This window comes from Morchella sextelata (genome assembly GCF_020137385.1).
Source record: "Morchella sextelata strain SCLS chromosome Unknown scls_7, whole genome shotgun sequence".
NCBI classification, from domain to species: Eukaryota; Fungi; Ascomycota; class Pezizomycetes; order Pezizales; family Morchellaceae; genus Morchella; species Morchella sextelata.
In genome coordinates, this window is record NW_025408622.1 from 146,328 (window position 1) to 268,608 (window position 122,281).

The 122,281-nt window shown below is 46.9% G+C and overlaps 28 protein-coding genes across 28 annotated transcripts; 16 read left to right on the forward strand and 12 right to left on the reverse strand.

Moving 5' to 3' along the window:
• Nucleotides 1–3,352: 3,352 nt before the first annotated feature.
• H6S33_011725 (uncharacterized protein) lies at nucleotides 3,353–6,706 on the reverse strand (the record flags this gene model as incomplete). The annotated part of the gene is made up of 4 exons (XM_044843407.1): nucleotides 3,353–4,146; nucleotides 4,204–4,819; nucleotides 4,856–5,941; nucleotides 6,509–6,706. 4 exons carry the CDS (start codon nucleotides 6,704–6,706, stop codon nucleotides 3,353–3,355), a joined length of 2,694 nt encoding a protein of 897 aa, XP_044695393.1.
• Nucleotides 6,707–9,439: 2,733 nt separating this feature from the next.
• Nucleotides 9,440–12,793, reverse strand: H6S33_011726 (uncharacterized protein; the record flags this gene model as incomplete). Its single annotated transcript, XM_044843418.1, has 4 exons — nucleotides 9,440–10,233; nucleotides 10,291–10,906; nucleotides 10,943–12,028; nucleotides 12,596–12,793. 4 exons carry the CDS (start codon nucleotides 12,791–12,793, stop codon nucleotides 9,440–9,442), a joined length of 2,694 nt encoding a protein of 897 aa, XP_044695394.1.
• A 9,618-nt stretch (nucleotides 12,794–22,411) lies between these two features.
• On the reverse strand, nucleotides 22,412–25,894 carry H6S33_011727 (uncharacterized protein; the record flags this gene model as incomplete). Its single annotated transcript, XM_044843429.1, has 1 exon — nucleotides 22,412–25,894. One exon carries the CDS (start codon nucleotides 25,892–25,894, stop codon nucleotides 22,412–22,414), a length of 3,483 nt encoding a protein of 1,160 aa, XP_044695395.1.
• A 74-nt stretch (nucleotides 25,895–25,968) lies between these two features.
• H6S33_011728 (uncharacterized protein) lies at nucleotides 25,969–27,198 on the reverse strand (the record flags this gene model as incomplete). Its single annotated transcript, XM_044843440.1, has 1 exon — nucleotides 25,969–27,198. The coding sequence occupies one exon, from the start codon at nucleotides 27,196–27,198 to the stop codon at nucleotides 25,969–25,971; it is 1,230 nt and encodes a 409-aa protein (XP_044695396.1).
• Nucleotides 27,199–27,728: 530 nt separating this feature from the next.
• H6S33_011729 (uncharacterized protein) lies at nucleotides 27,729–29,216 on the forward strand (the record flags this gene model as incomplete). Its single annotated transcript, XM_044843451.1, has 1 exon — nucleotides 27,729–29,216. The coding sequence occupies one exon, from the start codon at nucleotides 27,729–27,731 to the stop codon at nucleotides 29,214–29,216; it is 1,488 nt and encodes a 495-aa protein (XP_044695397.1).
• A 255-nt stretch (nucleotides 29,217–29,471) lies between these two features.
• H6S33_011730 (uncharacterized protein) lies at nucleotides 29,472–29,945 on the reverse strand (the record flags this gene model as incomplete). Its single annotated transcript, XM_044843463.1, has 1 exon — nucleotides 29,472–29,945. One exon carries the CDS (start codon nucleotides 29,943–29,945, stop codon nucleotides 29,472–29,474), a length of 474 nt encoding a protein of 157 aa, XP_044695398.1.
• Nucleotides 29,946–37,607: 7,662 nt separating this feature from the next.
• Nucleotides 37,608–37,853, reverse strand: H6S33_011731 (uncharacterized protein; the record flags this gene model as incomplete). The annotated part of the gene is made up of 1 exon (XM_044843474.1): nucleotides 37,608–37,853. One exon carries the CDS (start codon nucleotides 37,851–37,853, stop codon nucleotides 37,608–37,610), a length of 246 nt encoding a protein of 81 aa, XP_044695399.1.
• A 3,039-nt stretch (nucleotides 37,854–40,892) lies between these two features.
• Nucleotides 40,893–41,777, reverse strand: H6S33_011732 (uncharacterized protein; the record flags this gene model as incomplete). Its single annotated transcript, XM_044843485.1, has 1 exon — nucleotides 40,893–41,777. A coding segment is annotated over one exon (885 nt), but the record flags the coding sequence as incomplete, so codon positions are not given.
• A 10,493-nt stretch (nucleotides 41,778–52,270) lies between these two features.
• On the reverse strand, nucleotides 52,271–54,613 carry H6S33_011733 (uncharacterized protein; the record flags this gene model as incomplete). The annotated part of the gene is made up of 9 exons (XM_044843496.1): nucleotides 52,271–52,312; nucleotides 52,400–52,479; nucleotides 52,560–52,950; nucleotides 53,327–53,477; nucleotides 53,545–53,707; nucleotides 53,762–54,158; nucleotides 54,219–54,301; nucleotides 54,367–54,469; nucleotides 54,527–54,613. 9 exons carry the CDS (start codon nucleotides 54,611–54,613, stop codon nucleotides 52,271–52,273), a joined length of 1,497 nt encoding a protein of 498 aa, XP_044695401.1.
• Nucleotides 54,614–54,882: 269 nt separating this feature from the next.
• H6S33_011734 (uncharacterized protein) lies at nucleotides 54,883–56,661 on the forward strand (the record flags this gene model as incomplete). The annotated part of the gene is made up of 4 exons (XM_044843507.1): nucleotides 54,883–55,165; nucleotides 55,273–56,196; nucleotides 56,264–56,364; nucleotides 56,419–56,661. 4 exons carry the CDS (start codon nucleotides 54,883–54,885, stop codon nucleotides 56,659–56,661), a joined length of 1,551 nt encoding a protein of 516 aa, XP_044695402.1.
• Nucleotides 56,662–57,919: 1,258 nt separating this feature from the next.
• On the reverse strand, nucleotides 57,920–60,850 carry H6S33_011735 (uncharacterized protein; the record flags this gene model as incomplete). Its single annotated transcript, XM_044843518.1, has 7 exons — nucleotides 57,920–59,163; nucleotides 59,627–59,793; nucleotides 59,866–60,108; nucleotides 60,156–60,171; nucleotides 60,430–60,498; nucleotides 60,565–60,673; nucleotides 60,752–60,850. 7 exons carry the CDS (start codon nucleotides 60,848–60,850, stop codon nucleotides 57,920–57,922), a joined length of 1,947 nt encoding a protein of 648 aa, XP_044695403.1.
• Nucleotides 60,851–61,843: 993 nt separating this feature from the next.
• On the forward strand, nucleotides 61,844–63,289 carry H6S33_011736 (uncharacterized protein; the record flags this gene model as incomplete). Its single annotated transcript, XM_044843529.1, has 5 exons — nucleotides 61,844–61,876; nucleotides 61,933–62,118; nucleotides 62,179–62,416; nucleotides 62,478–62,701; nucleotides 62,759–63,289. The coding sequence occupies 5 exons, from the start codon at nucleotides 61,844–61,846 to the stop codon at nucleotides 63,287–63,289; spliced, it is 1,212 nt and encodes a 403-aa protein (XP_044695404.1).
• A 3,594-nt stretch (nucleotides 63,290–66,883) lies between these two features.
• H6S33_011737 (uncharacterized protein) lies at nucleotides 66,884–68,036 on the reverse strand (the record flags this gene model as incomplete). The annotated part of the gene is made up of 7 exons (XM_044843540.1): nucleotides 66,884–67,199; nucleotides 67,264–67,292; nucleotides 67,373–67,403; nucleotides 67,598–67,603; nucleotides 67,681–67,749; nucleotides 67,809–67,881; nucleotides 67,925–68,036. 7 exons carry the CDS (start codon nucleotides 68,034–68,036, stop codon nucleotides 66,884–66,886), a joined length of 636 nt encoding a protein of 211 aa, XP_044695405.1.
• Nucleotides 68,037–69,173: 1,137 nt separating this feature from the next.
• On the forward strand, nucleotides 69,174–69,572 carry H6S33_011738 (uncharacterized protein; the record flags this gene model as incomplete). Its single annotated transcript, XM_044843551.1, has 1 exon — nucleotides 69,174–69,572. One exon carries the CDS (start codon nucleotides 69,174–69,176, stop codon nucleotides 69,570–69,572), a length of 399 nt encoding a protein of 132 aa, XP_044695406.1.
• A 2,553-nt stretch (nucleotides 69,573–72,125) lies between these two features.
• H6S33_011739 (uncharacterized protein) lies at nucleotides 72,126–75,458 on the forward strand (the record flags this gene model as incomplete). The annotated part of the gene is made up of 3 exons (XM_044843562.1): nucleotides 72,126–72,542; nucleotides 72,600–73,721; nucleotides 73,773–75,458. The coding sequence occupies 3 exons, from the start codon at nucleotides 72,126–72,128 to the stop codon at nucleotides 75,456–75,458; spliced, it is 3,225 nt and encodes a 1,074-aa protein (XP_044695407.1).
• Nucleotides 75,459–76,251: 793 nt separating this feature from the next.
• On the forward strand, nucleotides 76,252–76,458 carry H6S33_011740 (uncharacterized protein; the record flags this gene model as incomplete). Its single annotated transcript, XM_044843574.1, has 1 exon — nucleotides 76,252–76,458. One exon carries the CDS (start codon nucleotides 76,252–76,254, stop codon nucleotides 76,456–76,458), a length of 207 nt encoding a protein of 68 aa, XP_044695408.1.
• Nucleotides 76,459–77,880: 1,422 nt separating this feature from the next.
• On the forward strand, nucleotides 77,881–79,757 carry H6S33_011741 (uncharacterized protein; the record flags this gene model as incomplete). The annotated part of the gene is made up of 2 exons (XM_044843585.1): nucleotides 77,881–78,949; nucleotides 79,000–79,757. The coding sequence occupies 2 exons, from the start codon at nucleotides 77,881–77,883 to the stop codon at nucleotides 79,755–79,757; spliced, it is 1,827 nt and encodes a 608-aa protein (XP_044695409.1).
• Nucleotides 79,758–83,243: 3,486 nt separating this feature from the next.
• Nucleotides 83,244–85,315, forward strand: H6S33_011742 (uncharacterized protein; the record flags this gene model as incomplete). Its single annotated transcript, XM_044843596.1, has 8 exons — nucleotides 83,244–83,355; nucleotides 83,457–83,545; nucleotides 83,607–83,653; nucleotides 83,737–84,478; nucleotides 84,542–84,808; nucleotides 84,868–84,948; nucleotides 85,016–85,045; nucleotides 85,112–85,315. The coding sequence occupies 8 exons, from the start codon at nucleotides 83,244–83,246 to the stop codon at nucleotides 85,313–85,315; spliced, it is 1,572 nt and encodes a 523-aa protein (XP_044695410.1).
• Nucleotides 85,316–85,974: 659 nt separating this feature from the next.
• On the forward strand, nucleotides 85,975–87,067 carry H6S33_011743 (uncharacterized protein; the record flags this gene model as incomplete). Its single annotated transcript, XM_044843607.1, has 2 exons — nucleotides 85,975–86,867; nucleotides 86,944–87,067. The coding sequence occupies 2 exons, from the start codon at nucleotides 85,975–85,977 to the stop codon at nucleotides 87,065–87,067; spliced, it is 1,017 nt and encodes a 338-aa protein (XP_044695411.1).
• An 860-nt stretch (nucleotides 87,068–87,927) lies between these two features.
• H6S33_011744 (uncharacterized protein) lies at nucleotides 87,928–88,796 on the forward strand (the record flags this gene model as incomplete). Its single annotated transcript, XM_044843618.1, has 6 exons — nucleotides 87,928–87,960; nucleotides 88,021–88,184; nucleotides 88,273–88,320; nucleotides 88,390–88,488; nucleotides 88,572–88,706; nucleotides 88,778–88,796. The coding sequence occupies 6 exons, from the start codon at nucleotides 87,928–87,930 to the stop codon at nucleotides 88,794–88,796; spliced, it is 498 nt and encodes a 165-aa protein (XP_044695412.1).
• Nucleotides 88,797–94,100: 5,304 nt separating this feature from the next.
• H6S33_011745 (uncharacterized protein) lies at nucleotides 94,101–94,881 on the forward strand (the record flags this gene model as incomplete). Its single annotated transcript, XM_044843629.1, has 7 exons — nucleotides 94,101–94,117; nucleotides 94,165–94,239; nucleotides 94,310–94,325; nucleotides 94,395–94,444; nucleotides 94,504–94,604; nucleotides 94,700–94,750; nucleotides 94,850–94,881. 7 exons carry the CDS (start codon nucleotides 94,101–94,103, stop codon nucleotides 94,879–94,881), a joined length of 342 nt encoding a protein of 113 aa, XP_044695413.1.
• An 895-nt stretch (nucleotides 94,882–95,776) lies between these two features.
• H6S33_011746 (uncharacterized protein) lies at nucleotides 95,777–96,772 on the forward strand (the record flags this gene model as incomplete). The annotated part of the gene is made up of 1 exon (XM_044843633.1): nucleotides 95,777–96,772. The coding sequence occupies one exon, from the start codon at nucleotides 95,777–95,779 to the stop codon at nucleotides 96,770–96,772; it is 996 nt and encodes a 331-aa protein (XP_044695414.1).
• A 1,268-nt stretch (nucleotides 96,773–98,040) lies between these two features.
• Nucleotides 98,041–98,823, reverse strand: H6S33_011747 (uncharacterized protein; the record flags this gene model as incomplete). Its single annotated transcript, XM_044843634.1, has 2 exons — nucleotides 98,041–98,399; nucleotides 98,481–98,823. The coding sequence occupies 2 exons, from the start codon at nucleotides 98,821–98,823 to the stop codon at nucleotides 98,041–98,043; spliced, it is 702 nt and encodes a 233-aa protein (XP_044695415.1).
• Nucleotides 98,824–100,416: 1,593 nt separating this feature from the next.
• Nucleotides 100,417–102,242, forward strand: H6S33_011748 (uncharacterized protein; the record flags this gene model as incomplete). Its single annotated transcript, XM_044843635.1, has 8 exons — nucleotides 100,417–100,528; nucleotides 100,585–100,668; nucleotides 100,740–100,951; nucleotides 101,008–101,144; nucleotides 101,205–101,281; nucleotides 101,344–101,579; nucleotides 101,651–101,948; nucleotides 102,019–102,242. 8 exons carry the CDS (start codon nucleotides 100,417–100,419, stop codon nucleotides 102,240–102,242), a joined length of 1,380 nt encoding a protein of 459 aa, XP_044695416.1.
• Nucleotides 102,243–103,711: 1,469 nt separating this feature from the next.
• On the forward strand, nucleotides 103,712–104,123 carry H6S33_011749 (uncharacterized protein; the record flags this gene model as incomplete). Its single annotated transcript, XM_044843636.1, has 4 exons — nucleotides 103,712–103,753; nucleotides 103,823–103,832; nucleotides 103,876–103,916; nucleotides 103,980–104,123. 4 exons carry the CDS (start codon nucleotides 103,712–103,714, stop codon nucleotides 104,121–104,123), a joined length of 237 nt encoding a protein of 78 aa, XP_044695417.1.
• A 3,150-nt stretch (nucleotides 104,124–107,273) lies between these two features.
• On the forward strand, nucleotides 107,274–108,169 carry H6S33_011750 (uncharacterized protein; the record flags this gene model as incomplete). The annotated part of the gene is made up of 8 exons (XM_044843638.1): nucleotides 107,274–107,297; nucleotides 107,373–107,394; nucleotides 107,463–107,518; nucleotides 107,592–107,607; nucleotides 107,664–107,765; nucleotides 107,836–107,854; nucleotides 108,022–108,058; nucleotides 108,134–108,169. 8 exons carry the CDS (start codon nucleotides 107,274–107,276, stop codon nucleotides 108,167–108,169), a joined length of 312 nt encoding a protein of 103 aa, XP_044695418.1.
• Nucleotides 108,170–108,883: 714 nt separating this feature from the next.
• H6S33_011751 (uncharacterized protein) lies at nucleotides 108,884–109,994 on the reverse strand (the record flags this gene model as incomplete). Its single annotated transcript, XM_044843639.1, has 3 exons — nucleotides 108,884–109,527; nucleotides 109,644–109,828; nucleotides 109,954–109,994. The coding sequence occupies 3 exons, from the start codon at nucleotides 109,992–109,994 to the stop codon at nucleotides 108,884–108,886; spliced, it is 870 nt and encodes a 289-aa protein (XP_044695419.1).
• Nucleotides 109,995–118,615: 8,621 nt separating this feature from the next.
• H6S33_011752 (uncharacterized protein) lies at nucleotides 118,616–118,768 on the forward strand (the record flags this gene model as incomplete). Its single annotated transcript, XM_044843640.1, has 1 exon — nucleotides 118,616–118,768. The coding sequence occupies one exon, from the start codon at nucleotides 118,616–118,618 to the stop codon at nucleotides 118,766–118,768; it is 153 nt and encodes a 50-aa protein (XP_044695420.1).
• Between the last annotated feature and the right edge of the window lie 3,513 nt (nucleotides 118,769–122,281).

Here is a 122,281-nt window from a genome sequence, read left to right on the forward strand (position 1 = left end):
CACAGTGGGATATTATGTTTGGGCATAAACAGGAACATCAGTGAAAAATAGGTTTCCTCAAGACGAATTCCGGCACCCAGATGCCCAAATTCGTCTTTTGCCCCCAAAACCTTATCTTTTGGCTCTGGAATCTCATCGTATATCCCTCTATTTTTGGCCGCTCATCATTCAACCACAAAACATTGTACATTTAGAGTTTCAATTACAAAACCGGTCATGCGATCTCATTAGCTCTTCTTTTGAATCAATCTATCCTACACTCATTTTATGCCAAATGTCCCCATATTCACTATCCGTCAAAAGACGAAGATGGCTCAATTGGGAAATCATCATTATTTGACTCAGAAATAATTCTCTTTTTAATAACTTATCATACTACTACAAATCTTATGTCTAAAATCCAAGTACAATATTCACTTCGTCTAAAATATCAACTCTAATGACCTCCCGATCCGTCTAATACCTTCCACCTAATATGCACAATACAATCTAGTGTGTCGAATATTTACTGTTTAACATGTCTAAGGACTCTCATCTAATTCCCGTTTGTCTTCTCCGTTTATCTTCCCTGTTCATCATAATCCTCCCTGCCTAAAACCTATTATCAGAAGTCTACCTGTCTAAAGTGTCCTCCTCTCTACCCTTCATGTCATCAGTATCATTATCAAATCTCAGTCCAACGTCCCGTCTTACTTCAGTAAATTGATCCGTATGTTAATAGATCGATCGTACTCTTGATAAACCATCTATTGTTCGTAGATAACATCGTCTCAGATATCAAATAAGTGGCGCCCAAAATGCTTTTTATGTTTACCACCTATCTATGGTCAGGAGAGCTTGAGCAGCGTGATACCCTTATTAGCCCGTGGTCGATGTTGGGGTTTCCATTGAAGTCTAGCTTCAATGATTGTATCGCAGCCAGAGGTCTGGCCCTTCTTCATCTTGAGTCCCTGAGCTTAAAGCTCTCGTGGGATTCTCCAGTACCTATAACGCGGGTCTATGGACGATGGAATATAGTGCCAAGGAATACAACCGAGATGAGAACGTAGTAGAAGATGTTCGTGACTATGAACTATGGGATGGTTCAATCCTGATCAGAGATCCAAGATGAGCCCTATGACGTAGAGTAGAACAAAAGTAATATTCGTAGAATAAATACAGAAGAAGAAGAAGAAACTTATATTGCTTTGAAGTACAAGACTTATCGCACGCCGACCCAACCACCTAAAACACGAACCGAACCGAACAAAAGAAAGAAAGAAAAGAAAACAACAAACGCAAACGCAAACGAACAAGAACAAGAACAAAACAAGCACAAGCGAGCACGAACAATAACGAGGAAATTCCAGAACAACACTCAACCAGAAAACCCATCAACAAGGAGAAATAACATATCTCAGCGGACTCGAGCGCTGGATCCATCAAAACAAAAAATAAACAACAAATTTAAAGAGTAAAAGGAAACTGCCCTTCCTAATCCCATCCCTAATCATTTTCTTCCATCCCCTCTTCCAGGTCCGCCTCCGCCTCCGCCGACTCGTACCATTTCGAGAGTTGAGATTGTTTCGCAAATTGTAGGATGAGGTCCGTTCTCAGGTTTGTAAACATCCAGTTTTCCCAGGTCATCGCTCCGGGGATCTTCTCTATCAGAGGGGTGCGGATTCGAGCCCACGCTGGGCATTCCATAAGTATGTGTTTCGCTGAGTTTTCCATACCACACTGGCATAGTTCGGGGTCTGTGTGTACTGCGTGTTTGTCGATTCGGGTGGTTTGGCACCGGATTCGAAATACTTTTTTTGCTTCTGTAAGGGTGAGTTTCGCAATCTTGGGATGGGGGCGGAATTCCCCCCGGTGGTGGTAGTTCGGTATTGGTTGTGTATTCCATTCTTCCAACAGGTGGTCGCGTGGTAGTTTATTTTGATTCCACTTGTCTCTCGCATTTCCGGGGGTTTGATATGGGAGTAGGAGGGAGGCGATTCGGTGTAGGCCTGTCCCTTTGATATTTGCTTCTCTGTATGGGAGGAGCTCGATCAGGGATTCGTTGTTGGGGTGGGTTGCGTCGGTGCAGAGTATTCTAGTTCCGTACTTTCTTGAGCGGTATGTCAGGAGATGTTCTAAGGGGGGGTAGTCCTGCTTCTCGGAGGTGTTTAGTTCTTTTAGTCCATCGTGGTAGGCCGGTGATGACCCGGGCGGCTTCATTGTATAGTGGTTCGAGGGATCTTGTGATGTGGTCTGCGCCGGTCCACCAAGCCTCGGATCCGTAGAGCAGGCTTGGGAGGAAGCCTTGCGTTATTAGGTGGTGGATTGTCTTAACCGTTATGCCTGGCAGGCGGGCAGTGTTCCGGATTTGGTGGAGGGCTTTAAGGCCTTTTGCGATCGCTGCTTCGATATGGGGCCGGAAGGAGACGGTCGGATCTATCCAGACTCCTATATATTTCAGCCTCTCCTTGGGGTATGTAGTGGTGTTGTTGATTTTGACTGGGAGTCGTGGTTGTTGTGTGGACGAAGTGGTGGGGCGGAAGAAGGTGAGGTCGGATTTATCCGGGTCGTATTTGATTTGGACTGGCTCGGCTTTTGTCACTCTTTCTCTCATACGTTCCTCCATTCTTTTGATTATGAAGCCTGGTGTTTTGGATATTTGCACCAGCGCATCGTCATCGATATATGTTGTGTCCATCTCTTTCGGGTTGCTTGTTGGGTCCAGGATTACTCCGGCATAGATCATAAATAGTACCGGGGACATGGGGCTACCTTGCGGCACTCCAGATTCGTAGGGCTGTGGTTCCTCTAGCTCATGGTTAAATTGGAATTGTAGTTTTCTGCCGGTGTTGAATTCCTTGCCCCATTCTGTTAGATAGGTGGGGAATTTTTGCTGGTGCATGATTTCTGCGAGGAGTAGGTGGTCTACACAGTTAAATGCTCCCTGGATGTCGTTGGTTAGGATCGCTGGTCTGTCCCGCCGTGCAACTCCGGTGCTGTTTTTCAGTAGTAGGTTTTGTTGTATTGGTGTTAGGGTTCTTAGGAGGGCGTCGATCGCTGAGATGGTTGGTCTCCCTCCAAATTGATTCGCGGTGAGTGTGCCTAGGATTTCCCCAGAGGTGCAGAGTCTTTGAGCCACTATTTTCTCCAGGATTTTGCTGAAGCATTGTAGAAGGGAGATGGGCCGGTAGGCTTTTGCTTTATGGTAATTCGCTTTGCCGGGTTTCGGGATCGGGAGGCATTTTGCTATTTTCCATTCCGCTGGATGTACTCCGTGCCGAAGCATGGCGGAGAACATGTCTTGGATCAGAGTTGTATTTGCTTTGACTATTGCTTTGATAAAGATATAGGGAATGCCATCCATCCGGGCCGGTCACCGAGTGTACCGGGAGTAGTCAATTGCTTTCTTGAGTTCTTCAGGGGTGACTATATCGAAGGTGTTGCGAAGGTCAAAAGAGGGGGGTCTAATGTTTAGGGGGGGGTGGTCGGGGGATGTCCATTTTGTGGGGAAGAGTTGGGCTCTTAGAGCTTGGCATTTCCCCGCAAACGATTCTTCACCTTGTATAGTTGGTATGATTGTGTCTCTTCTCCTTCCTACATTTAGGATTCTCCAGACCTCACTACCTTTCGCTTCGTTCATCGTCTTTTCCCGCTGGTCTGCTTTTGCTTTCCGGATCATGACAGTCCATTCTCTGCAAGCCTTCCGGTGCCCCTCCACGTGGTTGGGTTTCCTTGTATTTCTCGCCTTCCTCTCTGCCGAGTTTACCCTTGCCTTCATTTGTTTCATTTCGTCTGACCACCAGGAGTTAGCTCTTACACCCTCCTTCGAGAGTGGCGTTACTATGTTGATTGTTGACTTGACCAGTTCTAGGAAGAATTCGACAGTTTGTTCCATGTGTTCCTTAGTTTCCCATGCTTCTGCAGGGAGGGAAAGGTTTGATATGTGGTTTTCCAATAGCTTCCAGTCTGTTTGTCGCCAAATTCGTCTTGGTACAAAGGGTGGTTTTTCCAGGTGTAGATGGATAGAGGTTCTCCCGTGGTCTGAGCCCGCTCCGTAGGGTTCAGTGCTCCATCGTAGGTTGTGGTCAAGTATTGGGCCTTTTACAAATGTAAGGTCGATGATTGTAGGCCTTTTCCCTCTGTCTCCAGGGAAGTGCGTGTAGACTCCTGGTTCATTCAGGAGGGTCAGTTTCTGTCAGATTATCCATTGTTTCAGCTGTGCACCGTTGGCGCGGTCTGCTCGAATGTTGTTTCTGTATTCATGTGAGGTTACTCCGTACCACATTTGGTGGTGGCAGTTGAAGTCTCCCATTACTAGGCAATTGTCGAGGGTTTGGATTGTTTTTGCTATTTGGGCGAAGGGGCATGCTGGGTCGGAGGCCTTATAGATTCCTTTGCAGTTTAGACATCTGATTGGGGTGTGGGTGCATTTATATCCTCCCTGGCATTCATTGCATGGGTGGAAGCTGGTGAGGTGATCTCCGGCGCAATGGCCGCATTTCCCATTGTTCTTGCATTTCTCCTGGCAGTGGCCATATTCGAGGCACTTCGCGCACTGGGTATCTGGGAAGGTTGGGAGGAAGGCCTCGATATGGCAGCTTCGGTTAAAGAGGGATAGGAATTTGACCCCTAGTGTTTCCATTGTGATTTGTCCTGGGAGTGCGACGACCATTGATGAGTGGGTTTTTCCCATTCGAGTCTCTGCTCTGGAGATCCAGCGGGGAACCTGTGCAAGTTGGAAGTTCTCTCCATAGTTGCTTCTGATTTCGGATGCTACTAATTGTCCTGCCTCGATGCCCTCCCCGATCGTTGTGGGGATTCCGTGGAGGAGGAACTTTGACTATTTGGAGTTTGCGCGGATTTTGGCGACCGGTACTTGTAGGGGGAGGAGGGCCTCCTCAATTTCTTTGGCATATTCCATTGCCTTTGTTGCTGGGGTGACGAATTTTGTTTCCAGGATGAAGTTGTCTTTGGCTGTTCTCCTTGCTGAGATGAAGTGGCAAGATTCGTCCTGAATTCTTGCGTTGACCAGGGTCCTGATCTCGGAGGGGTTAACGTCGGATGGGGCAGTGGTTTCAACAATGATCTCTCTGTTGATTTTGGTATACTCTGGTTTGAAGAGGGGGTCCGCTTTTGGCTTTGCAGGCTTCTTTCTTCTTTCGACAACCTGGAATTTTTCTTGGGCAGGACCGGCTGCCGAGGCCACGGCGGCCCAGGTGCCTGCTTTCCATCCACGAGGTTGGGGGGGTATGGGTGGGGGGACCTGAGGAGCTGCCTGTGGCGCTGCTTGGAGGGTTGTTTGGGGAGCCGCTGGAGGGGCCGTTCTCTGTCTTTGTTGCGGTTGCGGTTGTGGATGTTGTGGTTGTTGTTGCTGTTGTTGTTGTTGCTGCGGTTGGGGCTTGTTAAGGAGGGAATGGATCGCCGAGTGCATATTGGTGATCATCATTGTCTGTGCCTCAATTTGATGTTTCAATGTTTCCACCGTTCTCCGGAGTGTAATCGATTGCTCTTCGAGGATTTCAATTCTGTCGGAGGGAGGGCAGATCTGGCTGGTTGCATGTCTAATGGCCCAGGTGATGTAGTTCAGATCGGTCTGGGTGTGGGTAGTATGGGGGACAGTGCTCGGATAGAGATAGTCAATTCTTGGTTGGTAGGGGTCGTTGTAGTCGGATTCTGTTGCAAAGGTTGAGGAAAATTCCTGTTCCTGTGCTTCGGGTGGGGTTGGGTTGGGATTTTGGGTATTCCTGTTCTGTGGGGGGGCTGTCCCTTGTGGGGTCGACTGGGTGAAAAAGGACTGGAGTGAAGCTTGCTGCGATATGACTGAATGTCCGGTTCTTTCAGCGACGTGGGTTGATGTTTCGGATAAGTTTCTTTTCCTTCCTTTCGGGAGGTCAAGACTGGAGAATTCTTCGCTGGAAGCCAGTTTTCGTAGGGTTTCTTTCGCTTGGAACAACAAACGTGACTGTACGGTCAGGGGCGAGGAGGTTCAGCCTGGTATGGTATACCAGGGTAAACCAAAGTAATGAGAGGTAAAAGGTAGAGCAAGTAGAGTATACGATAATAAAATGTTTTTCGAAGCGAGCTTTATTGTCAGGAAGCTTTGCGAGCCTTAGCGAGCCGGTAGAATACAGAGAGAGAGAGAGAATCTTATATTGCATAGAAGCCGAAGCTTATCGCACACCTAACTACCCGACTACAACCTCCACCGACTAACCCGAAAGCAAAAACGAAGTACAAAACTAACTACCGCAGCTACGAGAACTACGTACATAAGTAAAATAAAACGACGCACGAAGAGGGCGCAAATAACAAGTGGTACAGGTAAGCAGAATCTAAGCGACAACAAAGAAACCTTCCCGTAGTAAATAAGTAAGAACCCCAAACTTCTCCGTCAACTGCATTAGCGAGCACAATCCTAAACGTAGTGTTCAATCGAAACGATATCATTACCAACGTTCCCGGTGTCATATCTGTGGACGAACCTTAACAGTACTGGGCAACCACGCGCACGAAGGCAGGAGAGGCCAACCGCAACAGCGTCAGGTGTGAAAGCGAGGGGGGGGTGAGTCGAATGTGGGTCCTCGGGCATCTGGTTGTCAGGCAGCGAGGGATTGAGGAGTGGTGACCGGTAGGTCAGGTAAGAATGGGTGGGGTCGTCGGTCCCTGGAGCAACGGCTAAAGACTGTGCCCGAGTCGTGTTTGAAGTGGTGTCCTCTGGAGGGGACATGCAAAAAGGGGTGAGCTGGAGGCTCAGTATGTATGGGGGTCGCAATCGAAAGTGCCGACCGTGTTGTGTTGAGGGTGGTCTCGGAGACCGGTTGGGTTGGGGTGAGGGGAGCGGGCCGCCTCGGTTAAAAAGTGGGTGGCCTGTTTAAGGCCGATAAAGAGGGGTAAGGTCACGGGACCTCGGGTAAAAAATTTGACGATAGTTTCGCGACCGAGAGGTCGCTAACTTCGCGGGCTGTCGAGCGCTTTGGCAGTAGGTTCTCGCTGACTAGAGATTACTGACAGTGTGTGTACCCAACGTGTGGGATCACTCGTGCGATGAGTGAAAGTAAGGAGGGGCGAAGACGGCTTTCGAAAGTAGCCGTTATTTTGGCGAGGGGTGAACGGTGGACGCGACCCGTGAGGGCACCGAACGAGCAAAGAATGAGGGGTGTCGAGCGAGGGAAGTTCAGGGACCGAAGCAATTCGAGAATCAGTATAACTCCATCTCGGGGGGAAAGAAATCCTATCGCGAGCCAGAGGCGAGCGAGTAGAATGCAGAAGAAGAAGAAGAAGAAACTTATATTGCTTTGAAGTACAAGACTTATCGCACGCCGACCCAACCACCTAAAACACGAACCGAACCGAACAAAAGAAAGAAAGAAAAGAAAACAACAAACGCAAACGCAAACGAACAAGAACAAGAACAAAACAAGCACAAGCGAGCACGAACAATAACGAGGAAATTCCAGAACAACACTCAACCAGAAAACCCATCAACAAGGAGAAATAACATATCTCAGCGGACTCGAGCGCTGGATCCATCAAAACAAAAAATAAACAACAAATTTAAAGAGTAAAAGGAAACTGCCCTTCCTAATCCCATCCCTAATCATTTTCTTCCATCCCCTCTTCCAGGTCCGCCTCCGCCTCCGCCGACTCGTACCATTTCGAGAGTTGAGATTGTTTCGCAAATTGTAGGATGAGGTCCGTTCTCAGGTTTGTAAACATCCAGTTTTCCCAGGTCATCGCTCCGGGGATCTTCTCTATCAGAGGGGTGCGGATTCGAGCCCACGCTGGGCATTCCATAAGTATGTGTTTCGCTGAGTTTTCCATACCACACTGGCATAGTTCGGGGTCTGTGTGTACTGCGTGTTTGTCGATTCGGGTGGTTTGGCACCGGATTCGAAATACTTTTTTTGCTTCTGTAAGGGTGAGTTTCGCAATCTTGGGATGGGGGCGGAATTCCCCCCGGTGGTGGTAGTTCGGTATTGGTTGTGTATTCCATTCTTCCAACAGGTGGTCGCGTGGTAGTTTATTTTGATTCCACTTGTCTCTCGCATTTCCGGGGGTTTGATATGGGAGTAGGAGGGAGGCGATTCGGTGTAGGCCTGTCCCTTTGATATTTGCTTCTCTGTATGGGAGGAGCTCGATCAGGGATTCGTTGTTGGGGTGGGTTGCGTCGGTGCAGAGTATTCTAGTTCCGTACTTTCTTGAGCGGTATGTCAGGAGATGTTCTAAGGGGGGGTAGTCCTGCTTCTCGGAGGTGTTTAGTTCTTTTAGTCCATCGTGGTAGGCCGGTGATGACCCGGGCGGCTTCATTGTATAGTGGTTCGAGGGATCTTGTGATGTGGTCTGCGCCGGTCCACCAAGCCTCGGATCCGTAGAGCAGGCTTGGGAGGAAGCTTTGCGTTATTAGGTGGTGGATTGTCTTAACCGTTATGCCTGGCAGGCGGGCAGTGTTCCGGATTTGGTGGAGGGCTTTAAGGCCTTTTGCGATCGCTGCTTCGATATGGGGCCGGAAGGAGACGGTCGGATCTATCCAGACTCCTATATATTTCAGCCTCTCCTTGGGGTATGTAGTGGTGTTGTTGATTTTGACTGGGAGTCGTGGTTGTTGTGTGGACGAAGTGGTGGGGCGGAAGAAGGTCAGGTCGGATTTATCCGGGTCGTATTTGATTTGGACTGGCTCGGCTTTTGTCACTCTTTCTCTCATACGTTCCTCCATTCTTTTGATTATGAAGCCTGGTGTTTTGGATATTTGCACCAGCGCATCGTCATCGATATATGTTGTGTCCATCTCTTTCGGGTTGCTTGTTGGGTCCAGGATTACTCCGGCATAGATCATAAATAGTACCGGGGACATGGGGCTACCTTGCGGCACTCCAGATTCGTAGGGCTGTGGTTCCTCTAGCTCATGGTTAAATTGGAATTGTAGTTTTCTGCCGGTGTTGAATTCCTTGCCCCATTCTGTTAGATAGGTGGGGAATTTTTGCTGGTGCATGATTTCTGCGAGGAGTAGGTGGTCTACACAGTTAAATGCTCCCTGGATGTCGTTGGTTAGGATCGCTGGTCTGTCCCGCCGTGCAACTCCGGTGCTGTTTTTCAGTAGTAGGTTTTGTTGTATTGGTGTTAGGGTTCTTAGGAGGGCGTCGATCGCTGAGATGGTTGGTCTCCCTCCAAATTGATTCGCGGTGAGTGTGCCTAGGATTTCCCCAGAGGTGCAGAGTCTTTGAGCCACTATTTTCTCCAGGATTTTGCTGAAGCATTGTAGAAGGGAGATGGGCCGGTAGGCTTTTGCTTTATGGTAATTCGCTTTGCCGGGTTTCGGGATCGGGAGGCATTTTGCTATTTTCCATTCCGCTGGATGTACTCCGTGCCGAAGCATGGCGGAGAACATGTCTTGGATCAGAGTTGTATTTGCTTTGACTATTGCTTTGATAAAGATATAGGGAATGCCATCCATCCGGGCCGGTCACCGAGTGTACCGGGAGTAGTCAATTGCTTTCTTGAGTTCTTCAGGGGTGACTATATCGAAGGTGTTGCGAAGGTCAAAAGAGGGGGGTCTAATGTTTAGGGGGGGGTGGTCGGGGGATGTCCATTTTGTGGGGAAGAGTTGGGCTCTTAGAGCTTGGCATTTCCCCGCAAACGATTCTTCACCTTGTATAGTTGGTATGATTGTGTCTCTTCTCCTTCCTACATTTAGGATTCTCCAGACCTCACTACCTTTCGCTTCGTTCATCGTCTTTTCCCGCTGGTCTGCTTTTGCTTTCCGGATCATGACAGTCCATTCTCTGCAAGCCTTCCGGTGCCCCTCCACGTGGTTGGGTTTCCTTGTATTTCTCGCCTTCCTCTCTGCCGAGTTTACCCTTGCCTTCATTTGTTTCATTTCGTCTGACCACCAGGAGTTAGCTCTTACACCCTCCTTCGAGAGTGGCGTTACTATGTTGATTGTTGACTTGACAAGTTCTAGGGAGAATTCGACAGTTTGTTCCATGTGTTCCTTAGTTTCCCATGCTTCTGCAGGGAGGGAAAGGTTTGATATGTGGTTTTCCAATAGCTTCCAGTCTGTTTGTCGCCAAATTCGTCTTGGTACAAAGGGTGGTTTTTCCAGGTGTAGATGGATAGAGGTTCTCCCGTGGTCTGAGCCCGCTCCGTAGGGTTCAGTGCTCCATCGTAGGTTGTGGTCAAGTATTGGGCCTTTTACAAATGTAAGGTCGATGATTGTAGGCCTTTTCCCTCTGTCTCCAGGGAAGTGCGTGTAGACTCCTGGTTCATTCAGGAGGGTCAGTTTCTGTCAGATTATCCATTGTTTCAGCTGTGCACCGTTGGCGCGGTCTGCTCGAATGTTGTTTCTGTATTCATGTGAGGTTACTCCGTACCACATTTGGTGGTGGCAGTTGAAGTCTCCCATTACTAGGCAATTGTCGAGGGTTTGGATTGTTTTTGCTATTTGGGCGAAGGGGCATGCTGGGTCGGAGGCCTTATAGATTCCTTTGCAGTTTAGACATCTGATTGGGGTGTGGGTGCATTTATATCCTCCCTGGCATTCATTGCATGGGTGGAAGCTGGTGAGGTGATCTCCGGCGCAATGGCCGCATTTCCCATTGTTCTTGCATTTCTCCTGGCAGTGGCCATATTCGAGGCACTTCGCGCACTGGGTATCTGGGAAGGTTGGGAGGAAGGCCTCGATATGGCAGCTTCGGTTAAAGAGGGATAGGAATTTGACCCCTAGTGTTTCCATTGTGATTTGTCCTGGGAGTGCGACGACCATTGATGAGTGGGTTTTTCCCATTCGAGTCTCTGCTCTGGAGATCCAGCGGGGAACCTGTGCAAGTTGGAAGTTCTCTCCATAGTTGCTTCTGATTTCGGATGCTACTAATTGTCCTGCCTCGATGCCCTCCCCGATCGTTGTGGGGATTCCGTGGAGGAGGAACTTTGACTATTTGGAGTTTGCGCGGATTTTGGCGACCGGTACTTGTAGGGGGAGGAGGGCCTCCTCAATTTCTTTGGCATATTCCATTGCCTTTGTTGCTGGGGTGACGAATTTTGTTTCCAGGATGAAGTTGTCTTTGGCTGTTCTCCTTGCTGAGATGAAGTGGCAAGATTCGTCCTGAATTCTTGCGTTGACCAGGGTCCTGATCTCGGAGGGGTTAACGTCGGATGGGGCAGTGGTTTCAACAATGATCTCTCTGTTGATTTTGGTATACTCTGGTTTGAAGAGGGGGTCCGCTTTTGGCTTTGCAGGCTTCTTTCTTCTTTCGACAACCTGGAATTTTTCTTGGGCAGGACCGGCTGCCGAGGCCACGGCGGCCCAGGTGCCTGCTTTCCATCCACGAGGTTGGGGGGGTATGGGTGGGGGGACCTGAGGAGCTGCCTGTGGCGCTGCTTGGAGGGTTGTTTGGGGAGCCGCTGGAGGGGCCGTTCTCTGTCTTTGTTGCGGTTGCGGTTGTGGATGTTGTGGTTGTTGTTGCTGTTGTTGTTGTTGCTGCGGTTGGGGCTTGTTAAGGAGGGAATGGATCGCCGAGTGCATATTGGTGATCATCATTGTCTGTGCCTCAATTTGATGTTTCAATGTTTCCACCGTTCTCCGGAGTGTAATCGATTGCTCTTCGAGGATTTCAATTCTGTCGGAGGGAGGGCAGATCTGGCTGGTTGCATGTCTAATGGCCCAGGTGATGTAGTTCAGATCGGTCTGGGTGTGGGTAGTATGGGGGACAGTGCTCGGATAGAGATAGTCAATTCTTGGTTGGTAGGGGTCGTTGTAGTCGGATTCTGTTGCAAAGGTTGAGGAAAATTCCTGTTCCTGTGCTTCGGGTGGGGTTGGGTTGGGATTTTGGGTATTCCTGTTCTGTGGGGGGGCTGTCCCTTGTGGGGTCGACTGGGTGAAAAAGGACTGGAGTGAAGCTTGCTGCGATATGACTGAATGTCCGGTTCTTTCAGCGACGTGGGTTGATGTTTCGGATAAGTTTCTTTTCCTTCCTTTCGGGAGGTCAAGACTGGAGAATTCTTCGCTGGAAGCCAGTTTTCGTAGGGTTTCTTTCGCTTGGAACAACAAACGTGACTGTACGGTCAGGGGCGAGGAGGTTCAGCCTGGTATGGTATACCAGGGTAAACCAAAGTAATGAGAGGTAAAAGGTAGAGCAAGTAGAGTATACGATAATAAAATGTTTTTCGAAGCGAGCTTTATTGTCAGGAAGCTTTGCGAGCCTTAGCGAGCCGGTAGAATACAGAGAGAGAGAGAGAATCTTATATTGCATAGAAGCCGAAGCTTATCGCACACCTAACTACCCGACTACAACCTCCACCGACTAACCCGAAAGCAAAAACGAAGTACAAAACTAACTACCGCAGCTACGAGAACTACGTACATAAGTAAAATAAAACGACGCACGAAGAGGGCGCAAATAACAAGTGGTACAGGTAAGCAGAATCTAAGCGACAACAAAGAAACCTTCCCGTAGTAAATAAGTAAGAACCCCAAACTTCTCCGTCAACTGCATTAGCGAGCACAATCCTAAACGTAGTGTTCAATCGAAACGATATCATTACCAACGTTCCCGGTGTCATATCTGTGGACGAACCTTAACAGTACTGGGCAACCACGCGCACGAAGGCAGGAGAGGCCAACCGCAACAGCGTCAGGTGTGAAAGCGAGGGGGGGGTGAGTCGAATGTGGGTCCTCGGGCATCTGGTTGTCAGGCAGCGAGGGATTGAGGAGTGGTGACCGGTAGGTCAGGTAAGAATGGGTGGGGTCGTCGGTCCCTGGAGCAACGGCTAAAGACTGTGCCCGAGTCGTGTTTGAAGTGGTGTCCTCTGGAGGGGACATGCAAAAAGGGGTGAGCTGGAGGCTCAGTATGTATGGGGGTCGCAATCGAAAGTGCCGACCGTGTTGTGTTGAGGGTGGTCTCGGAGACCGGTTGGGTTGGGGTGAGGGGAGCGGGCCGCCTCGGTTAAAAAGTGGGTGGCCTGTTTAAGGCCGATAAAGAGGGGTAAGGTCACGGGACCTCGGGTAAAAAATTTGACGATAGTTTCGCGACCGAGAGGTCGCTAACTTCGCGGGCTGTCGAGCGCTTTGGCAGTAGGTTCTCGCTGACTAGAGATTACTGACAGTGTGTGTACCCAACGTGTGGGATCACTCGTGCGATGAGTGAAAGTAAGGAGGGGCGAAGACGGCTTTCGAAAGTAGCCGTTATTTTGGCGAGGGGTGAACGGTGGACGCGACCCGTGAGGGCACCGAACGAGCAAAGAATGAGGGGTGTCGAGCGAGGGAAGTTCAGGGACCGAAGCAATTCGAGAATCAGTATAACTCCATCTCGGGGGGAAAGAAATCCTATCGCGAGCCAGAGGCGAGCGAGTAGAATGCAGAAGAAGAAGAAGAAGAAACTTATATTGCTTTGAAGTACAAGACTTATCGCACGCCGACCCAACCACCTAAAACACGAACCGAACCGAACAAAAGAAAGAAAGAAAAACAACAAACGCAAACACAAATCAAACAAGAACAAAAACAAAACAAACACAAGCAAGCACAAATAATAACGAGGAAATTCCAGAACAACACTCGACCAGAAAATCCAACGATAAGGAAAGAATAACATATCTCAGCGGACTCGAGTGCTAGATCCATCAAAGCAGAAAGTTAAAAAGTAAAAAAATAAAAAATAAAAAAAGAATTTTAAAGAGTAAAAGGAAACTGCCCTTCCTAATCCCGTTCCTAATCATTTCCTTCCATCCCCTCTTCCAGGTCCGCCTCCGCCTCCGCCGACTCGTACCATTTCGAGAGTTGAGATTGTTTCGCAAATTGTAGGATGAGGTCCGTTCTCAGGTTTGTAAACATCCAGTTTTCCCAGGTCATCGCTCCGGGGATCTTCTCTATCAGAGGGGTGCGGATTCGAGCCCACGCTGGGCATTCCATAAGTGTATGTTTCGCTGAATTTTCCATACCACACTGGCATGGTTCGGGGTCTGTGTGTACTGCGTGTTTGTCGACTCGGGTGGTTTGGCACCGGATCCGAAATACTTTCTTTGCTTCCGTAAGGGTGAGTTTAGCTATCTTGGGAGGGAGGCGGAATTCCCCCCGATGATGGTAGTTCGGTATTGATTGTGTGTTCCATTCTTCCAACAGGTGGTCGCGTAGTAGTTTGTTTTGGTTCCACTTATCTCTCGCATTTTCGGGGGTCTGGTATGGGAGTAGTAGTGAGGCGATTCGGTGTAAGCCTGTTCCTTTGATATTTGCTTCTCTGTGTGGGAGGAGCTCGATCAGGGATTCGTTGTTGGGGTGGGTTGCGTCTGTGCAGAGTATTCTAGTTCCGTACTTTCTTGAGCGATATGTCAGGAGATGTTCTAAGGGGGGTAGGCCTGCTTCTCGGAGGAGTTTAGTTCTTTTGGTCCATCGTGGTAGGCCGGTAATGACCCGGGCCGCTTCATTATATAGTGGTTCGAGGGATCTTATAATGTGGTCTGCGCCAGTCCACCAAGCCTCGGATCCGTAGAGTAGACTTGGGAGGAAGCCTTGTGTTATGATGTGATGGATTGTTTTAACCGTTATTCCTGGCAGGCGGGCGGTGTATCGAATCTGGTGGAGGGCTTTAAGGCCTTTTGCGATCGCTGCTTCGATGTGGGGCCGGAAGGAGAGGGTCGGATCTATCCAGACTCCTACATATTTCAGCTTCTCCTTGGGGTGTATATTGGCATTGTTAATTTTGACCGGAAGTCGTGGTTGTTGTGTGGATGATGTGGTGGGCCGGAAGAAGATCAGGTCGGATTTATCCGGGTCGTATTTGATTTGGAGTGGCTCAGCTTTAATTAGTCTCTCTCTCATTCGTTCCTCCATTCTCTTAATTGTGAAGCCTGGTGTTTTGGATATTTGCACTAGCGCATCGTCATCGATGTAAGTGGTGTCCATCTCTTTCGGGCTGCTTGATGGGTCCAGGATTACTCCAGCATAGATCATAAATAGCACCGGGGACATGGGGCTACCTTGCGGCACTCCAGAATCATAGGGCTGTGGCTCCTCTAGCTCATGGTTGAATTGGAACTGTAGTTTTCTGCCGGTATTGAATTCCTTGCACCATTCTGTTAAGTAGGTAGGGAATTTCTGTTGGTGCATGATTTCCGCGAGGAGTAGGTGGTCAACGCAGTTAAATGCTCCTTGGATATCATTGGTTAGGATCGCTGGTCTGTCTCGCCGAGCAACTCCGGTACTGTTTTTCAGTAGTAGGTTCTGTTGTATTGGTGTTAAGGTTCTTAGGAGGGCGTCGATTGCCGAGATGGTTGGTCTTCCTCCAAACTGATTCGCTGAGAGTGTGCCTAGAATTTCTCCAGCGGTGCAGAGTCTTTGGGCCACTATCTTCTCCAGGATTTTGCTGAAACATTGTAGAAGGGAAATAGGCCGGTAGGCTTTCGCTTCATGATAGTTTGCTTTACCGGGTTTCGGAATCGGGATACACTTAGCTATTTTCCATTCCGCTGGGTGTACACCGTGCCGGAGCATGGCGGAGAACATGTCTTGGATTAGAGTTGTATTTGCTCTGACTATTGCTTTAATAAAGGTATAAGGGATGCCGTCCGGGCCGGTCGCCGAGTTCGCTGGGCAGGAGTCAATTGCTTTATTAAGTTCTTCGGGGGTGACTATGTCGAAGGTGTTGCTAAGGTCAAAAGAAGGGGGTCTAATGTTTGGGGGGGGATGGTCGGGAGACGTCCGTTTCGAGGGGAAAAGTTGGGCTCTTAGAACTTGACACTTCCCCGCAAACGTTTCTTCACCTTGCATGGTTGGTATGATTGTGTCTCTTCTCCTTCCTGCGTTTAGGATTCTCCAGACTTCACTACCTTTCGCCTCGTTCATCGTCTTTTCCCGCTCGTCCGCTTTTGCTTTCCGGATCATGACTGTCCATTCTCTGCAAGCCTTCCGGTGTTCCTCCACGTGATTGGGTTTCCTTATGTTTCTCGCCTTCCTTTCTGCTGCGTTTACCCTTGCCTTCATTTGTTTCATTCCATCTGACCACCAGGAGTTGGCTCTTACCCCCTCCTTCGAGAGCGGTGTTACTATGCTGACTGTTGACCTGACCAGTTCTAGGAAGAAGTCGACAGTTTGTTCCGTAAGTTCCTTGGTTTCCCATGCCTCTGCAGGGATGGAAATGTTTGACATGTGGTTCTCCAATAGCTTCCAGTCTGTTTGTCGCCACATTCGTCTTGGTACAAAAGGTGGTTTTTCCAAGTGTAAGTGAACAGAGGTTCTCCCGTGGTCTGAGCCCGCTCCGTAGGGTTCAGTGCTCCATCGTAGGTTGTGGTCAAGTGTTGGGCCTTTTACAAATGTAAGGTCGATGGTTGTGGGCCTTTTCCCTCTGTCTCTGGAGAAGTGCGTAAAGACGCCTGGTTCGTTCAGGAGGGTCAGTTTCTGTCGGGTGATCCATCGTTTTAGCCGTGCACCATTGACGCGGTCTGCTCGAATGTTGTTTCTGTATTCATGTGAATTTACTCCGTACCACATTTGATGGTGGCAGTTGAAGTCTCCCATTACTAGACAATTATCAAGAGATTGGATTGTACTTGCTATTTGAGCGAAGGGGCCACTTCGGCCTGGGGAGTATATATTCAGGATTTGGGTTTTCTTGTTCTGGATTTCTACCGTAATCGATACTATGAAATTATCGTGTGTGTAGTGGTGTTTTGGTTTGAGGTTGGCATGTTTGCGGACGTATGTTGCACATTTTGTATTGGTGTTGCTGGCCGTAAAAATATAAAAGAGATTTGATTCTGGTGGGTATCCCTCTGCTGAGGTCCATGGTTCTTGTAATAATAGGAAGTAAATACTAGAGTCTGTTTCCGCTTCTTCTACCGCCGCCTTGGTAATAAGTTCGCTCCGTGCACAATTGAGTTGGTGTGCGAGCGCGGTGGTTCGAGGCCTAGGCATTATTTGTCATGTGTTGGTCGTCTTCAGGAACGGGTGTGGCTCCGACTGGGGCGGTGGCTGGAACTTGAATTATCGGAAGCAACTCTTGTACGGGTGCGGCCGGTGGGTCTTGGGCGGGTGGAGCGTTTTCCTTTCCTTTGTTGAGGAATCGGCGTTTGACTCTTTCGGGGCATGCTGGATTGGAGGCCTTATGGATTCCTTTACAGTTCAGACATCTGATTGGAGTGTGGGTGCATCTATATCCTCCCTGGCATTGATTGCATGGGTGGAAGCTGGTGAGGTGATCTCCGGCACAATGACCGCATCTCCCATTGTTTTTGCATTTCTCCTGGCGGTGACCGTATTCGAGGCACTTCGCGCACTGGGTGTCTGGGAAGGTTGGGAGGAAGGCCTCGATGTGGCAGCTTCGGTTAAAGAGGGATAGGAACTTAACTCCTAGTGTTTCCATTGTAACTTGTCCTGGGAGCGCGATGACCATTGATGAGTGGGTTTTCTCCATTCGAGTCTCTGCTCTGGAGATCCAGCGGGGAACCTGGGCAAGTTGGAAGTTCTCTCCATAGTTGCTTCTAATTTCAGATGCTACCAGTTGTCCTGCCTCGACGCCTTCTCCGACCGTTGTGGGGATTCCGTGAATAAGGAACTTTGACCATTTGGAGTTTGCCCGGATAATGGCGAATGGTACTTGTAGGGTGAGGAGAGCCTCCTCAATTTCTTTGGCGTATTCCATTGCCTTTGTTGCTGGGGTGACAAACTTTGTTTCCAGGATAAAGTTATCCTTGGGTGTTCTCCTTGCTGAAATGAAGTGGCAGGATTCGTCCTGAATTCTTGCATTGACTAGGGTCCTGATCTCGGAGGGATTGACATCGGATGGAGCAGTGGTTTCAACAATGATTTCTCTGTTGATTTTGGTGTATTCTGGCTTGAAGAGAGGGTCCGCTTTTGGCTTTGCGGACTTCTTTCTTCTCTCAACAACCTGAAAATTTCCTTGAGCAGGACCGGGTGCCGAGGCCACGGCGGCCCAGGTGCCTGCTTTCCATCCACGGGGTGGGGCTTGTTGGGGGGGTGCGGGAGGGGGGGCCTGAGGGGCTGCCTGAGGCGCTGCTTGGGGAATTGTTTGGGGGACCGCTGGAGGGGGCATTCTCTGTCCCTGCGGTCATTGTGGTTTTCGCTGTTGTTGCTGTTGTTGCTGCTGTTGTTGCGGTTGCTGCGGTTGCTGCGGTTGTGGTTGTTTGTTGAGGAGCGCGTGGATCGCCGAATGCATGTTGGTGATCATATTTGTCTGTGCCTCGATTTTCATGGATCGACCAGTGGAGGTACGGGGTTAGGAAGAGTCGGATTAGTCAGAAAGGTTCTATTGGGTTCTACCGGGTTCTGTTGATCGTTGATGTATGAGTCATGTTGGATTTGTCATCGCTGGGATTTCCTTGAGTATATTAAGGGGGGTGTTTGTTTGTATTTTGTGTTCTTCTTCTTCTTTCTTTACGCAACGTCTTCTGTATCTACGCTGTCTATTGCTATATAATATTCTCGTTCTCTTCTTTCCTCAAGAAGACCACCGCCTCGCTTTGTTCTCGTCCCCTTCAAACCTTACCGACGCTAGAGCCCCGTAGTACCCATATCATGGAGCTCCCACACCGTCCCCTGCTACGCTCTTCGTGCCCTGCGGAATACTCGCTACTCACTCCCTTGAGATTACGTTGCGTCGTCATCCGCACCGTACGATATGTCCACCCCCGACCCACCTGCATGGAATGCACCCAAAGATGTAGAGGAATTCAGGCAGATGTATGAGGCCAGCCCTGCTGAACTATTCGACAACATCGCCACCCTCGTCCAGCGTGTCCGCCTCCAAAGGGACACCCTTCATACACAACTCACCGCCGCCAACGAAACCATTGACAACCTCGAGGAGCAGATAAACCGGCTCAACCTCGACCTCAATGTCGCCCGCGCTGCTCCTGCCCCTACCGTCGCTGTCCCCGTTGCCCCCGCTCCTCCACCTGCTCCTGTTCCCGCCTTCAGGTCCGAAAAGTTTCCAGACCCTGAAAAATTCGATGGCACCCGTACCAAGCTCCCCGGATTCACTACCCAACTTCGAATGAAACTTGAAGTTAACCACGATCGGTTCCGGAACGAGGCAGCAAAGGTTATCTACGCCGTCAGCCGCTTGGAAGGAAGGGCCCTTGACCAAGTCGTCCCACTCGTTAACGCTAACCCTGCCGCCCCCTTCTCCTCTGCCACTGCCTTCGTCGCCCATTTGGAAGCCTCCTTTGGGGACCCAGACCCCCGGGGTACCGCCCGTCGCCAACTCGTTGCCCTGAAGCAAGGCAAAGGGGACTTCGCTACCTATTATTCGCAGTTCCTCCGCATCGTGGCATACCTGGACTACAACGAGGGAGCTAAGATCGATGCCCTGGCCGAAGGACTGTCGGAAGACCTGAAGGATGCTATGACATACCGGACAGACAGGCCTAACACCGTCGAAGCCTATGCCACCATGTTGATGACAATCGACAACCAGGTTCGGGGCCGCAAAGCTGAACAACGGGCCATTCGGAATACAATGGGACAATTCACCGCCTCCGCTGCTGCCGCACACCCATCTCATACCACCGGAGGCCTCGCCCCAATGGACCTCTCCGCTCTCCAAAGCCGCCCCACTCAACGTCCTGCCATCGAACAACGATATACTTTTGTCAATGGACAACGCAAAACCTCCGCCGCTGAAAAACAATGGCGAAGGGACAACAATCTCTGTATGTACTGTGCCAACCCCGGTCATGTCTTTGCCAACTGCCCCTCTGCCAATCGCCTGCGCGGTAACCAACCGGTTATGAGAGGCGCCCTCCTCGCACCCAGCCATACGGCCGTCGACCCCGCTGCTCCACCGGTCGCTAGTCCCGCCTCCTCTGAGTCGGGTTTTCAGTAGTCCCGGGCTTGATCAATGGCCCCTGCCCGGGACCTTCCAATGTCTCTCCTTTGTCTGCGTTTTCTATCTCTGGCTTCTCGGTATCGTCTGTGGAGGATAAATTGGATGGGGATCATTTTGTTGCTTCTTGTAAAATTATAAACAATAAAACATCCATTCAAACCTACGCACTGATCGATACCGGTTGCTCCGGATTCGCATTCATTGATGAAACATTTGCGCGCCATAACAACTTCCCACTTCTCCCCCTTAAATCACCCCGCACTCTTGAAGTCATCGACGGTCGGCCCATATCTTCCGGACAAATTACCCACCTCTGCTATCTGCCGCTATCCATTGACTCCCACCATGAAACTACCCCTTTCTTCGTCACCAAACTTGGCTCGTATCCACTCGTCCTCGGAATCCCCTGGCTTCAATTGCACGATGCAACATTACGGTTTAAGGACAACAGCATACTGTTCGACTCCGAATACTGCAAACGCAAGTGCAACTCTTCCCCGATACCCGTTCCCATTAGAGGGGTTGCACCACCGCCCCGTTTTCACCTCGTCAGTTCAGCTGCTCTTTGTCGCTTTGCTCGAAGAGACAAACTCCAAATCTTTAGTACAATTATTGAAGAAATAGATCAAGCAACGGGCGTGGCCCCTAAGCAAGACTGGAGGAACCAGGTCCCAACCCGGTATAAGAGATTTCATAAAATGATGGACGAAGAATTCGCTAACGGGATGCCGCCTCGCCGCCCCTATGATCATAAGATACCGCTCAAGGAAGGGAAAGAGCCCTCTTTTGGGCCACTTTATGGTATGTCCCGCGAGGAACTCATCGTGCTGAAACAATACATACAGGACAACCTTCAAAAGGGGTTCATTCAGGCCAGCTCTTCGCCTGCCGGTGCCCCTGTCCTATTTGTTAAAAAGGCCGATGGAACACTCCGCCTTTGTGTCGACTATCGTGGCCTCAACGAACTTACTGTCAAAAACCGCTACCCGCTACCACTCATCCGGGAAACTCTCGATCGCCTTTCCAAAGCCAAGTGGTACACCAAGCTTGATCTTCGCCAAGGGTACAATCAGATTCGAATGGCTGAGGGTGAAGAATGGAAAACAGCCTTCCGAACGCGTTACGGACATTTCGAATACACCGTAATGCCCTTCGGCCTTACCAATGCACCAGCCACCTTCCAACATTTTATTAATGATTGCGTCCGTGATTACCTTGACATGTTCTGTACAGCCTACCTTGACGATATCCTTATTTACAGCGACACCTTCGAGGAACATCAAGTACACGTCGAAAAAGTACTGGAAGCCCTACAAAGAAATGGAATACTGCTGAAACCGGAGAAATGCGAATTTCACACACAAAGCACCACCTATCTCGGCCTGATTATCGAACCCAATGGTATTAAAATGGACTCAAGGAAAGTGGAGACGGTGAAGAATTGGACCGTCCCCAAAACAGTTAAGGATGTACAAGCATTCCTAGGTTTCGCTAACTTTTACCGCCGATTCATACGCGGATTCTCGGAACTGGCTTCTCCTCTTACCAGACTGACATGTAAGGACACATCATTTGGATGGACACGCGAAGCCCAAACCGCCTTCAATGCCCTGAAAGAAGCCTTTACCACGGCGCCCATTCTTACTCATTTCGACCCGGAAACGGAAATTACTGTGGAAACCGATGCATCTGACTATGTCTCCGCCGGTGTACTCTCCCAATACGATGACAATGGTATCCTCCGACCTGTTGCGTACTTCTCGAAAAAACACTCCCCCGCCGAATGCAACTACGAGATTTACGACAAGGAATTACTGGCAATCATTCGGTCTTTTGAAGAGTGGCGACCGGAACTTGAAGGGGCTGCACACCCAATCGCCGTCATATCCGATCATAAGAACCTCGAATACTTTATGAGTACTAAACAACTCAACCGGAGACAAGCACGGTGGGCAGAATACCTGTCACGATTTAATTTTGTTATCAAATACCGACCAGGGAAACAAGGAGGGAAACCGGACGCATTGACAAGAAGATCAGGAGATCTCCCTGGAGAGGGGGATGAAAGACAATTGCATCAGAGTCAAGTTGTGTTGAAGAAGGAGAATCTTGATGCGAAGCTAAGTTTGTTGGCGGGTTCTTTCTCAAATGAGCCCGCTGAAAAGAACTATCACGGAGACTATAGGCGATAGACTGTGGTGCCAAGGAATACAACATAGGTAGTGACGTAGACGTGGACGTAGACGTAAAGGTATACTTTGACTATGGACTATGGGTGGCTCTACCTGGTATGATAAACCGGTTGGAGCCCTATGACGTAGTGCGAACAAAGAATAGTATTCGTAGAATAAAATACAGAGGTTGCGTAAGGAAGAAAGAGAAGAAGGAAAACAGACAAAAGCACGAGACAACGCCCCCTTATATATCCATCCATAATCCAACGATGACTAATACTTTCGCGTAACAGAAACCCAAAGAACATAACAGAAATCCCCATTACAAATCCTAATTCCACTGCACGATACCTCCTTCCCTCATCCCAGTTCATCACCTAGCCGAAATACATAGCTGCCATTACAGACCACGCCCCCCTCTAAGACCTACCTCCTGGTAGGCTTAGGCTTCTCTGGATAACGCTCATGGAATCGTCTAATAATTTCAGGTGAATGTTCAAGGTCCGATAGCGGTTGCCAGGAGGCTTCGTCATATCCCATATATCGTACCAAATATTCAAATCTTCCTCTTCGTTTCCTCGAATCCAAAATATCTTCGACTTCCCATTCTTCCTCCCCTTCGATTTCAACTGGAGGTGGTGGTAATCGTTGTTGTCCTGGTAAAGGATCATTCGCTTCAGGTGACAATAACGAAACATGAAATACTGGATGAATTTTCATCGACCGGGGAAGTTCCAACTCGTAAGCATAGGGATTAACAATTCGTTTAACGCTATAAGGTCCAATACGTTTCCAGTCGAATTTCTTAGAGGGTCGCTTTGTTAGAATATGACGGGTCGATAGAAAAACCTTATCTCCTAAATAATATCGAGGAGCTGGAGTTCGATTCCTATTGGCTGATTCTTCTTGTATCCTTTGCGCCCGGAACATTTCTTCTCTTAGGAAGTCCACCACATCCTTCATTTCCCTTGCAATACGGTTCGCTTGATCCTCCGCCGTCGTCCGACCATGTTCCAAAGGCCCAAATGTTATCCTAGGATTCCTTCCCGAATTAGCATAAAAGGGGGAAACTTTTGTTGTTTCGGAAACGTGGTTGTTGGTTGCAAATTCAGCCATCGGTAGCCATCGGACCCAGTCATCTTGTTGATAGGAAACATAGCTTCGGAGGTATTGTTCCATTATGGCATTAATTCTTTCTGTCTGTCCATCTGTTTGGGGGTGGAATGCAGTAGAGAACTTTGGCGAGATTTCCAATCGATCACAAAGGGACCTCCAGAATTCCGCGACGAACTGTGTTCCTCGATCGGATACCATAGTGTCGGGTAATCCATGTAGCTTCCAGACGTTATCAATATATAGCCTTGCTACTTCCTGTGAGTCCGCCTCCTTTATTGTTGGTATCAGATGCCGCATTTTGGTTAGTCTATCCACCACGACCAAAATCGCATTATACCCATCACTCTCAGGAAGATCAGTCACAAAGTCCATCGAGACATCTGTCCAGGGTCCATCGGGAATTGGCATGGGGCGAAGTATTCCATAAGGTGCATTGTGTGATGCCTTGCTACGGGTACACACATTGCAATTCCTAATATACTGATCGACAAACTTCCGCATCTGTGGCCAGTAATATTCTCGACTTAGGAGCTCCAGAGTCTTCGCTCTACCCGGATGTCCTGCAGATGGTTTGTCATGATATTCTTTTAAAAGCCTTAGTCGAAGGTCATCGTCGTCTGGTACATATAGCATGCCTCGATAAAGCAGCCGACCGTTGTTATCTTTCATACATTCGGCAAGTGAGATTTTGTTTGAGTGGCGTATGCCATTCCGAAGCATATTGAGGACCTTGTTTGGGAAACTATCCACTTGGTAAGCTTTTGAAAATAACTCCTCTACAGTGGACGCTCCTTCAGCGGATTCATTTGACAAAGAACCCGCGAACAAACTTAGCTTGGTATCCAAATTTTTTCGCTTCAGAATCACTTGACTCTGATGCGTTAACCGTTCATCCCCCTCTTTAGGTAGGTCACCTGACCTCCTAGTCAATGCATCTGGTTTTGTTCCTTGTTTTCCTGGCCGAAATTGTATAACGAAATCGAAGCGTGAAAGAAATTCGGACCAACGGGCTTGTCGACGATTTAACAATTTTGTTGTCATAAAATACTCAAGATTCCGATGGTCGCTAAGAACTTCAATTGGAAATTGAGCTCCCTCCAGATGATGTCGCCATTCTTCAAAACATCGTATAATTGCTAAAAGTTCTTTGTCATAGATTTCATAGTTGCATTCTGCGGGAGAGTGTTTCTTGGAAAAGAAAGCAACTGGATGTAGGATTCCTTCGTTGTCACGTTGAGATAGGATTCCTGCTGAAACATAGTCGGATGCATCAGTTTCTATCACAATTTTTCGATCTGGATTAAAATGAGCTAGTATCGGTGCCGTTGTAAACATCTTTTTCAAAGTCTGAAATGCTTCCTCCCTTTCATCCGTCCATTCAAATTTAACGTTTTTCTTTGTCAAGGCTGTAAGCGGGGCAACAATTTTCGAATATCCCAAAATAAACCGTCGGTAGAAATTTGCAAATCCTAGGAATACTTGAACATCACGAAGGTTTGTCGGTGTAGTCCATTCCAAAACATCGATAACTTTCTCTGGATCCATTCTATTCCCATTCGGAGTAAGGATTAAACCAAGATATTTTGTTTCCTGAACCATAAATTCACATTTTTCAGGTTTAAGGTGAACATGATTTTCATCAAGTACCTTTAGAACCTTCTGAATATGTTCTTTATGCTCTGATAGGGTCTCGGAATAGATAAGGATATCGTCCAAGTATGCTGTTACGAATTGATCGAGGTAGGGACGTAAAATATCATTAATCCAATGCTGAAATATGGCAGGGGCATTAGCTAATCCAAACGGCATTACTGTATATTCGAAATGTCCATATCGAGTTCGGAATGCTGTTTTCCATTCATCTCCCTCCGCTATCCTGATTTGATTATATCCCCATCGTAAATCCAACTTAGTATAGTATTGTGCTCTTGACAACTTAGCCAGAGTTTCTTTCAACAATGGTAATGGATATCGATTTTTGATTGTAATCGCATTTAGGCCTCGATAGTCAACACAAAGTCGAAGGGTTCCATCGCTTTTCTTCACAAACAGTATGGGTGCTCCCGCTGGTGATTCACTGGCTCGAATAAATCCTTTGGGTAAATTTTCATCAAGATATTCTCGTAGTGCTTTTAACTCAATTTGAGATAATCCATATATAGGTCCATATGGTGGTCGTTTGCCTTCCTCTAATACTATCTCGATGTCATGGGATGATCGATGTGGTGGGAGAATCGAAGCATCATATTCTTTGAACATATGAAGACGATGGTGAAATTCTTTTGGTACTAATTGTTCGATATCGATAGTGGATTTCTCGATTGCTGAAACGATGACTGTATGGTGTTCCGGTAAGGGGATCGAGATACCATGAACAATAACTGCAGTTCCACTGAGTGAACAGTGTTGACAACAGCTTTGAGAGTCAAAAACAAGTAGATTTTCTTTTGGTCGAATCGTAACATCATGTCGTCGCATCCAAGGTATCCCCATCACAATCGGATAGTGTCCTAACTTCGTTACAAAACATGGCGCCGTCTCCCGATGACCATGAATGTCTAGCGAGACATCGACAATATGGGTAATTTTTCCTGACTTAATAGGTCTTCCGTCTATAACATCTATATGGCGAGGCATTTTAAGGGGGGTCATTATAAGATTGTTGTGGCGTACAAAGGATTCATCAATGAAAGCATATCCTGATGCTCCGGTATCAATAAGGGCGTAGGTAGGTATAAACGAATTTTTATCTTGTGAAATCGAACAAGTTACTACAAGTTGATTTCCATCCATTTCCTCCTCTGATACCGAAAAACCAGAAATACACATCCTAGAAAAATCCTTAAACGGTCCCTGGGCTAAGCCACTTAGTGCAGGGACAAATCTTTTGCCGACTCATTATCGCTTCCATCATTTTCTTCCACTGTCAACGCCGCTCCTCTCATCACAGGCCTCCTTAGTTGATTTCCAGTTGCCCTCGCTTGGGGGCAATTTCTAACCATATGCCCGACACCTCCGCAATAGAAACATCGGCCCTCAGCTAATCGGGCGTTTCTTTCGGCAGGGGTAGGGCGACGACGTCCTCCAGACAGGTCCATGGGTACATCACCTCCAGGACGGAACGAGGGGTGATTCTCAGTGGTAGGTGGGTTGGCAGCAGGGGCAGCAGGACGGGGAGCAGGAACAGGATTTGTTGGTGGAGGACGCGGAGCCGGGGTCGCAGTAGTAGTCCAAGGTTTTTTACTACCTCGCTTAGCTTCCGCCGCCCGTCGTCGGTTATCCAACCGTTGCAAGAGTGTTGCACAACCATCTACCGTTGCAGGAGTCTCATGGTGTATCATCGATTCGTCCAGTTCCCCATTAATTCCTTCCATCAAAGCCTCAATCCGAGAGACTTCATCCATACCCGACTCAGCAGCATACCGTTGAAACTCAGCAAAATAATCGGCAAAGGTTCGAGTGCGTTGTCTGATGTTCCGAAGATTTCTTCTAGCTGTACGCATTCGATCGGGGTCTCCAAAAGCTGTATCCAGAATCTCATAAAACCGTGTCATAGAAGGTAAGGCAATACCTTCTTCTCCCATGTACTGTAAAAACTGATTGGCAGCAGCACCTTCCAATCTGCTGAACGCATACGATAACTTAGACTGTAGTGTAGGATAGCGATCGATATTTCCCAGTAACTTGATTTTCATTTGTTGCTTGAATAAGTGTAGTCTTTCTCGATCACGATCCCCCCTAAACACATCGGGGTCTGGGAGTTTCTCCGACCGATAGGTGGTACCTGTAACTGGTGGCGCTGGAGGTATAGGTGGAGCATTGTTTCCAATAGGTTCTTCGTCAGGGGCCACAACCTCAACAGCAGTTCGTTGAGCTCGGGCAGCAGTAAGATCTCGTTCAAATATCCTTCTTGCCCTCTCAGCCTCCGCTTCTATCTCCTGTAAATCCGTTGCATATTGAATAAGACCATTTTGACACTGTTGAAGAAGCGCATAAGCTTCAGCTCCGACAACATGATCGACCTGTGGATGCGCTTCAAAAAATCTTTGGAGGTTATCGTTGAGTTGTTGATAATCGACATGGACATGTTCCGACATTGTAGGCTATGGTGTTGTATTGGTTGGCGATAGAGGACGCAACCTACGTATCACGGAGACTATAGGCGATAGACTGTGGTGCCAAGGAATACAACCTAGGTAGTGACGTAGACGTGGACGTAGACGTAAAGGTATACTTTGACTATGGACTATGGGTGGCTCTACCTGGTATGATAAACCGGTTGGAGCCCTATGACGTAGTGCGAACAAAGAATAGTATTCGTAGAATAAAATACAGAGGTTGCGTAAGGAAGAAAGAGAAGAAGGAAAACAGACAAAAGCACGAGACAACGCCCCCTTATATATCCATCCATAATCCAACGATGACTAATACTTTCGCGTAACAGAAACCCAAAGAACATAACAGAAATCCCCATTACAAATCCTAATTCCACTGCACGATACCTCCTTCCCTCATCCCAGTTCATCACCTAGCCGAAATACATAGCTGCCATTACAAGAACGCCTCACTGCAGGAATTATTTGATGAAGGATATAGCGCTGACCCGTTTCCCCAAAAAATACTGGATATGCGGAATAAAGGCGATCGACAATCAAAAGACATATCACTCGCCGAATGCACCGAGGTTGAAGGCCGATTGCTTTACCGAGGCAGCATATATGTCCCTGATTACGACCCCCTTAAGCTTCGAATCCTCCAACTTTACCATGACGCTGCCTCTGCTGGATACTCGGGACGTGAAAAAACATTCGAACTCGTCAGTCGGGACTACTACTGGCCCCTCATGCGAAATTACATTGCCCGCTACGTTCGGAACTGTCACACCTGTCAACGAAGTAAACCCAACACCCATGGAAAACTCGGCGTACTTCGACCTTTACCGATTCCCGAACAACCATGGCGGGAGGTATCGATGGACTTCGTTACGGGCCTACCGGAAAGTGAAGGGTACGATGCAATTATGGTAGTGGTTGACCGGCTAACAAAGATGCGACATCTCCTGCCCTGCAATACTACTGTCAACTCCGAAGACGTCGCCCGACTATACCTGCGAAATATATGGAAGCTCCACGGGCTACCCACACACGTCACCTCCGACCGCGGTACGCAATTTACAGCTAAGTTTTGGAAGGCTCTTTGTAAACACCTCAACATCGAAGCAAGGATGTCCACCGCCTTCCACCCAGAGACCGACGGCCAAACCGAAAGGCTGAATGCTGTAATGGAGCAATATCTACGTGGGTATGTCTCTTATCAACAGGACGATTGGGTAAAATGGCTTCCTATGGCAGAATTCTCCGCCAACAATCAGGTCTCCGCATCCACCAAAGCTACACCATTCTTCGCGAACTATGGGTTCCACCCCCGGTTTACAGTGACGATCAAATCGTTGGACAAGACCCCACCGAGTCTTAACGCTAAGGACTTCGCCTCGAAGATGAAAGAACTCCACGAGCACCTACGTTCCAATATCCGTACAGCGCAGGATCAACAAGAGCAGGCCGTCAATACTAAACGAACGCCGGCCCCACAGTACGATGTCGGTGATATGGTGTTTGTTTCAGCAAAAAACATCCGAACCACGCGTAACTCCCGGAAACTGGACTGGAAGAAACTGGGACCGTTCCCCGTTAAGGAAATTATATCGCCATATGCGTATCGAGTCGACCTGCCTAGGAGTATGAAGATGCACCCCGTCTTCCATGTGTCATTGCTGGACCCCGCTGCGAATGATCCTGTCCCAGGGCAAATTCAACCACCACCCCCACCCATTATCGTCGAACAAGAGGAGGAGTATGCAGTTGAGGAAATCTTGGACTCGCGAGAATTACGAAACACTGGCCTACAATACTTTGTTAAGTGGACGGGCTATACCGACCCTACCTGGGAACCCGCCGCATACCACGATAATACCGCCGCCGTTGATATCTTCCATGTACGCTACCCCGACAAACCTGGACCATTGGAAGGAAAGATTAAGGTTAAGGCTCGCAGGAGCTCGCGCTTGAAGGGAGGGGCTACTTTCATGGATCGACCAGTGGAGGTACGGGGTTAGGAAGAGTCGGATTAGTCAGAAAAGTTCTATTGGGTTCTACCGGGTTCTGTTGATCGTTGATGTATGAGTCATGTTGGATTTGTCATCGCTGGGATTTTCTTGAGTATATTAAGGGGGGTGTTTGTTTGTATTTTGTGTTCTTCTACTTCTTTCTTTACGCAACGTCTTCTGTATCTACGCTGTCTATTGCTATATAATATTCTCGTTCTCTTCTTTCCTCAAGAAGACCACCGCCTCGCTTTGTTCTCATCCCCTTCAAACCTTACCGACGCTAGAGCCCCGTAGTACCCATATCGTGGAGCTCCCACACCGTCCCCTGCTACGCTCTTCGTGCCCTGCGGAATACTCGCTACTCACTCCCTTGAGATCGATTTGGTGCTTCAGTGTATCCACTGTTCTCCGGAGTGTAGTCGTTTGCTCTTCGAGGATTTCAATCCTGTCGGAGGGTAGGCAGATTCGGCTGGTGGCATGTCTAATGGCCCAGGTAATGTAGTTCAGGTCCGTCTGGGTGTGAGTTTCCTGGGGGACAACGCTTGGGTAGAGGTAGTCAATTCTCGGTTGGTATGGGTCATTGTAGTCGGATTCTGTTGCAAAGGTCGAGGAGAATTCTTGTTCCTGAGCTCCGGATGGGGTTGGGTCGGGAACCGGAATATTCCTGTTCTGCGGAGGGGCTGTCCCTTGCTGGGAAGACTGGGTAAAAAAGGACTGGAGCGAGGCTTGTTGCGACATGATTGAATGTCCAGTTCTTCTGGCTGCGTAGAGTGATGTTTCGGAAAGGTTTCTTTTCCTTCCCTTTGGGAGGTCAAGGCTGGAGAATTCTTCGCTAGAAGCCAGTTTTCGTGGTGTTTCTTTCGCTAGGAACAACAAACGCGACCGGACGATCGGGGACGAAATGGCTCAACCTGGTATGGTATACCAGGGTAAACCGAGGGGAATAAAATAAAATGTTTTTGAAGCGAGGTTAATTGTCAAGGAGTTCTTTGCGAGCCTTAGCGAGCAAGTAGAATTCAGAGGTTGCGTAAAGAAAGAAGAAGAGAAGATAAACAGATAAAAGCACAAGACAACGGCCCCTTATATATCCAACCATAGTCCAATGATGACTAATATCTCCACGTAACAGAAACTAAAAGAACACAACAGAAATCCCTATTACAAATCCTAATTCCACTGCACAATACCTCCTTTCCTCGTTCCAGTTTATCAACTAGCCGAAATACATAGCTGCCGTTACATTTAGACCTCTGTAAATTGGTTGTCAGAAGTATGGTTTCTCTGATAGATTTCCCTAAGTGCCCTCCTAGCTGTACATACTCTATCGGGATCTCCAAAAGTAGTATTACTAATCTCGTAGAACTGGTTCATAGATGGCAAATTAATGCCTTAATCATTGGTATGTGCATGCAACTGATTTGCTGCTACACTTTCTAGATGGAAGAATGAATAGAAGAGTTGGGATTGAAGAGTGGAGAACCAATCAGCATTTCCGAAAAGTTTAATCCTCATCTGTTGCTTTACTAGTTGGAGTCTATAATGATTGCTATCTGTATGAAATATTTCCGGGTCTGGACGTCTTTCCGAACGATAGGTTTTGGGGGCAATTGGTTCAAATAGAGCAACTGGTACAGCGGGGACAGCGGTTTCTCCTGAGAGAATGGCAGGTGCTACTCCTTGAGTGCGTTCTTGATAGGCTATCGCTAGTTGCCCATGCAGTCTAGTGATGATGGTTTGAAATGCCTCCCTCGCCTAGTTGGCTTCATCTTGGAATGCTGTCGGGTCTTGAATACATTGTTTTAGGGCCGTATGACTTGGTTGTAATAGAGTGTAGGCTTCGATCGAACCCATCGAGGTTCCTACGACCTACTGAAAATGTTCAAAGAAATTCTGTATATCGTTGTCAAGAGTTTCATAGTCCATAGTGTATTATAGTCTTGATGAAGTTGTATTGATTGGCATTGGAGATGAAACCTTAGTGTTAAATGGGACAGTAGATGTAGGTAAAAGCGTAAATTGTAGTTGATAATGAGTATAACCAAGTTAGAGGACGTGGACCTGGACTGTGGACAAAGTGATATACTATAGACTCTCTTGATATAGCATATCAGGGGACGATAACTATAGACTATAGACTGTGGACTCAAGTTGTTAACCCAGATACTGGGATACAGGTCTCTGGACTTCTGTAACTTAATATGAGAATAGTATTGCAAATTAATCAGAACCGAAAGAATGAAGAATGAATGAGATTTTATATTGCTTGAAAGCCAAAGGCCTATCACACACCTAACTAACAACCATCAAATACTAACTAACTAATGAATATTGTATAGGTAAACAAAAACTAAGTGACGATAAAGTAATTTTCCTAAACGTAAAAGAAACCCATACTTTTCAGTCAAACAACATATAAGCCAGCACAATCAACAAGCATGTTCACTCTAACCAAGATGATTACTGAAGTCCCTATAATTGTATTTGTGGATGCATCTTAACAGGATCAAGGAAAAGCCAGGAACGAATGCACAAGAAAGGCCAACTGCAGAAGTATCTGTTGTGAAAGTTTAGGGTGAGGATGGTTGATGGGGGCCCTGTATATCTGCTCGTCAGGCAACGGGGTAATGAGCTGAGTTGGCTAAAGGGTATTTCGAAATGGTAGGGTAGAGCTATCGGTCCCAGGTAGTAGCGATTAAAGACTGTACTACAAGTCATAATAAAAAGAGAGATCGCAGTCGAGAATGCCGACAGTGGTTAATGGTGTGAATTGGAGTCTGAGAGAATAGACGTCTTGAGGAGGGTTTGAAAATGTTATCTTTGTGAGGGCTATGTTTATAGTACAAATTAGATACTATTACGCCGCTGAGTTCCAGTGACAACTATGGAAGTTTGTTGCTCCTTATATACATATAGTTCTTAGTAGCATATGACCCCCTGATTACATAATTCTAGTGCTAAGCCTCCTTGTTCCAACTATGAGTCATTCATTATACATGAGTAATTGCCATACAATGCCGATGTCACAATGCTATATTTTTACAAATAGGTGGCTTTAGAGAATAGCTGAGCTGAGTAAAGAGAGGGTTTTGAGGAAAGTTGACTCTATTAAAAATGGGTTCCCTATCTTGAGCCATGAAATTGGGTAAGGCCAAACAATGGGACCTCGCATAAGGATTGGAGCAACAGCTTCATTAACTTAAGGTCGTCAACTGAGTAGGCTATTATAGGCTTTGGCAATGGATCTGTGCCGACATACAGACTATTGACAATATGCCGATACAATGTGCAGAGAGATGGCCTTCAAGGCCCCATCAATGGGGTGGTCATATTCAAGGAGCTGACAATATTGAGGAGGGGGTGAGGAGAAAGACGCATCCTTATGAAAGGCTTCAACTCGGTAAAAATCGGGAGTTCACCAAACTGATGAAATAGAATTTCCACTCCACGAGCCAGAGCTGAGCGGGAAAATGAAGAATATTGCGTAAAGAAGAAGGAGAGAAACAGAATAAGAGTGAAAGACAGAACCCCTTTATATGATTGATAATCCCAGTCCGAACATGTCTCATTCCTCTGTGTAATGGAAACTAATAGAAACCAAAGTAAACCCATATTAGAAATCCCTACCCATTAATAAGTACTTCTTCTATACTCCTCAATACAATATCCGACTATAATGCCAATACGTCCTTACACTAATATCTTTCTCAACACCTGTTCTGGTTGACCTTTTTCAAGACCCGTTCAAAATTCTTACTATTGATGTCTGATCTTAATGACTATTCCTAATATCTGATGTCAATATTATATACAATTAAAATAAAATAAAATTTCCTTTTGCAGGAGATCAGCACTTAAATCTTTCAGTGGAATATTTTTGATTACGGTTGTCAATACTTCCTGTACTAGCATTTTGATTCCATAATGAATTCCAGCCTTCATTTCATTGATCCTGCTAGTTTTTCAAAGACTTTCAGGTAGAGCTTCTGAAACTAATGAGAAAAATAAAACTAGTCTTTTTATAATATCAGGTTGTAACCATTCTGTGTCAGCAATTTTATTATCCCTTTACGGGAGTTTCTTTTTAAGTTCGGCCAACACAAGCGCAATTACATTGAGAATTGGTGTATATGAAGATATAAAATTCCACCTCAATTTTGTGATAATTAAACTATTCAGTACCCATATTGGCTGTTTGAACTAAGAAGGGGATTGGCCTGAAAATGGAAAACTGTCTTGATTTCTATTTTGAAGTACAACGGTAAGTAAGAATTGATGGAATACACATGTATGCCTGACCCGAGACATATGTCAGTTACCAGAACTGATATCATTGATCTCTCGATGGAGAAAGTGCAGTCAACGATTAGGGAGTGCAGTCAATGACGATTGAGAGTGGTCAACATCGAGGGAGGTGACCAATGATGAGGGGAGCACGGTCAAAATCGATAGAGCCCGCTCAATGATGAGGGAGCTCATAACGATGAACGAGAATAATAATGAATATTATAGATTAGAACTACCAACTAATATTTGCTTTTAATAGTGTGTTGCTCCGCTCTGGTTCCTCAAACACTCCTTTACTCTTTTGAGAATATTCTATGACAGTTTCCAAAAATCTCCTGGTGTAAAGAAGTCTCATTCTTCCTGCAATGCCTTTCTTAAATCCAAATCTCTAGTAATATTTCATTTACTAATTTTAGCCTTCATGATTCTCCACAGATTTTCATTAGGGTTTAGGTCAGGTGATTGTATAGGCAACTCCATCTTTTATATTTTTAGCCGATTTCTAGCTGTGCTAGCAGCTTTAGATCTATGTGGGGGGTCATTATCTTCCATCACAATAGTCTCAGGTATTGCTCTATATCTCTTTTTATAAAATAGGTGAAGGACTGGTTCCATTATCAAATCAACATAGTCCTTACCTTTGAGTACTCCAGTAGGTAGAATATCTATTGGACTCTTATGACATAATTGGATCGAACTTTATATCATGACCGATGTTCTCCCACTGTTAAATATCGGCAGTAGCCATTCAAGTTTGTATTCTTTTCGGACCATTCGATATACTCAACAGGCGCCCCCATGATAACCAACCTCAAACTGTGATTCGTTCATGCAAATAACTTTACCACACTCCTCCATTGTCAATGTCTCCTCTCTATATACCACAACATTCGTTTCAATTTGTATAGCTTAGATAGGAAGAGTTTTCACTTTGCTCAATATTTATTTAGACTAGATTGCTTGAGATATTTGCGTGCTGTTTTCATGCTCACTTTGGTGATGAGATGTTTAGTAAGAATACCCAGATGCATCTGCCAGTATCGCTTCGCCAAGGAAATAAGGTATCTCTTCTGCCTTTTGCTGAACTTCTTTAGCCTACCGCTATGAGGTGCCGAAGCTGTATAAGGAATAAGAGATCCAGGTTTCCATCTTTCCTTATCTCTCTGAACAATATGCCAGCAGGTGGTTTTCTTAACTCCTGTTCTTGCAACTATCTCAGCATAGGTAAACCCTAACTCAAACAGCTTGATGACTTTGGACCGCTGGGCATCTGTTGTTTCAATACGGCGTGGTTTACTGGCATCTGGAGGAGGTATTGGCACAATTATGATTGATTGATTATCTGAATAGCATAGAGTACGACGCACATTCAGTATTAATACCACCTCCTCGAGATCGCCAATCCGAGATCCTGAACCTGAGAAAACCTCCTCAACTCGAGATAATATCCTAAAACCAACCTAAAAACGAATCTGCAATTGCGCAAACCAACCTACTACCGAATCTGCAAACCAACATACAAACCAATACACCCGAGATCCTCAAACCAACCTACTTGTGATTCTCAACGTACCTTTTTGAAGTCCTCAACTGAGACATCCATGGCTCAGCTCGTGTGCGCGCACGTTCCATCACTTATTACCTACCGCTGTACAATACGATCGATAAAGCTTTTAATTGTAGACCATCGCCTACTCAAGTTGGAAAGTACAGTCAGTCATGTAGAAAATATACCAATCAAATGGTAATCGAATCTTCCATTTAACATTGAGACCGTATGTATGCATCGAAATCAGAAGAAAATCTGAATGGTCGTTCCCTTTTCCGCAGCTGATATCTGCCTTCTTGAGGCATTTGCTTTAGGTGTCCTTTCCCGGGCGAGCTACAAATACGCTAGATTCGTTTATAGGAGCTGTATTTCAAGAGCTTTATCGGCATCGGGATTACTACGGCTGCGTTGATGCCTTAACATGATTGCCGACTCGTTTCTTACAACTACTTTTACTCTACAGAAGTGAGGTTCTTAATGGGGCGCGGTGATCAGTCAACTGAGACATCAACCATGTCTCACTTCAACAAGTGAATCACGAACACCTTTGCAGGGTGGCTGTACTTTGTCTAGCTGTAAATCGATCTCCATTTCCCAATAATATTAGTAATGACTTTACTTATACAAAATTAGATGCATTTCCAGATGCATTTCCATACCTCCTAGAGCTAATCTATATAAATATTTCTTTCATTTGGTATTTAATATATCAAGAAAGTTATCTTCTGTTAAAAATCGCGTTTCCCTTTCCAAGTCTACTCCAGCTCTATGTCTGCGGTCATCAATATGGCGAAAAAGGCGAAGAAAAAAAGAAAAAAAAGTTTATTGTTTCACCGTCAGCAAAATTAAAACCATAAAAGAAATCTACGAACGTTCTAAGATTCAGGAGGAGTAGGCAGACAAAGCGTATGCCCCGAGGATTATCAAGCTGACATCATACTCCCTCTATGACTATTATAAATGAATCAATATCTACCTGCAGGGCTAAAGCCGCACGTGCATATTCCTTAGTAAGGAATGTCTGGTAATCAATTGCCCGGGAGTATGTACACTTCAATCTCTATGTAGGTGTAGAATGTCCCTGTACAGCTGTAAGATACATGTACATGTAGGACGATTGTAGATATGCGCTATCTATGCCCTTCCTGTATAAGTCCAGCTCTTTGTGAATAAATCTAGCGACTTTAACAATACCAGCCTATTATAGGCTACCATATCAGTTAGTTCTAAGCGGCACGGGTCAGCCTCACCCTTCGTTCTGCCGTAAAATCCCCAACGCGGAATCCAACTCAATGTCACGATCAAGGCTTTGCGGAAGGTCCGGGGTGAAGTATTGAGCGTACAGCTGAAAATTCCGGAAAGGGTTTTTGATCTGATAAGATTATAATTTAAGTTGGTCAGTTGTACATGTTCAGCTTTCAAAACATTTATGTGGGGGTTCACTAATTCAAGAGGTTCACAGCTAAGGGTCGTGCTAGTGAGAATTAAAGTTAAATAAAGGCCAATATTGAAACCAAACCCCTAGGCTGAACACTTGGCGATCAGCAACGTACCGTAGCTATCGAGATATGTGTATAGCTGCAGGTCACTCAAGGGTATCCAATAGTTGGGAGGTACGAGCAGTCGCCTACTTAATGTGATCAGTGCTAGTGTGACGTTGATTATGACTCCTGGTATCTAATATCCCAATCACATACGGGGTGCGTGATTTAGGGTTGAGAGAACTTGATATGGTCTACCTGTGATACGAATTGCGTCAATCTTTACATATCAATATATCACTCCCGAAGTTTGATATTGATTACAGGTTGGTCTTCAATTGTACAAGGTGCGAAGTTGTATTACGGCGTACTAGAAATGCAGTGCACGGTTCAATCGTATCGAAACAAGTAGTCGTTCTCTCATAGAAGGACCAGGAAGTCGGAGACAGTGAAGTTTCTTGCGCAGGTATGCACGGCACACGTGCACATCACCCGCGTGATCAGTGGGAATATCAGCTCAGAAGCACTAATCTCTACAGATTTCATGTGGCTTTAGTACTCGTTCTCCAGGCCCGGAACACTGGTTTCATATATATATAACTACATGTACATAATCTCTAAACTCACAATTCATCGCTTCGTACAACCCATGTTTTGATTTTCTTTATATCGACCACGTGTTGTTAATCTTCATCCACCCGAACCCTCGAGATCTCATAATTACACCTAATCGATATAGTATCCTGATCATAGATAGTCGTGAGACTCACTCATGATCAGTATTTGAATCACTCGTCTCTTGCCAATCTTTATATCCATGGCTAAGCTGAATAAACTGTGACCTAGTGATTCGGTTTATGTAATTTTTCGGGACGGGTCAGCTATTCACAAGTGTGTACTACAACTTCTAAAGACCTTACACAGCTTTCTCTGTGACTTGATGTCATGTCTGTCTGCCTGCTATCTTGAGGCCTGTGCTCAATTATGCGAGGCTAATCTCCACTCATTATTGAGCCCAACCACCCTAGTTCCCAGCCAAAATAGCTAGCTCATGATCGGTAATTTAGCAACATCTATGATAGCTTGTTATCGGCCTGGTATTGCCTCTTTCTCAATCGTATTCTTGATCTTTAAGTGGAATTGTGCCTTTATAGTTGTGTTCATACCTGTGTTCATAGTGATTGCGTGGTACATGACCTGGGACTTCATGATCCTGGCTAGATGCACCTTCACAAACAAGGTGATCCTGTCAATACCTGTCATCTCATCTATAGAAGGCGGGGAGTATCGGGCACTACTTGTAGTGAGAATATGAAACAAGATGCCTTTCATGGCTGCCTTGCTCAAAAGAAGAACGGTTGGTCTAGAATTGCCGAGAAACATTTCTTGTAAACTTACAGTGGCCTATTAAAGTATTGCATTTCTGTTCTTAGCTAGCTATCCTTGTGAAGATGATGTCTATAGAGAAGCTATGGTATCGAAGGTAGGCTTATAAGTTTTGGTTTTCAAGGATCAACCAATCATTTTGGAAAACTGAAGATCTACTACACCTCTAAGCGCTGTTAGAACCAAGGCTAACAGAGTATTTCTATGACATCGGTTCTGGCACATTACCCTCGTCCCCTCTGGGCTCTTACACAAATATTGCGCCATATGAAAAGACATTACTATTTGTTTCTATAGTTCAGGGGAATAGACGGCGACTATAAACCTTGTAAACATGATCATGGAGAAGTCTTTATTGGCTTATGTCTGGCGGTCGTAGTTCCAATGAAAGGTGAGGCTCTTCGGCAATGTTTGCTCCTCATAGAAGGTCGGACCTATTGTAGGGCTAATGAAAGGACTTGCTGAAGTGGCGTCTACTCGGTAATATAAGGCACCTCCCACTCTCTCGAACAGGAAATTTAACATATATATTACGCCAGTGCACGAGATTTCACATGGTGTTATAAACACCTGACTGGCACCTCTATATCTCGCAAGACTTCCTATTTGAGTCACTTTAATCTTTGTAGTCCACTCCAGCTTTGTCCGATCGCGACTTGTGGCTCATTTTCATTCTAGGGCATAAATCTCTTATGGGGTTAGGCATGCCTAAAACAAACTTTAAATCCTAAGCAAGAACTATCGATCGCCACTTAATTATTTAACAATAAAAACGAGGTCTTGACTCTCGAGATATGAGCGTCGTGTCACCGGCCAATCCAAGTCGCACAGTGGCGTACTTGGGTGCCACCCCGCAAACGTTACACAGTTGACCCAAGATGAGTCCCACGTCCGCCGTTAACAGGGCCAGGCCTGCAGGTAGATCTCATAGGTACTACTACATGTAGTTGAGGAATAATCTTAGCCTAGTGCGTACGTCTGTTCGGGATGATCGCGATGGGCGCTTTGACGAATGAATGGCAGCGCAGCGGACTCGATGGTCTGTCTGCCTTGTTCCGAAAATCAGACGAAATGGACCTGGGTAAGCCAAGCAGTGTGTGTTGATATCTCGATACGAAACGTCTTATTGCTTATACTTTGGCCTATGGAGCCGGAGTTAAAACTTGTCTATAAACAATATGTGGCGTCAGGGGTATGGTCAATGATCGATAATTTCATATATTCGGAAATCCGAGCCCGCACTTGCGCACAACCACCTATTTACTTACATGTACGTATGCCTCTACGAATCATGTTTACGAGGTGAGCATATGTATATATTCTTTCAGCACCTGTTTGCTTGTCAGTTAGATTAGGGCGTACCCGGGCGGTGGGTTAGGTTTAGAGGCTATGTTGCACCACCCCTGTACTCTACCTCCCAGTGGCGTATGGGAAGTGCCAAGCCTGTCCTAATTGGGTAAACGTACGTGTCGGAACATGGTGTTCCAGCATCCAGCTGTCCATGGATATCTAGGTGATTTATTCTACACACCTGGAACTCAACACTTGGATTTCACAAGCCCCTTGAAATCTATTACATCTACATCCCCAATATCCTGCTTTGCCATGGCCGGAATTTTCTCGACGAGTCTCCGTCTTGCCACTGAAACCTACCACGCTTGTGGATTTCAATTAACGCGTGTATACTACGTACGACAAATGCTGCACTGCCCCCCTTAGAATATTGACCGGAGGAATTCGAGTCCCGTCTTGTAATACTCAGCATGTATGTACTACTGGCACATAGGTACTACAGATCACGTGCCACTGCATTAAAGAACTCCGATATACATACCACGAGGAAACTAGAGTAAGCAGGGCCACTTGTGAACTCCAATAGACGTACTCGTATCGTACTCGGACACAGACAGATACATATAGCTGCTTGCTTATAGGTATCTCCCCCAGAAAGATTAGCGAGATCAGGATGTCCCGGGGCCATGGATGGCGAACCTTGTACAGTGCAGCAACTGCAGTTCCCCCAAACCTGCCACGATGTATGTCCTGTCTGCATGGAAACTTGGCACCGTAATGGGCCTCGAATCTCTCTGATGCCAGCTCAGTTGATCGGTTCGCCTCACTATGCAGATGGCACGCTAGCTGCCGGGTAGCATAGGAGACGCTGACGTTGTGGACTAGTTTACTCCGATCGTACGTACCGGGTTTGCAGGTAGGATGCCTACCTATTGATCGCCTAGACTTCGAGTGGAACATATTGAATATGTCTAATTTTGATCCATATATATAGGGCGCGCACGGTCACACAAATTGTGGGGAACCTCCACTCCGGCTCCCCACAAAGTAGTCAGCCGAATTACGGAAGCGCTCTCCAGCATGTCAGCCTTGGATTATCAACGGAGAATATTTAGAAATACTTATCGAGGTGTTATATTGATATTGAATTCACACGCGCACATACATTCATTACGTGTTTATTATAAGACAAAATAAAATATATTTTAACGAGCGTAAATGAAAACAATATTCCAGCTAGACCCTAGAACCACAGAACTCATGCCCTCCTCGCCCCCCTCCCCTCCGCCCACGTCTCTCCCAAATAACATAAATATAACCAAAAGCCCTATGTCACGCCTGAACTGTCTGTGTTGTTTTTTGGATTTTTCCGGAAGACTGTGTTAAAAAAAGAAAGAATTCCCTTAAGAACAAGAGGCGGCTCAAAGCACACTGAAGGGCAGAGAGCCAAGAAGATATGGGGTAAATCCACACTAAGTCCATAGCAATTTGGTCCATCCCTGGAACATGTTCGCAAAACCTTGAGAGATCCATGACCGGCGTTCATCCTCTGTATATAGATCAATGGGTACATATAGGAGTCCAAAAGCTTTGATCCGGTTCCGTCCCGCGGTTTGGCCTCATACATGCATATTTCTCTCCTAGAAACCAGAAAACCAATGAACATCGAAGGGTGATTAAAAATTAGTACTGCTACATTGCAGTGGACGGGGCTGGCTGCGCAGCCCTGTGGTGTGAGAAATGGAAATTCTCGTGCATTGTCCTGTCCCCGTTTGCCCATTTCCTGCTCTCGTGATATTGCCTCTCCTGTTTCTGCTTTTCCTCTGGTCCCTGCTCTCTCTGTCTTTTTTGACGCTCGAGGCTCTCTTCGTAACCCTCTTCGCCTGGGCGCAAGATTTCGGTCGTTGCAATGGTTGTGGTTACAGTCATAGTTACAGTCTTTGTTACCATTTTGCCATATGCTTGCACCCTGTTGCCGGGAATCGTGTTCCCGTCCGAGTCCACTTCTGAAGGGGTCATCTCGGGCTTTTCGTAGGAGGTCTGCACCTTTTGGTCTGAAACTACATAAGAGACGCAATCCCAATTGACTGTTGGTTGCTGTATTTGAAACTCTATCTCGGCAGATGGGCCCCCCCTTTCTCCCGGCTCCTGACATTGATTGGAGGTTTCAGGGCCTTGACTTTGACAGGGAACTGAACCCGTATACTTTGATTCAAGTTTATCAGATCTCTGGTTAATCGCCGTAGTGATATTTTTATTCAGCGCGGCTGCTGGACGATACGAATAGGTACGTCGTACACGTGGCGTGCAAGGTGGAGTAGGCTCTTGAATCGTTGGTTCCTGGCTTGAGGGATTCTCTTGCTTGATTCTAGGATTGCGCTTGGATCTTCTGAGTTTCTGAACCCTCGCGCCTACGTGTGTCCTCTTGGGCCTGGTGACAAAGACTGCACCGTTATCGTGTCCTTTCATACCCGTAAGTGGAAATTTAATGGTAGAAAATGTAGCGCGTGTCGGTGCAATAACGTTATAGGGCACTTTCGTAATACTGACGAGCTTGAACTGGACGCAGAGGAGGAACTGCGCGTTAGTGTTGTTCAGCTTGGTCGATTGTATATAGGTGATATAAATAGGGTCGAATTCGAAATTTATAAGGAAATATATATATATATATATGGTTGAAGGTTGAAACGTGTATAACGTTAACAGTATATAGAATACGAGCGAGAGTTTCCAGGTTTTTCGATCCTGCTGTCGGAGTAAGGAATGGCGTGGAGTTATTATGATGTGGTGAAGATGCTGGATTTGGAGGCATTGAAGGGAGTACGGCAGCTTTATATAAGTGGCTCATCCACTGGAATACAATTGTGGTGGGGTTCATAACATGTGTAACAGGATTTCTGGATCCGGACCCGGTCATGTCACGGGTCACACACTAGCGCTTTTTCAGCTTTTACATAGTGCCGCGCCTTGATCACAACAAGGCTAACCTTCATAAGGCGCCGGGTGCCTAGGTGCATGAATGGAGAGAAGTGACCGCACTAGTGTCGAGACTTTGAGAACTCGGTCAATGACATTTCGCACAAGCGATACATATATTTCTTCGATTTCAACACATATATACCAGGAGTACTGTAATTTATTCAATTATTCTCTACTTTAGGGTTTACGATTCCAAAACTCAAATAACTACTAGATTTCGGTATCTATGTACAATTTTATCTAGACATGATCACAAGATACATCTAGTCCTTCTGAGAAGTACTCATGTGATTATGTCTTGTGCTATGGATTGTATATCAAAATATTCATTATCAGAGATCGAATTCTGTACATGTGCGAAATTGCAGCCTTTTTCAGCCTTGTGTTATGTGCTTGAAAGTTGAAACCTCATCTGACTAGCGCTATATAACTTTGCACATTGCATGATCTCGGGCGCATAGCATTCTACTCGGGGGCAGGCAAGAAGAACCTGAAAATGACTTTTTATGGTAACGACCTCTGATTCGCGGCTGGCGAAAAGCTACACCAAATTGAGCCCCTGCTTGCAGCTTGCATTTTAAGGTTCTTATTGCCTGCCCCGAGTAGGGGAAATGTGCTATCGGAATGTTGATAAAAGCTAACAGAATTTGAACCTCTTGGTTATGACAGCGTCTCGGTATAAGTTGCAGTTAGGTAGCTACAGGTTATTTTTGACTCATAGGCTTTGATATGAGCCTCCTATACATCCTTGATGATATAAGCTTATCTGATATCTATCCTGGCACATCTATACGTATATTGTAAAGATTTTCAAATGTCAAATTGTCATCCTCCAGCATCCAGATCCATTCACAGCACTCAAGCACTTTGGTCAGAGGAACCGGTGCTGATGGTGGGAGTCACTTCCCCTTTATAGTACGTATGCGTCTAGCTAGTCATTAATGACGATGAAGATATATATAAGCAATTGCGCTGGGTAAATCATAAAGCTATTTTCAAACGATGAATACGTACATTTTGTTTGGAGCTTAGAATCAATCATGATGAACGGCTACACGACGTGCATCGGACCGTCTAGCGTGCCCGGCAATTAATTATATGTATTGGCTTAATAATTAAATGCATTTCTTTCAGCAGAGCAGGGTCATAGTCATGCATCGCGCTCGAGCACTCTACAGGCGCATCTGTAAAGCTTGTTTCTAGAAAAAAGAGTTTCTGGAAAGATATCTACTAGTATCAGCTTCAATTTGAAAACAATTACTATAGCGCCCAAAGGTGCCTAACGGTGATCATATATTACCTTACTCAGCCTGTAATGGTGATCTCCATTTAAGCAATACTAGTACTGGTGTACTTGCCGAGGCCTTAAAACGCCTCGAGTCCCGAAGACCTGGAACATATTCCCCTGGGTCCTCAAGCGTAAGATATACTCTATGTTCAGCGTACCTTGAGGTCCAATTAGTGTCAAGGTTATAATTTCTATAAATCTGTATAGTGTCATAGAGGTTAATAATTGGGTTTACGAAATGAGTGACCAATAACTCAAGGGACGCGAAGCGAATCACGGCTTACGGATTATGGTGCCCCCAGTCTTAAAGGTAACACGAGAAAAACGCCAAGTCTCGAATAACTTTTCAACCACGATTGATATTAAAAATATGGAAAGAGAAAAGCTGGATACCATGATGAAGAAGAGTTTGTCTTTCCATATTTTTAATATCAATCGTAGTTGAAAAGTTATTCGAGACTTGGCGTTTTTCTCATGTTACCTTTAAGACTGGGGGAACCATACATCATCTCAAATGAGATGACTAGTGAGGCTCAAATCACTGTACCTGGCACTGACCGTAGAATTAGCCGTACTAGTGCACTCAGATAAGCATTTAGACTACATACTCTGCATGTACAGCTTGCGGTATGATTATTGTAGAAGTATGGGAGGAGTCCTATTGGCTTGCCCAGCCATAGAAACCCTGTTTTTAGCCTCTACAATAATTTACCTCTCGCTGTATGTAACACCCCTCAGACCAATTCAACTCAATCATAATTCAAACTTTTTGATGTGATGTGGCGGGCCGTAACTGCCAATGATAGAGTATGTTCTGCACTGTTATTCGACCTTATTTGGCCGGTTCCGATCGAGGTCTAGTCGGTACCGTACTTTCCAGACGACAACAACACTGCAAGCTGAAAGTCAGCCAGCAATATCGATTCAACCTCACAACCCCTTTGTTTTGGGAGCTGATCTTAGTTTTATTGAAGTTCTATAAAGTTATCAAAAAGCTGAATTTTTTCACTAGACCCATATAGTCCTCAGTCAGGACTTTGTGAAGTATGTGCACTTGTAGCTAGGGTATATAATAAGTCGATATCGATGTGTTGTACCTGCGCTAGCGAGACAATTATGTTACAGACTGGGATTTGTTTATATCATACATGCATTACATACAGGCCTTTATGAACAACGTAGAGTATGCACCCAGTACACAACAGCATTGTTGTTTCAGCTGTGGCGTATTATAAAGATTTAGGCGCTTCAATTCAAAACTTTCTTTTTTTAAGCCTAGCTTGTTGGCAGGCGCCACGGCATCTAGGTATTTACAATCGATTTCTATTGACAGCAATAAGGCGGATTCAAGACGTAGAAGATTTCACGTAAAACTCATAATGAATAGAGTCATAAATAAAGTTGTTTGCATTAATCATTCCCCGCTTGACATCACCCTTGCGTGCACGTGTATCATCTTTTCACGCGACAAGGCTGCTCTTGACGTTGCGTTAAAGGCAGCCTTGAAGCAGTTATCACTCTAGCTCCTACACCCCCGTACCTCTTTCATGAAATGTTTTGCTTATGCTCTGAAGTGTCAAGCTCCACCGACTAAGTTAATAACTTTCCAAATATATACGTATCTCCCCTGAGGCGAGCTGGCTGTCATGTGTAGGTTCGTTTTTACCCTGACGATTGATAGCAGCAGTGCTACCAACAGAGGTTTCCCAAACAAATTTTCTAAAGGAATAACGAGAGCCGTACATACCGCCATATCAATAATACTGGACAGAGAAGTGACATCTCCCTCCCGCATTCGAAATGAATCGTCATGCGAGGCATTCCACAATTTGTTCTCCTACCTATTACTTCTCAACTACGCAGCTGAGATTTATGGGATCTGCACGCTGTCTACGACCCATGAGACCCACTCGCTAATTGATGAGATATGTGGAGCTAGACACTTGACGTCTGGCTCGCTGCGGTCCGGTCCGATCCGTTCCTGGAAGTGGGCAGATCTGCAATAGGTGTATTGCCCTAGAGGTACCTGAGGCGGACGTCATGTACATATCTCAAGCTAGAAACTCATGGCCAGTGCCGTAGCTGAAACGCCAACAGATTGAACGCATCAAAGTTCCCATGGACATTGCCGGAATTGGTGTTAAACTGAGGCTCTGAAGGCTAAATATTCGACAATTTGAGCTCTTATTCTATCCACAGATATCGAATCACTCCATAGGGAACTTGCTTGTCCTGGTGAGAGTTCTGCCAGCGCTGTGCAAGCTTGTCAGCCTTCGACGGCCTTGCCATATAATCTATCCACGTATCAAACCCTTTATTTTTTGCAACCCATTCTTGAGGAGCGATGTATGAGATCTTTGGCCTCCATAGACTCCATAGAAAATTTCATCCATGAGACCTTTACTCCACTAGACCACATGACGATCAGCTGTGAATGGGACCACTTCCTTTCAGGTCGTTATCAGCGAGCCAGAATATCCGAGTCAAACAGTATCGGAGTATGATATAGCTGACCAATCGGCTGACCTCCTATCATTTTTCGACACGCTTTCAATTCACATACATCAGGACAAAAACTTACAATTCTTTACTTACCGTATGTGTAAAAAGCCCGTCTATACTTTCATCACCAGTCTTCAAATCCCTTATTGATAGAGTAAGATCCATCATCGAAGATATACCATAAGGCATTGTCTGAAATAGGTCACACATGAATAGACCACCTTATACCATGATGAATGTGCAGATACATTCCCAATTGAAAAACATTATCTCAAGCTATACTCGAGCTGCCGGCTTGAAGCCGCCCAGACAAAAAAGGCAATTGATCCAAAGACTGCAAAAGGCAAGCTCTTATTTGCTGCGAGATCACTCGCCACAGTTTGTTGGACGGCTTCAGCTGGCCGCTCGAGCAGAGCACATGTAGCTAGATCCAAAACGCAAGACCCATAATAAGATATGTACTCTGGTGGCTGGTCTAAGGATTAATTGATCTGCACTTAGACGTACCTTTTGTTATGCTCCTGAGGAAACATCATTGTTGCAACGAGATTTATCCCGGCGATCCATAGGAATGCTCGTTCAACATCTGATGCAGATCATAGCTGAAGCAAAGGTCCTTTCCTCGAATTGATATTCCTATGTTTTCTTTGGTAGACGTTGATAGATCTAGAAGGCTTGGTAAGATGAGCGCTATTGCAATTCCTTTTATTATGATTCCGTATGCCACGCGGAGAATTTTTCCTAGCCTAGCGAAGATATTTCTATGCCATGTGACAACGAAAAATGCTGCAGGACAGACAAGCGACGAATGTTGTTGTAACCCTTGCTCCGAATGACTTGAACAACGTGCATCTGTCGGGAACCGAGTTTCTGACTAAATTCCTATTCATGTATCCCTTCGTCTGGCAATGCTGCCCACCCTATAACACAGGAATTAGATTTGTATGGGAGATCTATTATTTGATAAGAGAGATAACGGGATCTGTTAGTAAAGCCACATATAAAATTTGCTTTTTGGGGGGTGGGCAGCATTTTTTGCCAGACGAAGGGATACTCGTGGGGGCGTTGCGGTCAAGAATTCTCAGGACTTAATTGATGTATGAAAATGTGGTATGCAGCACACAAAGGTATGGCACTAGTGTAAAACGTCACCATCCCTGGCCTAGGAATGAATTTGAGAGCGCCTGGTCCACGACATGGAGAAATCAGAAGCTCCCGTTGTCATATCATTAGGAGGTAACGCTCCAGGCCTCCTACCCGGTATCTTGCAGGCCGATGCGACCCACTCTTAGTCTTTCAGTTATTGGACCCCATGGGTACTCACCAAAGAATACGCTATAGACGCTGCGCACCAATACTGTACATGGTGCTGATAAAATCGCTTCCTAGCATATACCATGTTAGTCCCAACTCCCAACGGCAGTTAGTGAAGAGGAATATCAAGTATATTGGCTCCAAGCCAACACCGCAAGATATTTGTCAACGCGCTGGTGACTCCTCATTAGAATGCCTACTGTCACAATGCAAACCTGCAAGGATATGAATCGATGGCTTCTTCACCTGATTATGGACAACACCTCAAGCTCCTAGTCTGTCCCGGTAAGCCCAAAGCCCCCCGCTGCGAAGTAAGGCGTCAAACAGCTCAAGCTATCTCATTTATTCACTGAGATATTTATGGGGCCAATGTACTTACTGCTATTGACCTTTCACCACGCTTTATCCAGTTGATGATGCATGTCGAAGGGTCCCTCTGGTAAATTTCGGAGGTTAACTATACAACGCAAAGGCTAACCTCTCGATAAAGGTTACTGCCAGTTTATCACGGCTTGCCTGCCTTGTGCAATGCAAGCTTCGAATCCTTAGCCTTGTACCAGCCTCATCACAACAAGCCATTAAGTCCAGACTATAGTGCACTAATACCCCGAACATCCATGATATCCAGTTTAGGCACCTTAGGTCTAGGTTTCTTGATTGATGAAAGCCCTCCCCTATAAGGCTTCAGTGTTAACCTTCTCTTGGTATATCGGCTTATCTCGGTATCCTACAGGACGTTCTCCGAGCCTAGTCTCTCGACCACAATCGAATATCTCTCCATTCAATAGAGCGTTGCAGTACCAAGTCGGTGTGAGTAAAGGTTCAAGCTCCTCCACTCCGCACGTGGCAATCTTTGAATGCCTAAGTCCATAATCGACTTTGCAATATCGGGTGTAGATGTCCACCTAGTGTCCTTCGAATGACACATCGGCCTCATTACAAGCCCCGAATATCTTGAGCCGTGACCGAGCAATCGACTCCTAGAAAGTAGCGCACTATTCTCCTGATGTACGTCCGACCCGTTTATTAGTGGTTTTAACGATTGGACGTGTAAGGGTTTGTAAACACTCAGACGAAAGTCAACGTCTAGATACATGCGTTTTGCTACGGAATTTCGAATCCGCGTAGATAAGAGTTATCCGGCACCTAAGCCTCGACCTTGAAGTTCTGATTCGATCCTATGATTGAGGTATGTACCCTCCAATCGGCATCGTCAATCGTTCAAGGCTTGTCCATCCATGCCATAACCTACAGTATCCAAAGCATCGAATATCCGGAATGGAACGCTTGATAATTGACTCACTATCTCTGGATGATCTCAGTCGACAAGCCCTGATACCGGCTTTCAGGCAGCTTGTAGAGCAAATGATCGAGCCATCTTATCTCACGCGCCGCTGTTCCACTTTACTCAATGTATTCAGGAATACTGCCCATCGAGTAATGTAGCGGATTCTTAACATTGAGATACTGAATTTTCGGCGTAGAAAATGCAACATATTAACCCTTACTATGCCCAAGCTAGACCGCGTCACCGGAAACCACACATCTCGGCGACCCGGAGACAGGCGGGGCATAACTCTGGCGCAAGGAGTTGATGCTAGCTAGCTGTCAGGATAATTCCCCAGCAATATGATCGGCTGGACCAGATTCTCCACTCTACTATAACCTTCCGGATTACCACTGGATGAGAAAGGCATTTCTGATTGCAATTCTGGAATTGCGCTGATACCGCCGCTTCCACTGAGCCATCACGCACTTCTTGCCCCCGCCGTCAGGTTTAACACCGCAGTCTTCCCCAATTTCAGCGTAAAGTTGATGCGAAATTGCAAGGCAATACAACTGCTGCCCGAGTACTAGAGCCTACACGGCATTTCCCTGAGCATTGAATCGTCGCAATTACTACGCAGTACCAATACCGTTTCATCGAAATATAACGCACTCCTCGCAGGGTTTTTCGGGATTCGTCGTAGTCTTGATGCAAAGCATTGATGTTTCCTCTGGGACCGTGACCCAGACAAATTGACCCGCTCAAGAAAATACGCACCCTCTCCTGTATTCCGGGACGTTTATAAACCACGTTTCCAAGGCATTGACACCGATGCCCGGCTTGCGCTCATTGAGTGCCCGATAGTCCGGTCTATTCCCCGGCTCAGATTATACCACCCGCGCACGCACCATATATGGACCAAACGCTTGGCTTGCCCTACATATCATTAGAACGTTTTCGAGAAATCCTCGATGTAACCTACCGCGTCCCCCTCATCCTGCCGACATGAAGGAGCCTCCTGCGCATGTTCACGCGCAGCTTTTGCAATTTGCTTTCCTTCCCCTCCCCCCCCCCCCCCCGGGGGGGCCACCCTTACTTACGGATCGTAATTGATATTCCCTATAGTGGCGGTTCTCGCCATCCCGGAATGAGCTGCGTCGTTTCTCGCCTCGCTCAGCGCCGGCCTCAGTGTACCGTATTGTATTGCTCCAGCCAGCCAGAACACAACTACTCCTATCCAGCTCTAAGACTCCGAGAAGTAGTCAAGTGAGGCCTAGTAGGTATCAATCTCAACTGGCCATTGCCCCCGAGTGATGGGAAATGACCGGACTAGCTTGGGATGGCAGTAGGGTGCGAAGCCTAGCTAAGCCTGGCTAGCCCTTCTCAATCATTATTGACTTCATGTGCTGGGTCCAGAAAAAATAATAACAATAACAAAGTACTGAGCACTCCGTCAAGTCCACTCGGCTGCAATTATAACATGTGATGTCAGTAGGCTTCTCGAGTCGATAGGGCTTAGCAAAGATGCGCGGCGGGGAATCGTTATTACCATGAGGTTTCGGTGGGCCTGGATAGAGTGTCCCACGGGTGGTGAAAATACTCATTCTCGTATTATGCTTTGCTTTGTTCCAGTGTTGGAGATGGAAGGCAACGGGAAGAAATAATGATGGGGCTATCGACGCCGAATGCTAGCTGCCAGTGGTTGGTAATTATGGAGCACGGGAATCCCACCATGCACCACACCCCGAAAAAAAGTGCTGTTGTAGTGTATAGATACATGCGTTCTGTGGGGGGGAGGGCACCTCCGCCCTTGTTCTCGTTCAGGCAATTTTCTCAATTGTAGAAAGGCAGTGCGCTTTGAAGAGAAGAGGGGGAGGGGGGGGTTAATTTGGTCCATATTAGCCCCATAGTATTGAATGCTAGCTGTGCGGCTCTTTCTCTAGCTAATAATTTCTCAGCTTAGCTCCATGATCCTTTTCTTTTCTTTTTTGTTTCGTATTTCGCTTTGTTTTGCTTGTACCTTCTAGATCTGCATATACATACACATATCATATCGACTCGATCCTATCTACATACCTACCCACATCAACGATTTCCAATCCCACCGGGCGGACCGTCCCGCGGCCTCTGGAATATGAGGTGGATGTGCGGTTGTTGTTGTGGGTCCATGTCATGTAGCTAGCTAGTTGCAATTGTAGTGGCGGTGGCTGTTGTTGGTATGTACATGGTTCGTTGTGTAGAGTAGATTCCGAAGATCGATCCGCATTCAATCATTCTCGACAGGCTATATAACCTACACTCCACCAATAAATTACTGTTAATATCATTATGAATGGCCCAACGACGAGCATGAACGGTGCGCAGCCCAGTCGGTATAAGTAACCTTACTCGACCAGATTTTACAGTTATTACATATGTTACACACGAGGGAGCTCGGGGGTTATCAGTGTAGGTATGGGGTAACGTACATGTAGGTATGGGGTAGAAAAAGAATCAACTCAACCGAGATCCAAAGAAATAAATGTGTAAGATTGAAGTACGTAGGCTAGCCAATGACTGCCTGTTCTGTCTCAGCTCTGATGGCTTAATTCTATGGTGCCGCGTCGTGTCCATGCGCATATCCGAATTCGTCGTTGCGCGCTTGTCCTACCACACACATGCTGCGCACATTCGTGGTCGCTAGCGCTATCGCGGTTTATTTTAGAACCTCAAAAATAAACCCATGAACCCTCTGCAAAATCTTTGAAAAATTAATAATACATAGTAAGCGGGAACCATCTAAGGTTATTCTAGTTACTCTTATTGCTAGTAGTTTGTCCGATTTCACCAATTAAGGCGGTATGACAAGCGCGAAAGTCCGTCATGTTCTGTCACTCGGCATATACCTACTCAACATGCACTGACCTTTTTAAAATTGGGCTGCTATTGAATACATAGCGAAAACGCGCCAAGGCCAAGGCCAGCCGAGTCCAAAAATGTCAGTATGCCGAGATGTGATAGATCGGATCGTGTAAGGCATTATCGGAACAGCCTTCCATCTCCACACTAGATAGAGATCCGCCCGGCCCTCTGGGTATGAGTGGTATTTGAGAGATAGAGTTCGGAGCTACCGCTTTAATATAACTTTAGGGGAATTGGAATTTGGAATTATTGCAGCATGCATAGACAGCATGAAATATTATGAGAATAACGAAATACATATGTATATCGTCACCGATGAAAATTTTGCAAAACAGGAGAAAAGGAAAAAGAGCCTCCTTTCCCCCCTCTAATTCTCCGATCTTTGCGAATTGTGCGAAGGGAATATCTCAAACAAAACACTACAGAAGAATCTTAAGAATTGAAATGTGGTCTCCAACGATTTCACGGATTGCGCCAAGACAATGTTTGTTTACAACGATGCCTCCCCCGTGAGCGCTCACTGCGCGTCTACCACCGTTTTTAATTGCTCAAGAAAGGCAAGCCTTGTAAAGCGCTCCTCTCATCAGCATCATCTCTGCCGTCATGGTCTGACATTGTCACTCGCGATTCACGTCAAAAAAAAAAAAGTGCAACAAAATCAAGGATAAGGCTGAGAACTTGACGTCTGCCAAGATGTTCTAGAAAAGTATTTGCATGTTCTGGTTCAGAACGGCTCCCGCGATATGCAATTTCAGCAATGAATACTGCCAAAGCTTTGTAGCTAGAACCCTCGATCTACCCCCGTGGGGCACAGCCTACCTACATCCTCTCCAACCCCATAGTCCAGAACCCCTCCTCCAGCTTCCCCACCATTAATTATCAGCTTCCATTATTTCTTATCCAATAGGGTTAGGGTTACTTCAAAACATCAGATGAACGGCAATGTACCTTGGTGGCTTTCGAAAACACCTCAACCAACTCTTTAATCCTGCTGGCACTCTGTTTGATGGCATACTTCTCTAGCAGTTCTACCAGCACACCCACCTTTTAGTACTCAATGGTAATTGCAATTGGAAACAGCAAAACAGGGGGAAAACATGAAACTCACCTCTCCCCTCACGATACGCACCGCCATAGTCATCACCCGCATAACTCTGCACCCACTTCCAGTACATATTCTCCTGGGCGGTGGCGGAGTACTCCTTCTCAAGGCGCACTGCGACATGGCGGTAACCCAGCAGACATGGCGCCATGGCGACCTGCAACGCAAAGTAGTCCTGCGTCTGACCAATGTCGAGCACGTAGCGCGTGTAGGCCGTACAAGATTTCGACTCGGTGGTGGAGTCCATTTGCGACTGGGTGATGCCGAAACTGGCGCAGTAGCTGGTATGGAGGGTCATCTCGCGCTCGACATAGTGGATGATGGTAGCTGCTTTGGAGAGGTCGCTGATGGTTGTGCCCTTGTAGCCAGCGAGGGCGTTGGCGCGGGCGAATTGGATCTGGCGGGGTTAGCGAAATATGGGGGTTGAGGGGAAGTGAATTGGGTGGTATGAGATCAATTCACATGCAAACCCAATACAACCCCGAAACGTCCTGCAAACAGGACTATTCAATTGCAATTGCAATTGGAATTGGGATACAAGCGATATCGAGAGATCGTTTGTGATCAAGTATGGTACACACCACCTAGTGCTATGCCTTATGCCGGACCCCAAAAGACCCCTCGATATGATTTGTACAGTACCAACAATTCCGCATCATATATTGGCCACGGAGGGTGCCAATGATAATGAAAATAAAGTCATTACCCCACGATCCTATATGACCAATGTACGACCGAAGACCACCACTAAAAATAATGAGGACACAACTCACAAGGAACAAATAATCCTGCATCAAATAGTGCTTGAAGCACTCCTTATCCAGCGTCCCTGCACCCAATTGGTTGACAAAGTCATGGTGCGTGTAGTCGTGCCAGTGGCTCTTGACCTTGGGGTGATTGAGTAGGTAGTCTACAAAATGTCCTCTTGGATCCATTCAAGTCAGCCCCAGGCAATAGCGGTAGAATTAGCAGCAGGGGCGGAGGTCAATACGGCGCAAATGGCAGAACATAATTGCTGTGCAGGTGATTGATTGGGCCATGTCCCTTCCCAATTCCTGAGAATGAGGTCCTAATTGCCGCAGAAATGTAATTGCACGCTGCCCTCACAGCGTCCTCCAAAGTGAACCCTCTCGCCAGATTCGCCGCAATTGATGCTGTGTAGAAAACTCAGTAAGTACCCAGAAGCACAAAGAATGAACACCCCATACAAGCCAGCGAGCACCCCGTCCCATGCGTATTTTTGCTATCCACGTATGGACTCTCGACACACACGGCCGTGCCCCCTTCTACCACCAACACATCAACCACGACCTCCTTCTCCTCTTCCTTCTCCGCAACATAGTACTTTGTTCCAATTTTTCGAAAAGGTATATGGCCACCCTTCAACAGGATGTTCTTAGGCCCGAGGGCTTGCAACGCCTTTGCGATCTCGATAACGGTCTCGACGGAGGTAACGGCGTCCACGGCAAAATTGAGTGTTGAGAGGAGGAGTTTAGCTTCAGGTATGTTAGGCGTCAGGAGATAAGTGTGCGGGAATATGTGCTCTATGAACGCTGCGACGGCGGAGGTCGGGAGGAGCTCTGAACCAGATGTGGAGACCATGACCTGGGGGGGTGGAGAGTTAGCGAGTTAAGCTTTCAAGTAGTGGGACGGGCAACATTATACAGGATCGATAACCGTCCTCTCCAGCTTATACTTCTTCAATACCTCCGCCACGACTTTCACCGTCTCCTCTCCCGCCAGCATTCCTAACTCACAATCAGCTCAATCCCCCCAAGCACAACCGCTCACTCGACCACAAACTATCACTAACCCGTCTTGACCACATCCACGCCCACATCCTCCAGCACGGCCTCCAAGCTGCTCCTCAGAAATTCGGGTGGTACAATGTGCACCCCACGCACCCCACACGTGTTCTGCGCCGTCAGCGCCGTGATGGCTGTCATCGCATAGCACCCATGTGCTGTAATCACCTTGATATCGGCCTCAATCCCCGCGCCGCCTGACGGGTCGGAGCCAGCAATTGTCAGTACTCTTGGGGGTGTTGCTTCTGCTGACATTTTGTGAAATGTTTCGTCGTTATAGTGGGGATGAGCTCACAGTTGTTTATTAGCGGGGCAAATCGATCCCTGGCGTTTGTGGGTTAGGGTTAATAATGTGCGGCCGGGGCCGGTGGGCATTGAGGATGCAGGGTGATGCGATGAGGCTTTACCCGCACGGGCATAATTAAGTGCGAATGAGCGTGGATGAGCTTGGAAAATGTGATATCTGGCCGGCAATAAATTGCACATCCATCGCCACTTCCAGATATATATCGGAAAAGAAAAAGATGGCCCCACCAAGCCCAGACTTAACCCTCTACCTCGTCACCGACTCCTCGCTACTCCCACCGGGAACAACTCTCCCAGAGCATGTCCGTGCCTCCATCAAAGGCGGTGTGACGATCGTGCAACTGCGTGAGAAGAAACTCTCTACAGCCGCATTCATTTCCCTGGGAAAACAGGTCCACGCCGTCACGAAAGAGCTCGGTGTGCCGCTTCTCATCAACGACCGTGTCGATGTTGCACTCGCAGTGGGGTGTGAGGGTGTTCATGTCGGGTGGGACGATATGGGTGGGGTCACTACTTCTTTTACTGCCATTATTACTGCTACAGCTACTGTTGTTGCTGCGACGTCATATCCCAGGATAGAGGTATCACTAACTCCTTCGTGCTTGCAGACTGTCAAACAGCCCGCAAGATACTCGGACCCGACGCAATTATCGGACTTTCGGTCTCGAACAAAGAACAGCTTGCAAAGGCCCTCGAAGCAGGCCCAACATACCTAGGTGTCGGCCCCGTTTACGCAACCCCCACCAAGCCAGACCACAACACGCCCCTCGGCCTTGATGGATTGCAGCAATTGCTTCAACATATACCAGCAGACCTCCCATGTTGTGCTATTGGGGGTATTAACGCCCAGAATGCAGGTACCGTCATGAATACCTCTCCCGTAAGGTCGCTCGAAGGTCTGGCTATTGTGTCTGCGATTATGGCGTCCCCGGAGCCTACAGGAACATGCAAGAGTCTTAAGTCTCTCATTGTCCTGTCAATAGTATATGAAGAGCCTAAAAAAGTTGATCTTACATCAGATCTTCTACAAATGCTTCGAAAGTTTCGCGAAAATGGTCCCCCTCTCGTTCACCATATCACTAACAACGTCTCAAAGACGTTGCACGCAAACGTCACTCTTGCGATCGGTGCCTCCCCAATTATGTCTGAGAACGAGTCTGAATTCCAGGATCTTGCTCGACTCGGGAGCAGCGTCTCACTTGTCCTTAATATGGGCACCTTTCTCGGCGAAGAGGCTACAAAAAATCTTTTCATAAACGCGATAAAAGCCCACAAGGATTGTGGGAACTTTATCGTCTTCGATCCTGTTGGCGCCGGTGCTACAGAATCACGAAGGAATTTTGCAAAGATTATAAAGAAAGCTGGTACCACCAATGGTTCAATGGTCATCAAGGGGAACGAAGGGGAAATTCTCACTCTCGCCGGCGAAAATGTTTCGATGAGGGGTGTCGATGGCGCTGGTGCTAAGAGTGGAAGGGAGAGGGAGAGGGAGTTGGCAGCTATTATTTCAAAGCTTTCGAGGGACAGCAAAGGTATAGTGGGAGGATGTGCAATCGAAACTCGAATTCTGGGTATGAATATTTCTCACACATAGTTTAGGCAGTATTATCGTGATGACCGGACCAACAGATATCATATCTGATGGAGTGAGTACCTTTCTCCTACGAAATGGAGATCCGATTCAGACCATGGTCACCGGTGTAAGTCGCCCTAATTTTACGACTGTTCCGGTCTAACACACAGTCGGAGTAAAGATCGGTTGTGTTCTCTCCTCCGTCATCGCTGCAATCCTCTGGAGTTCTAAAGGATCCCACGAGGCACTGCTTGCCGCCGTTGCTGCAGTCTCATTCTTCAACCTTTCCGCTGAGCTTGCAGCAAACACTGAGCCAAAACTTGCAGGCCCTGCTTCATGGGCGGTCAGGTTTGTAGATATGCTTTCGAAGGAGCCAACAGAAGACTTTGTTCGCCAGTTCAGGATTGAGGAGATCAAGGTTTGACGCCTAGGTAGTGGGATCTAAGACGCTGGTCTTGGGTTGCAGAGAGAAATGTCAAGGTTCCAGAGGAAGATTGGAATTTCCATCGACGTAGCGCACCCTTCCTCTCCTTCTCCACTATTGATGAAACCTCTCCCATAAATATGCTCCTGAAGTATCATTGGCATCAGGGTTAGGGTCCTTCTGGAGTCGATAATCCTTTTATTGTGTTTACCTAACCCCGCCCACAATTGTAATCCATCTTCTTTCCGTTGGCCCAGGCTTGAACCATAAATGATTAAAGCCACAATTCTACCCAGACAGCTAGATAGTCGATGTCTTTTAAGAATTCCTTCAGGTTTGAAAATGGTTTAGTATCTAATTATTCCAACAGAACGGTCGTACATACAACCAGTTCAATCTCGAATGACTCGGAAGGAATAGGCCGGAACCCTAACTCCTCACCCTGTTAAGCTTTCTACTAAAACAGCTACAAATCGTTCGATGTCCCTAGGTAGAATAGGAAGGTTACTATGTATCTGGACTGATAATTGATCAGATATAATTGTATGCTATGCATACAGGCAGCGCAGCTATGTAGCTAGCGTTGCGGATCAAGACCTGCCTAGGAATGCGGAACAGTGATTATTTGGGCGTGAGCAGTTCGTTCAACTTGGTTGCAACGTCGAGTTTGAGTGCAATTCGGCATACCCCCATCCACGAGTCTACCTGGTGTAGGTACTCTATTAGGCGTAACCCCCCTGCCCCACCTCCCATGAACAACGCCAACTTGACAAGGTATGGTTGGGGACACCTTGAGACGGAGGGTCGAAATGGGTCAACTTCACGGCTTAATAGGCAACGCCCACACCACTGTAAAAATAAAATAGCTCTGTAATACTATAGTAACACTCATGAATAATAATGTGACAGACGGCGATTTAATTTAATCACTGTTATGGTGATGCTATTCCCATTTTTCTTCAGGTGATTTGCGTGAGAGTTCCAAGAAATGTCGCTGCAGCACCTTCCCTATTGGGATAGACATGCTTACTAATTACGAGATATTACCTAATTAGGAAATCAAGTACCAAAGTACCTACCATTTAGATTTATCCACCACCTGCCGATGACCTCTATAGACCCGTTCTCTAAACTCTGCTGTACCATAGTTCAAGCCGGATACATACGCTTCCAAAATTCTCATGCAATAAACATAATATCTATTAATTAAATAAGCTAAATTTGACTATTTTATTTCTGATAAGGATTCAGGTTAATATTACCTATTAATTGAAACTGTTGAAACCGAATCCAATGCTAAAGGCACAGTGCTTCGAAGCGCATCAAAAGAGTATTGACAGTTCTCTCTGGCATAATACTTGGCTGCACACCAGTATCTCTCGATAAAATTTAATTCGCAGTGAAATTTCGGGTAGAATATTATCAATTGATTGTGCGACTCCAGCTCTTCCTGTAGACGGCCTTTTTGCTCACGGAAGTCACGTTCAGCTGCCAAAACGGATCTAGCACAGCATCCACCTTCGATTGTTGCACAACCAAATCTACCATGTGTCGTAGGACACTGTAGTAGGAAAGCAAAGCCATCTGTTCTCCTATTACGCCATAATCCTCGCTCCAAAAGAACTTGTTGAATTCCTTTGGGTTTTCCACGCAACTCAGAAATCTGATGATTTTGGGAGAAAACCATGGATTGTGGTAGGCCTTTTGAGTGTATAAAACCTTCTCTCATGTGTGGTTGAGAACCGCCGGGATTTCTATTCATTTTTGAAGCCAGTAGTGCATCGGAGGCAAAGCAACAATGATTTGAAGCATTATCGAAAGCAAAAAGAGCTTGACATCCTGGAAATGCATAACGAAAGATTGGCAATGCTACTTGGATCGTATGTTCTACCATTTTGTCTCCAGTCCAATAATTGTCTTTCCCGTATTCAAAAAACATCATTGCATCTCGAATAGGTTTACCAGCTTCGTCTTTATGCCACATGATATTGCTTAGCAATTCTGAATCCGTAATTTCATCCGGTACTTTGAGACGGCCACCGGGTGTTAAAAAGCCCGAAACCATAATTCCTCGTCCTTTAGATTTGGGTCTGATAGGCTGTGATCCCTTCTTCATCCATACCTTTCTTTTCCCGTCATTTGCATTAAACACAGACTCATCATGTGTAATTAAAACAAGAGGCTTTTCACCGGGAGCTAAACTTGCTGGTGGTTCCCAAGTGCCGTCCTCTTTGAATATAACGAAACGCGTTTGATGGATTTTCCATTGTGGTATGAACACCTCTTGCCTGTAGCGTACTACGTCTTGACGCTCATGTCCATCCACAAAAACTCCCTTCCTAACTGTATCGTGAACAAACCCCATCTTCTTCAACCAGCGTCTTGCAGTCCTGGCACGAATTCTGTTGCCGTTCGGACCAAAACACTCTTCAATTGCTTCAACCGCGCGCGCTGAATCCAAATAAGTTCCAATAGTTTTCGCCAATCCAAACGCAGTCAATTCTATTAAGCAAAACGTAATCAAGTCAATAACCTAAACAAGATTCAAGCGTTTTACTGAATAGTAAAAACTCACCCGCTTCCTTACTACCCGATAACCAGTCTCTAACTATCAATTGTATTCCCTCATCATTAAACCAAGACTTCGTTTTGCTATAGCATCCCTTCCTTCCTTCTTCTATCGTCCGGTTTTCCCTCCAGCTTATTTCCCAGCTTACTAGTTTCCGCGCAAAGTAAACTCCTCTATTATAACAGCGCGCTATCATCAAAGCCAATCCTTCACGCGTTTCATTCTCTTTCCTTGAAAGTTGAATATTCATATAGGACAATACCGCCTTATTCCGAATAAGATTCTGTCCGGTCAAGGTTTTTGAGCTAAGTATCTTCTCCAAATCATTGATTGCATCGTGATACTCTCTGACAAAAAGAACAGAGCGATTAGCAAACTCATCGTGCAACACAGAACCTGAAGCTAAACTGGACTGTATATTGTTGATCGTGCCTGACAGTAGTCCTTGAGAAGTAAGCCTTCTGAACCCGTTCGCTGCCTTTTCCAACTCTTTCCGCTTCTTCGCATGTCTTTGCTGAGTACGCTTTGTAGCTTTAGATACCCGCTGATATCTGATATGCGCCCTATCAAAAACTTCAGAGTTCCGCTGCCTCATCATTTTTGTGAACACATCATTATCAAAATCTCCTTCCTACTCTCCTTCTGTAAACTCGCAATCCTCTTCACTTTCCCAATCTGAAGTATCCGCATAATCTTCCCAATGGACTTCTGCAGCGTAAGGGTCTTGCGCAATGGTCCAAAACCCTTCCTCACTTTCATCATCCAACCGTTCCAGTAAGTCCTGGGGTACGTGAATAAGGTCCTCTGAGCTCAACTTGACTTTTTTGCTGCAGCGCGCTGCCCTCAGCTGTCTCGCCCTTTTTGATAAAGCTGGCATACTATATCCTCAATTAGCATACTATCATTTTCAAGAACGGAACAATACATTACGGAGTAGAATACTGCGGTAGTATCAGATTGCCAACGGGTGATGACCGGTGATGGTAGGTGAGGACGGGTGATGGTAGGTGAGGACGGGTGATGGTAGGTGAGGACGGGTGATGGCGAGTGATGGTAGAAAGCTCAGCTCCTGAGCTCGCTTAACCCGCTCCCCGCTCCTACCCTGTAACCCTAACCCACTTCTCAAACCGAATGTCGCACCCTCCGTCTCAAGGTGTCCCCAACCATAGCAGTCGCGGCCCCATTGCATATCGTTCTACCGCCGGCCATAAAGTCCCCTATAGGTGAAACGCCAAAGCTTGAGTAACCACAGTACGGCTCAGCCTTAGCTGAAGAATATCAGTCAACACAACTGCTCACACACTCACCGCATAAATGCTGAAGATTCTCCCTACCCCACTTACAAGTCACCACTTTAGTAAACTCCCGGAAGGCGCAGTTGCGATGGATCTCCCGTTGCCGATAGCACGCGATGATTATAAAAACGTGCAGTCTTTCAAGGATCTATTTTAACCACCTCTGTGCAAAGTTGAGAAGATCACTTACCTATTCGAAATCCGTGGGCATACCCGGTCACGTTACACTGTCAAGGAACTCCGCGGCTGCATCCACGCAGCGTTTTAGGAAGGATATGCATAGTATCTCGTTGAGCTTGGAAACATGCACATGGTTTTTAAGCATATGTGGTTATTATAAGGGTGCTTGGCTTTGAAAACGCGGCATTAGTTAGTATCCCTGTTTAGACTTCATGTAAAGGTATATCAGAACTGCCAATGCTAGCCGTTAGGGAGGCTATGTAGATTTCCGTATAAGTTTATTGGATTGGCCATTGTTTCAATATTATTGGGTCTACCCCTTCTGGACACCGATTTGATGGTTACACAGGCAATTCATAGTACAAACTGTTCATCCCTTGAAGATTTCATGGAGCGGCTCTGCGCATCCGGCATTGCTAGGGATAGAAAGTCTTTAGTCCCGATGCATCTTACAGGCACATGTAGGCTGTTTTGATTGCGCTCACCCCATAAATAGGTCTGTGGCCGGGTCGGCGCCTGGTTGGTAGCAAATGTATAGTTGGGCTAGCTCAAGGAATCCTAATTACCAAAGGTTTCGCAGGTACGATAGCTGTGCTTACAGGTTATTAATCCTCTCGGGATTTGTGCTTACTGGGGGGATTAATGGCCATGATATTGGCCGGCCGTAGTCTTACTTGAATTGGCTCAGGTACGCCGCAATAATAAGCTTAAAGGTGCCAGCACAATAAAACACTGCACCGTAGCCGTTACTTCCGATTTAGTGCTTCTTGGATCCTAAGGTTGCTCCTTCCTTCCTTCTCTTCTCCCATGTGAAGTTTTCTAGATGCTAGTTAGGTTACGGTGAAAACTAGAGTCGGTCGGATTCAACCAATCTCCTTTCTTACATGGACAAGGTAATATCTAGATTTAGTGCCTGGCAGTAGAATCCTAATGATTGAGGGGCTTGTATATGGTAGTTACTATACTGCAAGTCATACCATGGTCAGTTGATTCATATATAAAAACCCCCCCCATTCCAGGTCCTTGTGATGCGCATTCGGTGTATCACTTTTTACCCTTTACCATCATAGAAAGTTCACCCATCATGCGTTCGATCTCTTCTCTTCTCGTAGCTCTCGCACTCTCCCCTCTGTCAGCAATGGCAGCGCGGGAGGTATTTGCGCACTACATGGTAAGCTTATTCAAATCAATATCAAATATCCAAATCAACAAAGCTAAGAAATTTAGGTTGGCAATACCTACGGCCAAACCCTGGACGACTGGGCAAAAGACATCCAACTCGCCAAAGCCGCCTCCATTGATGGCTTTGCCCTTAATGCCGGTCCCACCGACTCTTACGGTGAAGAACAGCTTGCTCTAGCCTACAAAGCTGCAGAGGCAAATAACTTCAAGTTGTTCATCTCATTCGACATGGTGAGACACTTCAATCGTGCTTGAGAGTTCTGAACCATGCTAATGTAGATTAATTGATAGCTCTGTTGCGGAACATGGGATGTGTCCAAAGTTGCGAAATTCATTAATGCCTATAAAGACAGCTCTGCGCAGTTCAAGGTCAACGGAAAGCCCATGGTTTCGACATTTGAGGGCACAAACTTTGTCTCCCAGTGGAGTGACGTTGAATCGAGTACCGGACAATTGTTTTTAGTTCCTGACTGGGCTTCAATGGGGCCACAGACGTTTGCTACCCATTTAGACGTCGTTGATGGTGCCTGTGAGTATATGTCATATCCTGTATTCGTATTCAGTACCCTGTGCTGATTTTTCATACATAGTTGTGTGGGATGCATGGCCGCTTGGTACTACCCCGGCCAAAAAGACAACTGATTCCGATAATCAGTGGATCAGTGCGATCAATGGAAAGCCGTACATGATGGCTGTGTCACCATGGTTTTACACCAGGCTTCCACAGTACTCCAAAAACTGGAATTGGGACTCCGACACCCTGTGGTTTGACCGTTGGGAGTCTGTGATTGATGTTCTCCCGCAATATGTTGAGGTGAGATTTCCTATATTCCCTATGTTTAGCTGATTAACTCTAACCGTTACCTCCAAGATCATCACCTGGAACGACTACGGCGAATCACACTACATTGGCCCCATACGCAGCCAAGGTATCGTCTCTGGTGCCGAGGTCTATGTCAATAACATGCCCCACGACGCCTGGCGCTTCATCCTACCGTACTACATCGCGGCCTACAAAGCCGGTACACGTGATATCACTGTCGCGACCGAAGGGGCTATGTTTTGGTATCGGACCACGCCCAAGGCCGTCTGCGGTGATGGCTCCACAACCTGCGGTAACGCCGGTACTGGTGGATCGGCGGTCAATTGTGTTAGAGATAGCGTATTCGTTGTGACTGCAAGCAATACCGCAACAACCGTGAAAGTGACAATCGGTGGTCAAGGGAATACCTTCTCTGTGGCGAAGGGAGTCAAGTTGGTAGAATTGCCGTTTTCAGGAAGGACGGGCGATGTTGTGGTCGAGATCAACGGAAAGACTGCAACAGGGCCGGCAAAAATTACAAACAGTTGTCCGTCCAGTGGGTATGTTAACTTTAACGCGGTGGTTGGATCTACTTCATAGACTTTCTATGCCTAGTAAGTTCGAGTTAATGGGTTAGACTTGTATTTTTGTATAGCTTATTTCTGTATGAAAATGTAACAGACATGTTGTAGTTAGTTGATGGTTTCAGAAGCTTATTCTTAAATTCAATGTGCGTACCTGTGCGTACCTGCGCTCCACCATTGAGAAGATCCCGGAGCTATTACTTCTTAGGTAAACATGCTGCTACGCTGTGGTAGAATCGCGCCGTCGTGTGCCAGATTAGGAGCTACATGTAGTCGACTGGAATAAGAGCAAGTACATAGATACAAGGATGGTACTCTATAGTAATAAATAGTTCACTCTCAAGCCCACTATAGATGTTAGCAGCCATACAAGTAATGTAGTGATTACTATGAACGGTGATGACGTCGATGAAAGGCGGCTGATATGTGCATAGACACGTTAAAAAGGCACGGATACAAGTGCAAATCGGACGGGTACGTGCATAGAGGTGCGAAAACCTTATTATCATGGCTGCTATGCACAAAATGTGTAATTTAAACTCTGCGAATTTACGCCCTTTCTACGCGTCCATTTTAAAAGATGTTGGGAAACTACAATTAATTGCAAGCACTCCCATATAGGGTATGTTCACGCATTATTGATCCGGATCCCTCCATATGAAGTATACAGCTTTAGTCACCCCTGAATGCTTAAGTATACTGATTAGTCTGAGCAACCAAGGGAATGGATGACCCTACTCGCCTAAGTTGCCTGGCCTGACGTACCAGCTCCATCATATCTTGATTTCGTAATCGATCGCGAGTGATAATTCATGAACTAAGACACCTAATTTTGAAGTATGCCTACTTCATATTAAGAAGTTTGCCGTAGAGCAGTTAGGTGTCATATACTCGCTTGTCAACTATGTATTTGCCCAACCAGCAAAACACACCAAAAATCGAGGTTTTCAACAACTCGTAAAAAGTCTCATAGTTATACCAAAACTGCAACGACCAAGTATAGCATAATTTCGATAAGGGAGATTCATGCTTCAAATTTTTGGCCTAATTAAGATACTAGTAAAGGTGGAGAGGAAAGCAATAAAAGGACTTTTAAGACACCCTTCGCCTCGTTCTTTATGGATATGGCCTAAAAGTGGCCTGTAGAGTCTTTCAGGTGTCTAGATAAAAGATACATAATTTCAGGGGAGATGGGAAAGCTCTCGAGATTCTGTGTGTTTCGCTGGTTGCGCAAAAACATACTTGATATGCGAGTACATGTATGTTCTTCGTTTCTCCGATTCTTTCCTACGGTTACTCCCTCTTCTAGAATCTGTGTCTACCTGTGTTAACGTTACTGTTTAGAAGTATGATAATATCCGCAGTAGTGAGTCTCAAGGCCCGACCCCAAAACAGTCGGAATAGTAATAATCGGGTCCAACAAAGAAATTCGATGAAGCAACCTTGTGGCTGAAACATCTTATAGGCTAGAGATGGATTGTGAAACACTGCCGTGAAACTTAACCTCAAGTTTTCAAGATTCTCTATCCAAAACTCGAAAACATAATCCTATATAATCCACATGACTCAAATATAAAGTATCACTAAAAATCAAAGATCCACTAAACCTCAACATCCATTAAACTTCTCAACAACCATGTCATCCCGATACAACCTAAATCTCAGACCTACGAGTCTAGAAAATCATCAAAAACCTCCTGTTCGCCCCTCAACAGGTACCTACATCTTCTGTGTCTTCTTTGGCATTTCTCTATGCTTTCTGCTGCCATTCTTCTTTTCTCGTGAGATTCGTTTCCACCGTGATGAGACCTTGTTCGCGTTTATATTCACAGGAGTCTTCCTCATTCTCACGCTACTGTCGGCGAAATACGATACGCTTGTGTCTTCTTCGGACATTTCGGAGCGCCCCAAAGCGCCCCTTGAAGGGAATGTTTATATTTGGTTGTTGTAATAATGTTTTCTATCTTTACCGTTATTTCGAACAGCGTTTTTAAGTCTGGGTTGATTGAGCGTTTTTATGTCCTTGATTTTATTGTATTTTTCTTCAGGAGGAGGCACGCCTACGGAGGCCTATATTATTAGAACCGTCATATCAACGGGAAATCCTACAATGCCACAAAAACCAGCAGGCAACACCTCTCGAAATATCATAACTGTCACAGAGACTTCAAATTTCTAACCTGCGGCTTTGAGATAAATTATCAAAAAACTTCTTGGTAATGTTTTGATTGACTTTCGGGCCTACTCGCAAGAAAGTAAGCGAACCACTGCAGGCCACCAAACCTGGTACCAAAAATCCTAGGCATTGAGGCTTTTACAGAAATTATCTTTTTAAAAAAAGGATTTAGCAGAAGTACTGTAATTTAGACAGCCCCTCGACCACCCTAAATTGCAAAACACAGAATTTGCAGTACTATTCACCATCAAATACTTAAATAATGACCGCTATTTCCCATTCTCAAGCAATTATCTTCTATTTCCAAGCAATCGTCTATCTCCAATTGCAAGTTGTATTATAAGCGGTGAACACTACAATGATTTGCAACAGTACAGTCCTATTCACGGTTGCGACCACGCCCTACCTCTACCTCTACCCTGCATGATATGACGGTTCTAATAGTACAGGCCTCCGTAGCACGTCTTTGCCGTTGTTGCTTTACTTTCTTCTCGCTATCGGATTTGTGAGTCGAGGCAAGGTCGTATCACTGATGTTCGCATACATGTATTTACCTATCTTCATTAATTAAGGTCTCTTCACGCATGTAATATGAATCATACTCATTTTTACTTGGAGAGCATTCCCATACGTGATTATACCATGTAGCTGAATTTAATATTCACCAGAGATCCCAACGCAACGAACTCAATCGTTCCGCCCGATCAAACCAGTGCATGTGAAGGCTACTGCGCAACACTGTAACATGATACGTATGTCGACAACTACCAGCCCCGGATCCACAATACTAATAAGTTACTTGAAAGTGCAGATAGCAAGGTGATTATTGAGCATCTAATATAGCGAAAGGTTGCTAAAGGCTTTCTCTGCGTTATTTCATGGCGTAAAGATTAAGTCCATGATTTCGGACAGCTGATCTATGCTTTATTTTATATTTCGAGTGAGTCATCTTGACTAGTTTGCTTCTTGCGATCGGAAATACAGTGATACTTATGGTTAAGAACAAAGAAGTCATTGACCCCTCTCATGATATGATCGCCTTTCCGTCAAATGCAAGTCGTTCTTTCACGGTTTCCAAACAGGGTATTAACGACAACGTAGTATGGTCGAATCATATCATTGACCTGTAAGAAGTATCAAAACTGGGTGTGAAATAGAATTCCCCGTGTTCCAAGAGATGGAGATGAGTCTGCATGTCCCCTTTTCATTGTTGGCTAACTGCAACAGAGTTTAACAAGGAGTTAGCGACGGTAGAATTCAGATTTGAAAATGGGAGGTGATTTGAATGCAAAAAATACTGCCACAAGACTGTTATATAGAAACAGATCGTCATCCTACCTACACGGGTATAAAATAAACTTCAAACTGTTCTTCCAAATATTTAAACCCACCAAAGTTATCGATTCATCATATATATTATAGGACAAATCAACCTCATAAATGCACATAACACTTTTCCTTTCTCTGGCTTTGCTTGCGCAACCTCTTCTCATTCTCGCTGGGCCTATCCCCGGAGTAGACCCCTTCTCTCATCTCAGAGAACTCCGAATTCCAGAATGCTATGCCAGCGAAATCTCCCCCCCTGTCCCCGGTCTCAAATCCATAATTGAGACAGTTAAAGAACATAGCACTGAAGATTGCGACTTCATTCCCTGGCCTGGAAAGGACGGCGACGGGACGAAGAACAGGTGCGGTTTCACGATCAGCAAAGACGGAGTCAAAGTAATGATTTGCGGGACTAGCACGGTGCCTGTGCGGATGAAATGCGAGTCAATATGGAAAGATCATTTGCAGCTTCTTCTAAATGTATGCACCAGGCAGAATAATGCAACGGTTGATGTCGCTGGAGGCCGGATCGTATCATCAGCATCGAAACAGGTATGGATTTATGCCGTCAAAGACGAATGATGTGTAAATAGATACCATCGAAGAAAGAAAACCAGCTGGGCCTGTTCTTCGTTTGGGTTATGGTATACGTATTTCCATGCTGCAGTTTTGATAGATATCCTTCTTCGCCTGTATAGCGGCAGGTAATAACATAGTGATGGAACGGCCTGAGACACATTGATACCTGTTCTGGGTAAAACGCCACCAACATACGCTGTTTTTAGATATAACTGTATCTCAGTGCGTTCCATCACTTATAACCTCTCGCTGTACATAGATAGTTAGCACTGTTAGTTTCCTTTAACTTTATATATATTTATCAATGTTATTTAGAGCAAACCTACAGCTGGCCCACGCCTGGGTTTGGACCCGTATGACCTTTCTTGTACATTCCGGTGAGAATAGTATAATCTCTAGCGTTAATAAACAATGTAGGTATTTGATTTCAGCTCGAGTGAAAGGGTTGCAATACCTTGATGAGTGATTCCACAGGACGCTCTCTCTCAATAAATGCACAGTACTTAAGCTTCTTCCTAAAATTTCCACTTAATTCGGTGAGTGATATCTACTATATGCGCAATACCGTACAGGTGAGCGGATAATCATATGAACCCATGGCGTCGATCGAGGAGGGGATCGATTTTATGACTTGCTTTGACTCGAGATCTGATAATCTCAGATGCATGTATGTATTCTTCATGTTTGTGTTCTTCGGTATTATTTTTTGTGACTCTCGCCTCAAATAGTCTCGTGGTTCACATTGTTGGTGAATTAACTCGACACGTGTCGTCCGATCAGTTTGTGCCCTATCGTTTCTGTGTCGTGTAGATGTGGCATCAGTCAAAGCTTAATTTCTAGCAGGAGCATATCACCTCTCTCCTGTTTCGGTACCTTCATCAACTGCAACCCATATCACTTAAGACACTCTGGTGGCTATTGAACACGTTTTATTAATATAATTCCATGTATTAAAATATATGAATAGAAGGTATCCATTGGAACTCCGTAACCAACTTTGGCGGTATGATGACTCCGGCCGTGTTACGTTAACAGTCACGCTGCCGCACTCAAATACATGAGAAAAAGAGTGGCACTAATATGAATTTACTACAACAGAGGCTGTATACCAGTACATGTCTTTGTATGTTGATATACTTGTATGTATACCTCTGTTTTCTTCAACAAGGGAGCCTAAGAGTTGGATCCGGCCTGTCGTTCTATATACTCCAACCTTCTTCTCCTTGAGAAACGAACTTGGTATATGTATAGATCTAGAGCCATGATATATCATAAATCCTACTTTTCCCAAGTCAACAAGCACAACGTTACCGATCAATATCCGCCACATTATGCTTTGAGATATCATGAAAACATCCGTTATTTGTGGGAAAGCCAGTTAAATCATTGATCTGTCTCCCCCTCTTCTCACATTAATCTCATGCTTCTTAGCGTATTCTGGTGCGAAAGGAATAAGGGCTACCTCCAGGGTACAATTGTCTAAAGTGCCCGTGCCAAGAGCCATGGCCAATATATCTAACAGGGGGCTCTTTATAAACATTCATACTTCGAGCTAGCAAGTACATGTAGTTACCGGGACAACTACATATATTCAAATCATCCACCAAATCTCACCTTTACTTCTCTTATCTACCTCTCATCTCGGTAACATCTCTAACAGGCTTTATCAACTCTACAAGTATTTCTGCCTCATATTTACATTATTTTATCAGACAAGAAAACTAGTAACCAGCCCCTCCTCCATTTTATCGTTACTCACAAGCTTTTAAATATTTTCACACAAGCTAATTATAACTTCTCCCAAAGCCCATCATCATCAATGGCTCGCAAAATCCGCATCCCCACTCCTGAAGAGATGGCCCTCCTCCGCCAACGCGTTACTGAAATCCGCAGCTGCATCGAAAAACTCGCCAATCGTCTTGAAGCTATCACTCATGATGAACTTCCTTCTATCACTACTCAATTTGATCAAACATCAGCAACCTTGAGGAAACTATCCAACGAGGATATCGCTCTAGATCTCATCAGTGAGCGTGAGAGTCTTTCGACCGAGATGAAAGCCCTGAAGAAGGAGGAAACCATATTAAATCATAGTCTCAAAGGATGCTTGGCTTTGAACAACATCTTGAGTTTAGAATTGGATATCTCCGAGGCGAACGTCGAGATGTCTGGTGGAAACGCTGGCACTGCCACAAGTAAATATCATACTCGGAAGTGATTGATTCCTCCAAAAGAAAGGCGTCGATAGATACTCCCCAATGAGTCCTCTTACACACATTTTATTTTACCCAAGTAAGTCTGTTCATCTATCACGGAACTGCCGTCTTCTTGAAGCTCTGTTTCTGACGTAAATTTATTAGCTAAATTATAACGCTGAATATGGGAAAACTAAAAAGAATGCAGGTGTTAGATCATATGTACGGAAGAAATTGCCACATTAAGGTTTTACATCAGTTATCTTTATATTTTATGTATCAGAATACGCATAGTCAAGTATCAATTGTCCACTCTATAGTTTTAGGTGGAAATACGATGTTATCCAAATTCACACGTCACATCAAAAAAGCACAAATAGATTTTCAGTAAAGCGAATCCCCTTTAATTGCCTCGCTCGGGAAATTCTTTATATCTAGACACACGCTATTAGTGTTTCCCAGATATTTGTCAGTTCTATATATGATGTAGCTCAGACTGATTTTAAAGATCGTTTCGCAATGAAGTTCGACTTGGTTACAGATTTATAAACTTTAGCATTGAGATAAATGGATCCTCAACCGATTGTTATGGTCAGGACTAACGCTTATGAACTAGGTCCTTACAGGGGCTCAAACACGTGATCAGGAAGACCTTACCCTCATCTAGCCATTTCTTCAAGAGTTCTGGGACCAATATATTAATATGGATCTATCATTGGTCTTAAGATCATATACATGCCCTGAGTTCGAACGAAGTAAAGGGCTATGGGGGTAAGAGCTTATAACTATATCGCTCTCTGATTAGCTAATCTATGCGGATTAACAACCCTAACCCATGTTAACACAATATCAATAAATAACCAGAGTTGAGGCTGCGTAGCTCATGCATGCCCTCTTTGCGAGGGTGGAGAAAACGAGAATTTCGCCAGCTATGCGAGTTTCTGACTGCGAGCTAGGAGGCGGTTATCTACATGTAGAAACCAGTTAATCAGGGCCTTCGTTCAAGGCTTACAACTGCCCCTGTAGGATAGGGTCAGCGTCCAGCGACGTCGTTTCTAGTAGTAACAGATTAACCAGCTTGAACGCTTTTGGAAGCAAGATTGGATTGGTTAGTTGGTTAATTATGTCGCCTTTGGTGGCAAGATTGATTATTGATTAATCCAATATAAAGCACATGCTTAGTGGCAAGCACTTGGTCAGTTCCACGTCTGGATTATTCTACTTAAGTTACACTCTCTAGAATAAGTACTGCTTAGACCACTTTCTCCCTCGTGATATCTCCTCTCTTCGAGATAAGTAGGGCTAGGTTTAATGCAACAGATAAAACCCTAACCCATGTGGACCCTGCCAAGCTGAGCGGGCTAAACATTCCCACCAGGGCACACACTCAGCTCCTTCCAGCTATGTTTCATTTTCGTATAGGGTCCTTCTTAATACCAGACGTACACTCACGTAAGCGTAAGGCAATACTCGGGTATCTCGCTGTATGTCCATGTCGGTGGGTGTCACGTACGCCCTAGGCCTGAGATGACATGGCGCCTGGGTAAAGTGCACTTATCATCGAGATTCGAGGGGCCTCCGTCAACTGGAATAGGTGCCAGATAACTCATACACTGTAGCCTGGGAGGTTTAGTGCTGAAACCCAACGCAGTGGTTAACGTTTTAGAGATGACCACGGTACGGGGCGGAAAATATTGAGGCAAACAGGGTCTATCCTAGATCCATGGACCTTGGCCCGGTTTCCAAGGTCAGGGGATAACCACTGTCCTGCGATTTGCAGATATCTTCGCCCGAGGTGTGAATCTTTTGATGATTAATCTGGAATATCCAGACGATAACTGGATAGAAACGATGCCTAGGTAAAGGCTCGCATGTGAGTTGTGGTTGTGCTGGCGGTTGCGGTTGTGGTTGTGCTGGTAGTAGGGCTGTGCCACACTCATGCTCAGCTGTACTATCGACACCGAACCCACCAATCTCCGGTCAGGTATACTGGTTCGGCGGACCACACCGAGTAGGCGGTGTTTATTCTTATCCGATGCCGGCCGGCGAATAAAACATCATCTCAGGGCTATTTTGAGTGAAAAATATTTCTATATCTATGGGTGGAGAGATCCAGCTTTTTCAGGATGACCTTTTGCACACTGTTTGTTTGTAAAGTGCAGGCATAATACAACAGACAGAAATAACCCACAACTTCGTGCGCAGATCGATTACGCAGATACACGAGAGAGAACCTATATTACACAGACGAGTAAGTGCGCCCCGATATTTTTATCGATAATATGCAGAACATAAGCTTAATTGATCATGAAGTTAGGATTCTAAGTGTTAAAATCTCGGCCATATAACAATAACGGATAAAAACGAAATCAGCAACTTTCGTAACTCATAGGAACCTTCGAAGAGATTGATCTCGAGCATCGGATATAGGCAGCCAATAGCTTGATACCCTTGCCACCTTGTCCATCATGTATCACAGTCTCTCACTCGCTTCTCGCCAAGATACCGGCACAACCCGCTCTTCACATAAGAGACGTCATTCACTTTCCCGGTCCTTAGCAAAGGGAGGCCGTAGAATGTCTGGCTGGGTAGCTAAAGTATATTCCAGCAGTCCACGTCGTCTGCCTCCTCCAACCCCACTGCCGCCTCTCCCGTCCCGGTATCCACAAAACCCTAGATTGAGCATACTTTCATTTTCAACCCCAGCTTTTGGTGTGCACATTCTACCCACACCTCCTCCATCACCACCAGTATCCGTAAACTCCTTAGAGACGGAGTTTACAAAGTTTGAAATGGATAAAGGCAGAAAAACAAATGGTGCAGGTGACATGAATGAAAATTCATACGTGCCCACAAGGGTGGATCTCATTCCAAGCATGATTTCTGCTGCACCAGAGACACCTGCAAAGCCTTCACGCCGGTTTGCAGGTCTGCAGTCACCCACATTATGTCCATCTTTTAGCTTCTCACAAACCTCACCAAAATCACACACGGTAAGTAATTCCCTATTCCTAGGTATAATAGAATCTGACATCAAACATGTAATAAAGGACAAACCAGCTTTTTTACCAACCCCACCTGAGTCACATGCTGGCTCTAGAGGTTCTACCCCACCAATGCTGCCTGAGGAATTAGGGGGCCTCTCTCAAACCCCTAGTCCTCCACGTCCCCATACGGCACAAACTGCAACCCCATCCTCCATCCCAGTACCATCCGACGGCCAAGCCTTCCCTCGAACGCCCAGGCGTTCTGTATCTGTCAATTTCACTGATTCCTTTACTCTTATCGGCCGTCGGCGCCGTGCTGCCAACCCCGCCGTCCCCACCATCCCCCCTCTTACACTTACCATTCCACCGGCCATCATCACCACTCCACCATCGAAGCCAAATGTTTTAAGGCGACGATCCACTACATCTCCTATTGCCCCATCTGTTCCACCAAGACATCCAAGGGGTTTGGAAATTCCTACCACGACTCAGAAGGTCACTGTTCCACACGTACTACCAGAGTTGCGTTTCTCGACGTCTCCGCTCATGCCATCACCTCTCAACCTTGCGGCAGTGTCCTCTCCTCTCAGACGGGGGGGATTGAGGTCTCCCGGCTCACCAGTTAGAACAGGTGCAGTCAGAAGTTTGAGGATGGAGAGGAGAAGCTTACTTCTGCAGCCCTCCGAACGGGAGAACAGGGTGTTCACTAGGGCAAACACTGAGAGGCTTCAACTGCAATCAGAGGAGGACGAGGAATCAGGTGCAGGTGAACTACAAAGCAATCTCGTTCTGACAGATGTGGATCAAAACATGGAGAGTTGGGATAGCTTCCCCGGGGTTCATTCAAGTATGGAGCCTCCATCTCCTACCTCTCCAGAGAGGAACTTTCCCACACGTTCATCTTCACTTTTGTCTAGTCCTGTGACCCCAGATAGGCTTGAAAGACTTGAAATACCGCCACATCTTCAGATGGCTCGTGCTGCCCCAAGACAGGCAGTCCTAGTACACATTGGACGCGGTGTGATTGGGGTTCTTAAATCACCTCCTGTTAGTGACCATGAAAGTCCTGAAGTGGCTGCCGATTCACAATCCGTCATCTCAACCAGGACGATTGATGTTGAAGTTGCCTTCTCGAGCATGAGTGGTTTGGGCTCCGGTGGTATTTGGCGTAAGATTGGTGCCTATGTAAGTTCCCAGTTCTCCCTTCTCGAACCAGGGATACTAACCTGAGTTCAGCTTGAGCAGTGGGATCTCGCCCGTCTTCTCAGGGTTTCGAAACGTGTCAAGAGAGCCATTGAGCCACTACTTTATGAGACAATTTGGCTGCGTCCAAACCCTCCACACGGATACTCCTTCTCATATTTAAGCCGCCTGTTAAAGTCCTTGCACAACAAGGCGAATAAACCCAAACTGCAGAAATGGACAAAGAATATTCGTCTTGGGATGGGCTTTGAAGAAAACCAAACTAGGCTGATGGATAACGACCACTTTCTCCCGGAAGAAGCTATTCTTGGTGAAAATGGAAAGGTGACGATTAGTAGAAATCGTGTTAGTGAACTCATCGAAGATGAAGGTCTTGATAGTGATGGTGGGTTCAATGGAATCAACGGTTTCCTCGGCGATATCTTGGAGAGTACCCTGGGTCTGAAGACTTTCTCTCTGGATTCCCCTGTTCCGATGAATAATGAGTCTCTCTTGGCTCTGGGTGGGATTAAATCTGTCACCACCCTCAAGCTAAATCTCTCGCAACCAATGAGGAAGAAACGTCAACAACAAGGGGCCAATACCCCCGATTGGGTAGCTTTGCCAAAGTACCGCCCAAGCATCCTTTTGCTCTGCAATCTTCCGCTTGTGGAGCTACGACTAAACAATCTTCCCACCAGAGGTGGAACGTATTGGTTACAAGTCTGGAGTACCATTATATCCTTATCTGACACCCTCCGTATCCTTGAACTTGCAATGCCACATATTGACCAAAAGCGTTATGGTCAATTATTTGACTCCTACCACCGCGTTTCCAACCTCCCTAATTCAGCAGAGGATATCAAGACTCCTCCGATCCTCGACTGGCAGGTCTATAAACAAGCCATGTCGCCGTTAATGCAAGATCGCAAAAAGAAGCTGAAATTGCACACTCTACAGCTCACTGGCTTTATAGTCGATACAGAATTCATCAGCCATGAGATTGAGCCCGGCTGTCTCAAAACACTCGAACTAATAGGTTGTATGGAACATAGCAAGTTCAAGTTCACCAAGATGTGCTGGAAGGGTCTTGAAGTGTTCAGGTCCAGTGGACTAGGGTTCATTGAAATTACCATTGATGCACTCTTCACCATCCCCGGTGGGAACAAAAAGGAGCTTACCTTCCTGACTGATGCCCGCGAGCGTTGTGAGCCAATTCCTCTGGGTAAGCTGCGTACAGTCGTGCTGAATGCATTTCCGTTTTATGGCCACAAGGTCGAGAAACTAGGCTTGAAGGAACAGTGGGTTCTCAACACCGATGATCTCAACAAGATATTCGCAGATGTACACAACGGCGGCCAAGGCTTTACAGAGCTTGCCCTTTCCCTGGTCAACACCCCTGTTGCCTGGAGAATCTTCCTCAATGGCCTTAAGCGCTGCAAGAACATCCGCAGAGTCCAGGTCCTCAATGGCTTCTTCCATGACGAAAATAGCGGCTACAGAGGGAACGTCCAAGACGGCGGCCCCAGAAGACGTGTTTACGACGACGCTCTGACCATCGCGAAGAACTTCTTCGACGCACATTCAGAAGGACTCCCAATCCAGCTGGACGGGATCATCATTGCGGTCAGTCAGTGTGCTTGGAGAATTGAGCGTGCGGGGGGGAAGTGGGGAATTGTCCGTATTCGCGGACTCTTGAAGAGATCTGCGGTTGGATGTGAGGAGCTTCAATTTGCGTAGGAGGCTTCACATCAAGTTTTTTTTTTTTTTTTCCTCTTCTCGTTTCCAAGCTACTGAAGTAAAAATCACCATCTTTCTTAGGAAATAGCTATATTTCTTCTTCCTTGCTAGCTTTTATGCATGTTTCTGTTTCATTTAGAATGGCGCACGGGTTTTATAGGGGTTCATATGGGTTCATATGGGGTGTTTTCTTTTACAGGTGTTGGTCACTTTTTTTTCTTTTGTCGCGCATTTTTTCCACATTTAGCGGGGGCTCCATAGGTATAGCTTATTACTTCTCTTGGAAGAAGTATGTATCTGTAATATCAGCAGCGCCAAAAGTGGCACACTGCTTAGCTGTAACTTGATTCACACTGATGTCTTTGATATCAAATATAAACACCGATTAAGCTCCTCGATGCCACAGTTTTGAACCTAGGCAGACTCGCGTGAAAATAGAAATGGCACACGTGTGCACCCTCAAGCCCAATATGTATGTAACTACATGTAGCTCTGTCACCTAGAACCAGTATACTAGGGCCTCAACAATAGGTAGCATTGATGAAAGACCTTATCTTTTTCATCAATCACTCAAGCCTATCTTCATTATGTACGTATAACACCTTGCACAACGACCAACCTGATTAGAGGTTTTTGAGGTTTACTTGAAGACGGGCTAACTTACTACATACCCTCAAGCAATCCACTCGAAAGCACTCAAATACTTCGCACCTCTATCCACCAAGCCAAAAATTCCCTCTCAAGGCTGTTTCATATCCGATTCCTGCCCAGAATCAAGGACGGGGAAACCGCTATGCTTATCAAAATTGAGGAGGAAGAAGCCGCCCCCATCAAAGCCGCCCCCATCAAAGCCGAAGAGCTCGCATCAAAGCCGAAGAGGAAGAAGCCGAAGCTGCCTGCATCAAGGCCGAAGAGGCAGAAGGAGCCCGTATCAACGCCAAGGAGGGAGAAGCTGCCCGCATCAAAGCCGAAGAGGAGGAAGCCGCATCATATCTTGTGATCCAGAATATTATGAAATCATAGAATTCAGGCTTAGGGTCGGCCAGACAGCCCTTTATATTAGTAGGTATACCCATCCTATTGATGGTATATAACTATCGATGGAAGGAGTTTAGGAGCGGTTTTGGAGTTCTGTCCGTTCTGTCCAGTGCTCTTTCAACGGCTAGCAACCTACTTATTGCTGTCACCCACCAATCACATTGCTCCGTTTAATATTATTGGCGGAAAGGCTGCTCTCTAAATTTTATTGATCCAAATTTCCACGGGAGTCGTCCAATGACGTCATGGTTCTAGGAAAGCCAATGATCGCGCTTCATTGATTAGGGTTAGGTTTTCACTAGCCCCCCGATAAATCATTTACCTAGAGTACTGAGCCCGACTTTCAAGCCGGCGTGTGAACCTCATCTCGTATCGATTCTCCATACCAGGTGATTGGTAGTAGAGACAGTTTTGTCCGATAGTCTGATACATACATACATGTAGTCAGTCATATATTACCAGGTTTTCCGCCATGCGTCAATCTGATTAGATACATGTACCGGGCGTGCACGTTAAATACTGAGATGCTTTGCATGATTGGTTGAGATTGCGAGGCGCAGTGAGTGGCAACGAGTGGTAGGCCAATGGGAGTTGACGCTGATTGAAGCCAAGCAATGCCGAGCCAGAAATTAGTATAAGGGAAAGAAATACCGAGACTATAACGTGGGTCTATGGACGAGAGACTATAGTGCCAAGGAATACAACCGAGGCGAGAACGTAGTAGAGTATGTTCATGACTATGGACTATGGGATGGTTCAATCCTGGTCGGAGATCCAAGATGAGCCCTATGACGTAGCGTAGAATAAAAGTAATATTCGCAGAGTAGAATACAGAGATTGCGTAAGGAAAAAAGAGAAGAAGGAAAACAGACAAAAGCACGAGACAACGCCCCCTTATATATCCATTCACGGAAAACTCCCAGAATGCCACGCCAAAAGGCAGGCCGGGGTCCCGAATGCCACACTGAGAATAATATGCCATGTAAATAGTTTCAACTGGGTTAGAGTAAAAAAAGTAGTGAAAAAAATTTTTTTTCTTTCTTTCCTGTTCGCCTCATGGCTTAAAAAACTGGACCGCCCCCAGGTGTAAGTACTGCATTCGCTATCATATTTCCGAGATATTTTTCAATTGAGAGCAGGTAGTTCAAGAATACCCAAATATTTGACGGGAGCTTAAACTAACAGTATTCAGAGTCAATAGAATTTCACCGCTATGCTATCCACCGGAGACCAATTTCCTTCTTTTAAGGAATTCAAAGCTGCGGTAGCGGATTAGTCAATCAAGGAAAAATTTTTCTACAATGTCTATAAGAGTGATAAGGTCCGAACCATTATTAGATGTCGTGCAGTGGCATGCTCATTTACTGTTCGGGCATTTTGGAAAATGGAGGAAGATGTTGAGGTTGGAAAAGTTGATCCTATTCATATCTGCTATGGATCGGGAGAGTATTCTCGGTCGGCATCAAGCAAGCATTCTTGGCTTGTAGAAAACCTTCCAAAGACTTTGACAATCGACAACAAAACAACACCAGCTACTATAGTCCAAGCGGTTTTGCACAGACATCATGAAAAGATCACCACCGCCGCTGCATCCAAGGCCAAACGTGCATTACTTGGCAATAGTTTGAAGGCGCAGGCAGCACAATACGCCCTACTTCCTGCATATGCTGGAGCTTTAGAAAAACTTGACGCATATGTTCAGATTGCAATCAACAAAAATACGGACCGCTTTGAACGAATATTCATCTGCCCGCCGACCAGTCGAGAATCATTTAGCCACTGCCGTCCATTTTTAGCGATCGATGGTACATTTACCAAAACACAATATGTACAGACTATACTACTGGCTGTAAGCATCGATGGTGACAATCACGGTTGTATTTTGGCATGGGCATTGGTAGAGGGGGAAAACGAAGAGTCCTGGCGTTTTTTTCTACTCAATTTAAAGGCAGCCATTCTGGAAATCAATCAGCCAAATGTGACCGTCATGAGTGATAGAGACAAAGGGTTATCCATTGCAACCGACAACGTATTGGACAGAAGTCGACGTGCATTTTGCACACAGCATATTTCGGATAATGTTTATAAAACATTCCGGAGTACTGCTCGGATTCTCTTTAAACGGATAGCTGCAAGCTATACAAAAGAAGAATTCAACGAACGGCTAGAGGCATTGAGAGAGCATAGCAAAACAGCAGCAAAGTACGTTGAGAACATTGACAAAACCAAGTACTGCGCACCTTACTTCCCTGGCCGCACATATGGTCATTTGACCTCCAATATCGTGGAATCAATGAACAATATGATATTGGAGGAACGAGCGCTGCCTTGCCTTGATCTTCTTGATTCACTCTGGCATAAAGTAATGCACCTACGATTTCAACGGTTGAAAGATGCAAACAAGTATCCCTCAACTCAATGTTTGACTGTTTATGGTCAGAATTTACTCAAAGGTAGACTATCTTAATTCCCGTACGTGATTTGAAACTAACCATTATAACAGATTCTCTTGCCTATGGTTCCACCCAACGGAAAGTCCAAATGTCGGATGAGAATCGGGGAAGAGTGATCGATTTGACTGGAAAGGCTTTCGAGGTTAATCTCTTAACGGCATTCTGTTCCTGCAGCAAATTTCAAGAAAACGCGGTACCATGTGTACACGGGATTGCTTGCATCCATTTCATCAAGAAGCAACCCATACAGTATATGCCCGAACAACTGACAGTTGCTGAATACCGCAACACATACCTATACAACTTCCAACCTATAGATATTCGAACTATCAAGGCCAAAAATCCGGTAACTCCAGCAAAACCCAACGGACAACCTGACTTGTTGGAAACCGATACCATTATGAGGGTACAGAATAGCAGCGGAAGAGATTCCTTTTCTTGGATACCGACAAATACCCCCCGTCCAGACTCTGACAGCTATATATCAGCATTTGGATATACTGTTTTTACCTCAAACACAACTGCTGCCGTCAATTGGAATAGTCAAAGTATTCCTCCAGTAACAGATGAGGAGTATAACCAAACACCTACCCGTTCCAATACTGCTGCCTGCCTTCCACCAGTATTGAGCGCACCACGGGGTCGCCCAAAGGTTGTGAGGAAAAGAGCAGGAGACCTTCAGAAAAAAAGGCAAGCAATGTCGGGTCAGCTTCCTGATTTTCCAAACAGGGCACCACAATGTTGTTCAAATTGCAAAGAGTTGGGTCACAATTCCAGGACTTGCCGTAGACCACCAGTTGGAGTTTGAAAGATTGTATTACCCTGTACACATTAGAGAGTTAGAAGAATGTATTTAGATAGAAGTATGTGATAAAAAAGAGGGTAGCAAACGGATCAACACCTATAAAAGTATCTTGTAGAATCAGGGCCGTAATGGCAGTACCTTGGGATGGCAGAGCCTATCTCCATGGCGACTGCAACAGAAGCAAGTTGGGATGGCAGAGCCTATCTCCATCCATTGCGACTGTATTGTAAGACAGCAGAGTCCATCTCTACAGCGACGGCACATTGGGATGGCAGAGTCTATCTCCATGGTGACCGTAGCAGCAGCAAGTTGCGATGGCAGAGCCTATCTCCATTGCTACTGCATTGCTGTAATCCGGGGTTGGGTTGTAGTATGAAACCCTGTCTCATGGTTGTTAGCATCCAAATTTATTAACAGGGAGGAATAGGAATGGTTGCGTGGCATATTATTCTCAATGTGGCATTCGGGACCCCAGCCTGCCTTTTGGCGTAGCATTCTGGGAGTTTTCCGATCCATTCATAATCCAATGATGACTAATACCTTCACGTAACAGAAACCGAAAGAACATAACAGAAATCCCCATTACAAATCCTAATTCCACTACACAATACCTCGTTCCCTCATTCCAGTTTATCACCTAGCCAGAAATACATAGTTGCCGTTAAAGAGACACCCCCATTGATGTTGTAGCTACACCTGTTCACGCCCACAAACATCTTCAATTATATAGCTATTTAATACTTAATGGCATGCTCACCAGCAGCAATGACTGCTTCTAGTCTTTTGGGCATGCTTCTAATGAGTCTATCCAGTCTATCTACAGTGATATTATTCCAAGCATTCCTGATCATGATTTTCAAAACCTCGATATCTTGTACTAGCCCAATAGTTTCCCCCAATTCAGTTTCTATATCTGCCTAACGAGCCTCGATTAGATTGAGATCTGGTGATTGAGGGGGCCATTCAACACTCTCTACCTCATTGATTTCTCTGCAACCAATAGCAACTCTCTTATGTCTGGGTGCATTGTCCTCCACTACCTGTGTCCACCCATATTCTTTACAGGTATGATGCCAGAACGGTACAAGATGGGGATCTAGAATGTAATCTCTGTAGACTTGTAACTTGAGAGTAATACCAGCGGGAGTGAAAACTAAGCCTGACTTCATCTCACCATAGAAAGCACCTCATATCATCATGCTCTTTCTACCTGACTCCCATGTTTCATCTAGGAAGTCAGGACGATACTCCTCCTCTGCTGTATGTGTAACCCAATATCGATGGCCAAAGTCCACTGTGCTGAAAGTAGACTCGTCTGTCCAAACAGTTCGATACTATTCATCATAGATTCAGTATAGCCTTACTTGACAACATTGTACCCTTTTGATTAGATTGGATTCTCTAATACACCATTTACTCAATGATATTAGCTTAAGTTTGTACTAGTAGGAAAGAGCTGATGATCTTACTTTTTATAAGGTAATGTAAAGGGGGTTTCTTCTAAGAGAAAATAGAATAGGATAGAATAGAGATTGCCGTGCAAGATAGACAATCAGGTTGCAGATTATTCAAAGATACTATCGCTAAAACTCAGTAATCTTTAAGGGCTCTGCTACCGATAAGAACTTGATATTTCTTTCTGATGAAGACTGGAGAGAACAGGACTGAAGAACGAGAATGAACCTGAGTACTTATACTCCGAAGGCCTCTATTCTCTGCTCCTAACTCCTTATTAAGTTCCGGTGGAGCCTTTCCTCGGTGCCAGAAGCAATACCACCGCTACCCCACTTTTCTCTAAGCGTCAGCAGGTGTTTCCGATACCCAAGGCAACTACCCTTAGTCAAAGCCTTTGTAACACCTGCAACGTTGGTTGCTACACAACCGGGGCCTGCATGAATGAGCTGCCGCTCATATGTAGGCTTAATCATTGTTGTAGAGTTTTCGCTTATTGTAGACTTCCCTAGCATAGTCTCTGCCTCTTCGGCGGACATACAATGCTCAGAGGATACACAGGATCACCGGGCAATCAGAGCTTCACTCTGGCCGGTCTTCTAGTCACTGGCGAGGCTTAGACTCGTCAGTCATTGCTCCCATGAATAGATCCCCTTTCTAGCACCCGGAATGTAGTTACTCTAACAGCTGGTAGCTAACCACACTGCCGGTACTTGCATATCACCGTGCAACTGGCTTCTAACAATAACTCTCAGCATGTAACCGGTCCCTGTTTGTACTCATACACCAGACAGTTGAAATGGCTCCGTTACAGGTAGACGTTTATGGTAGCCCATAGATGTCATAACATCTCGTAGAGTTCTAACAGAACATGCATATCCTATCTCATGAATTATTGCCTCCCAAGGTAAACGCCTTGTTCTTTTCTCTTTTGTAAAAAAACTCTTGTAGCGTTTCCCTTTCTGCCTCATTAAAGATAGGTGGTCTCCCTTGTCTTACTCTGTTGGTTGGAGTTCCATTTACTTGTGCCCGTCTAAAGATTCCTTGACAGGTACTGAAATCTATCTCTATTATCCTTCCTATCTCTCTCCAGCTCTTCCCTATCTCTCTCAGAGTGATAATCCTGAGTCTTTCATCCCTCGTAGTCTCTCTATTCCTCGTGTTTTGATGATGATCAGACCGCCTTCCCTTCTGCCTCATCGCGAACGAGCGTTGAATGGGGCCTTCACAGCCGAGTCGAACGGGGCCTTCACAGCGTCGAACGGGGTGTTCACGGCGTCGAACGGGGTGTTCACGGCGTCGAACGGGGTGTTCACGGCGTCGAACGGGTGTCAATGATATTAGCGGGTGGAAAAGTTCACAGCTTGAAAGAACTCACCTGCGAGTAATGACTTCCCCTCCTTGACGTGGCAGTGGCGGTGTCCTGTCTTGGCCCGAATATCAGCCAATCAGGACTTGCAGTACAATCGGCCAATGACTCGAGCGTCTCCAGACTTACCCTTAACGCCCGGTACTTGGTGTAGAGCATTATTAGAAGGCTTATATAATCGCCGGATTGGCGTCATGGAATAATTACTTACTATTTAGATAACTATCATCACGCCTTCCTCTATTCCATCGTCCGTCAGTGAAAATGCTGACCCCCAGAAAAAAGCAAGTTTTGTGTGGCTCTACTAACAGATCTTGTTATCTCTCTTATCAAATAATAGATCTCCCATACAAATTTAATTCCTCTATTATAGGGGTCAGCATGGACGGACCATGGGATACGTATTACTAGACCGCTCTGCAGCACATCGGACTCTATCGCCTTCCCGACGCACTGGCAGAGATGGAAGTCCTCAAAATAACCCACATATATACTTGCATATATACTCGCATATATACTCGCATATAAGGCTATACTGCGCCACGCGGCACAGCCTCACTCACTGGCTGAAATAATACAGAAGTTGATATAAAACCACCAGGACAGAATTTAAAATGGTTTCCTGGCATCACTGGTTATTCTCCCAGTGCTACGTTTGCGAACAAAAAATGTCAGACCCAATGAAAACCAACGGGTTCACAAAAGTCGTCTACACCTCTGGCGCATCGCCGGTGAGGGAGGATAAGGCGGTGATTAAGGACTATACGTTCGAGTGGGACGGTATGTTTTTCAATCCGCCAATTGGTTTCTGTTTTTTGTTTTGTGAATTTGGACATAGGACTGACGAGATTTGGCGGTTTGTTTTGTTTGGTGAGAAGTAGAGAAGGGAGTGGTGAAGAGGTTGGTGGTGTTTTATAGACATTTCCAGGACGCAGCGGTGCTGAGTGCGTTTTTTAAGGAGGAGTCGGAGGTACTTACACACATATTTACGACCCCATGCAATTGGTTTTTGAAACTAACACCCCCACCAGAAACTCCAAAAAGGCGAATCCGCTCCCGCCCCCACAATCCGCAAAATGTCCGTTCCCCCAAAACCCAACCCCCACTCCGAATAATCACGCCATTGACTTGAACCTAACACGATATCTGTTGTACCTATAGGCTAGTAGACCGCCAATGGGCCGTTGAAGCCGCCAAAACCGCCTTCTTCGACGGATTTGGCGTCTACGACCTCATCACCTGCATCACGGGCAAGCGCGGCCCCACGCTGCGGCGCAAAGATTCCAACGAAGTGACCCAACGGTGGAAGTTGCACACCATCGACTCGCGCCTCGACGTCAGCGCGAACTGCTCAAACTTCGTGTGCTCACAGGACAGCGGGGGCTTTGCCGGTGACCTGTATGCGGTGTTTGATACGTTTGTGCTGGACGACCGCGTGCCGACGATTGCGGTGAGGAGGCCGGTGGGGAAGCGTATGGTGACGCTGGACTCGTACGGGGTTGATGGAAGCAAGGTGCAGACGAAGGGGGCAGAACGGGAGCGGACTAAGGGGGAGGAGACGGAGTGGGGGGGTTATAAGACGTTTGCGGAGGAGCTAGTGGCGAGTGCGCCGTCGGTGCAGGATGTGTTGCGGCAGACCAAGTCGTTCTGGATCCCGTACTCGATATCGGAAGATAGTCGGATTGCAAAGACGATAGTGCTGTTTACGACGGATGTGGAGCGGTCGTGGCAGACGTTTGATGTGTCGACGGACGATGAGGTGAAGAATTTCGTGGGTATTGAGGATAAGCAGCAGGCGTTTGATTTTGTGGGCGGGCAGATGCTATTTAGGTTCTTGAGTAATGAGATAGCATCGAAGTGGGCAGAGGTAATTTCGGCGTGTGAAGAGCATGTTATATCGCTAGTACGTTATATCTCCCTAAATTACCAGCTAAGTATATCGAGCTAAAGAAGAGAAAAAATGTAGAAAGCTCGAGTGATTGCGGAGACGACAGCAGAGCTCGCCCAGAAGATTTGGGAGGGAGAGGTATTTTGGAAATATCTGGACCAGACAATCGACAAACAGATTGAAGCCCTGGATATGTTTTGTAGTGAGCTGAAGGCTGGGGAGGGAAGGAATTCACTCATCAATTTGGAGGATGAGGATATGAGATGGATACGAGACCAGTTTCTAAGGTTGAAGCGGCAAATTATACAGAACTTGGTTGAGCCGACGCATACGAATTTGCAAATGGTGAGCTTGGGATGTCACTTGGCGGGCGTAGGTTTGCTGATCATTAATGTGGCGGCTAGCTTTTTACTATTGCGTCTCTTCGAGAGGCACAAACGGCAAATGCATATGGAGCATCGATGAACCGTCTCAGCTGGGTAACAGTAAGTGACAACACCCCCAAAAATTCGAATTTCTATGCCAGTGTATTGATGCTCATATCCGTCCTAGTTTATATTTCTACCTCTCACATTCCTAACTGTAAGTCTAGTTAATTAATCCTCTACACCAGTCATAAACGAAAACTAGAAATAACACATAAACCAGGGCGTTTTTGGAATGAATGTCGACACCTTCGATAATCACCCATCAATCGTATGGTACATAGTTGGGATAATTCCCCTCCTAATCCTCGTATTTTCGGCGTGGTTGCTTATTCGACGATTCCTGCTGGTTGATCAAAACCAAAGCAAGAACCGTGAAATATTCCAACCATGGCGCACCGTTCGACGAGACAGAAGCTTCGCTTAAGGTTGAGGTTGATAGGACTTTCGGGAAACAGGGGGTTGCATGTAGAGTGATATTTTATGATCCTTCGGCGTAACAATATCCATGTAGCGTTGAGGAGTTGGTTAGATTTAACGGATAAATATTATCCCATAATGATCATGCGCTCAAATAATCAGGAAAAGGCCCAGTAATCGTCACATTTGTCGACTTTTAACTATCCGACGGGCGTTTCTCAATTAATTGCACCGACCCAAGCTTTTTAAAGGCAGTATTTAGGTTGTCCATGTCCAGCCATGCCCCCAGCACGCTTGGCGTTAACGGAGATAACCAAGGTCCGCGGGCAGATTCTCGCCTACCACCTTGTTAGCTGTGTGGAGATAGTACAAAATCCGGCTCCCGCCTTTTCCAGGGGAGGCGCACATTTCAAGATCTGGCCGTCAGTTAGGTAGATACGTAGTTAGGTAGATACGTAGGTAGGCTCTTACGTAGTTGTGAAGGAAAAAAAAGAAGGGCGAGACCTCTCTGGAATACTTAAACCGTGACCCTTTTCATGAGCTTCAAATCCTCAAATCCAACTCCTTCATCCCCAACCCCCCATAACCACTGAATAATAGCTTAAGAACCCTCACACCTCTTCTTCGCCTTATACCTATAAATCTTCAATACCTAATTATCACAAGATGTCAAACTTCACCGAAATCTTTCTCCAAAGCCTCCCCCTCCCATATCCCTCCTACCCGTTCGATGACAAGACCGTCATCGTCACCGGCTCCAACACCGGCCTCGGCCTCGAAGCCGCCCGCCACTTTGCCCGCCTCGGCGCCGCCCGCGTCATCCTCGCCGTGCGCAACCTCGAAAAAGGCGAATCCGCCAAGTCCTCCATCGTCTCCACCACCGACTGCAACCCCTCCGCCATCGAGGTCTGGAAACTCGACATGAGCTCCTTCGCGTGCACGAACGAGTTCATCGAGCGGGCGCTGGCGCTCCCAAAACTGGACGTCGTGGTGCTGAATGCGGGCATCGCAACCGGTAATTGGCGGGTGACGGATGACGGGTGGGAGTCGACGCTGCAGGTGAATGTGCTTTCAACGGCGCTGCTGGCGCTGCGACTGTTGCCGAAGATGGTACAGTCGGGGAGGGAGAACCCGAGGTGGAGGCCGCACCTAGTGATTGTTGCGTCGGAGGTGCATCGATGGGCGAACGTGGCGGCGCAGTATAACACCTGGCCCACGCAGGCTGAGAAGGGCATCTTGGCCCATATCAATGATAGGGTAAAGACGGAGAAGGATATGGGGGGGCGGTACCCACTGTCGAAACTGCTGGATGTGTATCTGGCGAGGGAGATTGCGAAGATCACGCCGGTGGATGGGGGCGGGAAGCCGGCGGTGGTGGTGAATACGTTGAATCCGGGGTTTTGCTATTCGGAGCTAGGGAGGGAGTTAGGGTTGAAAATGAGGGTGTTGCAGATGTGCTTTGCGAGGCCGACGGAGAAGGGGAGTAGGACGTTAGTGGATGCGGCGTGTAAGGGGCCTAGGAGCCATGGGTGCTATTTAAGTAACTGTGAGATTGAGACGTAAGTTGCTTGCCGGTTTCGTTATATGTTTTTGAAAGTTGGCTGTGCTAATATATATATACTGGTTGCGATCTAGGCCAGCGGACTGGGTGACGAGTGAGAATGGACAGGCGACGCAGAAGAGGTTCTGGAACGAGATGCTGGATGTCCTAGAGCCCGTGTCGCCGGGGTTGAAGAAGTCCGTTCAAAAGCTGCAGTAGAGGAGGAGGAGGAGGAGGAGGAGGAGGAGGAGACGTTGCAATTGGGGATGCGTGAAGGTGGAATTATGGAATACAATCTATTGTCTTTGTAATAGCTCATAAATTCTCAAGTTTGGCACGTACATACAGGTACTCATGCATAGTAGATGTCAGACTTTAGCATCGTGTATCAAATGATCAACACTACAATATTAAATTACTCTGGACCCCGTACCTGCAGCCAATAAAGCTCCGATCTGGAGATCTGGAGATCTGCATCTGGGATTATATTGGCAGACTGGAATGAAGACTAGTCCTAATCGTATTGTCGCTTATCTGATCGATACCCCAAAGGCCAATTCCGCAAAGGTGAACGCCAAGCCTCGCGCGGGAGAACGCCCGAAGGTTTGAGTGGTTTGGGGACCAAGACAATTATATATCTCCAATGAATGAATGACTGATAATAGGCCCGCGGAAGGTGTCCTGAGTAAATTTAAATGCCACGTTGAAATGATGTGCTGAAGAAATATCAAGGCCGGCTCTCGACCAGGACAACAACATCTCTTCGTCTTTACGAGTATATTATTATCCCGGCGCCAGATCGCTAACGACCTCAAGAGTGGAGGTTTGAGCTCTGCTCAAATTCTATCGTTTGGAAGAGACATAGCTAACGTTGGTGAATGTCAGCCTATAGCTATGACTCGAACGGCTGGAGTGGAGGAAACAAAAGTCGGTTGTGAATATTACGATATTATAAAGTGCTCTGTAATAGCTACATATTATGAATACAGTGTTGCTAACTATTGAAATCGGTAGTCTCGTAATCTCTATGTATCCTTCCTTATACTCTATCTGCAAACATCTATAATTCAAGCGTTCAGATGACAACTCGACTCTCGATCAGGACAACTGGAGTGAGCTTATCAACTACGCAAACCCGCGAAAAAAAAACTTAATCCGCCCTAATCCCACAGCAAGCTCTAACACCGGCACCCAACAAGCCGCCCCAAATATCCCTCACATACCTCCAGTCGACTAGTACCGGTACCGACAAGCAGTGTGATACCGACAAGCAGCGATATCTCCTATCGATCCATGATGCCACCCGAGACATCGAGAGGCCGATTATTAGCCGCTAGTTAACTTCTCGCTCCGTTGCCAAATACTATCGGCCCTGCAAGGAAACAAATTCTTGGTATCTTCAACCTCTCCCCCTCGTCCATCAGTGTCAATTCGTTCGAGATACCCTATGGAATTAGTGCGTATAGATACAGGTAGAGACCCAAGTCCTCCGCCCATCTGAGTTCTCGAGCTTTCTCCTACTTATATTCCTGCGGTACGAGGGTAACGACGACTCTTTCCGGCTATCAGAACATTGTTTTCTGCTTCTACCCAGTCGAGAGTGCCCCACCACTTGACATGTCCCCGGGGTTGTATCTAAGGTACGCACGATTAGGGAGCCTTCTCGTGGTTTGGTTGCAGTAGGGTCGAGGTATGTATGACTGACGAATAACTGGATCTGCAGGAGACTCCTTGTGCTGTCACGTTACTTCGATCCGGACACGCCACAAACTACCCCGCCTCCGCCTCCCGCTCCGAAGGTCGGAATTGCTAGTCGGCAACGGTACTATCAGTTACCAGTTGCTGACAGAATGAAATGGTAAGCTTTGGGTGTTAAGGATCTTACAGATCGTTTCTTGTTGTATGCCGTCTAAAAGCTGACAATTACAGTCTATTGAATTCACTATAGTCGTGTAGGAGCAAAAACGGTCCTTCATCCACCTCCACAACGTCCCCAATGCCTGAAAAGAGTCGTCCCAGAAAGTTCACTATAATAAAATCATTTTTGCCGCGAGTCCTTAAATCACATTTCACCGTGGCTCATGAAGTATCACTCGTGATTTCATGTCGTCGGCCGCCAAGACACAAATCGACTAGCTATCCTACTTGCGAGTAATAAACCCATGGAAAGACTAGGCACGAGAAAGAGCAGCGGAGGCAACAGCTTTAACGACCTCTTGGCCTTTACACGCGGGTATCAGATTGTTTATGGAATACGTACGTATACACACCGAGATTCTGAAGCTTCCTACGTCTCGAGGATTCGGCGGCAATATCTATAAACAGCGCGCTAATGACAATAGCATCAAGAAGAAAGAAGAAACTTTTGTCTAAAGCATTAGGTAGTTTCACTTAGGCTGAGGCTGTGGCTAGAGAATGTTTTACAGGAAATAAGCGCCAGAGTTGGCGCCTGAGTGTTTCCCAAACCGAGCGACTATCTATGATTTCTGTCACAGGTACTAGTCAACTGGGTCCAATTTTACTGCAGGTCAAGGAAAGAACTTGATCGATACTTTACGAAGATCAGCTTGACGTTGTCAGTCTCAGTCTTTCCTCGTCGGCAGTTCTATAGGATGGCTCGATCAAACCTCAGGAAGCAGATTCACATGTAGGTACAGCGAACATCATCACTTCAGCCTTAGATATCCAAGACAGCAACTACTCTACCTTCTCCAATCCCAGGTACCCCAAGACCACAATCGCAGCATTTCGCTTCCTCACGATCAATCACTCGCTTCCAACACGGCTCATCCCGCATGGTTTCCACAGTGCTTTAGGAACACCAGTTTCCGATCTCCCCAGAGTCCCCACTGACGACACCATCTGGCTTTTTCTGGAACCCCCGACAACACATTGCCGATGTCTCAGTTCAGCTGCGCCCGCATCCGGCACTCGCACCGACGGGGTTAGGGCTGCATGACGACTCCTCCATGCCGCTTTGGGAAACTGAGACAGCTCTTGAGGGGTTTGCGATAAGCCTTACTTGCGCCCTACATACACACACACAGACAACGGAAGTATCTCTATCGTGGAGTATCGTTCCTGCAAATAGTGTTCGCCAGAATATGCTGCTCTGCCAGCCCGCGCAGAGACAGGAAAAATTTTCATTGTCGTCAGTGGAAAAAAGTTTGTTCGGCTCGGGTTCATGTAGGTACACATATGAACACGGATTGATGCGGGATCTGATTTGTGGCTCTTGAAGCCGGCCTCTTGGAGAGGGTTGTTCTTTGGGGATGCGTTGTAGTGTTGTGCGTGTTTTCGTTAATACATGTCCTCGGGAAGTGAATGGAATCCAAGTGAATCCTCGGCGTCTAGATGAGGTTTAGAGTAGTTGATAACCCTAACCCTGTGGATGGGTAATGACAAATTGTGCAGTATTCGAGTGCTGGGTCGTGATTGAAACAAATGACTCCGTGGGGATAAATAAACAAGCACCTGTCTGTAGAGTCGACGGAGGGTCGGATGGGTTTGCTTCCGGGAGTCGTCAGAATTTGGCTTCACTGGTGATTATACAGTAATTGCAATCTCCCCGCCATCTATTCACAACCAACGAGTGTTTTCCGATATACGGTATCACGAAGCGTAGCAGCCAGCGAGAAATGCTTCACTCATTAAATTTCCATTACGAAATACCACATCTCCACGTAAATTATCAGGATCCTCACAGGCGCTCCCACTACATACATGTAGCTAGCTGTCTACTGTATACATGTAGTAGCGTCGTGGGAGGTCAGAATAACCTAATACCCAACCGAAGGTCCCGCTCGCTAGCTAGCCACGTCGGATTTGCCCGATTTCGGCTACTCGGGGTCGGCATGGCTGGCCATGGTCAACGTCAGCTCTCAGAGACCGGGGGTCGCGGGTGAGACATGTCGGCGGTGGCTGCTCCGTGTGCATGTCGGTCCGGGTTTTTATGCATAGGTCATGTAGGTAGACTTTATATGTAACCAGCTAGCTGGCTGGCCGTACATACATCTACTATATTGAAAACTACGGCTGCTTGGTTGTGGGTTAGGCGAAAGGCTAAATGTCGGTACCATGTGAAGCCGGTTTACCTTCGGGAGCACGATGGGGGAATTGGGGAGTTGGAATCTAGATCTTGTATTGTAATATTGCAGTCATGTCTCTCAAATATTCACTAGTAGTTTTTTTTTTTTCTTTCCAGATTCTAATTAGCACCTAGCAGACAGCGCCCTGATTGGCTGTGCTGGCCTGTGTCAGTTATATAGGCGGCGTCTATAGGGCCGTAATATTTCATTTATGATGATGTGGTACAATCGTGTTAACCAATTAATCGTGGCCGCGGGGGATGTGGTGATAGATTACAGGATTGGCGCGTGGGTGGTTATCGTGGTGTTGGAGGTAGGTAGGTACTTTGCGCGAATGTACCGGCTTGTAGGGCGTGTCTCTGGTAGGTAATGGATATCACAAGCTCTGCCCGCGGGGTGGTGTTTGGCTTGGTTTTTCCCTCTGGCTGGATAAGGGAGGGGAGCACTAGCTACATGTAGACAATCCCAATTAATCGCATCTCTCCTCCAGGTGCGCCATTGATCCTGCATTTCTCTACGATCCCGGGTTCGTGCTCTCGGGCCTCTCTCTATCGGGTTTATGCTCTCCATACATACATCAGGGTTCTTCATATCTGCTCATCCCAGGTCATGGAAGGGGAAAGTGCAGTTCTGAAAAAAAAAATGAGACCAGGATCAATAACCGCCCAAGACGAATCAGAAACGGTCATCAGCCCAAGGTTCCTCACATCGGCCCCGAGTATGTGGATTTGCGAGAGATCGCGGTAATGAGAGGGTCTAATGGCACTTCCTTACATCTTCTTTGTGCAATTTTGTTTTCGGATATTGGATGGAATCGTTTGGTTTGATGAGTTCTCAAGCTTTTGGATCTAGACTAGGGATGGATGGGGATGGGGATCGATGAGGATGGATGAAGGGTAGTGGTAAGTACATGTAGTAACAGTTAGTGGGTTAGGGTTCGTAGGCAACCCGCATTGGGAACTGTGCTACTAGGCCGTTGCCGCAGGCGTGCAGTGAAACTTTATTTGAGCCTCTCTACTAGAAGCACAGTGGCCAGAAGGGGTTCTTCCAATAGAGATCGATCTCGGATCTTACACGGCTAGCGAACGAATCCACCAACCAACGTCAGCCGTGAGATTTTGTTTCCTCGGCCCCTTCACAAGCATTGTAAGCTCCCCCTTTTGCGGAAGTACGGCTATCGACAACAGGCGTCACGCTGTTTTGCGAGGCGAGCGACACAGTGAAAACAGAGATTGGGGGGGTGTTTTCAGCCAAGGCTATGCTGGGCGGATGGTGATGGTAGCTAGTGCTGAAGTTGCAATTGTTGGAGGCGGTGAGAGTGGCACTGCACTTTCAACTCAGTACACAGCAGCTGTATGTACACGCTCGTGATAACGTCTATGGATTCGACACAGAACCCAGATCCTGAGAGCGGCCACCACGCGCGCGGGCCCTCGAGCTCTCTTTCTACCTTCTAGAAAGAAAAAAAATGTGAATGCGTTGCCAAGTATTGGTTTAGACTTTTAATGAGGCAGGGCTTTCGAAACAAAAGTGTTTGGGAATTGCTTAAATTTCAGTCCCGACACTAGCTGGGAGCTCACCGACCCAACCAAAAAGAACTACAGCATGTGGCTTCTACGAAGGTAAAGTCTCCCTTTCTTTCTTTCCCCCCCTTTGTTTCCCTCCCACCTTCCACTTTCTCCTATCAGCGGCCCCTCCTCATACTGATAAAACGTCCCTGCGCAAGCTAGCCTACCCGCGCGATTGGTTCATGGTTCATGTCATAGATTAAATAGTATGTTAAACCGAGCGCCCCTTCTCCCTACCGTAATCCCAGTTTTTTTTTCACATGCGGGTAATAACTTTTTTTCCCCAGCAAATAAGGCTTGATCGCTGGGGAGGGAGTGAGTAATCCTTGAACCCTTCAACTGTCGCTCAGGGCATGTTATGCAGCGAACGATCCCCACGATTGGAGAGTTAGACCCTCGGGGGGGGGGGGGGGGGAGAGATGATTACATACATGTAGGTACTCGCCGTTTACATACAGGTAGTTACAACTGTATGTAGACAGCATTCCGGATTCCGGTGCCGGGATTAAGCGCTTTGATCATGAGATCTCACCTGTGAAGAGGGTGCAATTCGAAAGAGGGAGTTTGGGGAGTGAGATTTTTGATACACGGCTCTTTGGATAACTGACGGATGAACGGCGGCGGACGGGCGGGTAGGGAGGAATATGTAAGTCCAACGCATGCCAATCTACATACTACATGTTCAAGTGACCAAAGAAACAAAGGAAGTCATAAAACGGTAGAGTTAACGATGATGTTATAGTACATAGTTACCTACATTGAGTATACGTACTCTACTCTACTCCTATCCAAAGTACCGTAGGCAATGGGTAGCTATTATACTCTGTTGCGTTAAACCACCATCTACCCCGCCCTTCGTTTCATGACAAGCCATCATCAATAAAATCCAGGACCGACGTGGCAAATAGCTTACCCCTGTGCCCTAGAAACGAACCAGTTAGGAAAGCCTTACGAACTTCTCTACCCCTTCAAACAGTTGGCCAGGGTTTCCCCCTTATCCCTTATCGGTCGGACAGTATCATCATAACGCCTACATACACCTTCTCTTTTGTCCCGCGAACGAGCGCGGAGGAGGGAAGGAATGCACAGGAGGAAGAAGAAAGGAAGGAAGCAATAAGGAATGATCATATTCATGAATAGATGGAAAACGGAAAAGCACATGATTCGCGCTCCACACATGTGCGTTCCGTTACCAACTTCCTCTGGTACCAGGAAAATCTCCTGACTGGTTCCTTGTCTGCTGTTGCCACGCCTTTTCGCTAGGTAAAGTAGGCGGCGGTACGTAGTACGTACCTGCCTGTCCCTGGCTGGGCGTCTGGATCTGATAAGACGTCCATCGGGCTGCCACTCGTCATTGCGCGTACCTGCAGCTGGACGGCACAGCCTGCTCGCTTGTCGGTGAAACCTTCAGCAGATGTTTTCCGTGTGGCTTGGCCGCCGGGGAATTAATCCACTTGTAGCTAGCGATCGGGCTTGTATCAGCTGGAGTGACTTTGTGGCAGTAAAGCCTGTAAAGTTGCTTGTGAGCAATGGAATCCTATCTTAGACAGTGGAGGAGGTGGTGGTGGTTGAAGGACTTGGACAACGACGACAGAAATGGATTCCAAAGTAGAGTATGTATCCTTTACCGAGAAAAGACAGCAGCTGAGGTACAGAAAAGACCTCTCCTGCCCTTCATCCTCGGTTCAATCACTCGGTTGCTAGCGTGGACACCCCTTACTCGCGCGCACACTTCGTAAGACTCTCACTACTGCAGTCTCTTCTGCTGCTCTACGTTTCATGATGGCCCAAAAAAAATCAAAAAGCAACGCGAAGGTAAGGGTAAGCAGGGGTTTCACGACACTAGTGGTGACTTGTTGTGCTTATTTGGGTGCTGATTGGATCACCCAGTTTACCGCCAAGCGCTCATCATATCTGAAAAGTCAAGCTTCAGGCATCGAGTACGTATTTAGTCTGTGCGTGGTTTAGTTGGGTCAAAAGTAGGTACATCTTGAACAAGTACCGGGGATGCGTCCTGTGTACCAATGACATCTACGACCAACCTCGGCGCGAAAGAGATGGAGGAATGGGCGGAACGAATGTCTCTCCATGGCGAATTCAGTTAGTAGACTGCCGACCCCCTCACCATAGATACTAATTGAGGAATTATCTACACCCAATGAGGTATTTTTAGCTAATCGTGAATTATTTTTGAGTATCTCGAGTCGGCAAAGGAAGAGGATATGCAGCTACAATACTGTACCTATGTAGGTACAAGTACTCTACCTACCATTTCGAGATATTTACACATCAGAGAAGTGCATGTTAGGTATCTTCTAGAAGTATTCTACTGATGTACTCTACAGCACCTGAATCTTTCCCTTCGCCACTATTCTAGCATCTGAGCTTGTCCCTCCGCCACTATTTGCACGTACTTTATTTGACCATTACCGAGATTCCGCCTCTCGGAACCGAGCCGTTGGAGGAAAGCAGGCACGCAGCCGTCTGTCTGCTGCCGCGGCATGGGTTGCCCTTTTCACTCACGTATTCTTAGTTGAATGCCAGCCTGCAATTCTCATTGGCGATGTAAACCCTAACCCAGAAAATATGGTGTGCAGCACTCTAGCTCTGCAGAAGATGTCCGCTTTCGTACGACCGCGCGCTTGTCCGAAACTGCACACCCAAAGGTCCAGCTTTGATGTCCTATTGGTGTACCTGGTTCCTATCAAGGATGCAGCATTAGGACGATCGCCACACGGACAAACCAGAGGACAGAAAATTTTCCTGCACCCAGTATCCTTGAACTGATGGGCAGGGGTCCATTCTTGGGCTTTCCAGGCTGTCAACGTTCTTTGCTAGCTTATTGGATACACCCTGTAAAGGAAATATGGGCGAGCTAACTAGGTAGTCCTTAGTAGAGGTAGTGCCGAAACCTGAATCTTGGGCGGAGTCCTTCTACTGATATAAGACCCCTTCTTTCACCCCGATTCTGTTTTTTTTTTATTCCCCATCAGCCAGCGTCCACAGCAAGCAAGTCTTCCACTGTCTTTCAGTTACTTTCGTTCTTTCACTCACTAAGCTTCTTTTCTCGAAACGACTGGGTCGTTCATTTGAATTTGTTCCAAACACCTATCAACTGTTCTTTTTGGATACTTTAAAAAACAAATTCAGTTATCTATAACCTTTTGGTCTTGCAAATAAGCCTTAACACTTCAGAAGTACCGGTACTTTTCACGCTAGTCCCCAATAAACAACAACTTTTTTCGACAATACTCTCAACCAACCTCACAAAAATGTCTCCCTCATTCGCAACCATTTTCTGCGCTATCCTCCCCCTCTTCAGCATTGCCAATGCTCACATGAAGATGACCGACCCCGCACCAATCCGTCTGCCAGAGAACCAGTTTGCTGTCACCAAAGACTACGACTACACCTCCCCTCTTTCCGACTCCGGCTCCGACTACCCTTGCAAGGGCTACGCCTCTCTCCTCGACACTGCCGAGGGTGGTTCTGTCGCTACCTATGCTGCTGGATCCTCGCAATCAGTGTCTATTGCCGGTGGTGCTAACCACAATGGTGGATCTTGCCAGCTCTCAATCTCTGAGGACGGTGGTTCAACTTTCAAGGTCATTCAATCTTACATCGGAAACTGCCCTGTTTCGGGGACATCTTCACTCTCATACACTCTCCCTGCGGAGACCAAGAGTGGAAAGGTCCTCTTGGCTTGGAGTTGGTTCAACAAGACTGGTAACAGGGAGATGTACATGAACTGCGCCGCTGTCACTGTCACTGGTGGTGGATCTGGTCTCTCGGCCTACCCAGATATCTTCACTGCCAACATCGGAAACGGATGCACAACCGTCGAGGGAACCGACGTGGAGTTCCCCAACCCAGGCTCTGCTATTACAACTGGCTCCGGCGCGAACCCGGGCGCTCCTGTCGGTTCTTGCGGTAGCTCTGGCTCCGGCTCTGGCTCTGGCTCTGGCTCTGGATCTGGATCATCAGTTGCCGCTACTCCAACTGCCGCTACTTCCGCCGCCGCCGCTACTTCCGCCGCCGCTACCTCAACTGTCCAGCTTTCTTCAGGCTACCCCAGTGCTCCTGGCAAGACCAAGACCGCTTCCGTCCCTGAGGCCTCTCCTTCCGACACCACCGGCGAGGAGGGTGTCATTGGCAACACCGAGTGCAAGAGGTCCGTCCGTTACACCCGCGCGCTCCCTGTCCAGGTTCCTTCCGGATGCCAGTGCTCTTGCGAGAACAACAGGCCCGTCCCGGTCTGCTCTTCTTAAATCTCTCTCTCTCTCTCTTTCTCTCACCTACACACTCCTTTAGGCTTCTTCATCTTCTTCTTCAATTTTTTGTGAAACAATTCTTTTTGGGTGTATTACTACAACTTTTTTTGGGGGGGCGGGCCAGCTGAGCTGAGCTGGCGGTACTTCTTGATGTACAGACCTTTTTTTTCCTTCTTCTTCTTCTTTTGTCGTTTTGTATTTTGCTTTCTTTTGTTTGTGTGGACTTGACTTTTTTTTTTTGGGGGGGGGGGTGCTTGGTTGGTCGTGTGTGTTAATAGACCGGCTGGAATATATATTACATCAAAAATGACTTCTTCGTTCAAAGTGATTCTTTAATTCATGCGGTGAACTTTCTTATGGTGACCATCATGACTTGCAAATTAACTCTAAACCTGATCCTCGCGAAAACCTACTACCTACTACACTTGGATCATGAACCGAGTGGGGTAAGGGGGGCGGGGAGCGGGGGGGACGGGGGAGGGGGGAGGGGGGAGGGGGGGCGGGGGGAGGGGGGGCGGGCGGGTTTGGTAGTTGCTAATTAGGAATTAGTAGAAACCCAAATACGACCCGAACAGACCAGACGAGGGGGGGGAAACCCTGTCCGGACAATAACAGCATCCTTCTATCCGATTACTAATCCCAACATCAACTACTAGTGTGAGCGCTACAATCACTGGGTATCACTCGGTCAGCTCGGCGCTTGGCAGGTTGTTCCGACACCGTGGGAGCTGTGGAGGGCGCAGGGGTATGATGTGGTTCGGTCGTTGACGTTACTACGGATGCGGGAGTGGGGCACGTGGGTGTGTTTTTGTGGCATATTTGATATCTGGGTTTGGAGATTGGTTGAATATGTGGTTTGCAGAGTATGTTTTGGTTTTGGGGCCTCGCTTGTTAAGTTATGAGGATTGAGGACTTAGAGATTGGGTTATGGAATATTGTAAGTTGAGAGAGATATTAGAAATTATATGGTACTATGAGCTATTCTCATGTCGAGACTCGTATGAACGCCGACAAAACGGAAACTCCAGGACACATGGCAAAATATGGGAATCACAAAACCAGTCAAAAAAGAAAGTAAGAAGGAAAGCACACCACGAAACACCAAGACCACGAAGAAGCCACCAAAAACACATGCACAGAAACCATCACTAACCAAAGAGCAGAAAAAAAGAACCAGTCAAAACCCCCGGAAAAAGAAATTAAAATTCCCCCCCCCCGCCAAGCAAGGGCCGGGGATCACAACCCCTCACTCGCCAGCCGCCTAGCTACCACCCCTCCCGCCACCCCCTCTCCCTCTGCCGCACCATGCCGACCAGCCACCCCCTCCACCTGACCTCATCGTCCCCCACGGTCGTGATCTCGTCGCGGAGCCACTGCACCGTGTTGACGATGTCGCCCGCGCCGCTGTCCAGCACCTCGGCGAGGACGCTGGCGCACAGGCGCAGCAGCACGCACAGCTCGCGCGCGATGCGGATGTCGGTGTTGAGGTCGCCGGTGCGGATTGCGGACTCCGGGAGCGACGCCCAGGTGTAGCGCTGGCGGAAGGTGCTCCAGTTGTGCGGGAGCTGGACTTGGAGGGCGTAGCGGTGGCGCCAGAGGGCGTGGTAGGGACGTAGGGAGGGCGCTGGATGGAGGAGGAGGTGTTAGTGTACGAGGAAAGTAGTGGCGGAAGAAGAGAAGGAAATATAAAGAGAAGAGATGTCACCCATTCCCGCGATCTGGACGATCGGGATCCCGACGTGCCGGGCACTCACGTACCCGCTCTCGGTGACTCCTGGGCCCGCGGGGTCAAACAGCTTGATGAGCTCGCTGTCCGCGATCTGGTCGATGCGGACATGGCCCTCGGCGGGCTCGGCGAAGAGGTAGTCCTCCTCTCTCTGGCGCTGTGCGGCTTCGTCGTTGCGGGCCATTTCTGCGGTGTTAGTAGTGGTGGTGGTGGTGGGAGGAGTGGTGGTGGAAGTGTTGGTGGTGGGAGGAGTGCTGGGGCGGAGGAGAGTGTCGAGCATGTATTTGCTCAATCGTTTTGAGGCACGCTTGGTGGCTTGCATTGTAGAGGTTGGGCTGTGATCCTTATCGTTATCACGATTGTGGAGATTGCTGGAAGATGGTAGGGGAGATTTAGGGCTAGGGGTGAGGGGGGGTCAGGCTAGTACACAGGAACTGGCTAAGGGGGCATTACTTCTACGGGTTTAGTGGCTTGCATATTTGTTGACAATTGGGGACTCTGGAGGCTATGGGGAATAGTATTGGCTACTTGGGCCGGCCTGGGCATGTGCTTGACTCATTGTGGTCACGGGTGGGTGCGGTGGGGAGTAGGGTAGAATTGGGGATTGTGGGCTTTGTCCATGTGGTTTCCCTCTGCTGGTGGGGGTCTTTGTGGTTTGAAGTTGGGGATTGAATTGGGGGTCTTTCTCCCGAAATTTGGGCGTGTCTGTATGCACATATGGCGCCGTTTGAAGGGGTGAATGATCGTATCAACCAGTTCAACGGGAAGTGCGGATGCTACTTATGGTTACGTCTGTGACATCATTGGCATGGGTAAAGGGTCCTTTCTCTGCATCGTGCCATCAATTGAGTCTTAAGAAACAACGATTTGTTGATATCATAGAAGAGGAGACTCTTGCTGGTGGTTACATTCGGCTTTACCCAACTGATATTATTTATTTCTGAGGATAAGAGGGCCTAGGCTATTGGTTAAATTCGGGACGTTGCCTAACTTCTTACATGTGAGGCTAGGCTGTCAAACGGTAGCTAGCTCGGATTGTATGTGCGGCTAGCCCTTGGTATCAATGGGGGGTAATGATCATTTCTTCAGATTCGATATGCGGTCTGATCGGTGCTTGAATCTTGTGCTATTGTTCCATGACAAGGGTTTTGTTAAGTACTGCAAACGGAATCATGGACAATCCCTTGTTGATAACTGTCCTAGTTAGAGCTAAGCATGGTCAAAGAATGAATACGATCTAATGGATCATTTGAATCTCTGGGATCCTATATTCCTAGGACCGCTCACGAGACAACAAGAATGCATACATATCTATAGAGTGCAATTCATGTAAAGAGATTATTCCTAGAGTCCAAAACAGTCAACACCTGCAGGCACAGTTTCTTTAGAAGTGCATGAATAGGCCTTACTTGGTCAGAATTGAACCTTTATGACAGAGAGAAACAACTAAAGGGTAATGATCGATATTAAGATCTAGATGGTAGCACAGGCGTGCTATATGCGATGCAGTTGGATATAAAACGCCCTGCATAATGAAATCATCCTAACCCGACCGTTAATTGCCCTGCAGAAAATAGTCCGTCATGACTAAGATCCGCCTCTGCGGAGATATCTCAAAAATGCGAAATACCCACCAAACCTCTTTCAACTGCGATTGCGAGGTCCACAATTGATTAACCCCCTGTCTCCCAAGCCAATCACGATAATGATAAGGCGAGTCACGTGCGAGGGGTACGTCTCTGACTCTTAACTCTTACATCATGCATCCCGCACGGCAAACAATCGACCTCACCGCCCGATAAATACAATACACCAAGCACCACCGTACAAACCTCTCTCCTGCTCCCTCCTCTACTTCACTGCTCTTGCTACGAATCTACACTCAAAACCCTCACAAAGCAAACGATACAACACCATGGCCACAAATCCACACGACCAAACGCAGGAGGGAATCCCCTCGCTGCTCGACACCGATCTCTACAAGCTCACAATGCAATGCGCAGTCCTGGCTAACTACCCCGATGTTGGTTTGTTCGCCGCTCCACCCGCTGGAACATGGCTCTGACCCTCTGTGCGCGCCCAGATGTGACGTACGCCTTCACGAACCGAACCCCCGATCTGAAGCTCACCCGCGCCGCATTCGAGTGGCTGGAGGTCCAGTGCGCAAGTACGTTCCGCCCGGAACCTTCCATGATACCGGGTTTTTTTTTTTTTGATTTTTCTTTTAACGAGGTGTAGAGCTTGGCGATCTCCGTTTGACCGGCGACGAGCTCGAGTTCCTCAAGAAGACATGTCCGTACCTGCCCGCGGCGTACATCGCGTATCTGGAGAAGTTCTACTTCCGGCCGGCGGAACAGCTGAAATTGACGTTCACGCCGACGGGGAAGACGAGTGAGCAGATTGGGACGGAGCGGGAGGAGAGGGAGCTGGGTGCTGATAAGTTGGAGCTTGTTTGTTGTGCCGGATCCATTGGCTGGGAGAAGGGCTAATCGGGGATGTTTTGTAGGGTGATGTCAGGATCGACGTGGGGGGGAAGTGGGTGGAGACTATCCTTTACGAGATCCCGTTGTTGGTGTTGGTTAGTGAGGCGTTTTTCAAGTTTTCGAATACGGACTGGAATTATGATGGGCAGGAGGAGAAAGCGTGCGGATATCTCCATTCTCTGATTCCTTTATTCTGTGCTGACGGTTTTGTGCAAAATAGCTATGAAAAGGCCAAACAGCTTCTAAACAACGGCTGCGTATTCTCAGAATTTGGAAGTAGAAGACGAAGAAGTTACCGTACGTTCTCACATCACACCTCATGCCCCAAACCCCACGGCTCATAGCTCCGGATCCTACAGACACCCAAGAACTCGTTATCAAAGGCCTTATCCGCGCAAACGAAGAGTTCAGTAATGTCGATGGAGCTGGCCGTCTCAGCGGGACAAGTAACGTCCACTTCGCCCACAGATTCAACCTAACACCCATCGGAACCGTCGCCCACGAATGGTTCATGGGCATCGCAGCCATCACAGACGACTACATATCCGCCAACGAAGTCGGGCTCGGGAAATGGGTCAATTGCTTCGGTGAAGGCGTAAGCTCTCCTCCTTCCCTCCCTTCCTTCCTTCCCTACAGGTTGATATTAACACCCACCTCCGTCTGAAGACTCTCGGAATCGCCCTCACCGACACCTTCGGAACCGAGCAGTTCCTCCGCTGCTTCGCGCGCCCCTATAAGAACGGCAAGTCCTACGCCGAAGTCTTCGCAGGCGTCCGCCAGGACTCTGGCGACCCAGAGATATTCGTAAAGCGGATGCGCGAGTTCTACGATTCGCAGGGCATCAAGGGAGAGAAGACGATCGTCTTCTCGGACAGCTTGGACGTTGAGCTGTGCTTGAAGTACAACAAAGCTGCCCGGGCTGCGGGCTTCAATGTCAGCTTTGGTGTTGGGACCTTCTTGACTAGTGAGTTCCCCCTACCCCCCCAATCTCCCCTCCTCTAGCTACTTGTTCTCCGTACTAACACACAGAAAAGACGACTTCATCCACCTCTCGCAGCCGACCAAGAAGTCTACGCCGCTCAATATCGTCATCAAGATCTCGTCTGCCGGCGGTAACCCCGCGGTCAAGATTAGTGATAATATTGGAAAGAACACGGGCGATAAGGAGACTGTGGAGAGGGTCAAGCGGGATCTTGGCTACACGGAGAAGAAGTGGGAGGATGGCGATGAGAGGTTCAGGTGGGGTGGGAAGGAATAGTAAAGTGTGCTTTTTTTTATTTGTCTCTTGACATGATATGATATGATGTGGGTGGGGGGGGGCGTATACTAGCACTTTGTATTGCTGTATTAGATACCATATGAATGCATATGTGGTTGGCAATCGTCTTCTTGGCCAGAGGATGTAACTAGAGAGACCTATTTTAGGCTTTTGCATCCTTTTATTTTCCTCTCTCTCCTCTGTCCCGCAGCGGTTTAGTGATATATGGGTTTCGTAGTGATGGGTGAGAATATATGAGGCTGGACATATCTAATAAGTATATAGATATACCGATATGCAATGTGTTATTTAAAGGTTTTGATTGGCCAGGTTTGAGGGGTTTTCTTTTTCTCTATCAAATATGTTGGTCAGTAAGTAGATATTCTATCAAATATGTTGGAGTTAGTAGATATTCTATCAAATATGTTTGAGTCAGCCAGTAGATATTGGTTCCAACATACCTTGAGTCAACCAAATAGTATATCAGATATGTGCACAGGGCATCTTGGGGTTTCAGTGATCTTAAGCATTGGTAAACTGATATTGTTTAAGCCATAACAGTTCCTACTCCGGCCAAAGGCCGGAAAATGCTTGTAGCTAGCTAGGTGTCTACAGTGAAATGATATTTTCCCCACCTAAACCTGCGCGAACCCACCCCCTCCCAGCTTAAGACCTTCAAAGTCATTGGTCCATCCGTCAACCAAAACACCCAGTAGCATCCTCATGATCAGTCGGGGCCTATTTACCTCAAGGGAGAAATCCACCAGACCTAGGCGGCCGAGTGCAACATTCCATCCCCCTCACGCACCGGAATTCCGTGGCTACATCGCCAGTAGTCGGTGGTCAACATCACCAAGCCTAGACCAAGTACAACATTCCTATTTTTCACGCGCCGGAGTTCCGTAGATACATCGCCAGTAGTCGGTAGAGGCCGAACGCAATATTCCATCTCTCTTACGCATCGGAGTTCCGTAGCTACATCACCAGGAATCGGTGGTCTGCATCACCGAGCGTAACATTCACGCTCCGGAACTCCGTGGCTGCGTCACGCCTAGTGGTCGGTGGCCAGTATTTCTGACGTGGTCGTTAAAATAGGGAGATGAGGTGGGTGGGTGGTAGATGTGGATAGTGTTCTCTACAAAGCTATTCGAGATGTCTCCGAGGATTGATCTCATCTCGTCTCGTCTTGTGGAATATGTACAGACCAGTCTTTTCTCGTCTCACTCGTCTCACTCGTCCCGGGCAGGCTGAGGAGTCGAGTGAGTAGCTGTGAGCCAAGCCGCGTTAAAAAGCTTAAGCCTCTACCCATTCCTTGGTATTCCTATCCAAATGTAGGATAGCTGAGCTATGGGAGCATTGGTAGGTGCGGGATTTGTCGCTGGGAATTAGATGCTGCCTCAATCCTAGGGGCTCGGCGGTAGACTGGGTTTCTACTGACCATTTTGTCACTAATATCGATTAATTGGTATATGTTTGCAATTTTCGAGCAGGTCTTAGGGCGAGATAAGCTCGTGAGATATCCTGTGATCTCGTAATATTGGATACGAAGTGTAGAGAGTTTGGCTGATCATGAGTTCTAGATCTGGGGTGGTTAGATTCTGCCGCAGTGTTCATGTTTCTGACCTATGGTGAGCCCGGTTGGACGGCTTTTGGAGATTCGAATTTTATATCACGGTAACTTTGAATTGACTGTCTACCTTAATTAGGCTTTGATCATTTCTCATGGTTTGGACTTAGTCCTCACGGTTTATCACAAGATGGGCGCTATATATATCGCAGACACCGGAAGATCCTCGTCTTTCAAGACACGGATATCGATATCAAATTAAAAGCACGACTATTAATTATTCCGATGTGGCCGTGTGGAGATCTCAAGATTAGCTTTGAGTTATCTCTTGAAGATTTACATTCTCTTCGGTTGTGGCTGACGGTTCGACCATTCATATATATATACCTTCTAGAATAATACGCCTGGAATGTGAATTACTACAGGGTAGTACCGCACCAGTATCAGGACTCATCATGTCAGAGTTAAAAGTATCGCTCTCATGGAAGGTGATTGCATCAAGGAGACAAAGAAAATTCTATACAGGATTGAAAACGACGTCTCTGGCGGACCTGGGTTCAAGAGAAAAGCAAAATACACAACGAGAAATTAACTCTCATATAACACATACACCTTTCAATAGGGTAAAACTATTAGTTCTCCCGGGTCTTTCTCCCTCTTTCTCGGAAGAGTATATCAATTCGTTCGCAGAAGCACAGTATCGTCATAAAATATCACTCGATAGATTACTCCCCTCCTGCTCCACCAGCATCACTCGACCAGGAGATAATTGCTTACTATTTACAGCTTGTAATCAAATAATTTAGAACCCACACTACCAGCAAGATATACCCTATCCCCAACTCTCAACGGTCGCTGTGCCGCACTCCCCAGCAGTGCGCGATACCCCCCTGCGGGAAGCCCTAGCCTACATTAATGTATCTCGAAACATGCGCCTACTCACGCGCAGCCAGATTTCATTACAGATGTCTATCACAGCATAATCAGACCTTCTCCAAGCGATGGGCCCCGTCGGATTCAATCCGGGGCCGCGGGGTCTGGGAAATACCACTTACAGGGCTAGGGTTACATCAACGGATTCATCGTGTTCCGGATTCCGAGTCTCTTTGTGGGGGATCCGCATTAGGTCTAAGTGGAGATGCGGCTTTTATCTAGGCATTTATAATTCCTGAATTAAATTTATTTAGAGTAAAGGGGCCGAGTGGTATGATAGACATGAGGAGAAGAAAAGAAATACCTAGAGTCCATGATTGTGTTGGCCCTAGAATCTTCCCGGATGGGATGATCATTGCGGAGGCCGGGAGATCCGTGTGGGGTCGGGACCCTAGCCGATGCATCCCATGCAAGGCTTCCGATATTGCTCGAATTCTTAACGGGGAGTCGGGTTTGGAGGTCTTTACTGACTTCTATATCGGTGCTGGCCTGGTCGAATCTTATTTCTTGTCGTTCGACGAGGTCTTCGGCGCGGGTGTCTCGTCCGGTGGCAGTGCTAATGGCTGGAGTATGTAGTCTGGTCCTGAATTTGCTCAAGCTATGTCATGTGAATGGCCATTTTTCGAATCCCTAGAAGTGTTATCCAACCCTGACATTTTCATATTGGCTTCGGTCTGGCCGCATCCCGCTCTTTGGCTCGGGAGGAGGTTTCCAGAAGTTTCTGGTGCCAATGACAAAAGGATTCGTAAAAAATAACGGTTTAAAGCCTCGGGGTAATAGTCACAAGCAAGTTTAGTTTATTCTCTAAACAGTTCTCAAAAGAAATGACAATCCGATTTCGGTTTGTGTGGGTTAGGGTTGTCCTACGGTGATGATTACCTATCAGCTAGCTTACAGCTAGCTATCGAAAAACGGTTTGTCATGAACTTTACACATACGGCACAGTGATGTTAGAAGATTCTTTCACAAACTAAGTCTAAACTGATATTACCTGACTTTTTTATTCGTTGAGATCTGAAAACCGGACTAGCGTGGTGGGGTAGATTGTGCGTGACAGTGCGTGACGTGCTTAAGATATCGCTACTTTTTTCAAAAAGGGCACATGATCACCGTTAAGAAAACATTTAAAGGCATATTATTATGGTGTTCTATAGCCACACTCTGCCAACACCTCACCCTATATAGCTATATGTATATGTGTTATCGTTCCTGATGAACACGTTCGGGATTCGAGAATGAGATCGATTGGTGACACGTTGTAATATAAACGACACGTTATATTCACTGCGCGATGATCTACCAGAGAGTTGAGCTTTACCACCAGGGCTCAAGACTATCAACTTTATCCCGTATCATTCTATCACTTGGCTCCGGGCGGGCCCGGTATTATCGAAAGTGTTAATTCAGTGTCCCCCCGACCGGGACCCCGGGAGAGCTCAAAGAAGTGGTTCAAAAATAGGACAATTAAGGCAGCCTTGCGCCGATGTGGGGTTCCACTAGGTGAGTTTACAATCCATTGTATGGATTAATTCTGCTAACCGTTGATAGGCGTGAGTTTATTTGTATATGCCGCAACTGCCCCCGAAAAAAGTTCTAGATACTTCATCCAATCCATCTAATTAAGTATGAAACGGAGTTGCTCTCCGGATTGTATCATTCGGCCCCGTTGCCGTCAATCTATACGCTGCTTATAATGTAGTTCTAGACCGAACAATTACGCATGACCCACTGTTAGTTACCTCAGAGAGTGCAGAAACCGCCTTGATGGGACGAAACGCCGGTACATGGATTCGCGTCCCTAGACTTACGAATATGCTTTGAAGTGCGTAGGTTTGTTCCATCTATATATCAATATATATATAGACGATATGGTATTCTTATCGATTTTACCTCGCTGATGACTAAAGTTTACAGATACTGATACTGATTACTTCCGCAGATCAATCCCAAAACAATCCAAAGCTGTCGAAACCCCAGACCTAGCCCCAAAATAACATCATTTGATCAATTGATCAATTGAAAAGTCTATGGTCCAATCTCACATGCTTTTCGTTTCAAAAATCACACTTTAAATATATCACCGAAAGGGAAATTAACAATGTTTCACAAGCGTTACGACACCTCTAATAAGCTATAATTATACCAAAACGGATTTTACCCCCCTGTCCTGGCATCAATTCAAGTCCCACACTTCTTTTTTACTTCATTGGCTCTTGCTTACACTTGAGATTTAAAACTCTGATATAAAATAACTTGACCCTGGTCCTTCTGTGTTTTATTACAAACCCTGACAGTCGACTAAGCGTATATTCTGATTACCAGCTCATAGTCCGCGCACATAACGCACACGTCTTAGGTTTCACTATCAGCTGTTCTTGGAAACATTAAGAATCAATAATCATTTCGCCCTATCGAAACCGCATCAGGGTCGAAATTCCAGGATACAAAGGTCAACCTTACCAACGAAATGCCCTACAAAACCACATTCAAGCGCGGCAGGGATACAGGTACGCTCACGATAAGTGAGTTTTATGGCGTCCAGTCTGAATCCACAGGTGAGCCATTTATTTGCTTGACCACAAGGCTGGCTGAAAACGAAGCGGGTCATGAACCATCACTCGACCGGGTAGCCCGAAAAAAAGACATCAATCGGTATCTGCTCTCAGTGATTCACGCTTACCCTGTCTGTAGTACAGTTTCATCATTGACTCGCTTTCCAGATCTTGCCATTTGTGTTGCTCTTACGAAATGGTTACTTCATGAATTGTACCCAGAGGTATAACTCACCAATCCCCCGGTCCCCTATCGATATGCACTATTTGTGTTGATTGATCTGACCACCACAGAAGAATAACCTATGCAGACGTACATAAAGGTACGATCTGAGTTTATAACTGCGCTCGAGCATCTCTCTCGCCCAGCGATGCCGTTCGTCCGGTACGGTTATCTAATAATGGCCCCTGATCATGTCTTGAACTCGGGAACGAGGGAAGAAAGATCAATAGCGATCCGAGCTCTCCTTTGTAAGACAAGTACCCGGTTGAATCTTCCGTAATGTTAATGGCCTTTCCCATCAACTATTGAATTTGACAGTACTGCACGGATACCAGCGGTATACGTGTATGAGATATTTACACACCGCTCACCGGAGAGACCAGACGGTACATAAGCCGGAAGTGCTTGTTTAAAACCCTGAGGTTCGAGTTGAGTGGGGAATAATTCGTGTGAGCTATACATGTATGGGATAACTTTGTTTTCAACAAGCACACACAACACAAGGCATGAGAGACATACCCGGAAGCATGTTTTGTCAGGTGTAAGTTGGGGAAGCCTGAAAGTCTTGGGACGAAAATAAGCAGTGTCACTTTTCTGAGCCACTTTGAACATATAGTACCCAGATAAGAAAATAACTACTTTTCAGCGATAGGGCCTGGAAGAACCAAAGTAGAGCATTGCAACAGCGACCCTGGTAGATATCTGCAGGTCCATATACAACAAGGCTCGTAATTGATTCTAGAAGCCACCACACTACTACCTACCATGTTTCTTTTCCACAGCCAGCCACGTTTTCCAGCCAGGCCAGGGGGGGGATCGAAATAAAATATATTAACATTCTCAGCCTTACACTTACATACTCTCTACCTACCGAAAACAATATTTCAGCCGTACGTAGAAGCACTCTTTCTCAAGGATCGCCAAAAAGGAAAAAAAAAGGGGAGTGGCATTTATTACCAATATAGGCTAAGCAAGACCCCTTTGAAAAGAAGCGCATTAGTTAATTGCAGCTGAGAGCTGAGAACTGAAGGTCAATGAGCCACAGATACGCGTGCGTGCCAATTATTATGCAAAGACGCGCCATTAACTGAGCGAAAAACAAAAAAGCGATGTCATTACGTATGACCGTGGCTCCTCCCTCATTGAGTTCTCACCCCCGCCCCGGATCTGTTATGCGAATTCCCACGTTCCGGTTTCCCCATGAGATGGGTAGATGGGTATGTAACCTAAAGCACTCAAAAAGAAAGGCTCCTAAAAAAAGAAGCAACCCAACCCGCCGAGGTTGACTTTTTGTCACCAAGTCCAGGTCCCTTCTAGCTACATACCCAGCCCGGTTTGCCTACGACTACTGCTACTGACCGTAAGATTACTCATCGCCGTCCCTGATGGCCTGACTCATTCCAATCCACTCCTCCATGATCTTACCCTTCCCCGCGCTCGTATTCATACTCGCGTCACCCCGGCGGCGTTTGACGACGATGCATAGAATGTGGGAGTAGATGTTGAAGCCCTCGTAGGATGTCTGGAGAACGAGTTTCTTCTTATCATCTCCTTCCTCCTCCTCCCTTAGGTAGGGGAGGTTGTCGTCGTCGTCGTCGTCGTCAGGGACTGTAATGGTTGGGGTCTTGTGGCGCTTTGGAGGTGGAGGTGCTGGTAGGGTGTCGTCATCGAGTGCGGATGGACGTTTGCTTTTTGTGCGGGTGCTCCTGCGCCGGGCCGATTCCAGGACCCTGGTGCTGCCCTCCTCCTCATCGCGATCGCCGTCGTCGTCTGGTACGATGATTGGTCCAGTGCTGGGTGCCATGGGGATAGAGTCAAGGTCAATTTCGGGCGGCGACGACTCACGGCGGATCTCAACGAGTGTTCGTCCCCCTCCACCTCCGCCCCCTCCGGTGAGCTTTGAGGAGTTTGAGTGCAGCTTTGCAGGTGCGGTGGGGAGGGATTTCTGCTTTGTCATGACCGCATGGCGCGTGCCCGAGTTTGTGAGGAAGAGGGATAGCTCGTAATCATCTGATTGGTCGTTTGGATTAGTAGGGTGTTTGCGTGAGAGTCGCGATCAATGACATCACAGCATGTAAGCTAGGTACTAGCTGGTGATGAGAAGTGAACCCTTACTAACTACTTACCTTCGACAATCACATCTTTGACCGCAACAGCAGCCTTTCTACCCCCCAGTCTCGCGCGCTCCTGCTCCTCGTGGAGCTTTGGCAGGACGAGGGGCTTCACGCTTGCAAAAATGCGGGGAAGGACATTGGTGAGCCAGGGTGTCAGGTCAGAGGGGTTGTCGAGGTAGATGCGGCACTCGAGAACTCTAAAAAAATTCCTGTGAGTGGTGTTTACCTGTATAATGTGCCTGTGCCCCGTGCTTCAGGCAAAATTATACAATACAATATGATATATCTGGGGGGAGAGAGAGGAAGGTGTGCACGGGCTTACGTGTATTTTGAAACGCGACAATAGCGCCGTAGGGTAGGCATTTGATTTGAAGAAAAAAAAATCCAGGCACGTTTTTTTATTTCTCTCGGGGAGGGGTTGGTGGGAGATGAAGCTTTGGTGGGCGGTGAAGGTGGGGGGGATGTGATGGGATGAATGGAAGCTAGCTATGTAGCTAGGTACCTAGACTAGCCACAGGGTATGTATGTAAGGTTGAAAAAAGGTACGAGAGATGAGGTCACGAGGAGCTCGTTCGCGGAGTGGCCGAAGGGACGCTACAGCTAGGTACAGGCAAAGAGTTGAGCCTCAACTCAACGGTTTGTAAGGAAGCAAAGGGCTGAACGTCGGATAAGACCCGGGGGGGCTAATTTTCGGGGGTGTCGGAGTCAGAGTGAGTGCTCGCTCATTGGACCCCCCTAGCTACATCAACAAACTACCGCCCCAACCGCAAAAAATATATAATTCATATTCCCAGAAATGGCATCTCGATGCAGAGTGCAGTAACTCAGTGTGCGCCCCCCGCAATATAACTAACGAAAACGATGACATTTCGAAGGTTCAATTGCAAGGGCTAGGGAGCTTGCGAAAAAGATAAGCTCGCGGGAGATGAGTGACATCTCGTATGAAAAACGCCATGCTTAGCTACATTAGTAACCTGTCCCTAGGCCTAGGACAGGTAGTCAGAGTCGCACACATCGCATCGTGTATGTGCGCATCGCATCGCATCCAACCATCGGGATCATGCAGGTACCGCCGACGACGAACAGGCCAGTTTCCCTTCCCTTCCCTTCCCTTCCCTTCCTGCGTACCGGAACATGAGAGAGCACTTTAGTGGATCAGTGGCAAAAACTAGTCTATAGGTGTTGCCCATTCGTCCGGTTAAGTTGTGGCCACGAGAGTACATGAAGGTTATTGACCGGCCGGCAGGGGACTTCACGATCTCGCGCAGAGGACGGGATCAGGATTCAGGATTCGAGGGCTGGGGGGCTAGCTAGCTTTGCTGCCTACTTTTGCCTATCCTCGGGTAAGGAAGGAAGGGAAGGGATTGGAAGGGTTGTTTAAACGAGCACAGATTTTTGATTTTATTGATTTGACGATACCGGGACCGGACAGCATAGTGATAATCTGTGATATGATCCATCTCGAGTAAAGTACCTATGAGAGAGACGTATGTATGTACCCCCACACACAGCCCCCCCCCCCCCCCCCATGAACCACCTTTGTTCCTGATGCGGGTGTGATATCCGTGGATATATCGCTAACTGCTGATGTTTTCCCTCAGATAGAGTAGTGGGCAGCTCATCCACGCGCGCGGCGGTCGATACGACAATTCAATTCGAAGCGAAGCGAAGGAGGCTTGCTGCCTCTTTTCTCTACCTCCCTTCCATCTAGCTCTTTCTGGCTCTCTATGGCTCTGGGTTTGCGGCCTCCCGATCCCCGAGTCTGTGTGGTATTTCCGATCGCTCGCGAGAAAAGCTTAAAATAAAACGGGCAGGTCGAGTAATCATTCCAGGTACATTCCTACTCTACGAGTCTAGCTCAAGTGGTGTAGAGTAGAGTGCGCTTTTGACCGAGACAGAGAGAGTAGAGATACGATATCCGAAACGTGCTCTCTGTGGATATTTTCTCTGGACCGGGTTACGCTCAGATAGATCATCCTTTTGTCTATGTCTTTGCCTTTAGAGCTCCACCGCCATAGACCCATAGACTAGATGTATTGATAGTAGCACATCTTCTTGTCCTCTCTTGCAGCTCGACGATGATGTAACCTCACCCCAGCAGCCATGGATGGCGTCGGATGGCGCAAACGATCCATCTATTTATCACAATTGCCGCGCCTGGCGTGGGGGGTCGCAGATACACTCACTCACTCACCGTCGTCGTCGTCGTCCTGAGCTCCTCAAGGTACTCATGTGGATCCGGTATAGAGCAGAGGATCCCCAATCGGCCCGGGAGAAAATCAAGGAAGCCTTATCTCTCGGACCGACCGGCGATCACGAGAAAGAAGGAACGACCTATTTTTATTTTTTTTATTTTTACAGTTTACGGCGGCTATCGATCGAGGGTATGTGCAGAGACAATAAGAAAGGACGTACCGGAAACTTCTTTAGAAGCGAAGGTCCGTGGTGTGAAGTGAGTGAGGTCACTGTCTGGGTACAGTCCTCATCGCAGCCTGAGGTAGAGTAGCATGTAGCTGTCAACGACTCTGCGCGCGAATCGTCAGGGGAGCCACAGGCGTCCTGCCATTTCGCGTCCCTTTCCCATTATTATTCAGCAACCGTGTACCTACTCTACCTGTGGTGCTCATGCAATTCCCACGTGCGGATCGGTTGTTTGTTTCCCTTCCCCTGCCCCTGTAGATCGCGCCCGAAAGAGGCAACGAGCTCGAACCGAACGCTGCAAACAAATTCCTTCTAGACGCCACAGAAACAGACAGATGCTTGTTTGCGCGGCGCGCCCGGACTTTTCTCAAAAACCCATATTCTCCTATTTCTAAGGGAGGGCTACCCTACAAGGGGGGGCCGGGGGCGTGTAGAGAAGGCATGTCTTGATGGGAGGGAGGATCAGATTCAGGATCAGGATCAGGATCAGGATCAGGATCAATCGGTGGTTTGATGTTGTCGCTCGTCTATCACGGCCCACGGTCTCTGTCTGTACCTACATGTATGTAGGTAAGGGTGTATTTGAGTTATGCACTTTACAGCATATTCTATCAGTGGATACATGTCAGTATCGAACCAACCCCCCCCCCTATCTCCTGCAGAGAGAGTCGAGTCTACATACAACATGCAGTATAAACTTTTGCCAGCCGCCGCGCAAATCCGATACCTAACCTACATGCCCTACCTGGATCGATCCGGTACCGTACTCTGTCTAGAAGTATAACATGTAACGTTAATTACCTGTCGCGGGCATGGGCCGGGCGTCCAGATCGCGTGCTGTTTGATTTCAGATAGAAACCCTTCTTCCTACCTCTTCTCCCAACGGCCGCTCCGGCGAAAGCAAAAAGCTGTTTGGAAGTTTAATTGGCGCCCCTAACCCCAATTGCGATTGCAACCCCAGCGTAACCCCAACCCAACTCCCAAGCCAACACGGAGAAAATAGATCTAGAGTACTATAGAGAAAGGAAGGAAGGGGCCTGGGCCAGCTGGGTCCGTCCGGCCAGAGTGTTCTTTAATTCCCAAGCTTCTTCTTCCATCCTTCTCTTTGCTCATTAATTTCCTTCCTGACGTGACGGCCGCGCCGGTTGATGTTTGTCTACGCAAGCAACCAAGAGTCAAATAATAGTTTTCAGCAGTAATTTACCCCTAGTAGCGCATGTACCTAAGCCCCCCCTAGGAGGTAATTTGCCACTCTGTGGTTGGTGGTGGAATGTTCTCTGGGTGCTTCCATCTCGAGACTCCCTCTGATTACCCCGGACGCGTGCTTGTTGGTCCCTGCATTGCTGCATGCGGTTTGTGTGTGTGTGTGTGTGTGGTGGCTGCAGCGTCTAGACTCCCCAGCAGCGCAGTGCGCGCAATGTGGTAGGTGGTGGCTTGGGGGGGTATTTGAGTTGAGTTATGCAGTCAGTGATGGGGATGAGGGATGAGGGACGCAGTGGAGGGGAGGGGAGATGCGAGATGCGAGATGCAGTGGAGGGATAGGCTGGGAGGGGCGGGGTGGTTGTTTCCTGTTTATCATGGGTTTCATATGGGTTCAGCGTGAAGATACTTTGTTTGTACCTGCACTACTCTATTCTACTTCCCCGTAGAGTAGCCGTAGCAGAAAGTAGTCAAGATGTTCACAAACATTCAGTCATCGGCTGTCAATCGCTCGTCACGATCATCACAGTATCTCCCGGAGATTGAAGAAATGAGTGGATATGCTTCCCTCCGCCTCAAAAATCTACCGCGCCCACCCTCTACTAGACAGGTGGGAAAAAATCGACAATCACGAATTTTAGCCCAAATCCCCACTCCACAAAGAAATACCCACCACCACCACCACCACCGCCGCCATGAAGGCTTCGTAGTTCGTACCACCGGCTATACCTCGGCCCATCTCCACCGCGCTCTCATTGGTCCCGTCAGAACCGAAGGACGACAGCGGCGGTGAGACCCTCCCAGACCTAACAGTCCGCAGCTACGATACCTAGCTAGCGAGAGAGAAAAGCGCCACAGGCAGCGGTAACATCTCCGCGACACTGGTCACTGGGTAAACAGACGTACAGAATCGTTGACAATTGTGATGTGCTTGTGGCACGCATCTCCACTGTGGCGTTCGTTTTCCTGTGCCTGTACTGTGCTGCGGTGTGTGAGGTAGCACAAAGATTGTAGTGGAGTCTACATATCAAAAAAAAGACCGCTGCCTCCACCCCTCCTCTTCCAAGCCTCCGGAAAGGTCGAGGTGCGGTGTGGTGGTGCCCTGCCTGTAGTGTAACGAATTTAAGCAAGGGGAGGTTAAAAAAAAAAAAAGTGAAAAAAGAAAAGAAAGGGAAAAAACGTGGCAGCCCCGATTGATTGTCGGGCGGGCCCTGTCAAATATCGCATCGCGAGATTGAATTTTTTTTCTTTTTTTTTTTTCTCGCTTGATATTCCCCGTTGAGGGTGTATGAAAGGTTGAAGTGAGGGGCACTCATGGTAGAGTGGAGAGGGGATAGGTAGGAGGGGACGGAGGGCGGAGGATAAAGTATATCTCGAAAAATAAACGGGACCCCCACACAAGCGGAGTAAGTGAGTGAGAGAGATATGGTTTAGGCGTTCACGATGCAGGTAAAATGTACCGGTATCTGGATGCTGTATGCCGATGCGATATGAGATGCGATGAGATGGGAGGGGAGGGGAGTATCGGCGGAACCTACGATACTCTACTCCTCATGTAGCCTACATGGCATATACGTTATACCTAGACAATGTACTTCATCATGTAGAAGCATCTCTTTTCTCTCTCGTCTTTTACTACTGCAATTTCCCTAGGTCCATTTCCAGGGATCTCCCTCTTCAAAGAAAGAAGCTCGCATCTCCTCGGCCTACTTGGGCCGAAGAGCTAAAACAGTTCGTGCTAGCGTTTGAGTTCGTCTCTCGTCTAGCTGCTGCAGGTACCTGACATGACGTGAAGCTGGCGAAAAAAAACCCTTTTTTTCAAAAGTCGTACTATTCCACGATTGGTGTGGCCTTCAATCCAATAATTGAACCTTGACCGCCCCTTGGCAGCGCAGGGCGTTCTTCCTTCCCTCGGTCAACAAAGACAAAGACCACCGCGGCCTCACCTTGTTCCGTTTCCCTCCCCAGCTCTCCCTCAGGCCAGTTTCGTCACCGCCCGCCGCGACCGACCCCCCCCCCTCCCCGGATAGAGTGAAATTGGTTTCATCCTACTAGTGCTGCCGTCATTCCTTTTTTTTGTGGTGCTGGTTTAATTCGATATTCTGGGTGTACATACCGCACGAGGGTAAAGGGGGAAGGGGAGGGCATGATTTGCGGAGAGAGGAGAGAAATGGAAGTTTCTTTTTCCTTGCCCTTTTTGGGAATTGGAAAACGTTTTTTTTTCTTTGCCTTGTTCTTGCCTTTGGCATTTTCGCCTAGCTAGAGTGGCTGCGCGCGTTTGTATCTAATTTCATTTCCGGGGAAGTGAATTTAATGCTTTTTTGCGTCCTCCAACTAACTGATTGATTGACGGCTCCTATCTTTTTTCTTTTCTTTCTTTTCTTTATTCAATTGGGTTGACCGACCCGATTGACTGACTGACCGACCGACCCGCGACTGAACCGAACGCCAAACGAATGTAATAAAGTAAAAACTCCTTTTTTATACATACATCTAATATTTTTGCTTGCTTTTCCGCGCCCTTTAATTCGGACCGGCCGGCGGTCGATATTGAAACCCGACATCTCCCGTTATTGCGGTTTCTGGTATGGATGGATTGGGGTATCATACGACATATTGCAATTGCAATTGCCCAACGTAGAGATAACTGCAAACAAATATCAATAAAAACAATAATATAATCAAGCGGTGAGTCCTTCAATGTTCGAGACTGCATTAGAGTGGTAGAGAGGCGGAAAAAAACAAAAGCAATCTTTATTCATAGCAGGCGGTGATATGTAGTCAGACTTCAGTAGAGTAGCCCCGTAGAGCATCCAGCAGCTAGCCGACCGACGCTGCTGCAGATTCCCGACAAAACGGATCAGGAACGCCTTCACCCTCACCATCCCTCACTCATCTTTTTTTTTTTTTTTGCCCTTTTCCCCTTGAATGCCTTGGAGTGCCATGATGTGATGATCCTGGCTGGCTGGGCATTATACGGGCACACAAGACACATCTCTTTCTTCGGAAGGCTACAGACAGACCCCATCTCCCCATCCCATCCCATGCCCATGCCATGCCATCCCATCCCATGCCCATGCCATGCCATGCCATGCCATGCTATGCAGCGCGCACACGACAGAACCATCCCATTGCTCTCCGTCCCCTTGTTGAGGAGGAGTGTCCAGCTGATCGATCAGATGGATGCATTACGGCCGAGGTTAATCCGTTTCGTTTGAAGAGGATAACCTGCCTGCAGCACGACTCTTACTACTCTACTAGCTGTGGCTAGCTGGCTGGTGGAGGAGAGCGCAGCTTATGCAGGTATAAGTGCCTTACATTAGGGCCCTTTTTATGTACGGGGGGAAAGAGCACGAAATCACGGCTGCATAAGCTTGATGAGAAAAAATAGATTTGCAACTTACTGTAGCTTAGTCTATAGAGTAATAGAGTGGAGGGTTTTTGTTTGTATCTATGGCCATGAAGGGGAGAGCACAGTAGAGCAGAACAGACTCTATCCCGTGAGCTTATTTCGTCGCCGGTTCCATGAATATCACTGTATCAGAACAGTAGACAATCGAGTGATGCCGAGTGTCTCTCTCCGTCTGGCTGGCTAGGTTGGAGGAGTATGTAAGGCAATACGTCAATTCACCGGAGCGTACACCCTCCCAGTACGGGTGTGTAACCGTCCTCTTCATACTCTACGTAGTAAGTCTTCCTCCCATCCCATCCCATCCCATCCCATAATAGATCCTCTCTCCATTCGAATCGCCGTGCGTTCCCATCTCATCCCATCCCCCTGCGGGTATGTCGTCAGTGCTCCGTCGACCACCACGAGGGAGGGAAGCTCAACAGACGGACAGGATCAGACAGGGGGATGTGCCCATCAATCGTCGTATCAGCGCGCGCAAAAGAAAAAAAAAATGAGGGTCCCAGCTAGTTACAGTCCCGTAGTCTAGAGTACGAAGGGCACTAAGAAACCTATCCAGGGCCGGTAATTCGGTAGTTTACTCAATGTTGCCCTAAATCAAGCCCCCGCCCCGTAACTAGCTGTAACCCATCCCATATAACGGCCTGCATGGGGCATAACATACCGAAGCAAATCTCGAAATCATAAAAAAAAAAAACACTCGGCGTCGGCGGTGATGGGGTGGTAAGGGAGAAAGAAAGAAAGGAAAAAACAGTTCGTATCATTGCTTTTGCGTTCTAGCCACCTGCACCGGGTTTGGTTCCACATAACACACAAACACTCACACACACACACACACACGCCCAACTTATCCCCACAGTAACAGTTACAGCGGTCCCGCGGGCAGGCCGAGTGATACCTCCCCCCATCCATCATCGTATCTCCCTCGACATCATAGAGAGACCACAAAGTGACATCCACCCCGTAAGTCGAGCAGAGTAGAGTACTGCATCCGACACAACCTGGGGCTGAAACACGCGCAAACTCTACAGACCCACTAATTCATCAGCACCCTTTCTTTCCCTATGTAGCGTAAGTAGAGAGTCAGTCAGTCAGTCAGTAGTAGCTTCTGGTGTCCCTTTTCCCATATTTCCCATCACATCACATCACCTTATTCACCACCCCTCCCCTCCCCACCCCATAATAGGTCCTTTTTTTTTTTTCGGACTGGTTCGTTTCTCCTTCCCTACCTACCCTATCCGAAACCCTCTCTCTATTGCTCTGGTTGCGCTGCCGCTTTGCTTGCTACCTAGCTTTCTGTGGTACCTGGCCTAGCCCTGGTCTAACCTAACACTCACACTCAAGTGATTGACCTTTCTGCTGCTGCTGCACCGCCTATTTTTGCCCCGGATGCTAAGGTCGCAGAGCCTCCAAACAATACTCACAACCGCCTCCCTTGCCTGGACTCCATAGCTGGATAAACCTGTTACTACACTTACAACCTAGCCCTCTCCACTACCACACAACCCCCCCCCCCCCCCCCCCCTGCCTCACCATCCCTGGTCTGGGTCTTCAGCAGGCTCCTCCGGTATATAAACTTCCAGACCTTCCGACCCCATCCTCGATCATCATCAGCAGCATCATCATCATACCAGGCTAGTTCGTCTCGACCAGTGCTACTACCACACTGCTACTACACCACCACCACTACTACCACACTAGCACTACGCAACAACTGCCAGTAACATATAAGCATCAAGCATCCCCCCCCATCGGACATCTACTTCTCCACACAGAACAGACATCGAATCAATTCAATTGCCTACTGCACCACACTACTACATCACTACTACTACCAACTACTACTACTACTACTACTACTACTACTACTACTACAAGTACAACCCACAACCCCTCCAGTTCAAAACAACTCCACAACCTTTCCAAACAACCTCACAACCACCACATACACACAATGCCTGCCCCTTCACAAACCCTCGTCAACCCTAACGACCCGACCTCTTTGAGCTCGCTGGGATACAACTTCAATGGCCCGGCCCCATCAAGTCTTCCCCCATGCCCGGGCCCTCCCCCAAACAGGCCTCTTCCTCCCACGCCTAGCAAATAGGGACTACAGATGGCTGCTGCTGCTTGATTGTAGCTGAGCAGCCTTCTACCACCCCACCACCTCCTCCTACTACTACTACCTCCTACTACTACTCGACCTCATACTCCTACTTCTTGGCCCGCAGTTGCAGCATTTGCCGTGGGCCTTACTCTACTACTACTACTACTATACCACTATTACCACTACTACTACGATATCGATAACCCAGACCTGTTCGGCGCGCACTTTGCAGCCGGATTGGTGGGCATCGGGGAATCTAATCTTTACTTACCGCCGCACTCCTACTATTGCTATTGCTATTGCTATTGCTATTGCTACCTCCATTACTCACATGCGGGATTGAGAGCTGGCTCTCTCTTTCGAAGCTGTCTGCCGATCCTCGATCTTACCGAACAATCTCCACACTACTATACTACCACTACTATCACTATCACTTATTACTACTACCACTACTTATTACCACACACAAACGACGAGACGATACGGGCGAACGAAACAGAACGAGTAAAACGTACGAGGCAGATAAACAAAAACACCATCATGCACATGCAACTGAATTGAGGAGGAGGAAGAGACCGGCGGTCAAGAAGGGTGGTGGGAAAGTTGGTGGAATGACGGAGAAGAAGAGAGAAAGGGAGCACACGAGCATGATGAGAAAACAACAATTCTTCTCGTATCACCACCACCAATCATCAATCATCATTTCCTTTAGTCTACTCTATCTCTCTATCTCTACTTGTTTCCTTTTTTTTCCTTTGTTTTTTTCCTATTCCTTGTTTTTTGGGTGTTCATTCATAAAGGACCGGAGCTAGTGGTTTTGATTTTTTAACTATTTCCCTTACTTGTTTTTTGATCTATTATCTTTCCTCATATCTCTCTTTATTAGTCAAGGCGTACGCATGTTTTCCGGGTTTTGCTTTTTTTTTACCCCGTGCTCTCTCTATTTGACACGGGATTTTGCTTTTTTTTTCCTACTGGTTTTATTTTGTATTTGACTGCATTTATGGTCTGGTTTTTTTTTTCTTTCCCTCCTCTTGGGGCGAGGGGGAAATGGGGATGGGGATGGGGGGGTCAAAGTGGGCAGGTCGGGTCTGGCAAGGCAGGGCAGGGCAGGAACGGGCATGGTTTTAACTTGATAGTATATATTAGCTATCGGTATTACATAGCAAACATATCATAATAATCTTAATATCATAATTATCTTCACTTTCAAAAAAAAAGTTACTTTTTTATACTTTTCGCAAAACGTTCAACTCTCAACTTTTCTCGCCAACTTTCCCAACTGGTTCCTTGTTCCTGGATTTCTCCGTTCTTGGTGCCTGACGGACCCTAGCGGGAAACTGGAACTGGAACTGGAAAATGTAGTCATAGCTCGTCAGTCAGTCAGCCCTAGCCTAGCTCCAAGGTACCTAGGGTAACATGTATGAGGGTATGGGTACCTGACCTGCTAGCTGAGCCACCACTCCCCCCCCCCCCCCCCCTCTTCCCCATATCCTTGCACTGCACTCCACAGGAGGGAGGAACAAGTAAAATTCCAGGGCTGGTAGAGAAATAAAGGGGCCAATGTTTTTTCGTAAATTATTGACGTTGCCGCGAATAGCGCTCTCTCGCACTCGTCCCATGATGGGTACCCGTACGTACATGACATGCGTTCGAAATGCGTTCGAAATGCGTAAATGACCATTATTGCCAATTGGTACGTAGGTATTATTGTTTTGGTATTATTGGCACCCATTATTGTGAACATCCCTGGCTTCAATTCGGGCTTGTCGATTACATTCAATCTCTCTCACTCTCGCTCTCTCCGGATCCCTCTCCATGTATCTCTTTTAAGACTCTGGTTCCACTTCAAGGTAGGTAGGAAGTCTCCACTTTGAGGGGGTGGTGGTCAACCGAGGTTCCGTTTTCATGATGTGTAACGTACTAGCAGTAAGGGCAAAAGTATCCATTCCCCCTTGGTATTATTATTATTGCGGTATTGCGATCTTTTTTTTTATTACAATTTTACTCTCTCGCGATCTTTTTGCGCGCGTTCGAGCTTCTTCTTCGGAGGTGGATAAGGAGGAGGACGAAGAAGGGAAAAGGGTCTCTGTTATGTCTCGGACCCTTGCGTTCCAGCGTGCTTTCTCCTTTTTTTTTTTTTTTTGGCCCTTTCTTGCTTTACTCTTTCGTATTGTATTATTATTCTTACTCACTTCACTGCTCCGTGCCTTTCCTTCCGGACATACTTACGTCGGTCGGGCCGATCAGGACATAGGGGGGCCGAAGCCCGGGAAGCTCAAACCTCCCCCCTCCCCCCCGCATGATTTTCCAATCTGGTCAATATATACCGATTGCGTATTATTACAGTATACGCACATTTCTCTCATTGTGGAGAGGGAGGTGGGGGGGGAGTACCTTACCTCTGTTATTAAATTTGTCTTGAACTAAACTTGAGGTCTTTTATTTTTTGTTCGCGTGATCAACTGACTCGATTTTCATAATCTCCTGTCTCCTGTGCTACATACGTATGGCCATGATAGTTTCCTTCTATGAGGCAGCACAGTAGAACCACCTCGACCCCCCTCACCGTTCCCCTGGAAGGGAATCATAGCATGATCCAATATACCCTATACTGGCCCTTGATATGACTATAGGATCTGAAAGAGGAGAGAATAATTCAATATACAACCTGAGCTAGACCCGGAGAGGGAGGGGGTGTGGAGATCAGCTTTTCGCGAGTTCCTCCCCCCAACAAAAAAAAAACCGGAGCAGATTGTAACCGCAATGCGATGATTATGGGCCAGGGTGAGAGGGAAACGTAATTTATTTTTATTTTGGCGATTTTGCGGGGTCGGGTATGGTATCTGGACTCGACTCGTGGCAGGGTCATGGCATGGGCATGGTGCAGGGTATGCGTGATGATGAGCCATGCCATGAATTGGGAATTGGGAATTGCTGACTTATTATTATCAGATATCATTATTGTGTTATGGGTAGAAGCAGATAATAGCTTGAAAGTACATACCAATGCTGAATGCCTACCTACTTCGTATTGACGTTCCACCGTTCCTGTGCCTGTACCTGTACCTGTGCCTGAGCCTTGTCCCTCCTTGGCCCTTGGACGCACGCACGCACAGCTCGTGTAACGGTCCATCCCCTCCCCCTTCCTGCAGTTTGTACGCCATCAATAGAGTGTACTTGACCGACGACGGCGAGACGATCAAAAGCAAAACCATCGAGAAAAAAAGCAAATAGCAATTGTATCCATCATACATTCATGGTATGTCACTCGATTGACTAAACCGACTAACCAACTAATCTGTCGTGTGCCGCTTATCGGGTTCTCGGTTATCGATAGCCGCGCATATGTCAGTCGATTCAAAAACCCTAACAGTCTGGTGCTCCATATTCGTGTATGATGTATGGGAAGGGGGCGGTGAGGGTGTTGTTCGTTTTATTCAATACCTTGCCTTGCATACCGGAAAAACTCAAGATTCTCGTTAAGATTTTCCTATATGGATCGATGTCCAA